The sequence below is a fragment of the Xiphophorus hellerii genome, chromosome 10 (genome assembly GCF_003331165.1).
Source record: "Xiphophorus hellerii strain 12219 chromosome 10, Xiphophorus_hellerii-4.1, whole genome shotgun sequence".
NCBI lineage: Eukaryota > Metazoa > Chordata > Actinopteri > Cyprinodontiformes > Poeciliidae > Xiphophorus > Xiphophorus hellerii.
This window is the reverse complement of record NC_045681.1, coordinates 4,541,201-4,684,874: the sequence shown is the minus strand read 5'-3', so window position 1 is coordinate 4,684,874 and position 143,674 is coordinate 4,541,201. Positions and strand designations below refer to the sequence as shown.

The window sequence follows — 143,674 nt, the reverse complement described above, 5'->3', positions numbered from 1 at the left end:
ATATCTATTATATTATATATCTAATATTAATTTCCTTTTTTAAATCTTGTAACTGAAATTAGCCCTGATAACATCAAGGAGAAAACCATAAAACATCAGTTTACTTTGACATAAAAAATTAAAATTGGATAATTTTAATTTTTTACAAAAAGTATTCACACTTCACTCTATCCACATTTTTCTGTTACAGTCTTGTGTTCAATCAATCATAGCTTTATTAAAGACACAACTAGGTACACATGAGAAAAAAAAGAGTAATAGTAATAATAATTCAAAAAATAAAATCACATAAAATATAGTAGTCACAAATACAGTTACTGACTGACAGAAAAGCTGAATGGCCAGTGAGTTAAATTTATTTCCTCAAAATTTTAAACACCTTCATCCAATTGCTGTAACATATGAGATGAATATACATGGATATATATCAAAATATTTTTGATCCCAAATCAATGTGCAAATTATTTGTAATAAGACTGTGTGACAAAAATGTAAACTGGAATTGATAAGTTAAAATGTCTGCAACCAATATGCTGTATCTCTAGAGATAGAAAATTAAAATCACTGCATCACACACAATAGAATTTTTTATTTGTTTATTCGACAATAATGCAGAATTGGTGGATGAAATCTTAACGAAATGAAAAATCATTTCTAACTCAACTTCTTTCAATGAATATTGTCTTTCTGAAGCTGAAACAACAACTACTACAGGAGCTCCAACCTCAACCAAAGCTTCTCCAACCACAACAACTGAAGCACCAACAAAAACCACAGAAGCTCAAACTACAACAACAGACCCAACAACGACAGCAGCTCTAACAACAACATCATCAGCCCCAACCACAAAGACAGCAGCACCAACAACCACAACAGCAGCACCAACCACGACAGCAGCTCCAACCACAACAACAGGAGCACCAACCACAACTACAGCAGCACCAACCACAACAACAGCAGCTGCAACCACAACAACAGCAGCACCAACCACAACGACAGCAGCACCAACAACCACCACAGCAGCTCCAACCACAACCACAGCAGCTCCAACCACAACCACAGCAGCCCCAACCACAACAACAGGAGCTCCAACCACAACCACAGCAGCACCAACCACAACCACAGCAGCACCAACAACCACCACAGCAGCTCCAACCACAACCACAGCAGCTCCAACCACAACAACAGGAGCACCAACCACAACAACAGGAGCACCAACCACAACTACAGCAGCCCCAACCACAACAACAGGAGCACCGACCACAACGACAGCAGCCACAACCACGACGACAGCAGCACCAACCACAACTACAGCAGCACCAACAACCACCACAGCAGCTCCAACCACAGCAACAGTAGCTCCGACGACAACTACAGCTGCACCAACAACCACCACAGCAGCTCCAACCACAACTACAGCAGCTCCAACCACAACCACATCAGCCCCAACCACAACAACAGGAGCACCAACCACAACTACAGCAGCACCAACCACAACAACAGCAGCTGCAACCACAACAACAGCAGCTGCAACCACAACAACAGCAGCTGCAACCACAACAACAGCAGCACCAACCACAACGACAGCAGCTCCAACCACAACAACAGGAGCACCAACCACAACGACAGCAGCTCCAACCACAACCACAGCAGCTCCAACCACAACCACAGCAGCCCCAACCACAACGACAGCAGCTCCAACCACAACCACAGCAGCACCAACAACCACCACAGCAGCTCCAACCACAACAGTAGCTCCAACGACAACTACAGCTGCACCAACAACCACCACAGCAGCTCCAACCACAACCACAGCAGCCCCAACCACAACCACAGCAGCCCCAACCACAACAACAGGAGCACCAACCACAACGACTGCAGCTCCAACAACCACCACAGCAGCACCAACCACAACTACAGCAGCTCCAACCACAACCACAGGAGCACCAACCACAACGACTGCAGCTCCAACCACCACCACAGCAGCCCCAACCACAACAACAGCAGCACCAACCACAACTACAGCAGCACCAACCACAACAACAGCAGCTGCAACCACAACAACAGCAGCACAAACCACAACGACAGCAGCTCCAACCACAACAACAGGAGCACCAACCACAACCACAGCAGCCCCAACCACAACAACAGGAGCTCCAACCACAACCACAGCAGCACCAACCACAACCACAGCAGTACCAACAACCACCACAGCAGCTCCAACCACAACAGTAGCTCCAACGACAACTACAGCTGCACCAACAACCACCACAGCAGCTCCAACCACAACCACAGCAGCCCCAACCACAACAACAGGAGCACCAACCACAACGACTGCAGCTCCAACAACCACCACAGCAGCACCAACCACAACTACAGCAGCTCCAACCACAACAACAGCAGAACCAACCACAACTACAGCAGCTCCAACCACAACAACAGGAGCACCAACCACAACTACAGCAGCCACAACCACGACGACAGCAGCCCCAACCACAACGACAGCAGCACCAACCACAACTACAGCAGCACCAACAACCACCACAGCAGCTCCAACCACAGCAACAGTAGCTCCAACCACAACCACAGCAGCCCCAACCACAACAACAAGAGCACCAACCACAACGACAGCAGCTCCAACCACAACCACAGCAGCACCAACCACAACAACAGGAGCACCCACCACAACTACAGCAGCCCCAACCACAACAACAGGAGCACCAACCACAACCACAGCAGCTCCAACCACAACCACAGCAGCCCCAACCACAACGACAGCAGCTCCAACCACAACCACAGCAGCACCAACAACCACCACAGCAGCTCCAACCACAACAGTAGCTCCAACGACAACTACAGCTGCACCAACAACCACCACAGCAGCTCCAACCACAACCACAGCAGCCCCAACCACAACAACAGGAGCACCAACCACAACAACTGCAGCTCCAACAACCACCACAGCAGCACCAACCACAACTACAGCAGCTCCAACCACAACAACAGGAGCACCAACCACAACTACAGCAGCCCCAACCACAACAACAGGAGCACCAACCACAACTACAGCAGCCCCAACCACAACAACAGGAGCACCAACCACAACGACAGCAGCCACAACCACGACGACAGTAGCCCCAACAACCACCACAGCAGCACCAACCACAACAACAGGAGCACCAACCACAACTACAGCAGCCCCAACCACAACCACAGCAGCCCCAACCACAACGACAGCAGCTCCAACCACAACCACAGCAGCACCAACAACCACCACAGCAGCTCCAACCACAACAGTAGTTCCAACGACAACTACAGGAGCACCAACCACAACTACAGCAGCCCCAACCACAACAACAGGAGCACCAACCACAACGACAGCAGCCACAACCACAACGACAGCAGCCCCAACCACAACGACAGCAGCACCAACCACAACTACAGCAGCACCAACAACCACCACAGCAGCTCCAACCACAGCAACAGTAGCTCCGACGACAACTACAGCTGCACCAACAACCACCACAGCAGCTCCAACCACAACTACAGCAGCTCCAACCACAACCACAGCAGCACCAACAACCACCACAGCAGCTCCAACCACAGCAACAGTAGCTCCGACGACAACTACAGCTGCACCAACAACCACCACAGCAGCTCCAACCACAACCACAGCAGCCCCAACCACAACAACAGGAGCACCAACCACAACAACTGCAGCTCCAACAACCACCACAGCAGCACCAACCACAACTACAGCAGCTCCAACCACAACAACAGGAGCACCAACCACAACTACAGCAGCCCCAACCACAACAGGAGCACCAACCACAACTACAGCAGCCCCAACCACAACAACAGGAGCACCAACCACAACGACTGCAGCTCCAACCACCACCACAGCAGCCCCAACCACAACAACAGCAGCACCAACCACAACTACAGCAGCACCAACCACAACAACAGCAGCTGCAACCACAACAACAGCAGATGCAACCACAACAACTGTAGCTCCGACGACAACTACAGCAGCACCGACAACCACCACAGCAGCTCCAACCACAACAGTAGCTCCAACGACAACTACAGCAGCACCAACAACCACCACAGCAGCTCCAACCACAACAGTAGCTCCAACGACAACTACAGCTGCACCAACAACCAACACAGCAGCTCCAACCACAACAACAGCAGCAGAAAGCACGACTACAGCAGCTCCAACCACAACAACAGGAGCACCAACCACAACTAAAGCAGCACCAACCACAACAACAGCAGCTGCAACCACAACAACAGCAGCACCAACCACAACGACAGCAGCACCAACAACCACCACAGCAGCTCCAACCACAACCACAGGAGCACCAACCACAACGACAGCAGCCACAACCACGACGACAGCAGCTCCAACCACAACAGCAGCTCCAAAGACAACTACAGCAGCACCAACAACCACCACAGCAGCTCCAACCACAACAGTAGCTCCAACGACAACAACAGCTGCACCAACAACCACCACAGCAGCTCCAACCACAAAAACAGCAGCAGAAAGCACGACTACAGCAGCTCCAACCACAACAATAGGAGCACCAACCACAACTACAGCAGCACCAACCACAACAACAGCAGCTGCAACCACAACAACAGCAGCTCCAACCACAACCACAGCAGCCCCAACCACAACAACAGGAGCACCAACCACAACTACAGCAGCCCCAACCACAACAACAGGAGCACCAACCACAACGACAGCAGCCACAACCACGACGACAGCAGCCCCAACAACCACCACAGCAGCACCAACCACAACAACAGGAGCACCAACCACAACTACAGCAGCCCCAACCACAACCACAGCAGCCCCAACCACAACGACAGCAGCTCCAACCACAACCACAGCAGCACCAACAACCACCACAGCAGCTCCAACCACAACAGTAGTTCCAACGACAACTACATCTGCACCAACAACCACCACAGCAGCTCCAACCACAACTACAGCAGCCCCAACCACAACAACAGGAGCACCAACCACAACGACAGCAGCCACAACCACAACGACAGCAGCCCCAACCACAACAACAGGAGCACCAACCACAACTACAGCAGCCCCAACCACAACAACAGGAGCACCAACCACAACCACAGCAGCCCCAACCACAACGACAGCAGCTCCAACCACAACCACAGCAGCACCAACAACCACCACAGCAGCCCCAACCACAACAACAAGAGCACCAACCACAACGACAGCAGCTCCAACCACAACCACAGCAGCACCAACCACAACAACAGGAGCACCAACCACAACTACAGCAGCCCCAACCACAACAACAGGAGCACCAACCACAACGACTGCAGCTCCAACAACCACCACAGCAGCACCAACCACAACTACAGCAGCTCCAACCACAACCACAGCAGCCCCAACCACAACAACAGGAGCACCAACCACAACGACTGCAGCTCCAACCACCACCACAGCAGCCCCAACCACAACAACAGCAGCACCAACCACAACTACAGCAGCTCCAACCACAACCACAGCAGCCCCAACCACAACAACAAGAGCACCAACCACAACGACAGCAGCTCCAACCACAACCACAGCAGCACCAACCACAACAACAGGAGCACCAACCACAACTACAGCAGCCCCAACCACAACAACAAGAGCACCAACCACAACGACTGCAGCTCCAACAACCACCACAGCAGCACCAACCACAACTACAGCAGCTCCAACCACAACAACAGCAGCTCCAACCACAACCACAGCAGCACCAACCACAACAACAGGAGCACCAACCACAACTACAGCAGCCCCAACCACAACAACAGGAGCACCAACCACAACCACAGCAGCCCCAACCACAACGACAGCAGCTCCAACCACAACCACAGCAGCACCAACAACCACCACAGCAGCTCCAACCACAACAGTAGCTCCAACGACAACTACAGCTGCACCAACAACCACCACAGCAGCTCCAACCACAACCACAGCAGCCCCAACCACAACAACAGGAGCACCAACCACAACGACTGCAGCTCCAACAACCACCACAGCAGCACCAACCACAACTACAGCAGCTCCAACCACAACAACAGCAGCACCAACCACAACTACAGCAGCTCCAACCACAACAACAGGAGCACCAACCACAACGACAGCAGCCACAACCACGACGACAGCAGCACCAACCACAACTACAGCAGCACCAACAACCACCACAGCAGCCCCAACCACAACAACAGGAGCACCAACCACAACGACTGCAGCTCCAACCACCACCACAGCAGCCCCAACCACAACAACAGGAGCACCAACCACAACTACAGCAGCCCCAACCACAACAACAGGAGCACCAACCACAACGACAGCAGCACCAACCACAACTACAGCAGCACCAACAACCACCACAGCAGCTCCAACCACAGCAACAGTAGCTCCGACGACAACTACAGCTGCACCAACAACCACCACAGCAGCTCCAACCACAACTACAGCAGCTCCAACCACAGCAGCCCCAACCACAACAACAAGAGCACCAACCACAACGACTGCAGCTCCAACAACCACCACAGCAGCACCAACCACAACTACAGCAGCTCCAACCACAACCACAGCAGCCCCAACCACAACAACAGGAGCACCAACCACAACGACTGCAGCTCCAACAACCACCACAGCAGCACCAACCACAACTACAGCAGCTCCAACCACAACAACAGCAGCACCAACCACAACTACAGCAGCTCCAACCACAACAACAGGAGCACCAACCACAACGACAGGAGCACCAACCACAACTACAGCAGCACCAACAACCACCACAGCAGCCCCAACCACAACAACAGGAGCACCAACCACAACGACTGCAGCTCCAACCACAACTACAGCAGCCCCAACCACAACGACAGCAGCTCCAACCACAACCACAGCAGCACCAACAACCACCACAGCAGCTCCAACCACAACAGTAGCTCCAACGACAACTACAGCTGCACCAACAACCACCACAGCAGCTCCAACCACAACCACAGCAGCCCCAACCACAACAACAGGAGCACCAACCACAACGACTGCAGCTCCAACAACCACCACAGCAGCACCAACCACAACTACAGCAGCTCCAACCACAACAACAGCAGCACCAACCACAACTACAGCAGCTCCAACCACAACAACAGGAGAACCAACCACAACGACAGCAGCCACAACCACGACGACAGCAGCACCAACCACAACTACAGCAGCACCAACAACCACCACAGCAGCCCCAACCACAACAACAGGAGCACCAACCACAACGACTGCAGCTCCAACCACCACCACAGCAGCCCCAACCACAACGACAGCAGCACCAACCACAACTACAGCAGCACCAACAACCACCACAGCAGCTCCAACCACAGCAACAGTAGCTCCGACGACAACTACAGCTGCACCAACAACCACCACAGCAGCTCCAACCACAACTACAGCAGCTCCAACCACAACCACAGCAGCCCCAACCACAACAACAAGAGCACCAACCACAACTACAGCAGCCCCAACCACAACAACAGGAGCACCAACCACAACCACAGCAGCCCCAACCACAACGACAGCAGCTCCAACCACAACCACAGCAGCACCAACAACCACCACAGCAGCTCCAACCACAACAGTAGCTCCAACGACAACTACAGCTGCACCAACAACCACCACAGCAGCTCCAACCACAACCACAGCAGCCCCAACCACAACAACAGGAGCACCAACCACAACGACTGCAGCTCCAACAACCACCACAGCAGCACCAACCACAACTACAGCAGCTCCAACCACAACAACAGCAGCACCAACCACAACTACAGCAGCTCCAACCACAACAACAGGAGCACCAACCACAACGACAGCAGCCACAACCACGACGACAGCAGCACCAACCACAACTACAGCAGCACCAACAACCACCACAGCAGCCCCAACCACAACAACAGGAGCACCAACCACAACGACTGCAGCTCCAACCACCACCACAGCAGCCCCAACCACAACAACAGCAGCACCAACCACAACTACAGCAGCTCCAACCACAACAACAGGAGCACCAACCACAACAACAGGAGCACCAACCACAACTACAGCAGCCCCAACCACAACAACAGGAGCACCAACCACAACAACAGGAGCACCAACCACAACTACAGCAGCTCCAACCACAACAACAGCAGCACCAACCACAACTACAGCAGCTCCAACCACAACAACAGGAGAACCAACCACAACGATAGCAGCCACAACCAGGACGACAGCAGCACCAACCACAACTACAGCAGCACCAACAACCACCACAGCAGCCCCAACCACAACAACAGGAGCACCAACCACAACGACTGCAGCCCCAACCACAACGACAGCAGCACCAACCACAACTACAGCAGCACCAACAACCACCACAGCAGCTCCAACCACAGCAACAGTAGCTCCGACGACAACTACAGCTGCACCAACAACCACCACAGCAGCTCCAACCACAACTACAGCAGCTCCAACCACAACCACAGCAGCCCCAACCACAACAACAAGAGCACCAACCACAACGACAGCAGCTCCAACCACAACCACAGCAGCACCAACCACAACAACAGGAGCACCAACCACAACTACAGCAGCCCCAACCACAACAACAGGAGCACCAACCACAACCACAGCAGCCCCAACCACAACGACAGCAGCTCCAACCACAACCACAGCAGCACCAACAACCACCACAGCAGCTCCAACCACAACAGTAGCTCCAACGACAACTACAGCTGCACCAACAACCACCACAGCAGCTCCAACCACAACCACAGCAGCCCCAACCACAACAACAGGAGCACCAACCACAACGACTGCAGCTCCAACAACCACCACAGCAGCACCAACCACAACTACAGCAGCTCCAACCACAACAACAGCAGCACCAACCACAACTACAGCAGCTCCAACCACAACAACAGGAGCACCAACCACAACGACTGCAGCTCCAACAACCACCACAGCAGCACCAACCACAACTACAGCAGCTCCAACCACAACAACAGCAGCACCAACCACAACTACAGCAACTCCAACCACAACAACAGGAGCACCAACCACAACGACAGCAGCCACAACCACGACGACAGCAGCACCAACCACAACTACAGCAGCACCAACAACCACCACAGCAGCCCCAACCACAACAACAGGAGCACCAACCACAACGACTGCAGCTCCAACCACCACCACAGCAGCCCCAACCACAACAACAGCAGCACCAACCACAACTACAGCAGCACCAACAACCACCACAGCAGCTCCAACCACAGCAACAGTAGCTCCGACGACAACTACAGCTGCACCAACAACCACCACAGCAGCTCCAACCACAACTACAGCTGCTCCAACCACAGCAGCCCCAACCACAACAACAAGACCACCAACCACAACGACTCCAGCTCCAACAACCACCACAGCAGCACCAACCACAACTACAGCAGCTCCAACCACAACCACAGCAGCCCCAACTACAACAACAGGAGCACCAACCACAACGACTGCAGCTCCAACAACCACCACAGCAGCACCAACCACAACTACAGCAGCTCCAACCACAACAACAGCAGCACCAACCACAACTACAGCAGCTCCAACCACAACAACAGGAGCACCAACCACAACGACAGGAGCACCAACCACAACTACAGCAGCTCCAACCACAACAACAGCAGCACCAACCACAACTACAGCAGCTCCAACCACAACAACAGGAGAACCAACCACAACGACAGCAGCCACAACCACGACGACAGCAGCACCAACCACAACTACAGCAGCACCAACAACCACCACAGCAGCCCCAACCACAACAACAGGAGCACCAACCACAACGACTGCAGCTCCAACCACCACCACAGCAGCCCCAACCACAACGACAGCAGCACCAACCACAACTACAGCAGCACCAACAACCACCACAGCAGCTCCAACCACAGCAACAGTAGCTCCGACGACAACTACAGCTGCACCAACAACCACCACAGCAGCTCCAACCACAACTACAGCAGCTCCAACCACAGCAGCCCCAACCACAACAACAAGAGCACCAACCACAACGACTGCAGCTCCAACAACCACCACAGCAGCACCAACCACAACTACAGCAGCTCCAACCACAACCACAGCAGCCCCAACCATAACAACAGGAGCACCAACCACAACGACTGCAGCTCCAACAACCACCACAGCAGCACCAACCACAACTACAGCAGCTCCAACCACAACAACAGCAGCACCAACCACAACAACAGCAGCACCAACCACAACTACAGCAGCTCCAACCACAACAACAGGAGAACCAACCACAACGACAGCAGCCACAACCACGACGACAGCAGCACCAACCACAACTACAGCAGCACCAACAACCACCACAGCAGCCCCAACCACAACAACAGGAGCACCAACCACAACGACTGCAGCTCCAACCACCACCACAGCAGCCCCAACCACAACGACAGCAGCACCAACCACAACTACAGCAGCACCAACAACCACCACAGCAGCTCCAACCACAGCAACAGTAGCTCCGACGACAACTACAGCTGCACCAACAACCACCACAGCAGCTCCAACCACAACTACAGCAGCTCCAACCACAACCACAGCAGCCCCAACCACAACAACAAGAGCACCAACCACAACGACACCAGCTCCAACCACAACCACAGCAGCACCAACCACAACAACAGGAGCACCAACCACAACTACAGCAGCCCCAACCACAACAACAGGAGCACCAACCACAACGACAGCAGCTCCAACCACAACCACAGCAGCACCAACAACCACCACAGCAGCTCCAACCACAACAGTAGCTCCAACGACAACTACAGCTGCACCAACAACCACCACAGCAGCTCCAACCACAACCACAGCAGCCCCAACCACAACAACAGGAGCACCAACCACAACGACTGCAGCTCCAACAACCACCACAGCAGCACCAACCACAACTACAGCAGCTCCAACCACAACAACAGCAGCACCAACCACAACTACAGCAGCTCCAACCACAACAACAGGAGCACCAACCACAACGACAGCAGCCACAACCACGACGACAGCAGCACCAACCACAACTACAGCAGCACCAACAACCACCACAGCAGCCCCAACCACAACAACAGGAGCACCAACCACAACGACTGCAGCTCCAACCACCACCACAGCAGCCCCAACCACAACAACAGCAGCACCAACCACAACTACAGCAGCTCCAACCACAACAACAGGAGCACCAACTACAACAACAGGAGCACCAACCACAACTACAGCAGCCCCAACCACAACAACAGGAGCACCAACCACAACAACAGGAGCACCAACCACAACTACAGCAGCTCCAACCACAACAACAGCAGCACCAACCACAACTACAGCAGCTCCAACCACAACAACAGGAGAACCAACCACAACGACAGCAGCCACAACCACGACGACAGCAGCACCAACCACAACTACAGCAGCACCAACAACCACCACAGCAGCCCCAACCACAACAACAGGAGCACCAACCACAACGACTGCAGCTCCAACCACCACCACAGCAGCCCCAACCACAACGACAGCATCACCAACCACAACTACAGCAGCACCAACAACCACCACAGCAGCTCCAACCACAGCAACAGTAGCTCCGACGACAACTACAGCTGCACCAACAACCACCACAGCAGCTCCAACCACAACTACAGCAGCTCCAACCACAACCACAGCAGCCCCAACCACAACAACAAGAGCACCAACCACAACGACAGCAGCTCCAACCACAACCACAGCAGCACCAACCACAACAACAGGAGCACCAACCACAACTACAGCAGCCCCAACCACAACAACAGGAGCACCAACCACAACCACAGCAGCCCCAACCACAACGACAGCAGCTCCAACCACAACCACAGCAGCACCAACAACCACCACAGCAGCTCCAACCACAACAGTAGCTCCAACGACAACTACAGCTGCACCAACAACCACCACAGCAGCTCCAACCACAACCACAGCAGCCCCAACCACAACAACAGGAGCACCAACCACAACGACTGCAGCTCCAACAACCACCACAGCAGCACCAACCACAACTACAGCAGCTCCAACCACAACAACAGCAGCACCAACCACAACTACAGCAGCTCCAACCACAACAACAGGAGCACCAACCACAACCACAACAGCCCCAACCACAACGACAGCAGCTCCAACCACAACCACAGCAGCACCAACAACCACCACAGCAGCTCCAACCACAACAGTAGCTCCAACGACAACTACAGCTGCACCAACAACCACCACAGCAGCTCCAACCACAACCACAGCAGCCCCAACCACAACAACAGGAGCACCAACCACAACAACTGCAGCTCCAACAACCACCACAGCAGCACCAACCACAACTACAGCAGCCCCAACCACAACAACAGGAGCACCAACCACAACGACAGCAGCCCCAACCACAACGACAGCAGCACCAACCACAACTACAGCAGCACCAACAACCACCACAGCAGCTCCAACCACAGCAACAGTAGCTCCGACGACAACTACAGCTGCACCAACCACAACCACAGCAGCCCCAACCACAACAACAAGAGCACCAACCACAACGACAGCAGCTCCAACCACAACCACAGCAGCACCAACCACAACAACAGGAGCACCAACCACAACTACAGCAGCCCCAACCACAACAACAGGAGCACCAACCACAACGACTGCAGCTCCAACAACCACCACAGCAGCACCAACCACAACTACAGCAGCTCCAACCACAACCACAGCAGCCCCAACCACAACAACAGGAGCACCAACCACAACGACTGCAGCTCCAACCACCACCACAGCAGCCCCAACCACAACAACAGCAGCACCAACCACAACAACAGCAGCACCAACCACAACTACAGCAGCTCCAACCACAACAACAGGAGCACCAACCACAACAACAGGAGCACCAACCACAACTACAGCAGCCCCAACCACAACAACAGGAGCACCAACCACAACGACAGCAGCACCAACCACAACTACAGCAGCACCAACCACAACGACAGCAGCACCAACCACAACTACAGCAGCACCAACAACCACCACAGCAGCTCCAACCACAGCAACAGTAGCTCCGACGACAACTACAGCTGCACCAACAACCACCACAGCAGCTCCAACCACAACTACAGCAGCTCCAACCACAGCAGCCCCAACCACAACAACAAGAGCACCAACCACAACGACAGCAGCTCCAACCACAACCACAGCAGCACCAACCACAACAACAGGAGCACCAACCACAACTACAGCAGCCCCAACCACAACAACAGGAGCACCAACCACAACCACAGCAGCTCCAACCACAACCACAGCAGCCCCAACCACAACGACAGCAGCTCCAACCACAACCACAGCAGCACCAACAACCACCACAGCAGCTCCAACCACAACAGTAGCTCCAACGACAACTACAGCTGCACCAACAACCACCACAGCAGCTCCAACCACAACCACAGCAGCCCCAACCACAACAACAGGAGCACCAACCACAACGACTGCAGCTCCAACAACCACCACAGCAGCACCAACCACAACTACAGCAGCTCCAACCACAACAACAGCAGCACCAACCACAACTACAGCAGCTCCAACCACAACAACAGGAGCACCAACCACAACGACAGCAGCCACAACCACGACGACAGCAGCCCCAACCACAACAACAGCAGCACCAACCACAACCACAGCAGCACCAACCACAACAACAGGAGCACCAACCACAACTACAGCAGCCCCAACCACAACAACAGGAGCACCAACCACAACCACAGCAGCTCCAACCACAACCACAGCAGCCCCAACCACAACGACAGCAGCTCCAACCACAACCACAGCAGCACCAACAACCACCACAGCAGCTCCAACCACAACAGTAGCTCCAACGACAACTACAGCTGCACCAACAACCACCACAGCAGCTCCAACCACAACCACAGCAGCCCCAACCACAACAACAGGAGCACCAACCACAACGACTGCAGCTCCAACAACCACCACAGCAGCACCAACCACAACTACAGCAGCTCCAACCACAACAACAGCAGCACCAACCACAACTACAGCAGCTCCAACCACAACAACAGGAGCACCAACCACAACGACAGCAGCCACAACCACGACGACAGCAGCCCCAACCACAACAACAGCAGCACCAACCACAACTACAGCAGCACCAACAACCACCACAGCAGCCCCAACCACAACAACAGGAGCACCAACCACAACGACTGCAGCTCCAACCACCACCACAGCAGCCCCAACCACAACAACAGCAGCACCAACCACAACTACAGCAGCTCCAACCACAACAACAGGAGCACCAACCACAACAACAGGAGCACCAACCACAACTACAGCAGCCCCAACCACAACAACAGGAGCACCAACCACAACAGTAGCTCCAACGACAACTACAGCTGCACCAACAACCACCACAGCAGCTCCAACCACAACCACAGCAGCCCCAACCACAACAACAGGAGCACCAACCACAACAACTGCAGCTCCAACAACCACCACAGCAGCCCCAACCACAACTACAGCAGCTCCAACCACAACAACAGGAGCACCAACCACAACTACAGCAGCCCCAACCACAACAACAGGAGCACCAACCACAACTACAGCAGCCCCAACCACAACAACAGGAGCACCAACCACAACGACAGCAGCCCCAACCACAACCACAGCAGCCCCAACCACAACGACAGCAGCTCCAACCACAACCACAGCAGCACCAACAACCACCACAGCAGCTCCAACCACAACAGTAGTTGCAACGACAACTACAGCTGCACCAACAACCACCACAGCAGCTCCAACCACAACCACAGCAGCCCCAACCACAACAACAGGAGCACCAACCACAACTACAGCAGCCCCAACCACAACAACAGGAGCACCAACCACAACGACAGCAGCCACAACCACAATGACAGCAGCCCCAACCACAACGACAGCAGCACCAACCACAACTACAGCAGCACCAACAACCACCACAGCAGCTCCAACCACAGCAACAGTAGCTCCGACGACAACTACAGCTGCACCAACAACCACCACAGCAGCTCCAACCACAACTACAGCAGCTCCAACCACAACCACAGCAGCCCCAACCACAACAACAAGAGCACCAACCACAACGACAGCAGCTCCAACCACAACCACAGCAGCACCAACCACAACAACAGGAGCACCAACCACAACTACAGCAGCCCCAACCACAACAACAGGAGCACCAACCACAACGACTGCAGCTCCAACAACCACCACAGCAGCACCAACCACAACTACAGCAGCTCCAACCACAACCACAGCAGCCCCAACCACAACAACAGGAGCACCAACCACAACGACTGCAGCTCCAACAACCACCACAGCAGCACCAACCACAACTACAGCAGCTCCAACCACAACAACAGCAGCACCAACCACAACTACAGCAGCTCCAACCACAACAACAGGAGCACCAACCACAACGACAGGAGCACCAACCACAACTACAGCAGCTCCAACCACAACAACAGCAGCACCAACCACAACTACAGCAGCTCCAACCACAACAACAGGAGAACCAACCACAACGACAGCAGCCACAACCACGACGACAGCAGCACCAACCACAACTACAGCAGCACCAACAACCACCACAGCAGCCCCAACCACAACAACAGGAGCACCAACCACAACGACTGCAGCTCCAACCACCACCACAGCAGCCCCAACCACAACGACAGCAGCACCAACCACAACTACAGCAGCACCAACAACCACCACAGCAGCTCCAACCACAGCAACAGTAGCTCCGACGACAACTACAGCTGCACCAACAACCACCACAGCAGCTCCAACCACAACTACAGCAGCTCCAACCACAACCACAGCAGCCCCAACCACAACAACAAGAGCACCAACCACAACGACAGCAGCTCCAACCACAACCACAGCAGCACCAACCACAACAACAGGAGCACCAACCACAACTACAGCAGCCCCAACCACAACAACAGGAGCACCAACCACAACGACAGCAGCTCCAACCACAACCACAGCAGCACCAACAACCACCACAGCAGCTCCAACCACAACAGTAGCTCCAACGACAACTACAGCTGCACCAACAACCACCACAGCAGCTCCAACCACAACCACAGCAGCCCCAACCACAACAACAGGAGCACCAACCACAACGACTGCAGCTCCAACAACCACCACAGCAGCACCAACCACAACTACAGCAGCTCCAACCACAACAACAGCAGCACCAACCACAACTACAGCAGCTCCAACCACAACAACAGGAGCACCAACCACAACGACAGCAGCCACAACCACGACGACAGCAGCACCAACCACAACTACAGCAGCACCAACAACCACCACAGCAGCCCCAACCACAACAACAGGAGCACCAACCACAACGACTGCAGCTCCAACCACCACCACAGCAGCCCCAACCACAACAACAGCAGCACCAACCACAACTACAGCAGCTCCAACCACAACAACAGGAGCACCAACTACAACAACAGGAGCACCAACCACAACTACAGCAGCCCCAACCACAACAACAGGAGCACCAACCACAACAACAGGAGCACCAACCACAACTACAGCAGCTCCAACCACAACAACAGCAGCACCAACCACAACTACAGCAGCTCCAACCACAACAACAGGAGAACCAACCACAACGACAGCAGCCACAACCACGACGACAGCAGCACCAACCACAACTACAGCAGCACCAACAACCACCACAGCAGCCCCAACCACAACAACAGGAGCACCAACCACAACGACTGCAGCTCCAACCACCACCACAGCAGCCCCAACCACAACGACAGCATCACCAACCACAACTACAGCAGCACCAACAACCACCACAGCAGCTCCAACCACAGCAACAGTAGCTCCGACGACAACTACAGCTGCACCAACAACCACCACAGCAGCTCCAACCACAACTACAGCAGCTCCAACCACAACCACAGCAGCCCCAACCACAACAACAAGAGCACCAACCACAACGACAGCAGCTCCAACCACAACCACAGCAGCACCAACCACAACAACAGGAGCACCAACCACAACTACAGCAGCCCCAACCACAACAACAGGAGCACAAACCACAACCACAGCAGCCCCAACCACAACGACAGCAGCTCCAACCACAACCACAGCAGCACCAACAACCACCACAGCAGCTCCAACCACAACAGTAGCTCCAACGACAACTACAGCTGCACCAACAACCACCACAGCAGCTCCAACCACAACCACAGCAGCCCCAACCACAACAACAGGAGCACCAACCACAACTACAGCAGCTCCAACCACAACAACAGGAGCACCAACCACAACGACAGCAGCCACAACCACGACGACAGCAGCACCAACCACAACTACAGCAGCACCAACAACCACCACAGCAGCCCCAACCACAACAACAGGAGCACCAACCACAACGACTGCAGCTCCAACCACCACCACAGCAGCCCCAACCACAACAACAGCAGCACCAACCACAACTACAGCAGCACCAACAACCACCACAGCAGCTCCAACCACAGCAACAGTAGCTCCGACGACAACTACAGCAGCACCAACAACCACCACAGCAGCTCCAACCACAACTACAGCAGCTCCAACCACAGCAGCCCCAACCACAACAACAAGAGCACCAACCACAACGACAGCAGCTCCAACCACAACCACAGCAGCACCAACCACAACAACAGGAGCACCAACCACAACTACAGCAGCCCCAACCACAACAACAGGAGCACCAACCACAACCACAGCAGCCCCAACCACAACGACAGCAGCTCCAACCACAACCACAGCAGCACCAACAACCACCACAGCAGCTCCAACCACAACAGTAGCTCCAACGACAACTACAGCTGCACCAACAACCACCACAGCAGCTCCAACCACAACCACAGCAGCCCCAACCACAACAACAGGAGCACCAACCACAACTACAGCAGCTCCAACCACAACAACAGGAGCACCAACCACAACGACAGCAGCCACAACCACGACGACAGCAGCACCAACCACAACTACAGCAGCACCAACAACCACCACAGCAGCCCCAACCACAACAACAGGAGCACCAACCACAACGACTGCAGCTCCAACCACCACCACAGCAGCCCCAACCACAACGACAGCATCACCAACCACAACTACAGCAGCACCAACAACCACCACAGCAGCTCCAACCACAGCAACAGTAGCTCCGACGACAACTACAGCTGCACCAACAACCACCACAGCAGCTCCAACCACAACTACAGCAGCTCCAACCACAACCACAGCAGCCCCAACCACAACAACAAGAGCACCAACCACAACGACAGCAGCTCCAACCACAACCACAGCAGCACCAACCACAACAACAGGAGCACCAACCACAACTACAGCAGCCCCAACCACAACAACAGGAGCACAAACCACAACCACAGCAGCCCCAACCACAACGACAGCAGCTCCAACCACAACCACAGCAGCACCAACAACCACCACAGCAGCTCCAACCACAACAGTAGCTCCAACGACAACTACAGCTGCACCAACAACCACCACAGCAGCTCCAACCACAACCACAGCAGCCCCAACCACAACAACAGGAGCACCAACCACAACGACTGCAGCTCCAACAACCACCACAGCAGCACCAACCACAACTACAGCAGCTCCAACCACAACAACAGCAGCACCAACCACAACTACAGCAGCTCCAACCACAACAACAGGAGCACCAACCACAACGACAGCAGCCACAACCACGACGACAGCAGCACCAACCACAACTACAGCAGCACCAACAACCACCACAGCAGCCCCAACCACAACAACAGGAGCACCAACCACAACGACTGCAGCTCCAACCACCACCACAGCAGCCCCAACCACAACAACAGCAGCACCAACCACAACTACAGCAGCACCAACAACCACCACAGCAGCTCCAACCACAGCAACAGTAGCTCCGACGACAACTACAGCAGCACCAACAACCACCACAGCAGCTCCAACCACAACTACAGCAGCTCCAACCACAGCAGCCCCAACCACAACAACAAGAGCACCAACCACAACGACAGCAGCTCCAACCACAACCACAGCAGCACCAACCACAACAACAGGAGCACCAACCACAACTACAGCAGCCCCAACCACAACAACAGGAGCACCAACCACAACCACAGCAGCCCCAACCACAACGACAGCAGCTCCAACCACAACCACAGCAGCACCAACAACCACCACAGCAGCTCCAACCACAACAGTAGCTCCAACGACAACTACAGCTGCACCAACAACCACCACAGCAGCTCCAACCACAACCACAGCAGCCCCGACCACAACAACAGGAGCACCAACCACAACAACTGCAGCTCCAACAACCACCACAGCAGCACCAACCACAACTACAGCAGCCCCAACCACAACAACAGGAGCACCAACCACAACGACAGCAGCCCCAACCACAACTACAGCAGCACCAACAACCACCACAGCAGCTCCAACCACAGCAACAGTAGCTCCGACGACAACTACAGCTGCACCAACAACCACCACAGCAGCTCCAACCACAACTACAGCAGCTCCAACCACAACCACAGCAGCCCCAACCACAACAACAAGAGCACCAACCACAACGACAGCAGCTCCAACCACAACCACAGCAGCACCAACCACAACAACAGGAGCACCAACCACAACTACAGCAGCCCCAACCACAACAACAGGAGCACCAACCACAACGACTGCAGCTCCAACAACCACCACAGCAGCACCAACCACAACTACAGCAGCTCCAACCACAACCACAGCAGCCCCAACCACAACAACAGGAGCACCAACCACAACGACTGCAGCTCCAACCACCACCACAGCAGCCCCAACCACAACAACAGCAGCACCAACCACAACTACAGCAGCTCCAACCACAACAACAGGAGCACCAACCACAACAACAGGAGCACCAACCACAACTACAGCAGCCCCAACCACAACAACAGGAGCACCAACCACAACGACAGCAGCACCAACCACAACTACAGCAGCAACAACCACAACGACAGCAGCACCAACCACAACTACAGCAGCACCAACAACCACCACAGCAGCTCCAACCACAGCAACAGTAGCTCCGACGACAACTACAGCTGCACCAACAACCACCACAGCAGCTCCAACCACAACTACAGCAGCTCCAACCACAGCAGCCCCAACCACAACAACAAGAGCACCAACCACAACGACAGCAGCTCCAACCACAACCACAGCAGCACCAACCACAACAACAGGAGCACCAACCACAACTACAGCAGCCCCAACCACAACAACAGGAGCACCAACCACAACCACAGCAGCTCCAACCACAACCACAGCAGCCCCAACCACAACGACAGCAGCTCCAACCACAACCACAGCAGCACCAACAACCACCACAGCAGCTCCAACCACAACAGTAGCTCCAACGACAACTACAGCTGCACCAACAACCACCACAGCAGCTCCAACCACAACCACAGCAGCCCCAACCACAACAACAGGAGCACCAACCACAACGACTGCAGCTCCAACAACCACCACAGCAGCACCAACCACAACTACAGCAGCTCCAACCACAACAACAGCAGCACCAACCACAACTACAGCAGCTCCAACCACAACAACAGGAGCACCAACCACAACGACAGCAGCCACAACCACGACGACAGCAGCCCCAACCACAACAACAGCAGCACCAACCACAACTACAGCAGCACCAACAACCACCACAGCAGCCCCAACCACAACAACAGGAGCACCAACCACAACGACTGCAGCTCCAACCACCACCACAGCAGCCCCAACCACAACAACAGCAGCACCAACCACAACTACAGCAGCTCCAACCACAACAACAGGAGCACCAACCACAACAACAGGAGCACCAACCACAACTACAGCAGCCCCAACCACAACAACAGGAGCACCAACCACAACAGTAGCTCCAACGACAACTACAGCTGCACCAACAACCACCACAGCAGCTCCAACCACAACCACAGCAGCCCCAACCACAACAACAGGAGCACCAACCACAACAACTGCAGCTCCAACAACCACCACAGCAGCACCAACCACAACTACAGCAGCTCCAACCACAACAACAGGAGCACCAACCACAACTACAGCAGCCCCAACCACAACAACAGGAGCACCAACCACAACTACAGCAGCCCCAACCACAACAACAGGAGCACCAACCACAACGACAGCAGCCCCAACCACAACCACAGCAGCCCCAACCACAACGACAGCAGCTCCAACCACAACCACAGCAGCACCAACAACCACCACAGCAGCTCCAACCACAACAGTAGTTCCAACGACAACTACAGCTGCACCAACAACCACCACAGCAGCTCCAACCACAACCACAGCAGCCCCAACCACAACAACAGGAGCACCAACCACAACTACAGCAGCCCCAACCACAACAACAGGAGCACCAACCACAACGACAGCAGCCACAACCACAACGACAGCAGCCCCAACCACAACGACAGCAGCACCAACCACAACTACAGCAGCACCAACAACCACCACAGCAGCTCCAACCACAGCAACAGTAGCTCCGACGACAACTACAGCTGCACCAACAACCACCACAGCAGCTCCAACCACAACTACAGCAGCTCCAACCACAACCACAGCAGCCCCAACCACAACAACAAGAGCACCAACCACAACGACAGCAGCTCCAACCACAACCACAGCAGCACCAACCACAACAACAGGAGCACCAACCACAACCACAGCAGCCCCAACCACAACAACAGGAGCACCAACCACAACGACTGCAGCTCCAACAACCACCACAGCAGCACCAACCACAACTACAGCAGCTCCAACCACAACCACAGCAGCCCCAACCACAACAACAGGAGCACCAACCACAACGACTGCAGCTCCAACCACCACCACAGCAGCCCCAACCACAACAACAGCAGCACCAACCGCAACTACAGCAGCTCCAACCACAACAACAGGAGCACCAACCACAACCACAGCAGCCCCAACCACAACAACAAGAGCACCAACCACAACGACAGCAGCTCCAACCACAACCACAGCAGCACCAACCACAACAACAGGAGCACCAACCACAACTACAGCAGCCCCAACCACAACAACAGGAGCACCAACCACAACCACAGCAGCCCCAACCACAACGACAGCAGCTCCAACCACAACCACAGCAGCACCAACAACCACCACAGCAGCTCCAACCACAAAAGTAGCTCCAACGACAACTACAGCTGCACCAACAACCACCACAGCAGCACCAACCACAACGACTGCAGCTCCAACAACCACCACAGCAGCACCAACCACAACTACAGCAGCTCCAACCACAACAACAGCAGCACCAACCACAACTACAGCAGCTCCAACCACAACAACAGGAGCACCAACCACAACGACAGCAGCCACAACCACGACGACAGCAGCCCCAACCACAACGACAGCAGCACCAACCACAACTACAGCAGCACCAACAACCACCACAGCAGCCCCAACCACAACAACAGGAGCACCAACCACAACGACTGCAGCTCCAACCACCACCACAGCAGCCCCAACCACAACAACAGCAGCACCAACCACAACTACAGCAGCTCCAACCACAACAACAGGAGCACCAACCACAACTACAGCAGCCCCAACCACAACAACAGGAGCACCAACCACAACGACAGCAGCACCAACCACAACTACAGCAGCACCAACAACCACCACAGCAGCTCCAACCACAGCAACAGTAGCTCCGACGACAACTACAGCTGCACCAACAACCACCACAGCAGCTCCAACCACAACTACAGCAGCTCCAACCACAACCACAGCAGCCCCAACCACAACAACAAGAGCACCAACCACAACGACAGCAGCTCCAACCACAACCACAGCAGCACCAACCACAACAACAGGAGCACCAACAACCACCACAGCAGCTCCAACCACAACAGTAGCTCCAACGACAACTACAGCTGCACCAACAACCACCACAGCAGCTCCAACCACAACCACAGCAGCCCCAACCATAACAACAGGAGCACCAACCACAACGACTGCAGCTCCAACAACAACCACAGCAGCACCAACCACAACTACAGCAGCTCCAACCACAACAACAGGAGCACCAACCACAACAACAAGAGCACCAACCACAACGACAGCAGCTCCAACCACAACCACAGCAGCACCAACCACAATTACAGCAGCATCAACAACAACTACTGCAGATGCAACCACAACAACTGTAGCTCCAACCACAACTACAGCAGCTCCAACCACAACCACAACAACAGGAGCACCAACAACAACCACGACAGTTCCAACCACAACGACAGCAGCACCAACCACAACTACAGCAGCTCCAACCACAACAGCCCCAACCACAACTACAGCAGCACCAACAACCACCACAGCAGCTCCAACCACAACAGGAGCACCAACCACAACAACAGCAGCTCCAACCACAACCACAGCAGCCCCAACCACAACAACAGCAGCACCAACCACAACAACAGCAGCTGCAACCACAACAACAGCAGTTGCAACCACAACGACAGCAGCACCAACCACAACGACAGCAGCACCAACCACAACCACAGCAGCACCAACAACCACCACAGCAGCTCCAACCACAACCACAGCAGCCCCAACCACAACCACAGCAGCACCAACAACCACCACAGCAGCTCCAACCACAACAGCTCCATCCACAACTACAGCAGCTTCAACAACCACAGCAGCTACAACCACAACAACTAGAGCACCAACTACAACAACTGATGCACCAACAACAACCACAGAAGCTCCGAAAACAACCACAGCAGCCCCAACCACAACCACAGCAGCTACAACCACAACTACAGCAGCTCCAACAACCACCACAGCACCTCCAACCACAATGACAGCAGCTCCTACCACAACTCTGACTACAATCACAGGATTGCCAATTAAAACCACAGCTACTCTATCTACAACCACAGCAGCAGCAACCACAACCACAGAAGTTGAAACTACTACCACAGCAGCTCCAACCACTCCAGGTCCCACCACAACATCTGCAGCTCCAACAACCACCATAGCAGCCCCAACCACAACAACTGGAGCACCAACTACAACAACTGAAGCACCAACAACAACCACAGAAGCTCCGAAAACAACCACAGCAGCTCCAACCACAACCACAGCAGCTACAACCACAACTACAGCAGTACCGACCACAACCACAGCAGCTCCAACCACAACTGTAGCACCATCAACTACCCCAACAGCTCCAACCACAACCACAGTTGCTTCAACAACAAAGACAGCAGCTCCAACCACAACCACAGCAGAGCCAACTACAACAATTGAAGCACCAACAACAACCACAGCAGCTCCAACCACAACCACAGCAGCTCCATCCACAACTACAGCAGCTTCAACAACCACAGCAGCTACAACCACAACAACTGGAGCATCAACTACAACAACTGAAGCACCAACAACAACCACAGAAGCTCCGAAAACAACCACAGCAGCTCCAACCACAACCACAGCAGCTACAACCACAACTGTAGCACCATCAACTACCCCAACAGCTCCAACCACAACCACAGTTGCTTCAACAACAAAGACAGCAGCTCCAACCACAACCACAGCAGAGCCAACTACAACAATTGAAGCACCAACAACAACCACAGCAGCTCCAACCACAACCACAGCAGCTCCATCCACAACTACAGCAGCTTCAACAACCACACCAGCTACAACCACAACAACTGGAGCATCAACTACAACAACTGAAGCACCAACAACAACCACAGAAGCTCCGAAAACAACCACAGCAGCTCCAACCACAACCACAGCAGCTACAACCACGACTACAGCAGTACCGACCACAACCACAGCAGCTCCAACCACAACTGTAGCACCATCAACTACCCCAACAGCTCCAACCACAACCACAGTTGCTTCAACAACAAAGACAGCAGCTCCAACCACAACCACAGCAGAGCCAACTACAACAATTGAAGCACCAACAACAACCACAGCAGCTCCAACCACAACCACAGCAGCTCCATCCACAACTACAGCAGCTCCAACAACCACAACAGCTACAACCACAACCACAGCAGCTCCAACCACAGCAGCTCTGACCAAAACCACAGAAGGTCAGACACTCTCTACCACAGCACTTCCCACGGGCGCACCTGTCACAAGCACAATGTCTACCACATCAATGGCCACAGGCATACTCTCTACCACAACGCCTGTCACAGGGACACTGTCTACCACAGTTACTCCATCAATAACCACAGAAGTAGGCCAAACGACAACTACAGTTCCTCCCGGTATGTTACCTAATTTATAAATGTATTAATAAAATTTATAATTATAAATTATGTAAATTATTAAGGTCTTACTTAATAGCTGAAATTCTTACATGGTGTTCTTTTGGTTCTTGTCTTAATTTAGGTGTGTGTGCTTCAAACCCATGTCTTTTTGGAAGCACTTGTGAAGAACGTGATAACCAGACTTACATGTGCTTGTGTATGGCTGGTGAAGTTTATGGTCCTCAAGGTTGTCAAAATGGTAAGTATCTTAATGTAATGCAACAAGGAAATATTGTGCTTCTCATAACTAAGTGCAGAGAATTGTTCATCTAGACAATATGATAAATTATTTCAGTGTTTGCTACAGGTCTTATAGTATTCATAAACTGTTCATAAAACAGACTTATCTATTCACAAATCAATAACCTCAGTGTTTTTGGTGTCTCTTTTCAATTTTAATATATGAAAGCAGTTCCAGCCCTCCACAAATATGGTTTATACACCAATGTGGGCAGAGCATTTGGGCACAAAGTATTCAGTGGGCACTAAAAAAGTATGCTTGTAAAAAGTCATGATCACTATGTTGACGATGACATGTTTAAAATAAATTCTGTAGAGAATATTTATACAGTATAAACAAAACAAAAGGAACACATTTTTGAATAAATAGATATAAAGAGTCAGGGATGTAAAAGAGAAAAGAGAAATAGCCAAATAATGGTTTTCCTCTCATTATGCTCAGAGCAACTCTGAGCACCACTTGGGTGCTCAAAGATTAACAGAGGCAAGATTTTTTACTTTTTTAGGGTTTGTCACAATGACAAGCACAAACTGCATTTTAAAGTACAAAACAGTTGTAGTGGTCAAAAAATATCAGACATTTATCTGTACAATTTAACAATACTTAAAGAGAAATGAGAAGACAGTTTGTAATTGTTTTACTGCTTGGCAAAAAACATGGAAAGGTATCATTTTACGCAGTTATTTAAGACTGGAGCAACACTAATCTTTGCTTTGAACAAATGAAACTGTGAGAAATGATAAATACAAAAGATACAAATGAACCCTTTGTCATCTGTGTTTTTTCCCCCTAAATTATCTTCTGGCAAAAAAGAGTAGGCGATGTTTTTCTTTTTTGTCTTTTCTTTTGCCAAAATCACTTATGGCAAAATAAATAAATAACTTAAGGCATTATGGCATTATTTTGGAAATGTGACAATTTGCATATCCTCCTCCCAATATTTTACACTTTCCAATGTTCAGCATTTGTTCTCCATATTCATGAAGGCACAAATGTAAAATGGATTGCGCCTGCTATGATGCTCATTTTGCAAACAATATTCTTTGAGCCTTGTTGGTATGAGGTTTTTATACATGCAAACCTTTTAAAGATTCAGCCCTCTTTCTATTTTTCTGAATATTATTTCAAAAACTATTATACAATCTTTTAAATAATTCTTCAAAATACTGAGGCGAAATGCTTGCTAACATTTTGCGTGATCCTGTTGTAGCAAGACCATGCAGAGCCTGAGACTCATTATTGCCTTCTTCTCTGTTGTTAGACTGGTGGTTGATCCTTGTGATCGTTTCCTCTATACTCGGATGTCTGCTGTTCGCCTTGGCGATCAGTCTGCTCGTGGTAGTAAAAAAGTAAGTATGAACGCTATCCATTTATCACCTTGGTTATTTTTTTATTCACCTTTGTCTTGTTAGTTTCGAACCTTTGTATTAGACTATAAGCTATGTTAAGTGTGCTAAGTCTTTTCAAAATTGGGTGATTTTGAAAATGAATTAGTACTGGCTGTACAAAATCTAACTATAAACACAACACAGTAGAACAGATGAATTTGCAATTACTGTCTTTTTTACAGATTCAGGAAGAAAATCTTCAAGCGTGAAGAGGAAGATATTTGGAGACCCTACCAAAACCCTGCTTTTGACAAGGGTCCACCATCCTACAGCAGCATCAATGGCTTTTCTGGCTGGGTCAAAGAACCAGCGAACAGCCTGGTAAATTCTGCGGCCCCAAGAATCCCACGGGCCAAACTCAGCAACAACTGGGTCAGCAGGCCCAGCTCTCAGCTGACTCCGAGCAACAGCCGACAAAACTTGATTCCTTCAGGAATGCACTCGGTGAGTACACCTCTGCACGAGACCCCGTGAAGACAAACATCTGTTCTGTTCACTCACAAATTATAATCTCTCTTCTTTTCTACTGCAGAAATTCAGCAACATCCAAGATGACATGTTTCCATTCTCCCAGAGTCCACCCAGGAACATCCCCTACGAGGAGGTCCAAGCCAGAAGCAGCCCTTATCACCAACTCCGAGCCAAAAACCCTTACGACAAGGCCCAAGGCCAGACCAGCCCTTATTTAGTAATAACCTAAAAAAGCAAAAAGAACTGGAATCATTTCAGGGGATCCTTCAGTGATAGTATAATATGTTATATATATGAAGTATGTAATTACTAAGTCCAGAGTCACCCAACCTCTCATTTCCGTATGTTATCTAAACATAAACACATCATTTTTATGTTTATCCTCACTGAGTTTACAGATGAGGAGTTCTTACAGAGTTTTGTTTTTTTTTTGTTCATGTATGATTTTACTGAAGTATCTTTAACCATAATCTGAGTCTCACTTTATGTTTAAGCATTGGTAAATGACATGAGCTGAAAATTTCTCCAAATGTATTTATTTATTTATTTTTGGTCAATTTTAACCTTTATGTGCAAAAGTAAGAAAAAAAGAAGAAAAAAACTGCTGAAAAAATAAAACAAAACTAGAACAGAGATAGATAAATATTTAAATTCTTGTCAATGGCAAGAACACAAGGGATCCAAAGTGTGCACTGAATAAAAGTGTAGAAGCTTATTCAACTTCACTTTTTTTAAATACTTACAGCATCATCAAAATCAAAACAGCAAAATCTTTCCTGTATACAAACATATCTCCAAGGTATTCCAGCTAAGTCTGTAGAAAACCTGTAAAACATAATCATAAACATAATCATAAACATAATAATTTGCTTAGCAAATGAGTTGTATATATATTATTTAATGAATGAAAAACAGTTGTAACTCCACACAACACACTAACTAAAGTTAGTGGGATGTACAGTTGCTTTTAATATTTGCCTTACCTTTAGTTTTTTAGACAAAACATTCTCTCTTAATTCAGTTTGTTTTTTTAATTTTGAACCACTTCTGTATACTCCTTGGAAGAAGTTTATTATACGCTTTGTACTGAGAAATGCAATTCAGAGAACGAAGATGTTCAGCACTTTAAAGTGTATTTTGAAAAGTGATAAACACTTTATATTGGACACTTTATATTTATTTTATAATTAATTGTTTGAGCAATGTTTGTATATTTATTCTTTTTTATTGCCTCATGTGATATTTAAAGTATTTTTCTTATGTAATAAGGTATTTAACTGAAAAACTGTAAGTCAGAGAGAATACATCTCTGATAGAATTTTATATGGGAACAATAAAGGTCGTATTGTTGGTTTATGAGTTTCAAATGTTTAATAAGGGTGATTTCCTATGATGGACAATTTTATTTTTAATATTTATGGCTCTAATTCAGACAGATTAGATCGAAATGTTTGCTCATCAATGTATGTTTGAAAAATGTGTTTATTGCAATAACTCAATTCACCAAAACACGTTTAGATTCAGTTGACATACTAACGTTTTCCATTTTTAACTATGAGAATTTTTTTGTTTAGTTACAGAAAATGAAAAAAATGACATTAAGACACACCTTTAAAAAGTTAATAACTACTTTACTTATCTTGTCATGTTGAACTAATATGTTTTTCACTATTAATGTCTCCACATCATATTTCCTAATGTCTTGTTTCAAATTTTCTCAACTTAAATATCTACAAAAGTTTGACATCATGGCGAGATCCAAATAAATTTCCGAACAAGTGAGGAAGAAAGTAACTGAGATCTCTCAGTCTGGAAAGGGTTGCAAAGTCATTTTTGAAGCTTTGGGACTCCAGCAAACCACAACGAGAGCCACTAAACGCCAAACGGTGAAAACAGGGGAACAGCAGTGAACCTTCCCAGGAGTGGCTGGCTGTTCAAAATTAAAGGCATTTTGTAATAGTTTCTGGTGCATTATGAAATAATATTGTTACATTTTGTGTCAATTTAGGACACTCAGAAAGGTAGAGCTGTGTGACATCAGCTTAGGTGTGATAATGAATACTGTCACCTAATGATTCCACCCTATCGATCCACGGGTCGGTTCAGTGTGTTGGACCTAAATTAGAGTTTCTTGAGAACACCTACGTTAATTATTAATTATTGTTTTTAACATTTGGACACTGTACTACTTAGATTTACAAACATATATTTATTTAATCTTAACAAAACCTATGGTATGTACTAACAATATGATTTACAAAAACAGGAAAAAAAATGTTTTTGACAATTTAGCATGATACGTGGACGACCTTCAGGTCATTGTGTGATGATGTTGTAACATCCTTTTTCCATCCGCACCCAAGATGGCATTGAAATGGAACAAGCAATGAAAAGTGCAAAGAGAATACAAGTTTTTTTATAAAGGTTATTTTGTTTAACGAGTGGCTGACATAGCTAAACTTAAGGTACCATAAAAACCTTCACTTCCCACTTAGCGTGCATCCCCAATCTCAGCAGTCAGTAATTTAGCTGAGTTGATGCTAACTTCATTCAGATTTTATTTGAGTATATTTTTTACAGTGATTTGATAAGAAAGGATATCTTTATATCAAAGGTCAGATTGTACATCTGTAATCTGTTTTACCAAAATGTTTGTGATGATAAATGATGTAAAAAAAAAAAAAAACCTTCAGAGACTGAGAATTATTACAAATAAATTATGATAAAGTGTTCAGTGATTTGGGAAGGTATTTATATTTATGCTAGTGAATACATTAAGCTTAAATGTCTGTGATAATTGAGGACAGGTGGGGCACTTTTTTGAGCTTTACATCAAGTTGTAATGTTATTCCCTCGTCAAAAACTTACATGGAGTATTGATTTGATTTTTTCATGCATATTTGAGAAATCCTTTAATGTCCCATTGCAACCATTCGGCAATACCAATATTGAGCTGCGAAGTTACTGGATAACTCCATCCCATCACACTGCTCAGTTATGTGTGATTAAATTAGTTAAATTAGTCTGTCTAGAGATTTTTTGGCTTTAAATATTTACTGCTATTTTGCAACACTTTGACATACTTTTTAAAAAAAAATTGCAGTAACATTATTATTTTTACTCCACAGTTTTCAACTTCATCTTTCTTGTGGCCGCTCTCCTCACCAACTCCCTCCATGATGACAGCCTCGTAGCACAGGTAAAATCCATGCATGTGCAACTTTGGTTTCTTTATAAGAAATTTACCACTACATAATGGGAATCTTTTAAGATTTGCAACTTGTTGCCCAGAAACACCCTATGAAGAGTGGTTACTGATTAAAATTACCACAACAGGGATGATTTCACACCCATCCTATGATTTCAGGCTCTCAGGTGTCATCCACACAGTTCGTACAGTTTTGTCCTTCAGGTTTCTTTCTACAATGGCTAAAACATTGATTGTGATTTTCATCCTTTGGATTGCCGTTGGCACTGTTGGTATGCTGTTGTTTTTTTTTATATACCATCATAAGATTACTGCATTTAAAAGTTATTGTGAAGGAACACATTTATGTACCAATTTATTTATACATATGAGGTTGAAAATGTTTGCTTTTCCATTAAAGCAGAAACAGCTGCAGTCTATACCTTTAGGACGACAACAACCACAGAAACTCCAACCACAACCAGAAACCAGAGCACCTTTAACAGCAACCACTACAGCTGCTATAACAACTAAAGCAGCTCCAACCAGACTTATGTGTGTTTGTGTCTGGCTGATGAAGTTTATGGTCCTCAAGGCTGTCAAAAGGGTAAGTGTCTGAATGTGAACTAACAAGGAAATATGTTGTTTCTCATGAATAAGTGCTGAGAAATATTAAGCTTATGAGAAATCACTATCATTATAGTGATCACAACGATGTGTTTAAAATAAAATGTTGTGCATGTTGATAGATGTTTTGCATCAAGAGAAAAGAAAGAGCCAGATGATGGGTGGACGTAGTTCACACTGTGTCTCTGCGGTCCTCTTCTTACCCTTGGCACTCTTTGGCTCACAATGATTTGCATTGAACCACAGCAGCCTTGACCACCACTTGGTAGCTCAAAGCTGACAACAATAATTTTACTGTTGTAGACAAAAAAAAAAAAAATCTCCATTAGTTATTCACACTAAACTGCTTTGAACACATGAAAGCTATAAAAACAAATGCAACAAAAACATGAGAAATGATCCCATGTTCAGTTCAATGATTTACATTGAACCACAGTTTTAGGGTCTGGTACTATAAAATAATATGCATCTTAATGCTCTGCAGGTTTTGCAAATATTTGGTTTTACAGTTCTTCTCAGTTGCTATGGTGCATTTCTAAAATTACCATAAACATCTGCAAAACAGCCGGTGCCTTTCTCATCAGAAACTCATTAGAAACTGCAAAACCTAGTTGATAACCTGCGAAAATAAGTCACTTGATCAAAATGGATTGTTTATTCCTCAAAAGTCAGTAGTGCTTTGCAAAATGTTATGTATAACTGTTGAAGCAATCTCCTAAAAAGGTTGAGACTCACTGACAACTTCTCGTGTCTTTTTACAGCCTGGTTGTTTTTCAGTCTTATCATTTCATCTATTCTTGGATGCCTGCTTGTCGCAGTATTGATCACGTTGCTAGTGATAGTGAAAAGGGTTGTTTCAATCCTGTTCATTTATTACCTTAGTGACTTTAAACAATCACCTTTGTCTTGTTTGTTGGAAGCTGCATTCCAACCTTTGTATTAAACTATAAGCTGTGTTACTTGTAAGTGGTCATTTTAAAGTTTTTCGGTTTTTTAAAGACACTAGAGCAAGACAGACACTGTTGCACTACTCTTTGTTATTCTTTTTTCAGATTCAAGTTGAAAAACTTCGAAACCACAGAAAAAGGCATTGGGAAACCATACAAAATCCCTCCGACTGTCAGGTCTCCACCATCCTATTGCAGCAACAGCTTTTCCACCTGGATCATAGACCCAACAAACAACCTGGCAAATTCTGGGATCCCACGAATCCCACGGGCAAACTCAGCAGCAGGACTAACCTGGAGATGACTCCAAGCAACAGCAGACAAAGCTTGATTCCATCCGGGAGGAACTCAGTGGGTACACATCTACAGTACATATCACACTGTGAAGAAAAAAGATTTGCTTTATTTGCTCACAAATTATTTCTCTTTCTTTGCTGCAGCGATTCAGTGACGCGTTTTCTTCCAAGAATCGACCCAGGAACAACACCTACAAGCAGGTATAATCCAACAGAAACCTTTATGCCCAGAACCATTACGCTCAGCTGAGAAGCGAGACCAACTCGGAACCAAACAGGAACATATCATCTGGGATGTGCAATGTAATATAGAAGATATTGTTGTATTGTGTTCCTTTACTGCTTTTGCTTCTATTGTTTAACTTCTATTCTCGCCTGTTATGTACAGTCATAAACCAGTGTGGCTTTCATTGTCAAAAATCAGGAATGTTGTTTTATACTTCCTAGATTATATGTCACCAAGCCTCTCAGTTCTGTATGCTAACTGAACAAAGATACTTAATTTAATTGATGTTTATTCCCACTGAGCAAAATCTCAGATGAGGAAATCTTGTCCAATATTTTTTTTCATTTCTTCATTTATGGATTCACTAAAGTTGTTCATAATGTGTTGCACAACAAGAATCAAGCCATTCTGCATTCAGTACTCTGTTTGCTTTAACCAAAAATAAACCCAGGTATCACTGGCATTTCACTAAAAATGCTTTGAGCATAGTAGCATACAGATGCAATGAGAAGCAAAGACATTAAGTCAGGGGTCTCAAACTCCAGTCTTTGAGGGCTGCAGTCCTGCAACTTTTAGTTGTGCTTCTGCTGCACCACACCTGAATAGAGTAATTAGGTCATTAAGGTTCTGGAGAACTTATCTACACAAGAAGGAGGTAATTAAGCCATTTCATTCCAGTGTTTTGTATCTGTGGCATATCTAAAAACTGTAGGACAGCGGCCCTCGAGGACTGGAGTTTGAGACCCCTGCTCTAAGTGCTGCAGAATATATTAAATTCCCCCCCATCCCCCCAAAAAACCCCAAACAAATCTCTTTTTTTAATAATAAAAAAAGATAAATTAATAGATGGTGTTTATCAGTTTCTATTTCCTCTTAAATGATAGCAGATGTTAGTAAAATGTTGAAATCCTACAATTAATAATAAGAATTTTTAAAGAATTTTTTCTCTTAAATGGACAGGCACATGAAAATTACATACCATATTCTAGGTGAAAATGACGATTATATAATTATTTTTTCCCAAATAGGGCCTTTGTTTTTGTATTTAATGTTTGTATCCCAGTTGCCTTTTTGGGGTTAAAAAAAAAAGTTAGTATATGTGTAATTAGTCATGTAAGTTTTTTTTTTAAACATTCTAAATAATGGAGTAGTTATGTGATTTTCTGCATTGCAAAATAAAAAAAATGCCACAAAGTAAATGAATTCGAGTAAAGAATCAATTGTAGATCAGTTGAGTTCACATTTTTATAAAACATTTACAATAGAATTGGTAAAACGTTTCTTATTAAAGCAAACCTATGTGATCAAGTCAAGTAATTGTCAGTAGATATTTACTCGTTGCGTCATTGACTTTATACCGATGTAGTGACATCGAAGAGGAACAAACTCCAGTTTAACAGAAGAAAAACTCTTGCAAAACCTGAACCTAGCTCAATGTTAGCGTCAATCTGCAGTGACTGACTGGGGGTTTGAGAAAACAGAACATGCACATGTGTAAAAATTGAAAACACAGCCACACAGGCACTGATCCGGGAATACTTTCTATATTGATGCAATGTAAAGAGTTTATGACAGTAGAAACTGTTTTAGTAGCTTCATTCAGCAGATAAAGACAGCCAAGCAGATAAGCTCTTATCCAGTTCTCAACTCCACAGGATGAAAGAGAGTAGAAAAGAAATCTCCATGGAGAAATACACAAACAGTTAGATCTGCAAGACAACTCTGCCGTAGGGCAGAACGAAAATGGCGTAAAACTCAACTCCACGTTCATTGTGACATCTACAAGGAAAGACTACGTAACTATCATTTAACACTAAAACATGCAAGAGAGGCTTTCTTTGCAGATGTCATAAACAAAAACATTAACAATGCTCGAGCTTTATTTGCAACAGTTGACAGAATCACAAACCCTCCTGTGACGTTACCGCCTGAATTCCAATGTATTGCCGCCTGCAACCAGTTCTCCAGCTTCTTTTCAGAGAAAAGTCAAAAAATCAGAGGATTAATCTGCACATCCACTATAAAGTCAGTACCAATGCTGTGCCCAAACAAAACAAATACAGGAAAAATGACCCAATTCCAACTACTTAATTATACAACCCTACAGGAAATTATAAGTCAACTACGCAGCTTTCAGCATCTATGCACCACAAATTTGGAACAAACTTCCAGAAAACTGTAAAACAGCTGAAACACTGAGTTCCTTTACATCTAGACTTAAAAACCCACCTGTTTTGATTTGTATTTGAAACGTAATCAATTACAAATTTATTGAGGAACTTGACTTAATGTCGTGTTTTGATTGTTGATTCTATGTTGCTTTGTGTTTCTGTGTTTGTAATGATGTAAAGCACTTTGAAATGCCTTGCTGCTGAAATGTGCTATACAAATAAAATTTGATTGATTGATTGAATTTGATAGACAGTTAGTCACAGGAAAAGCTCAGTCGAGAGAGCCCGGGTTAAACACAGAGCAGGGAAGGTTTTGAGTGGAGTGGAGAACTCATTAGGTGTGCAGTAAATCGTCTTGTTGTAGTAATAAACTGGTGCTCAAATGCTAGTTTCCTCCTACTGTTGAGAAGAAGCATAATATAAAAGCGTATGTCCTCTCTATTTTTATCCTTTAACCTAACAATTTGCAATCCTCTTTCCGTGCCAGAGCTGCCAGTAAAACATTAATTCCTGCTGCCATCATACTCTGACTGGCCCGCTACATTCTGTTTGTCTTCTTTATCTTTATCACAGCTTCCCACTGAATCTGAGCCATCACACTCCCTTTTCTTTTTCTTGGACCATAGGAAATACTCAGTGACATTGTCTGAATATCTATAGTTACAGCATAAAGTTAAATAATCCATATTTGAGGGTAAAATAAAGTTTAAATACTATTTTAGTATTGAACTTCTGTAAAGACTCAAAATAAAAGAAATTCTGTTATTTTCTTGTACCATTTGCAGTCACCAAACTGTCACTGAAAGTGCATTACTCTGTTGTAACATATACACATTATTTCATGTAAGAATTCATTTTACATTGAAAAAACTTAATTGAAAATGTTTCTTCTGCCTGAATGTGTTATTTTGTATATTTATTTCTGCTATTTTTTAAGTTTTATTCATTAAAATACCGGAACTTGCACAACTTTATATTTGGTCTAAATTTAGTTGGAATTTTTAATCATTTACTCAGTAGACTTTGATCACTGCAAAGTTTTGTTTCATGTGAAGCAAAACTGGTTTTCTCGGGTAACTGTTCTATCATAAGTATCATACTGAATGTTATCACGCTATCTTTCAAACGACAATAAAACATGGCAGCTAATGAGCAATGCAGTTCCTGAACAGCTTTGTTAAACATTACTCAGGAAGTAAAACATTACAATACAAACCCTTATATAGTCCAATAATAAGAAAATTACAATGAATTGAATAAAATGGGTGCATTTGAGAATAAATGATATGTACATTTACGGTACATATCATTAGCATTAAATGTTGTAGGGCCACAACATTTAATGCTAACATTCCAATCTGCTTTCATTTCTGTGTAGAAGCTGTGCTCACTATTGCTTTCTGTTTATTGTCACAATAGACCAAATAGAGCAAAGTCAGGGAGGAGACATTGGACAAGAGCCAGGGGTGATTTTGGGTTGGGTTGAGGGTGGGCTTCTGGTGAATGCCCTATTGCTCTCCAACCAGGGGAAACTCTGTTGTGAATGGGAAACATTTATTTGACTTCTAAAACATGTTCTTCATTTGTGAAGGTTGAATAAAGAACTCTGAGACGCTGGAACTGCTCCGACTCAGAAACTACAATACTTCGACTCTTCAAACCTGGACTAGATTATGCTGCACTAATAATAGAAAATGTAAAGCCCCGTTGTTGACTCATGAAACTTTTATTTGACTTTACTTTTATTTCCCAGAAAGGGCTTCCTCGGAAAATGACAAAATATGTTGGCTCCTTGGATGCTGTTCACAGCATTTTATGTTTGGAAAAAGTACAATTCAATACATAAGACTATTTGATCTTGCTAAGTGAATTAAAAATATTTATTTTTATGGATCCTGTCTACATTGCCTTCTTTCTAAATTTTTAGTGGATCTATAAAATACAAAAAAAATGATCTTACTTTTATTTTTGCAAAATGATTTTTCCTGTAGAGTGAAAGCTGTGTCGGATGGATTTTACATGTACAAAAACTGGAGAGTAATGGCTCAAGTAATATTGGCTTGTGAAAATTTGCCTTCAGGAAAATTCTTAAAAATAAACAGTAGCATTAATATAATACCGCAGTTACTGCAGCACCTTTGAATGCTGCTATAGAGCTACCATTGGAATTTACACACATAAACTCAAGCATAACTATCTTCACTTATTGATCTTTCACAGCCAGAGGAGACACTTATTGAGTTGCCTATCAATAAGTGTTGCTATGACAAAAAAATTGACATTTACAATCAGTTACCTTTGTAAATGCAAACTACAAGGTAAATAGCAACACATGAAACATGAAAAACAAGGATTCATGTTTTTGTGCATCACGAGAACTGAGAAGTAAGAATTTAAGAGTCTTTGCAGCTTAATAAAAATCACTGACTCATTGCATGAAGTTAAACCGATACATTGTGACTTGTTTATGATTTTTCTTCAGAACTGTTTAGTTTTATTGGTAAAGTAAATTTGTTTAACTATTGCATAAAAAAGGGGTTATATTGCATATTGCTGTAACTAAGAACGTTGCTGTATTATGTTTTACTATACTTTAAAGGGACAACTCACAACATAGGCCTCTGAAATGAGAGGTTTTCTTGGATAAATAAGAAATTTTTTAGGTACACTGCTCTTTGAGAAAAGTTGTGTGAAGACAAACAAAGACACAATGTGTGGTTGCTGATACGGTTGCTGATCTCTGCAAGTTGCAGAGATAAGACAGGATATTCGATCTAGAGATTCACAGCAAACGGTGAATTTGCTGCCTTTGAGATGCAAAAGAGTTCACAATCTAAAAGAAGAGGAAAAATAATATAACAAGGAAAAATGGATGAATTAGTGTTTTGCCTCAATAGTTGTTATGAGCACCGAGTCTAAAAAAGTCAACAGTAAGACAGGATCTAGATGACATCCTCAAAGAATAAATTAGCATTATTCAGATTCAGAGTGAAGTTTCTGGAATAAATATTGTATATGATAAATACAGTAGAATTGATAGTCTGCCTCCCTGAATGTTCATTCAAGGAACAAAAGAGGGGTTGATTTGGCCTCACTGACTCTGTATTTGTATACTTGGTTTCCAGTGTTTCAGTCTCATGTTGCTCAAAAGCTAATTCCATTCACTCCAAAACATCCTCAGTCAAAAGACAAGAATCAGCTGAATGTGCAGCCACACAAGCTGTAGTAAAGGTCACGGCAGAGCAAGAATATTATCCAGGAACTAAATACTAAGACTTGAAGCTGAAGATAAACTGATAGCTGCAGAAGAAGAAACTGCTGTGATAATGCGGTACCTTCAAAGAGAAAAAGATGAGATTGTGAATGTCAAGAGGCAGCTCTTCTAAGGGAACAACGAGAACTGGATGGAAAAAGAATTTGAAATTTCAAAAAGGTTTGAAATGAGAGATCCTGCGTTTGGAGGAGTTAAAAAGGCTAAATGCAGCCGAGATTCATCCAATCCAAGAGTCTAAATCACACAAATCCAAAGTCGCCTTGATGTTACTTTACAATTTCTGGTTTGCATAACAAGATCCATTGTGTGTGTCATAAAAGGAAACGACTTAGCCTGCGCAAATTTCTTAAAAGCCTTTTTATGACAGAGTCAAATTTGTTGTGAAAAATAGGACCTGTTGGGGACACCTGCTCAAAGCATCATCCCATCGGCTTACATGAAAATTGCTCAAGACACGAACAAGAAGTCCTTGTCCTTTTGTTAACTAAAGTAGTTGTAGTTTTATTTCTCTGACAGAGTTAGATCTAAATTAGAAACGAGTGCTATCCTTGAAATCGTTCTAATGTTTCCAAATCTCGTTTTAATCATATCAGTTTGTGAAGGCTTTGAAACCTGTTTGTAATGGACATGCAGCATTGTTCAGGGTGTAGCTTTTCCTATGGTACGTATGATGCGTGGTATACCGTCAAGGCATTTTGTGATGATGACGTAACATCACATGGGTATTTTAACTGTCTGCTGTCAGGCTCAGTGTCTGCTGCTGACACTCAGGATGACTTTGAAATTGATAGTGTCAGCGCAAAGAGGAAGAAAGACAAGATAAAAGTGATCTCTGTTAATCAGTAGCAGTGCGACTACAGTTCAGGTCCCATAAAACAATACGTTTCTCACTTCGTATACAACCTTTTCTTAGTAGATAGTAATTTAGCTGATCTCCTGCCAATTCCATACTCATTTTACTTTAGTATACTGATTGACTTCATAAGACATCTTAAAATCAAAGGTCAGATTGTTCATTGTCCCACCTTGTTTTACTGGAAACAGAATGTGATGTGTATTATAGGTGGGTCAGAAAATGCTATTGAGACTTATTACAAATAAATCATAAACTATTTGGTGATGATTTTTCAGTCTAAAGTGGATATAAAATGTCTACACACCCCTGTTATCAGGTTTTCATGATGCAAAGTGACAGCAAGACAAATAATTTCACAACTTTTTCCTCCTTCAGTGTGACCTATACCCTGTACAACGCATCTGATTAAAAAAAACAAACACTGAATCATTTAAAGGGGGAAAATATAAAATAAAAAACATGGTTGGATAAATATGCACACCCTTAAGCTAATACTTTGTGGCACCATCTTTGGCTTTTATTATGGCACTCGGTCTTTTTAGGTAGCATGACACATTTTGGTGTGGCAGAATTTGCCCACTCTTCTTTGTAAAACCACTCCAAATCTGACAGATTATGAGGACACCGCCTGTACACAGCCCTCTTCAGATCACCCCACAAATGTTCAATGGGATTTAGGTCTGGACTTTGACTGGGCCATTCCAAAGTTTAAGCGTTTTCCGGTAAAGCCATTCTTTTGTTGATTTAGGTGTGTGCTTTGAGTCATCTCCTCTTGATGATGACAGTCTCCACTGTGTTCCACAGTATATTTAATTCCTTGGAAATGCTTTTCACAGAGCCGTGCAGAGACCTTTGGAGGAGCAGGGGCTCAAAGTTAAAAAAGGGCACATTGAACAAGATCTTAAAACATCGTACAACAACATAGCAACAACTCACATTAATCAAGAATTTAATTGTATCCTGCTTTATCATTGCCATCATGCAAAACAAATGTAGTCTATATTTTCCCCCAACAGGTGTAAAGTTTCTGTTTCTGCTGCTGACAGTCCTGGAGGGCTGAGTTGATCTGAGGCTGTTGCTGTTAAACAGACCAGAGGAGAGAAGGTCACTGGTTATGAAGTTATGAAATAAGCAGTGACAGTCACAGTACCGTATCAGGATATCTGATATATAGACAGATATTCTTTATATCTGTCAGTGGGACCGACTCAAGCTGCCTGTAGCGAACCGGGCATTTAGCAGCCTGATTAAGTTAAAGTCAGAAGTTTCTCTGCAGCCGAAGCATTTCTGTGTTATATATATATATATATATATATATATATATATATATATATATATATATATATACATATATTTCTTCTTGCCCATAATTTGATAGTTAGAGGGCACAGTTCGGCCCCCCTCCTCCTCACCTGAGAAACTGAGAGTCATTATTAGACTGAGTTCAGCCAGACTAGTATGTTTTGCTAAATTATTATATTTAGCTAAATATTATTGCAGAGGGGCACAACCAGGCCTTCTGACAGACAGATTAAAAAAATTGAAAATTTGAAAAACCTTTTTCAAAAAGGGCACTAGGGGCCTCAAGGATAAAAGGGGCGGGGGCTCAAGCCGCCTTCACATAAGTGTGTGCACACTTATGTGTACAAAAGACTGTTAATTATTTGTTTTCAGCCCTCTAGTTTAGGTTTTCTTCTTCAAAGTATTTTAGGTGCAGTAATTTATTTCAGCCACTGGGTGGCTTCATGTTCAATTTTGTTACAGCTTGTTTATGGATCTGAGTAGAGTGTTACGGTTCTCAAGGCTGACTCCGTTCATAACCTCTTTCTATTGTGTGCGTCCATTGAATGAAGCCACACACACACCTGTGCCCTTATATGTATAGCTGAACCTCCAGAGCTAATTAAAACCAAGTAAAGCTCAATTCTGGACTTGGACATTCTCTTCTTTCACTAACTCACCTGAACATATATATCAGCTGTTCTAACCCGACACCCTGGAGTGATTGTTCATCCACAACTGAACCAGCTACAGTCTTCATTACACTTATGTGAACGAATTATCTCAGTTTATTTTTAGTTCACCTCCCTGAATGATTTCTTCTTGTTTTTCAATTGTGTTATTCGGGTTAAAGGTCACACTAAAGGCGGAAAGAGTCTTATTTGTCTTGCGGTTTTGTTTTTTTTTTCACGTCATAAAAACCTGGTATTTGAACAGGTGTGTGCAGACTTTTTTATATTCTGTGTATTCATACTTGAGTAAATAAATCAAGCTTAAGAAAGGGAGAGCTACAAAAGCATTAAAGAACTGGCAAACAATGTAATCTTTGTTCCTCTGGGTTATTATTAACATCTTTCTGCAATCTTTGAAGTCACAGGCCGAGATATGCATGAGAAATCAAAGCAGACCTATGCTTAAATATCTGTTTTGAAATACTGTCACTTTCGATTTGATTGTGTAACATTCTCCAAACTCTTTGCAACTTGTAAGAAAATTAATAAAAAAATAAATATTTCATTGGCAAGCTTTAGTCATTCTATAAAGTTACCTATTCTACACAAGCATATTTGACACATTTATTTAGTACATTGCTGGGTTTAAGAAATACTTACTTCATTTCAGTTTTTAAAAAATACATTAGAGAAATTTACTGTTTAGTAAAGGGCAAAACTAACCAAATGGAAAATAAGTGAGAAACCTAACACCACAAAAAATGGGCAAGAATAAATAAACAAACAAACAAATAGATTTATAACTTATAAATTAAGTGTTATTAAAACCAAAACCATCTTATATTGTTTGTGGCGTAGATTCACTAAGCTGTAAGGAAACATCCTTAGAGATTTCTTTCCACACTGACATGATAGCATCGCATGTTTTTTTGACTGCACTTCCATGTTGCAATTCCCCAGATTTCACAATATCCCAAACGTGTTCTGCTGGATGAGTCTGGAGGTTATCACTTATCACTTGCAGTGTAATCATTCTCACGTTGAGAGGATATGGGCTTTGTGACATGAAGGGATTAATGTGGTCAGCAACAAGCCATGCGGTGGATCTGTTGGTAGCACTGTTGTCTTTCAGCAAGAAGGTCCCGGGTTTGAATCCCAACCTTTCTGCATGGAGTTTGCATATTCCTTACCTGTATGCTTCCTGACATAGTCCAATAACGTAACTGTTAAGTTGAATAGTCTCAGTCGCCCTTTGGAGTGAATTTGTGTGTGCGTGGTTGTTTGTCCTTTTTGTCACTGTTTTGCCCTGCGAGTGACCGGTGACCTGTCTATAGTATACCTCACCCAATGACCGCTTGAAATAGGCCCCAACTCTCTCACAAGCCTTAGAGGAGCAACACTCAGGAAGGCCGTGGCATTAAAATGATCCTCAGATTGTACAAACAAACCTAAAGTGTTGAGTGAACCCGAGTTTACAATACAATAAACCAGATTTGCGTTTTCAAAAGAATGAGTGAAGATCCCAGTTGATCTTCAGTTTCAAAAATACCCAGACCAGTTTGTCTGGCACCAAGCCACATTCAAAGTTACTTCAATCTGATTTCTTCCTCCTGTTGATGCTCACTTTAACACTCGCCAAGTCATCCTCAGCATTCATGTTATGTTGGTGTTAACAAATAACAGATCAGGTTTATGTTGTCAGGTGGCTGGAGGTCTAATAAAACTACACATACAATAAACTAGAAATCATTTTACATTTTTGAAAGAATGAGTGAAGATCCCAGTTGATCTTCAGTTTCAAGAATGATCTTCAGTCAATAAATGTTAAGTGTAAATGTTGCTTGAAGTCTGACCCAAAAGATTCATATGTTGTTTTTTTTTAAATTTATTTATGTTTTTACTGTTAATTGTGATTTTGGAAATGTAATTGTTAAATGCCACATTTTTAAAACTTTAGATAAGTTATAAGTTAGAGAGCCTTGGATTCTGTTATCATCACTGCTCCCAGAAAAGTCAAAAATACCCTGCTGGTCTTTGCACTCGTTTGCACAGCTCTGGTCCTTTCAAATAATGTTTCTGCTGTTATTTGCATATCTCTATTGTTTTATTGTCACTTATTGTAAAATGTCTTTTAATGGTCCACGTGAACATCTTGTAGATTTTTTTATTATGCTATTCAGTTTCACATTCCTTTGAACCAGAGTATACTATGGTTTTGATTGAACTTCAGTGAATTATGTTGAAATTTTGCCTTTACAGTACTGTATGTTATTACTGTATGTTATTTTTAATTCTGTTTTTTAAATTCAGTTCAGTTCAATTCAAATTCAAAAATATTTTGTTGATTGGAAATTAAATGTAGTAACACATATTAATTAAACTTTAAAAGAGTTGTTGTAGATAGTGATGACTGTGGGCAGGAAGGATTTCTTGTAGCAGTCAGTACTACAGTCAATTTCAAAAAGCCTCCGACTGAAGACAATGTTTATTTATGACAGTCTCACTAAGGGAATGCTCTGCATTGTCCATAATCTTCTTGACTTTATATAAAATTGTTCTTCGTACCAACATCTCTAGATTTAATAGATGTTTTTATTGCTTTATTTTGTGTGCCTGGATCGCCTGTCCCTTTGCTGCTGCACCTGTATTTTCCCACTGTGGGACCATGAAGAATATTTCTATTTTATCCTACCCTTACTGGTTCCTAAAATTATATTACCTATAAGGAAAGGTTAATTTCTAGATACATTTGACTTTCTAGAGCTTTATTTATGTAGATTTTTAAATGTTTTTATTCTTCTGTTGCAACACTGAGATACTTATTTAAATGAAATTGTTTTTGTTAACTTCATGATTTTCAACTTCAAATTATTTTCATGGCCACTTTGCTCTCTGACACTCGTCATGTTGACAGCCAATAGCACAGACACAATCTTAATTTAAATAGGGCAGTCTGTGCCACTTTTGCAGCAGTAATCAATTATACATGCAGTCTTTGTAGACTGCCTTCAAAACGGCCAATAATTGCACGTACAATGCTTCATTTGTTAATGTTTTTTCCATTAGAAATATTGCACTCTTTACTAAGTCTTTTAAGGTCAAGCCTCTAGACTAGAGCTAAACAACGCCCCCTGTGGAGTGGGGAGTGGTTACTAATTCAAATTTCCTCATGAGGATAGCAAAACAGTTCACTTCATTTCTCATGTTACGCTTTGAGGCTCTCAGGTGTCATTCACACATGATTTGTATTGTTTTTTGTCTATTTATGGGATTTTTTCCTTCATGTTTTTGTTTACAATGACTAAGACATTGATTTTGATATTTATCTTTTGGATTTCTGGAATCAGTGTTGGTAAGCTTGAATGTTTTTATGCATTATCTGTGAATTACCCTGTTTAGAACATGTTGTGAAGGAACATATTATATCTGTACAAATTAGATTTTGCTTGATCTAAGTCAAGTTACAATAACGAATGTTTTTATTAAAGCAGAAACAGCTGCACCCTATAAAGATGTAAGGTAGGAAGATGAAAGGATAGTTTAACAGGTGGATTATATCTATTGTAAAATATTTATTTACTTTCTTGGATTTCATAACTCATTAAAAAGACAACCATGAAAAAAATGAGTGCCTCAGGCTGCAAGAAGTTAAAAATCAATACGTCTATTCACACAATGAATAGCACAATGCAAAAAATATTCACAGCTTGTCACTTTTCTTTATTCCAGATTTATTTAAATTAATTGATTTCCTTAAAATTCTAGACATCAATATCCTATTATGACAACTTGGAAAAATGTTTCTGACTGTTTTTGCAAATTTATTAAAAATAGAAAACCAAGAAATCACATTTACATAGGAATAAAAGAATTCACAACCTTTGGTTGTCAATCAATCAAATCAATCAATCAAATTTTATTTGTATAGAACATTTCAACAGCAAGGCATTTCAAAGTGCATTACATCATATCAAACACAGAAACACAATGCAACATAGAATCAACAATCAAAACACGACATTAAGTCAAGTTCCATTTCAAATACAATTCTAAACAGGTGGGTTTTAAGTCGAGTTTGCATCCATAGAAGGTTTACCTGTTACACTCCTACTGTGTTATATGGAACAAAATACCTGTTGCTATTTTTATTCCCACTCACGCTCACAATCACACAGTTTAAAACGATGTAAACAACCTTTCAACAGGCTTCCGGCACAAGGCTCCGTACGCCTCTTTCACGGAATTTCGAGCAGGGACTCCATCGTCCCTCACGGATTTTTGTGCAATTCTATGGTACCTGTTAGTGTCTAGAATTTACAGGGTTTCCGTTACGTGCAATGACCCTCAGTCACTCGCAGTTTTTCTTCTGACAAGAGGCTCCGTACACCTCTTTCACTGAATTTTGTGAAATCAGCTGGACTAATTGTCCAGCTGATTTCCTTAATTTTGGGAGATCAGTGATTGGCCGATGCTTATATGTGAAGCTGATACTATCCACCGATCGTATTTACCTCAACGAAGGTCTAAAAATCAACCACTGTCCTCTTCCAGCCCACCAGGTCATGTCCTCACATTTGCGGTTAACAACAGTCGCCCCACTGTTGCCAAGTCATTGACTTTCTTGTTATATTTAGCAACAACAGAGGAAACAAAATTAGTATTGGTCAAAAACTGAATCGACTGGCCAAGCTTTTTAAAGATTGGTAATCGGAGATCTGCTAAAAAACTGTAATTTATGCACCCCTCGTTAATACTTTGTGGATCCACCTATGACAGAAATTCCAGCCTCAATTCTTTTTTATTTTAATGCCTCAAGCTTAGCACACCTGTCTTTAGGCAGTGCTCATTCGGACCTTAGTGGCAAATTACATTTTCGGCATCCTTCCCCAAATTTGTACCTCTAGAAAGGCACACACAAATCAAGCCATTTGCACTGTAGAAACCACAAAAGGTGGAAACAAATCAATTCTAAGCTTTATCAACAAAGTGTTAAGCAAATGCTCTGAACACTGATGTAAACGTTATTTTTGTGGTTTTCTAATTTTAATAGATTTGCAAAACACACACACAAAAAAAATCCATCCATCCATTTTCTAACACCCTTATCCCTAGTGGATTTGGGAGGGATGGTGGTATTTGTTGAATACAACACAAGCAAACACAAAATGTAGTTTCTAAATGAAGGTATTTCTTATTAAGAGAAACAAAAAATCCAAACCTATATGGCCTTTTGTATAAAGTGATTAGTACCTCGGATAAAAAATAAAAAAAAAACTTAACTGTGGATTTATCACAGCCTAGTTCACTTTCTCTTTATCACTTTCCAGTTCTCCCTGGTTCTGCCTCTTTCATGTCTCATTCTAAGGGCGTAGTCTACCCTGAGTTATTTCTCTAGATTATTTACCATAGGTTACTGGAGGACAAACTGATCACTTTTCTTAACTTTCCTCTTTCACTACTCTACGATTTGTATTATTTGATGTTATTTAAACTGTCAAGTTTACAGTTTGTCAGTTTCTTTTTCTTTCCTGAGAAGCTACATCTGGTTTGGTATTCTGCTTGGCTGTGATGCCTTCCTGCAGGGGAGCATCGACTGAAATAATTGTGTCAACAGTTAACAGCCATGACAGCATTAGTAATATTGGCTAATATTGTTAATGTCAACACTCCCAGGCCAGGCCAAAAAGAAAAACATAGTTGAACTGAACACTCCCCTCTTGTGTCTTCTTGAAATGGTTTGTACATATGGTGTTTTTAGCAGCAGTCAGTAGCTACAAGACAATGACAACTGTGATCATCACTATGCAGCCAAGAAAAATATTGACATTAGGTTTTCAAAAAAGAGGGAGAGAGGGAGAAAGAGAGAAAAGAAGGCATACAAAAGAATTGTGTCAATTGGTAATCCAGTTTTTCTCTCAAGAGAGGTGGGTAGACTATGAGAATATCAACTATTTACCATAATTAGCTTAGCTACACACTACTATCTGCCTCCATTTCACCAGCATTTAATCAATGGAGGAACATATTCACCAAACTATTCATATATTTAACTTGTTCCTGTACCTCTTACAACACTTAGCAACAGATGAATTGATCAACAACAGCTTTAACCCCCCACACCAGCCTAAACTCCTACCTATTCCAGTGAAAAAGGTGAGCAACATTAACAAGCTAGTTAGTATCATTCCAGGGAACGTATGTGGATTTAACCCGTCTTTTCGCTCTTATTAAAACTACCCAACAAAAACAATGTATTTATTACTGACAAAAAAAAAAATCAAACAATCTTTATAAAATGATCATAGAAACCGTCTGGACTGGAGGCTGCACAGTTTGAACAGTGAGTATCTTACCTTAACTTGCATTTAAGTTACAGATATTAGCTGCCACTTTCCCTCATGACCTGCCCCTTTTCTACTCCTAAGTGAAATTAACAAAATGATACTACATAGCATATTATAGACTGTTATTTGTGGGGAGATACCTTACAGTAAGGTAAAACTAAAATAATAAACTTATTTGCATGCACAGATATTGTGCTACTTTCAATATTGGAACAAAGAAAGTAAGGGAATTGCAAGCCTTTAACTTTAAGTAACGCTCTTGATGAGTAATATTGACTCAAGAAATACTTAGCAAACTGTACAGAGGTGGCCCAATTAAATTTTTGTTCATTGGGCCCAACATTCCAGGCGGTAGGTACCCTTGGCACAACACATATTTCCTCTTCGTGAAATAGTAAGAATATAAGACTAAGGAGAACCTCTTGCATTTAATGGAAGAGGTTAATAAATATAATAAATAATAAAAATAATATATAGCCATCAATATAAATGTTAAATTTTAACATGGTTCACAATACAGTATGAGTTCACTGCCATTACTAATTATAGATTAACTTTCAAAAAATTCCTACTTGAACTAAAATATGTGATTGTAAGCAACTGAAGGCAAAACAGAGTTAGTATCTTGAATTAATAACTAATAGATAGCTTATAATTCAGCAGGCATGTTGTGGTAAATAGAGCTGCCAGCTCCCTTTAATAGTTTGAAATTTGTTAGAGGCAATGCTTGAATATACAGTATAAATACCAATTTTTTAAAAAAGGGCTTTATATGATGCAACGGTTAAATTATGTTCGACACTCTGCTACAGCTGAAACCAGTACAACTGGCGTCACAGCAACACCAACAGGAACTACAACAACAACCACAGGAGTTCCAACCACAACCAAAGCAGCTCCAAACTCCACCACTCCAGCTCCAACCACAACCACAGCAGCTCATACAACAACCACAGCAGCTCCCACTACAACCACAGCGGCACCAACTACAACCACAAAAGCTCCTACCACAACCACTGCAGATCCAACTACAACCACAGCGGCTCCTACCACAACAACTGCAGCTCCAACGACAACCACTGCAGCTCCAACCACAACTACAGCGGCTCCAACTACAACCACTGCAGCTCCAACTACAACCACTGAATCTCCAACCACAACCACAGCACCTCCAACCACAACCACTGCAAATCCAACCACAACCACAGCGGCTCCAACAACCACAGCAGCTCCAACTACAACCACAGCAGCTCCAACCACAACCACAGGAGTTCCAACCACAACCACAGAAGCTCCAACTACAACCACAGCTGCACCAACCACAACCACTGCAGCTCCAACTACAACCACAGCAGCTCCAACAACAACCACAGCAGCTCCAACTACAACCACCGCGGCACCAACTACAACCACAGAAGCTCCTACCACAACCACTGCAGCTCCAACTACAACCACAGCTGCTCCTACCACAACAACTGCAGCTCCAACGACAACCACTGCAGCTCCAACTTCAACCACTGCCTTTCCAACAACAACCACTGAATCTCCAACTACAACCACGGCAGCTCCAACCACAACCACAGGAGTTCCAACCACAACCACAGAAGCTCCAACTACAACAACAGCAGCTCCAACTACAACCACTGAAACTCCAACCACAACGACTGCAACTCCAACCACAACCACTACAGCTCCAACAACGACCATTGCAGCTCCAACTACAACCACTGCCTTTCCAACAACAACCACTGAATCTCCAACTACAACCACGGCAGCTCCAACCACAACCACAGGAGTTCCAACCACAACCACAGAAGCTCCAACTACAACAACAGCAGCTCCAACTACAACCACTGAAGCTCCAACCACAACGACTGCAACTCCAACCACAACCACAGCAGCTCCAACAACCACGGCAGCTCCTACCACAACCACTGCAGCTCCAACCACAACTACAGCGGCTCCAACTACAACCACTGCAGCTCCAACTACAACCACTGAATCTCCAACCACAACCACAGCACCTCCAACCACAACCACTGCAAATCCAACCACAACCACAGCGGCTCCAACAACCACAGCAGCTCCAACCACAACCACAGGAGTTCCAACCACAACCACCGAAGCTCCAACTACAACCACAGCTGCACCAACTACAACCACAGCAGCTCCAACTACAACCACAGCGGCACCAACTACAACCACAGAAGCTCCTACCACAACCACTGCAGCTCCAACTACAACCACAGCGGCTCCTACCACAACCACTGCAGCTTCAACGACAACCACTGGAGCTCCAACTTCAACCACTGCCTTTCCAACAACAACCACTGAATCTCCAACTACAACCACGGCAGCTCCAACCACAACCACAGGAGTTCCAACCACAACCACAGAAGCTCCAACTACAACAACAGCAGCTCCAACTACAACCACTGAAGCTCCAACCACAACGACTGCAACTCCAACCACAACCACAGCAGCTCCAACAACCACAGCAGCTCCTACCACAACCACTGCAGCTCCAACCACAACTACAGCGGCTCCAACTACAACCACTGCAGCTCCAACTACAACCACTGAATCTCCAACCACAACCACAGCACCTCCAACCACAACCACAGCAGCTCCAACTACAACCACAGCAGCTTCAACCACAACCACAGGAGTTCCAACCACAACCACAGAAGCTCCAACTAAAACCACAGCTGCACCAACCACAACCACTGCAGCTCCAACTACAACCACAGCAGCTCCAACAACAACCACAGCAGCTCCCACTACTTCCACAGCAGTTCCAACAACCACAGCAGCTCCAACTACAACCACCGCGGCACCAACTACAACCACAGAAGCTCCTACCACAACCACTGCAGCTCCAATTACAACCACAGCGGCTCCTACCACAACAACTGCAGCTCCAACGACAACCACTGCAGCTCCAACTTCAACCACTGCCTTTCCAACAACAACCACTGAATCTCCAACTACAACCACGGCAGCTCCAACCACAACCACAGGAGTTCCAACCACAACCACAGAAGCTCCAACTACAACAACAGCAGCTCCAACTACAACCACTGAAGCTCCAACCACAACCACTGCAGCTCCAACGACGACCACTGCAGCTCCAACAACAACCACTGAATCTCCAACTACAACCACGGCAGCTCCAACCACAACCACAGGAGTTCCAACCACAACCACAGAAGCTCCAACTACAACAACAGCAGCTCCAACTACATCCACTGAAGCTCCAACCACAACGACTGCAACTCCAACCACAACCACAGCAGCTCCAACAACCACGGCAGCTCCTACCACAACCACTGCAGCTCCGACTACAACCACTGAATCTCCAACCACAACCACAGCACCTCCAACCACAACCACTGCAAATCCAACCACAACCACAGCGGCTCCAACAACCACAGCAGCTCCAACCACAACCACAGGAGTTCCAACCACAACCACCGAAGCTCCAACTACAACCACAGCTGCACCAACCACAACCACTGCAGCTCCAACTACAACCACAGCAGCTCCAACAACAACCACAACAGCTCTCACTACTTCCACAGCAGTTCCAACAACCACAGCAGCTCCAACTACAACCACAGCGGCACCAACTACAACCACAGAAGCTCCTACCACAACCACTGCAGCTCCAACTACAACCACAGCGGCTCCTACCACAACCACTGCAGCTCCAACGACAACCACTGCAGCTCCAACTTCAACCACTGCCTTTCCAACAACAACCACTGAATCTCCAACTACAACCACGGCAGCTCCAACCACAACCACAGGAGTTCCAACCACAACCACAGAAGCTCCAACTACAACAACAGCAGCTCCAACTACAACCACTGAAGCTCCAACAACAACGACTGCAACTCCAACCACAAACACTGCAGCTCCAACGACAACCACTGCAGCTCCAACTACAACGACTGCCTTTCCAACAACAACCACTGAATCTCCAACTACAACAACGGCAGCTCCAACCACAACCACTGCAGCTCCAACCACAACCACAGAAGCTCCAACTACAACAACAGCAGCTCCAACTGCAACCACTGAAGCTCCAACCACAACGACTGCAACTCCAACCACAACCACTGCAGCTCCAACCACAACTACAGCGGCTCCAACTACAACCATTGCAGCTCCAACTACAACCACTGCCTTTCCAACAACAACCACTGAATCTCCAACTACAACCACTGAAGCTCCAACCACAACGACTGCAACTCCAACCACAACTACAGCGGCTCCAACTACAACCACTGCAGCTCCAACTACAACCACTGCCTTTCCAACAACAACCACTGAATCTCCAACTACAACCACGGCAGCTCAAACCACAACCACTGCAGCTCCAACCACAACCACAGAAGCTCCAACTACAACAACAGCAGCTCCAACTACAACCACTGAAGCTCCAACCACAACGACTGCAACTCCAACCACAACCACTGCAGCTCCAACAACCACGGCAGCTCCTACCACAACCACTGCAGCTCCGACTACAACCACTGAATCTCCAACCACAACCACAGCACCTCCAACCACAACCACTGCAAATCCAACCACAACCACAGCGGCTCCAACAACCACAGCAGCTCCAACCACAACCACAGGAGTTCCAACCACAACCACCGAAGCTCCAACTACAACCACAGCTGCACCAACCACAACCACTGCAGCTCCAACTACAACCACAGCAGCTCCAACAACAACCACAACAGCTCTCACTACTTCCACAGCAGTTCCAACAACCACAGCAGCTCCAACTACAACCACAGCGGCACCAACTACAACCACAGAAGCTCCTACCACAACCACTGCAGCTCCAACTACAACCACAGCGGCTCCTACCACAACCACTGCAGCTCCAACGACAACCACTGCAGCTCCAACTTCAACCACTGCCTTTCCAACAACAACCACTGAATCTCCAACTACAACCACGGCAGCTCCAACCACAACCACAGGAGTTCCAACCACAACCACAGAAGCTCCAACTACAACAACAGCAGCTCCAACTACAACCACTGAAGCTCCAACAACAACGACTGCAACTCCAACCACAAACACTGCAGCTCCAACGACAACCACTGCAGCTCCAACTACAACGACTGCCTTTCCAACAACAACCACTGAATCTCCAACTACAACAACGGCAGCTCCAACCACAACCACTGCAGCTCCAACCACAACCACAGAAGCTCCAACTACAACAACAGCAGCTCCAACTACAACCACTGAAGCTCCAACCACAACGACTGCAACTCCAACCACAACCACTGCAGCTCCAACCACAACTACAGCGGCTCCAACTACAACCATTGCAGCTCCAACTACAACCACTGCCTTTCCAACAACAACCACTGAATCTCCAACTACAACCACTGAAGCTCCAACCACAACGACTGCAACTCCAACCACAACTACAGCGGCTCCAACTACAACCACTGCAGCTCCAACTACAACCACTGCCTTTCCAACAACAACCACTGAATCTCCAACTACAACCACGGCAGCTCAAACCACAACCACTGCAGCTCCAACCACAACCACAGAAGCTCCAACTACAACAACAGCAGCTCCAACTACAACCACTGAAGCTCCAACCACAACGACTGCAACTCCAACCACAACCACTGCAGCTCCAACCACAACTACAGCGGCTCCAACTACAACCACTGCAGCTCCAACTACAACCACTGCCTTTCCAACAACAACCACTGAATCTCCAACTACAACCACTGAAGCTCCAACCACAACGACTGCAACTCCAACCACAACTACAGCGGCTCCAACTACAACCACTGCAGCTCCAACTACAACCACTGCCTTTCCAACAACAACCACTGAATCTCCAACTACAACCACGGCAGCTCCAACCACAACCACAGGAGTTCCAACCACAACCACAGAAGCTCCAACTACAACCACTGAATCTCCAACCACAACCACAGGAGTTCCAACCACAACCACCGAAGCTCCAACTACAACCACAGCTGCACCAACTACAACCACAGCAGCTCCAACAACAACCACAGCAGCTCCCACTACTTCCACAGCAGTTCCAACAACCACAGCAGCTCCAGCTACAACCACAGCGGCACCAACTACAACCACAGAAGCTCCTACCACAACCACTGCAGCTCCAACTACAACCACAGCGGCTCCAACTACAACCACTGCCTTTCCAACAACAACCACTGAATCTCCAACTACAACCACGGCAGCTCCAACCACAACCACAGGAGTTCCAACCACAACCACAGAAGCTCCAACTACAACCACTGAATCTGCAACCACAACCACAGGAGTTCCAACCACAACCACCGAAGCTCCAACTACAACCACAGCTGCACCAACTACAACCACAGCAGCTCCAACAACAACCACAGCAGCTCCCACTACTTCCACAGCAGTTCCAACAACCACTGCAGCTCCAACTACAACCACTGCCTTTCCAACAACAACCACTGAATCTCCAACTACAACCACTGCAGCTCCAACTACAACCACAGCGGCTCCTACCACAACCACTGCAGCTCCAACGACAACCACTGCAGCTCCAACTTCAACCACTGCTTTTCCAACAACAACCACTGAATCTCCAACTACAACCACGGCAGCTCCAACCACAACCACAGGAGTTCCAACCACAACCACAGAAGCTCCAACTACAACAACAGCAGCTCCAACTACAACCACTGAAGCTCCAACCACAACGACTGCAACTCCAACCACAACCACTGCAGCTCCAACGACGACCACTGCAGCTCAAACTACAACCACTGAATCTCCAACTACAACCACGGCAGCTCCAACCACAACCACAGGAGTTCCAACCACAACCACAGAAGCTCCAACTACAACAACAGCAGCTCCAACTACATCCACTGAAGCTCCAACCACAACGACTGCAACTCCAACCACAACCACAGCAGCTCCAACAACCACGGCAGCTCCTACCACAACCACTGCAGCTCCAACTACAACCACTGAATCTCCAACCACAACCACAGCACCTCCAACCACAACCACTGCAAATCCAACCACAACCACAGCGGCTCCAACAACCACAGCAGCTCCAACCACAACCACAGGAGTTCCAACCACAACCACCGAAGCTCCAACTACAACCACAGCTGCACCAACCACAACCACTGCAGCTCCAACTACAACCACAGCAGCTCCAACAACAACCACAACAGCTCTCACTACTTCCACAGCAGTTCCAACAACCACAGCAGCTCCAACTACAACCACAGCGGCACCAACTACAACCACAGAAGCTCCTACCACAACCACTGCAGCTCCAACTACAACCACAGCGGCTCCTTCCACAACCACGGCAGCTCCAACGACAACCACTGCAGCTCCAACTTCAACCACTGCCTTTCCAACAACAACCACTGAATCTCCAACTACAACAACGGCAGCTCCAACCACAACCACTGCAGCTCCAACCACAACTACAGCGGCTCCAACTACAACCACTGCAGCTCCAACTACAACCACTGCCTTTCCAACAACAACCACTGAATCTCCAACCACAACCACAGGAGTTCCAACCACAACCACAGAAGCTCCAACTACAACAACAGCAGCTCCAACTACAACCACTGAAGCTCCAACAACAACGACTGCAACTCCAACCACAACCACTGCAGCTCCAACGACAACCACTGCAGCTCCAACTACAACCACTGCCTTTCCAACAACAACCACTGAATCTCCAACTACAACAACGGCAGCTCCAACCACAACCACTGCAGCTCCAACCACAACTACAGCGGCTCCAACTACAACCACTGCAGCTCCAACTACAACCACTGCCTTTCCAACAACAACCACTGAATCTCCAACTACAACCACTGAAGCTCCAACCACAACGACTGCAACTCCAACCACAACCACTGCAGCTCCAACCACAACTACAGCGGCTCCAACTACAACCACTGCAGCTCCAACTACAACCACTGCCTTTCCAACAACAACCACTGAATCTCCAACTACAACCACGGCAGCTCCAACCACAACCACAGGAGTTCCAACCACAACCACAGAAGCTCCAACTACAACCACTGAATCTCCAACCACAACCACAGGAGTTCCAACCACAACCACCGAAGCTCCAACTACAACCACAGCTGCACCAACTACAACCAAAGCAGCTCCAACAACAACCACAGCAGCTCCCACTACTTCCACAGCAGTTCCAACAACCACAGCAGCTCCAACTACAACCACAGCGGCACCAACTACAACCACAGAAGCTCCTACCACAACCACTGCAGCTCCAACTACAACCACAGCGGCTCCTACCACAACCACTGCAGCTCCAACGATAACCACTGCAGCTCCAACTTCAATCACTGCCTTTCCAACAACAACCACTGAATCTCCAACTACAACCACGGCAGCTCCAACCACAACCACAGGAGTTCCAACCACAACCACAGAAGCTCCAACCACAACCACTGCAGCTCCAACGACGACCACTGCAGCTCCAACTACAACCACTGCCTTTCCAACAACAACCACTGAATCTCCAACTACAACCACGGCAGCTCCAACCACAACCACAGAAGCTCCAACTACAACAACAGCGACTCCAACTACAACCAGCGAAGCTCCAACCACAACGACTGCAACTCCAACCACAACAACTGCAGCTCCAACAACCACGGCAGCTCCTACCACAACCACTGCAAATCCAACCACAACCACAGCGGCTCCAACAACCACAGCAGCTCCAACCACAACCACAGGAGTTCCAACCACAACCACCGAAGCTCCAACTACAACCACAGCTGCACCAACCACAACCACTGCAGCTCCAACTACAACCACAGCAGCTCCAACAACAACCACAACAGCTCTCACTACTTCCACAGCAGTTCCAACAACCACAGCAGCTCCAACTACAACCACAGCGGCACCAACTACAACCACAGAAGCTCCTACCACAACCACTGCAGCTCCAACTACAACCACAGCGGCTCCTACCACAACCACGGCAGCTCCAACGACAACCACTGCAGCTCCAACTTCAACCACTGCCTTTCCAACAACAACCACTGAATCTCCAACTACAACCACGGCAGCTCCAACCATAACCACAGGAGTTCCAACCACAACCACAGAAGCTCCAACTACAACAACAGCAGCTCCAACTACAACCACTGAAGCTCCAACAACAACGACTGCAACTCCAACCACAACCACTGCAGCTCCAACGACAACCACTGCAGCTCCAACTACAACCACTGCCTTTCCAACAACAACCACTGAATCTCCAACTACAACAACGGCAGCTCCAACCACAACCACAGGAGTTCCAACCACAACCACAGAAGCTCCAACTACAACAACAGCAGCTCCAACTACAACCACTGAAGCTCCAACCACAACGACTGTAACTCCAACCACAACCACTGCAGCTCCAACCACAACTACAGCGGCTCCAACTACAACCACTGCAGCTCCAACTACAACCACTGCCTTTCCAACAACAACCACTGAATCTCCAACTACAACCACTGAAGCTCCAACCACAACGACTGCAACTCCAACCACAACCACTGCAGCTCCAACCACAACTACAGCGGCTCCAACTACAACCACTGCAGCTCCAACTACAACCACTGCCTTTCCAACAACAACCACTGAATCTCCAACTACAACCACGGCAGCTCCAACCACAACCACAGCAGTTCCAACCACAACCACAGAAGCTCCAACTACAACCACTGAATCTCCAACCACAACCACAGGAGTTCCAACCACAACCACCGAAGCTCCAACTACAAACACAGCGGCTCCAACAACCACAGCAGCTCCAACTACAACGACTGCAACTCCAACCACAACCACAGGAGTTCCAACCACAACCACAGAAGCTCCAACCACAACCACAGCTGCACCAACCACAACCACTGCAGCTCCAACTACAACCACTGAATCTCCAACCACAACCACAGCACCTCCAACCACAACCACTGCAAATCCAACCACAACCACAGCGGCTCCAACAACCACTGCAGCTCCAACCACAACTACAGCGGCTCCAACTACAACCACTGCAGCTCCAACTACAACCACTGCCTTTCCAACAACAACCACTGAATCTCCAACTACAACCACTGAAGCTCCAACCACAACGACTGCAACTCCAACCACAACCACTGCAGCTCCAACCACAACTACAGCGGCTCCAACTACAACCACTGCAGCTCCAACTACAACCACTGCCTTTCCAACAACAACCACTGAATCTCCAACTACAACCACGGCAGCTCCAACCACAACCACTGCCTTTCCAACAACAACCACTGAATCTCCAACTACAACCACGGCAGCTCCAACCACAACCACAGAAGCTCCAACTACAACCACTGACTCTAGAACCACAACCACAGGAGTTCCAACCACAACCACCGAAGCTCCAACTACAACCACAGCTGCACCAACTACAACCACTGCAGCTCCAACTACAACCACTGCCTTTCCAACAACAACCACTGAATCTCCAACTACAACCACGGCAGCTCCAACCACAACCACAGGAGTTCCAACCACAACCACCGAAGCTCCAACTACAACCACAGCTGCACCAACTACAACCACAGCAGCTCCAACAACAACCACAGCAGCTCCCACTACTTCCACAGCAGTTCCAACAACCACAGCAGCTCCAACTACAACCACAGCGGCACCAACTACAACCACAGAAGCTCCTACCACAACCACTGCAGCTCCAACTACAACCACAGCGGCTCCTACCACAACCACTGCAGCTCCAACGACAACCACTGCAGCTCCAACTTCAACCACTGCCTTTCCAACAACAACCACTGAATCTCCAACTACAACCACGGCAGCTCCAACCACAACCACAGGAGTTCCAACCACAACCACAGAAGCTCCAACCACAACCACTGCAGCTCCAACGACGACCACTGCAGCTCCAACTACAACCACTGCCTTTCCAACAACAACCACTGAATCTCCAACTACAACCACGGCAGCTCCAACCACAACCACAGGAGTTCCAACCACAACCACAGAAGCTCCAACTACAAGAACAGCAGCTCCAACTACAACCACTGAAGCTCCAACCACAACGACTGCAACTCCAACCACAACAACTGCAGCTCCAACAACCACGGCAGCTCCTACCACAACCACTGCAGCTCCAACCACAACTACAGCGGCTCCAACTACAACCACTGCAGCTCCAACTACAACCACTGAATCTCCAACCACAACCACAGCACCTCCAACCACAACCACTGCAAATCCAACCACAACCACAGCGGCTCCAACAACCACAGCAGCTCCAACCTCAACCACAGGAGTTCCAACCACAACCACCGAAGCTCCAACTACAACCACAGCTGCACCAACTACAACTACAGCAGCTCCAACCAGAACCACTGCAGCTCCAACTTCAACCACTGCCTTTCCAACAACAACCACTGAATCTCCAACTACAACCACGGCAGCTCCAACCACAACCACAGGAGTTCCAACCACAACCACAGAAGCTCCAACTACAACAACAGCAGCTCCAACTACAACCACTGAAGCTCCAACCACAATGACTGCAACTCCAATCACAACCACTGCAGCTCCAACCACAACTACAGCGGCTCCAACTACAACCACTGCAGCTCCAACTACAACCACTGCCTTTCCAACAACAACCACTGAATCTCCAACTACAACCACGGCAGCTCCAACCACAACCACAGGAGTTCCAACCACAACCACAGAAGCTCCAACTACAACCACTGAATCTCCAACCACAACCACAGCACCTCCAACCACAACCACTGCAAATCCAACCACAACCACAGCGGCTCCAACAACCACAGCAGCTCCAACTACAACGACTGCAACTCCAACCACAACCACAGGAGTTCCAACCACAACCACAGAAGCTCCAACCACAACCACAGCTGCACCAACTACAACCACAGCAGCTCCAACTACAACGACTGCAACTCCAACCACAACCACAGGAGTTCCAACCACAACCACCGAAGCTCCAACTACAACCACAGCTGCACCAACTACAACCACAGCAGCTCCAACAACAACCACAGCAGCTCCCACTACTTCCACAGCAGTTCCAACAACCACAGCAGCTCCAACTACAACCACAGCGGCACCAACTACAACCACAGAAGCTCCTACCACAACCACTGCAGCTCCAACCACAACCACAGCGGCTCCTACCACAACCACTGCAGCTCCAACGACAACCACTGCAGCTCCAACTTCAACCACTGCTTTTCCAACAACAACCACTGAATCTCCAACTACAACCACGGCAGCTCCAACCACAACCACAGGAGTTCCAACCACAACCACAGAAGCTCCAACTACAACAACAGCAGCTCCAACTACAACCACTGAAGCTCCAACCACAACGACTGCAACTCCAACCAAAACCACTGCAGCTCCAACCACAACCACTGCAGCTCCAACTACAACCACTGCCTTTCCAACAACAACCACTGAATCTCCAACTACAACCACGGCAGCTCCAACCACAACCACAGGAGTTCCAACCACAACCACAGAAGCTCCAACTACAACAACAGCAGCTCCAACTACAACCACTGAAGCTCCAACCACAACGACTGCAACTCCAACCACAACCACAGCAGCTCCAACAACCACGGCAGCTCCTACCACAACCACTGCAGCTCCAACCACAACTACAGCGGCTCCAACTACAACCACTGCAGATCCAACTACAACCACTGAATCTCCAACCACAACCACAGAAGCTCCAATTACAACCACAGCGGCTCCTACCACAACCACTGCAGCTGCAACGACAACTACAGTGGCTCCAACTACAACCACTGCAGCTCCAACTACAACCACTGAATCTCGAACCACAACCACAGCACCTCCAACCACAACGACTGCAACTCCAACCACAACCACACCAGCTCCAACAACCACGGCAGCTCCTACCACCACCACAACAGCTCCAACCACAACAACAGCAGCTCCCACTACTACCACAGCAGCTCCAACCACTACCACAGGAGTTACAACCACAACCACAGCAGCTCCAACTACAACCACACCGGCACCAACTACAACCACAGAAGCACCAACCACAACCACAGCAGCTCCAACAACCACGGCAGCTCCTACCACAACCACTGCAAATCCAACCACAAACACAGCGGCTCCAACAACCACAGCAGCTCCAACTACAACCACAGCAGCTCCAACCACAACCACAGGAGTTCCAACCACAACCACAGAAGCTCCAACTACAACCACAGCTGCACCAACCACAACCACTGCAGCTCCAACTACAACCACAGCAGCTCCAACAACAACCACAGCAGCTCCCACTACTTCCACAGCAGTTCCAACAACCACAGCAGCTCCAACTACAACTACAGCGGCACCAACTACAACCACAGAAGCTCCTACCACAACCACTGCAGCTCCAACTACAACCACAGCGGCTCCTACCACAACCACTTCAGCTCCAACGACAACCACTGCAGCTCCAACTTCAACCACTGCCTTTCCAACAGCAACCACTGAATCTCCAACTACAACCACGGCAGCACCAACCACAACCACAGGAATTCCAACCACAACCACAGAAGCTCCAACTACAACCACAGCAGCTCCAACTACAACCACTGAAGCTCCAACCACAACGACTGCAACTCCAACCACAACCACTGCAGCTCCAACGACAACCACTGCAGCTCCAACTACAACCACTGCCTTTCCAACAACAACCACTGAATCTCCAACTACAACCACGGCAGCTCCAACCACAACCACTGCAACTCCAACCACAACCACAGCAGCTCCAACAACCACGGCAGCTCCTACCACAACCACTGCAGCTCCAACCACAACTACAGCGGCTCCAACTACAACCACTGCAGATCCAACTACAACCACTGAATCTCCAACCACAACCACAGAAGCTCCAATTACAACCACAGCGGCTCCTACCACAACCACTGCAGCTCCAACGACAACTACAGTGGCTCCAACTACAACCACTGCAGCTCCAACTACAACCACTGAATCTCGAACCACAACCACAGCACCTCCAACCACAACGACTGCAACTCCAACCACAACCACAGCAGCTCCAACAACCACGGCAGCTCCTACCACAACCACTGCAGCTCCAACCACAACCACAGGTTCTCCAACTACTACCACAGCAGGTCCAACCACTACCACCGGAGTTACAACCACAACCACAGCAGCTCCCACCACAACCACTGCAGATCCAATCACAATGGCTCCAACCACAACCACAGTATCTCCAACTACAACCACAGTAGCTCCAACTACAACAACGGAATCTCCAACGACAACCACGGCAGCTCCAACCACAACCACTGCAACTCCAACCACAACCACAGCAGCTCCAACAACCACGGCAGCTCCTACCACAACCACTGCAGCTCCAACCACAACTACAGCGGCTCCAACTACAACCACTGCAGCTCCAACTACAACCACTGAATCTCCAACCACAACAACAGCACCTCCAACCACAACCACTGCAAATCCAACCACATCCACAGCAGCTCCAACCACAACCACAACACCTCCAACCACAACCACAGAAGCTTCCACTACTTCCACAGCGGCTCCCACTACTACCACAGCGGCTCCAACTACAACCACAGCAGCTCCAACTACAACCACAGCAGCTCCAACCACAACCACAGGAGTTGTAACCACAACCACAGCAGCTCCAACTACAACCACAGCAGCTCCAACCACTACCACAGGAGTTCCAACCACAACAACAGCAGCTCCAACAACCACATCAGCTCCATCTACAACCACAGCAGCTCCCACTACTACCACAGCAGCTGCAACTACAACCACAACAGCTCCAACTACAACCACTGAAGCTCCAACCACAACCACTGCAACTCCAACTACAACCACAGAAGCTCCAACTAAAACCACTGCCTTTCCATCAACAACCACTGCCTCTCCAACTACAACCACTGAATCTCCAACCACAACCACAGCAGCTCCAACAACAACCACAGCAGCTCCAACCACAACCACAGGAGTTCCATCCACAACCACAGCAGCTCCCACTACAACCACAACAGCTCCAACAACAACCACAGCAGATCCCACAACTACCACAGCAGCTCCAACTACAACCACAGATGCTCCAACCTCAACCACAGCAGCTTCAACAACAACAGCAGTTCCAACCACAACAACAGCAGCTCCAACAACCACAGCAGCTCCATCTACAACCACAGCAGCTCCCACTACTACCACAGCAGCTGCAACTACAACCGCAACATCTCCAACCACAACCACAGCAGCTCCCACTGCTACCACAGCAGCTCCATCTACAACCACAGGAGTTCCAACCAAAACCACAGCAGCTCCAACCACAACCACAGCTGCTCCAACCACAACCACTGCGTCTCCAACCACAAACACAGCACCTCCAACCACAACCAAGGCAGCTCCAACCACAACCACAGGATTTCCAACCACAACCACAGAAGCTCCTACTACAACCACAGCTGCACCAACCACAACCACAGGAGTTCCAACAACAACCACAGAAGTTCCAACTACAACCACAGCAGCTCCAACCACAACCACTGCAATGCCAACCACAACCACAGAAGCTCCAACCACTCCCACAGCATCTCCAACAACTACAGCAGCCCCAACCACTACCACAGTAGTTCCAACCACAACCACAGAAACTCCAACAACAACCACTGTAACGCCAACCACAACCACAGGAGTTCCAACCACAACCACAGAAGCTCCAACCACAACCACAGCAGCTCCAACAACAACCACTGCAACGCCAACAACAACCACAGCAGTTACTACTACTATCACTGCAGCTCCAACCACAACCACAGCGGCACCAACTACAACCACAGAAGCTCCAACCACTACCACAGGAGTTCCAACCACAACCACAGAAGCTCCAACTACAACCACAGGAGTTCCAACCACAACCACAGGAGCTCCAAACACAACCACTGGAAATCCAACCACATCCACAGCATCTCCAACAACTACGGCACCTCCAACCACAACCACGGGAGTTCCAACCACAGCCACAGAAGCTCCAACTACAACCACAGCAACTCCAACAACAACCACTGCAACGCCAGCCACAACCACAGCAGCTCCAACAACAACCACAGTAGCTCCTACTACTACCACATCAGCTCCAACCACAACCAGAGGAGTTCCAACCACAACCAAAGAAGCTCCATCTACAACCACAGCTGCTCCAACCTCAACCACTGCAATGCCAACCACAACCACAGAAGCTCCATCAACAACCACAGCAGCTCTAACAACCACTGCAACGCCAACCATAACCACAGCAGCTCCAACAACAACCACAGCAGCTCCTACTACTACCACAGCAGCTCCAATCACCAGCACAGGAGTTCCAACCACAACCACAGGAGTTCCAACCACAACCACAGGAGCTCCAACCACAACCACTGGAAATCCAACCACATCCACAGCAGCTCCAACCACATCCACAGCAGCTCCAACAACAACCACAGCAGCTCCTACTACTACCACAGCAGCTCCTATTACTACCACATCAGCTCCAACCACAACCAGAGGAGTTCCAACCACAACCAAAGAAGCTCCATCTACAACCACAGCTGCTCCAACCTCAACCACTGCAATGCCAACCACAACCACAGAAGCACCATCAACAACCACAGCAGCTCTAACAACCACTGCAACGCCAACCACAACCACAGCAGCTCCAACTACAACCACTGCATCTCCAACCACAACCACAGGAGTTCCATCCACAGCCACAGAAGCTCCAACTACAACCACAGCAACTCCAACAACAACCACTGCAACGCCAGCCACAACCACAGCAGCTCAGACAACAACCACAGCATCTCCTACTACTACCACAGCAGCTCCAACCACAACCACAGGAGTTCCAACCACAACCAAAGAAGCTCCATCTACAACCACAGCAGCTCCAACCACTAGCACAGTGGCTCCAACAACTAGCACAGGAGTTCCAACCACATCCACAGCAGCTCCAACAACAACCACAGCAGCTCCTACTACTACCACAGCAGCTCCAATCACCAGCACAGGAGTTCCAACCACAACCACAGGAGTTCCAACCACAACCACAGAAGCTCCAACCACAACCACTGCAACTCCAACCACTACCACAGTGGCCCCAACAACCACAACAGCTCCAACAACAACCACAGCAGATCAAACAACTACCAAAGCAGCTCCAACTACAACCACAGGAGTTCCAACCACAACCACAGAAGCTCCAACTAAAACCACAGCAGCTCCAACAACAACCACTGTAACGCCAACCACAACCACAGCTGCACCATCCTCAACCACTGCAACACCAACCACAACCACAGCAGCTCCAACTACAACCACTGCAGCTCCAACCACAAGCACAGCAGCTCCAACAACAACCACAGCAGCTCCAACCACAACCACAGCTGCTCCAACCACTACCACTGCATCTCCAACCACAACCACAGCACCTCCAACCACAACCACTGCATCTCCAACCACAACCACAGCACCTCCAACCACAACCAAGGCAGCTCCAACCACAACCACAGGAGTTCCAACCACAGCCACAGAAGCTCCAACTACAACCACAGCAACTCCAACAACAACCACTGCAACGCCAGCCACAACCACAGCAGCTCAGACAACAACCATAGCATCTCCTACTACTACCACCGCAGCTCCAATCACCAGCACAGGAGTTCCAACCACAACCACAGGAGTTCCAACCACAACCACAGGAGCTCCAACCACAACCACTGGAAATCCAACCACATCCACAGCAGCTCCAACAACAACCACAGCAGCTCCTACTACTACCACAGCAGCTCCAACCACTAGCACAGTGGCTCCAACTACTACCACAGCAGCTCCAACCACTAGCACAGGAGTTCCAACCACATCCACAGCAGCTCCAACAACAACCACAGCAGCTCCTACTACTACCACAGCAGCTCCAACCACTAGCACAGGAGTTCCAACCACAACCACAGGAGTTCCAACTACAACCGCAGCAGCTCAAACCACAACCACAGCGGCACCAACTACAACCACAGAAGCATGGATCACAACCACAGCAGCTCCAACAACCACGGCAGCTCCAACCACAACCACAGGAGTTCCAACAACAACCACAGAAGTTCCAACTACAACCACAGCAGCTCCAATCACAACCACTGCAATGCCAACCAGAACCACAGAAGCTCCAACCACTACCACAGCATCTCCAGCAACTACAGCTGCCCCAACCACTACCACAGGAGTTCCAACCACAACCACAGAAGCTCCAACTAAAACCACAGCAGCTCCAACAACAACCACTGTAACGCCAACCACAACCACAGCTGCACCATCCTCAACCACTGCAACGACAACCACAACCACAGCAGCTCCAACTACAACCACTGCAGCTCCAACCACAAGCACAGCAGCTCCAACCACAACCACAGCAACGACAACCACAACCACATCAGCTCCAACAACAACCACAGCAGCTCCATCTACAACCACAGGAGTTCCAACCACAACCACAGCAGCTCCAACCACAACCACAGCTGCTCCAACCACAACCACTGCGTCTCCAACCACAAACACAGCACCTCCAACCACAACCAAGGCAGCTCCAACCACAACCACAGGATTTCCAACCACAACCACAGAAGCTCCTACTACAACCACAGCTGCACCAACCACAACCACTGCAATGCCAACCACAACCACAGCAGCTCCAACTACAACCACTGCAGCTCCAACCACAAGCACAGCAGCTCCAACAACAACCACAGCAACGACAACCACAACCACAGCAGCTCCTACTACTACCACAGCAGCTCCAATCACCAGCACAGGAGTTCCAACCACAACCACAGGAGTTCCAACCACAACCACAGAAGCTCCAACCACAACCACTGCAACTCCAACCACTACCACAGTGGCCCCAACAACCACAACAGCTCCAACCACAACCACAGCAGATCCCACAACTACCAAAGCAGCTCCAACTACAACCACAGGAGTTCCAACCACAACCACAGAAGCTCCAACTAAAACCACAGCAGCTCCAACAACAACCACTGTAACGCCAACCACAACCACAGCTGCACCATCCTCAACCACTGCAACACCAACCACAACCACAGCAGCTCCAACTACAACCACTGCAGCTCCAACCACAGGCACAGCAGCTCCAACAACAACCACAGCAGCTCCAACCACAACCACAGCTGCTCCAACCACAACCACTGCATCTCCAACAACAACCACAGCACCTCCAACCACAACCACTGCATCTCCAACCACAACCACAGCACCTCCAACCACAACCAAGGCAGCTCCAACCACAACCACAGGAGTTCCAACCACAGCCACAGAAGCTCCAACTACAACCACAGCAACTCCAACAACAACCACTGCAACGCCAGCCACAACCACAGCAGCTCAGACAACAACCACAGCATCTCCTACTACTACCACAGCAGCTCCAACCACAACCACAGGAGTTCCAACCACAACCAAAGAAGCTCCATCTACAACCACAGCTGCTCCAACCACTACCACAGCAGCTCCAACAATTACGGCAGCTCCGACAACAACCACTGCAACGCCAACCACAACCACAGCAGGTCCAACAACAACCACAGCAGCTCCTACTACTACCACAGCAGCTCCAACCACAACCACAGAAGCTCCAACTACAACCACAGCTGCTCCAACCACAACCACTGCAACGCCAACCACAACCACAGCAGCTCCAACTACAACCACAGAAGCATTGATCACAACCACTGCAGCTCCAACCACAAGCACAGCAGCTCCAACAACCACAGCATCTCCAACTACAACGACTGCAACGCCAACCACAACCACAGCAGCTCCAACCACAACCACATCCTCTCCAACAACAACCACATCCTCTGCAACTACAACCACAGCAGCTCCAACCACGACCACAGAAGCTCCAACTACAACCACAGCTACTCCAACCACAACCACAGCAGCTCCAACCACAACCACAGGAGTTCCAGCCACAACCACTGCCTCCCCAACTACAACCACTGCATCTCCAACAACAACCACTGCCTCTCCATCTACAACCACAGCACCTCCAACAACAACAGCAGTTACATCAACAACCACAGCGGCTCCAACTACAACCACAGCAGCTCCAACTACTACCACAGATGCTTCATCAACAACCACAGAGTCTCCTACCACAACTACTGCAACTCCCACTACTACCACAGCAGCTCCAACCACTACGACAGAAGCTCAAACTAAAACCACAATAGCTCCATCAACAACCACAGCAGCTCCAACTACAACAGCACCTCGATCAACAACCGCAGCGACTCCACCTACAACCACAGCAGCTCCAACAACAATGACTGCAACGCCAACCACAACCACAGCAGCTCCAACCACAACTACATCCTCTCCAACAACAAGCACTGCCTCTCCAACTCCAACCACTGAAGATCTAACCAGAACCACAGCAGCTCCAACCACTACCACAGGAGTTTCAGCCACAACCACTGCCTCCACAGCTACAACCACTGCCTCTCCAACAACAACCACTGCCTCTCCATCTACAACCACAGCACCTCCAACAACAACAGCAGTTACATCAACAACCACAGCGGCTCCAACTACAACCACAGCAGCTCCAACCACAACCACTGCAGCTCCAACTACTACCACAGAAGCTTCATCAACAACCACAGCGTCTCCTACCACAACCACTGCAGCTCCCACTACTACCACAGCAGCTCCAACCACTACAACAGAAGCTCAAACTACAACCACAATAGCTCCATCAACTACCACGGCAGCTCCGACTACAACGACAGCAGCTCCAACAACAACTATTGCCTCTGCATCAACAACCACATCAGCTCCAACTACAACAGCAGCTCCATCAACAACCACAGCAGCTCCAACTACAACAGCACCTCCATCAACAACCGCAGCGACTCCACCTACAACCACAGCAGCTCCAACAACAACGACAGCAATGCCAACCACAACCACAGCAGCTCCAACCACAACCACATCCTCTGCAACTACCACCACAGCAGCTCCAACCACATCCTCTCCAACAACAACCACGTCCTCTGCATCTACAACCACAGCAGCTCTAACCACAACCACAGAAGCTCCAACTACAACCACAGCTACTCCAACCACAACCACAGCAGCTCCAACCACAAGCACTGCCTCTCCAACTCCAACCACTGAAGATCTAACCAGAACCACAGCAGCTCCAACCACTACCACAGGAGTTCCAGCCACAACCACTGCCTCCCCAACTACAACCACTTCCTCTCCAAGAACAACCACTGCCTCTCCATCTACAACCACAGCATCTCCAACTACAACCACAGAAGCTTCATCAACAACCACAGTGTCTCCTACCACAACCACTGCAGCTCCAACCACTACCACAGAAGCTCAAACTACAACCACAATAGCTCCATCAACAACCACAGCAGCTCCAACTGTAACAGCACCTCCATCAACAACCGCAGCGACTCCACCTACAACCACAGCAGCACCAACAACAACGACTGCAACGCCAACCACAACCACAGCAGCTCCAACCACAACCACATCCTCTGCAACTACCACCACAGCAGCTCCAACCACAACCACATCCTCTCCAACAACAACCACATCCTCTGCAACTACAACCACAGCAGCTCCAACCACAACCACAGAAGCTCCAACTACAACCACAGCTACTCCAACCACAACCACAGCAGCTCCAACCACAAGCACTGCCTCTCCAACTCCAACCACTGAAGATCTAACCAGAACCACAGCAGCTCCAACCACTACCACAGGAGTTCCAGCCACAACCACTGCCTCCCCAACTACAACCACTGCCTCTCCATCTACAACCACAGCACCTCCAACAACAACAGCAGTTACATCAACAACCACAGCGGCTCCAACTACAACCACAGCAGCTCCAACCACAACCACTGCAGCTCCAACTACTACCACAGAAGCTTCATCAACAACCACAGCGTCTCCTACCACAACCACTGCAGCTCCCACTACTACCACAGCAGCTCCAACCACTACAACAGAAGCTCAAACTACAACCACAATAGCTCCATCAACTACCACGGCAGCTCCGACTACAACGACAGCAGCTCCAACAACAACTATTGCCTCTGCATCAACAACCACATCAGCTCCAACTACAACAGCAGCTCCATCAACAACCACAGCAGCTCCAACTACAACAGCACCTCCATCAACAACCGCAGCGACTCCACCTACAACCACAGCAGCTCCAACAACAACGACAGCAATGCCAACCACAACCACAGCAGCTCCAACCACAACCACATCCTCTGCAACTACCACCACAGCAGCTCCAACCACATCCTCTCCAACAACAACCACGTCCTCTGCATCTACAACCACAGCAGCTCTAACCACAACCACAGAAGCTCCAACTACAACCACAGCTACTCCAACCACAACCACAGCAGGTCCAACCACAAGCACTGCCTCTCCAACTCCAACCACTGAAGATCTAACCAGAACCACAGCAGCTCCAACCACTACCACAGGAGTTCCAGCCACAACCACTGCCTCCCCAACTACAACCACTTCCTCTCCAAGAACAACCACTGCCTCTCCATCTACAACCACAGCATCTCCAACTACAACCACAGAAGCTTCATCAACAACCACAGTGTCTCCTACCACAACCACTGCAGCTCCAACCACTACCACAGAAGCTCAAACTACAACCACAATAGCTCCATCAACAACCACAGCAGCTCCAACTGTAACAGCACCTCCATCAACAACCGCAGCGACTCCACCTACAACCACAGCAGCACCAACAACAACGACTGCAACGCCAACCACAACCACAGCAGCTCCAACCACAACCACATCCTCTGCAACTACCACCACAGCAGCTCCAACCACAACCACATCCTCTCCAACAACAACCACATCCTCTGCAACTACAACCACAGCAGCTCCAACCACAACCACAGAAGCTCCAACTACAACCACAGCTACTCCAACCACAACCACAGCAGCTCCAACCACAAGCACTGCCTCTCCAACTCCAACCACTGAAGATCTAACCAGAACCACAGCAGCTCCAACCACTACCACAGGAGTTCCAGCCACAACCACTGCCTCCCCAACTACAACCACTGCCTCTCCATCTACAACCACAGCACCTCCAACAACAACAGCAGTTACATCAACAACCACAGCGGCTCCAACTACAACCACAGCAGCTCCAACCACAACCACTGCAGCTCCAACTACTACCACAGAAGCTTCATCAACAACCACAGCGTCTCCTACCACAACCACTGCAGCTCCCACTACTACCACAGCAGCTCCAACAACAACTATTGCCTCTGCATCAACAACCACATCAGCTCCAACTACAACAGCAGCTCCATCAATAACCACAGCAGCTCCAACTACAACAGCACCTCCATCAACAACCACAGAAGCTCCAACTACAACCACAGCTGCTCCAACCACAACCACTGCAACGCCAACCACAACCACAGCAGCTCCAACTACAACCACAGAAGCATTGATCACAACCACTGCAGCTCCAACCACAAGCACAGCAGCTCCAACAACCACAGCATCTCCAACTACAACGACTGCAACGCCAACCACAACCACAGCAGCTCCAACCACAACCACATCCTCTCCAACAACAACCACATCCTCTGCAACTACAACCACAGCAGCTCCAACCACGACCACAGAAGCTCCAACTACAACCACAGCTACTCCAACCACAACCACAGCAGCTCCAACCACAACCACAGGAGTTCCAGCCACAACCACTGCCTCCCCAACTACAACCACTGCATCTCCAACAACAACCACTGCCTCTCCATCTACAACCACAGCACCTCCAACAACAACAGCAGTTACATCAACAACCACAGCGGCTCCAACTACAACCACAGCAGCTCCAACTACTACCACAGATGCTTCATCAACAACCACAGAGTCTCCTACCACAACTACTGCAACTCCCACTACTACCACAGCAGCTCCAACCACTACGACAGAAGCTCAAACTAAAACCACAATAGCTCCATCAACAACCACAGCAGCTCCAACTACAACAGCACCTCGATCAACAACCGCAGCGACTCCACCTACAACCACAGCAGCTCCAACAACAATGACTGCAACGCCAACCACAACCACAGCAGCTCCAACCACAACTACATCCTCTCCAACAACAAGCACTGCCTCTCCAACTCCAACCACTGAAGATCTAACCAGAACCACAGCAGCTCCAACCACTACCACAGGAGTTTCAGCCACAACCACTGCCTCCACAGCTACAACCACTGCCTCTCCAACAACAACCACTGCCTCTCCATCTACAACCACAGCACCTCCAACAACAACAGCAGTTACATCAACAACCACAGCGGCTCCAACTACAACCACAGCAGCTCCAACCACAACCACTGCAGCTCCAACTACTACCACAGAAGCTTCATCAACAACCACAGCGTCTCCTACCACAACCACTGCAGCTCCCACTACTACCACAGCAGCTCCAACCACTACAACAGAAGCTCAAACTACAACCACAATAGCTCCATCAACTACCACGGCAGCTCCGACTACAACGACAGCAGCTCCAACAACAACTATTGCCTCTGCATCAACAACCACATCAGCTCCAACTACAACAGCAGCTCCATCAACAACCACAGCAGCTCCAACTACATCAGCACCTCCATCAACAACCGCAGCGACTCCACCTACAACCACAGCAGCTCCAACAACAACGACAGCAATGCCAACCACAACCACAGCAGCTCCAACCACAACCACATCCTCTGCAACTACCACCACAGCAGCTCCAACCACATCCTCTCCAACAACAACCACGTCCTCTGCATCTACAACCACAGCAGCTCTAACCACAACCACAGAAGCTCCAACTACAACCACAGCTACTCCAACCACAACCACAGCAGCTCCAACCACAAGCACTGCCTCTCCAACTCCAACCACTGAAGATCTAACCAGAACCACAGCAGCTCCAACCACTACCACAGGAGTTCCAGCCACAACCACTGCCTCCCCAACTACAACCACTTCCTCTCCAAGAACAACCACTGCCTCTCCATCTACAACCACAGCATCTCCAACTACAACCACAGAAGCTTCATCAACAACCACAGTGTCTCCTACCACAACCACTGCAGCTCCAACCACTACCACAGAAGCTCAAACTACAACCACAATAGCTCCATCAACAACCACAGCAGCTCCAACTGTAACAGCACCTCCATCAACAACCGCAGCGACTCCACCTACAACCACAGCAGCACCAACAACAACGACTGCAACGCCAACCACAACCACAGCAGCTCCAACCACAACCACATCCTCTGCAACTACCACCACAGCAGTTCCAACCACAACCACATCCTCTCCAACAACAACCACATCCTCTGCAACTACAACCACAGCAGCTCCAACCACAACCACAGAAGCTCCAACTACAACCACAGCTACTCCAACCACAACCACAGCAGCTCCAACCACAAGCACTGCCTCTCCAACTCCAACCACTGAAGATCTAACCAGAACCACAGCAGCTCCAACCACTACCACAGGAGTTCCAGCCACAACCACTGCCTCCCCAACTACAACCACTGCCTCTCCATCTACAACCACAGCACCTCCAACAACAACAGCAGTTACATCAACAACCACAGCGGCTCCAACTACAACCACAGCAGCTCCAACCACAACCACTGCAGCTCCAACTACTACCACAGAAGCTTCATCAACAACCACAGCGTCTCCTACCACAACCACTGCAGCTCCAACCACTACAACAGAAGCTCAAACTACAACCACAATAGCTCCATCAACTACCACGGCAGCTCCGACTACAACGACAGCAGCTCCAACAACAACTATTGCCTCTGCATCAACAACCACATCAGCTCCAACTACAACAGCAGCTCCATCAACAACCACAGCAGCTCCAACTACAACAGCACCTCCATCAACAACCGCAGCGACTCCACCTACAACCACAGCAGCTCCAACAACAACGACAGCAATGCCAACCACAACCACAGCAGCTCCAACCACAACCACATCCTCTGCAACTACCACCACAGCAGCTCCAACCACATCCTCTCCAACAACAACCACGTCCTCTGCATCTACAACCACAGCAGCTCTAACCACAACCACAGAAGCTCCAACTACAACCACAGCTACTCCAACCACAACCACAGCAGCTCCAACCACAAGCACTGCCTCTCCAACTCCAACCACTGAAGATCTAACCAGAACCACAGCAGCTCCAACCACTACCACAGGAGTTCCAGCCACAACCACTGCCTCCCCAACTACAACCACTTCCTCTCCAAGAACAACCACTGCCTCTCCATCTACAACCACAGCATCTCCAACTACAACCACAGAAGCTTCATCAACAACCACAGTGTCTCCTACCACAACCACTGCAGCTCCAACCACTACCACAGAAGCTCAAACTACAACCACAATAGCTCCATCAACAACCACAGCAGCTCCAACTGTAACAGCACCTCCATCAACAACCGCAGCGACTCCACCTACAACCACAGCAGCACCAACAACAACGACTGCAACGCCAACCACAACCACAGCAGCTCCAACCACAACCACATCCTCTGCAACTACCACCACAGCAGCTCCAACCACAACCACATCCTCTGCAACTACAACCACAGCAGCTCCAACCACAACCACAGAAGCTCCAACTACAACCACAGCTACTCCAACCACAACCACAGCAGCTCCAACCACAAGCACTGCCTCTCCAACTCCAACCACTGAAGATCTAACCAGAACCACAGCAGCTCCAACCACTACCACAGGAGTTCCAGCCACAACCACTGCCTCCCCAACTACAACCACTGCCTCTCCATCTACAACCACAGCACCTCCAACAACAACAGCAGTTACATCAACAACCACAGCGGCTCCAACTACAACCACAGCAGCTCCAACCACAACCACTGCAGCTCCAACTACTACCACAGAAGCTTCATCAACAACCACAGCGTCTCCTACCACAACCACTGCAGCTCCCACTACTACCACAGCAGCTCCAACAACAACTATTGCCTCTGCATCAACAACCACATCAGCTCCAACTACAACAGCAGCTCCATCAATAACCACAGCAGCTCCAACTACAACAGCACCTCCATCAACAACCGCAGCGACTCCACCTACAACCACAGCAGCTCCAACAACAACGACAGCAATGCCAACCACAACCACAGCAGCTCCAACCACAACCACATCCTCTGCAACTACCACCACAGCAGCTCCAACCACATCCTCTCCAACAACAACCACGTCCTCTGCATCTACAACCACAGCAGCTCTAACCACAACCACAGAAGCTCCAACTACAACCACAGCTACTCCAACCACAACCACAGCAGCTCCAACCACAAGCACTGCCTCTCCAACTCCAACCACTGAAGATCTAACCAGAACCACAGCAGCTCCAACCACTACCACAGGAGTTCCAGCCACAACCACTGCCTCCCCAACTACAACCACTTCCTCTCCAAGAACAACCACTGCCTCTCCATCTACAACCACAGCATCTCCAACTACAACCACAGAAGCTTCATCAACAACCACAGTGTCTCCTACCACAACCACTGCAGCTCCAACCACTACCACAGAAGCTCAAACTACAACCACAATAGCTCCATCAACAACCACAGCAGCTCCAACTGTAACAGCACCTCCATCAACAACCGCAGCGACTCCACCTACAACCACAGCAGCACCAACAACAACGACTGCAACGCCAACCACAACCACAGCAGCTCCAACCACAACCACATCCTCTGCAACTACCACCACAGCAGCTCCAACCACAACCACATCCTCTCCAACAACAACCACATCCTCTGCAACTACAACCACAGCAGCTCCAACCACAACCACAGAAGCTCCAACTACAACCACAGCTACTCCAACCACAACCACAGCAGCTCCAACCACAAGCACTGCCTCTCCAACTCCAACCACTGAAGATCTAACCAGAACCACAGCAGCTCCAACCACTACCACAGGAGTTCCAGCCACAACCACTGCCTCCCCAACTACAACCACTGCCTCTCCAACAACAACCACTGCCTCTCCATCTACAACCACAGCACCTCCAACAACCACAGCGGCTCCAACTACAACCACAGCTACTCCAACCACTACCACAGGAGTTCCAGCCACAACCACTGCCTCCCCAACTACAACCACTGCCTCTCCAACAACAACCACTGCCTCTCCATCTACAACCACAGCACCTCCAACAACCACAGCGGCTCCAACTACAACCACAGCAGCTCCAACCACAACCACTGCAACTCCAACTACTACCACAGAAGCTTCTTCAACAACCACAGCGTCTCCTACCACAACCACTGCAGCTCCAACCACAACCACATCCTCTGCAACTACCACCACAGCAGCTACAACCACAACCACATCCTCTCCAACAACAACCACATCCTCTGCAACTACAACCACAGCAGCTCCAACCACAACCACAGAAGCTCCAACTACAACCACAGCTACTCCAACCACAACCACAGCAGCTCCAACCACAAGCACTGCCTCTCCAACTCCAACCACTGAAGATCTAACCAGAACCACAGCAGCTCCAACCACTACCACAGGAGTTCCAGCCACAACCACTGCCTCCCCAACTACAACCACTGCCTCTCCAACAACAACCACTGCCTCTCCATCTACAACCACAGCACCTCCAACAACCACAGCGGCTCCAACTACAACCACAGCTACTCCAACCACTACCACAGGAGTTCCAGCCACAACCACTGCCTCCCCAACTACAACCACTGCCTCTCCAACAACAACCACTGCCTCTCCATCTACAACCACAGCACCTCCAACAACCACAGCGGCTCCAACTACTACCACAGCAGCTCCAACCACAACCACATCCTCTGCAACTACCACCACAGCAGCTCCAACCACGACCACATCCTCTCCAACAACAACCACATCCTCTGCAACTACAACCACAGCAGCTCCAACCACTACGACAGAAGCTCAAACTACAACCACAATAGCTCCATCAACAACCACAGCAGCTCCAACTACAACAGCACCTCCATCAACAACCGCAGCGACTCCACCTACATCCACAGCAGCTCCAACAACGACTGCAACGCCAACCACAACCACAGCAGCTCCAACCACAGCCACATCCTCTGCAACGCCAACCACAGCAGCTCCAACCACAACCACATCCTCTCCAACAACAACCACATCCTCTGCAACTACAACCACAGCAGCTCCAACCACAACCACAAAAGCTCCAACTACAACCACAGCTACTCCAACCACAACCACAGCAGCTCCAACCACAACTACATCCTCTCCAACAACAAGCACTGCCTCTCCAACTCCAACCACTGAAGATCTGACCAGAACCACAGCAGCTCCACCCACTACCACAGGAGTTCCAGCCACAACCACTGCCTCCCCAACTACAACCACTTCCTCTCCAAGAACAACCACTGCCTCTCCATCTACAACCACAGTATCTCCAACTACAACCACAGCAGCTCCATCAACAACCACAGTGTCTCCTACCACAACCACAGCAGCAACAAAAACCACAGCAGCTCCAACTACAACCACAGTGTCTCCTTCCACAACCACTGCAGCTCCATCCACAGCCACAGCGGCTCCAACCACAATAGCTCCAACAACAACCAAAGCAGCTCCAACTACAACCACAGCAGCTCCAACCTCTAACACTCCAGTTCCAACCACAACCACAGCAGCTCGAACTACAACCACAGCAGCTCCAACCACAAACACTGGAGCTCCAACCACAATCACAGCATTACCAATTAAAACCACAGCCTCTCCAACCACAACCACAGAAGATCTGACCACTACTTCTAGAGGAGCTCCAACCCCATCCACCACTGGAGCTCCAACTACAACCACAGTGTCTCCTACCACAACCACTGCAGCTCCAACCACTACCACAGAAGCTCAAACTACAACCACAATAGCTCCATCAACTACCACGGCAGCTCCGACTACAACGACAGCAGCTCCAACCACAACCACTGCCCCCTCAACTAAAACCACTGCCTCTCCAACAACAACTACTGCCTCTCCATCAACAACCACAGCAGCTCCAACTACAACAGCAGCTCCATCAACAACCACAGCGGCTCCAACTACAACCACAGCAGCTCCATCAACAACCACAGTGTCTCCTACCACAACCACAGCAGCAACAAAAACCACAGCAGCTCCAACTACAACCACAGTGTCTCCTACCACAACCACTGCAGCTCCAACCACAGCCACAGCGGCTCCAACCACAACAACAGAAGCTCACACTACAACCACAATAGCTCCAACAACAACCAAAGCAGCTCCAACTACAACCACAGCAGCTCCAACCTCTAACACTCCAGTTCCAACCACAACCACAGCAGCTCGAACTACAACCACAGCAGCTCCAACCACAAACACTGGAGCTCCAACCACAATCACAGCATTACCAATTAAAACCACAGCCTCTCCAACCACAACCACAGAAGATCTGATCACTACTTCTAGAGGAGCTCCAACCACATCCACCACTGGAGCTCCAACTACAACCACAGTGTCTCCTACCACAACCACTACCACAGAAGCTCCATCAATAACCGCAGTGTCTCCTACCACAACCACTGCAGCTCCAACCACTACCACAGAAGCTCAAACTACAACCACAATAGGTCCATCAACAACCACAGCAGTTCCAACTACAACAGCACCTCCATCAACAAGCACAGCGACTCCACCTACAACCACAGCAGCTCCAACAACAACGACTGCAACGCCAACCACAACCACAGCAGCTCCAACCACATCCACAGAAGTTCCAACCACAACCACTGCCTCTCCAACTACAACCACAGCAGCTCCCACTACTACCACAGCAGCTCCAACCACTACCACAGGAGTTACAACCACAACCACAGCAGCTCCAACCACAACCACATCCTCTCCAACAACAACCACATCCTTTGCAACTACAACCACAGCAGCTCCAACCACAACCACAGAAGCTCCAACTACAACCACAGCAGCTATAACCACTACCTCAGGAGTTCCAACTACAACCACAGAATCTCCAACCACAACCACAGCAGCTCCAACTACCATCACAGCAACTCCATCAACAACAACAGCAGCTCCTACCACAACCACTGCAGCTCCAACCACAGCCACAGCAGCTCCAACCACAACAACAGAAGCTCAAACTACATCCACAATAGCTCCAACAACAACCACAGAAGCTCCATCAACAACCACAGCAGCTCTAACAACCACAGCAGCTCCAACCACTACCACAGGAGTTCCAACCACAACCAAAGCAGCTCCAACTACAACCACAGCAGCTCCAACAACAACCACAGCACCTCCAACCACTCTAACCACTATCATATCATCTTCAACAACATCTACTACAGCAGTTCCAACCACAACCGCCACTGGATCTCCAACTATAACCACAGCAGCTCCAACTACAACAACTGAAGGTCCAACAACAACCACAAAGGCTCCTACCACAACCACTGGAGCTACAACCACAACCACAGCATCTACAACCACAATCACAGCAGCTCCAACCGCATCCACTACAGGAGCTCCAACCACAATCACCACAAAAGCTCCAACCACATCCACCACAGGAGCTTTAATCACAACTACTACTACTTCTACTACTACTACTACTACTACTACAGGATCACAAACCACAACCACATCAGAAGCTACAACTGCAACCACCACACCTCCTACAACAACCACAGCAGGTCCATCAAAAACTACTGCTGTTCCAATATCAACCACAGCAGTTGGCCAAGTGACAACTACACGACCTACAAGTACGTTACAAATAGATACAATTTAATAATACATGCACTCTCATTAGAATAACTGTGCAATAATTTGCCAAATTGTGCATTTGTTCTTGTCTTAATTATCAAGGTGCGTGTGCTTCAAGCCCATGTCTCAGTGGAAGCATCTGTGAAGACCGTGCTGACCAGACTCACGTGTGCTTGTGTCTTCCGGGAGAAGTTTATCGAGAAGGCTGTCAAAAGGGTAAGTATCTGAATGTAAAATATATTGCTTTTCATAATGTATTCAGTAGAGGCAATGTGTTGCTTCTCATAAAGCAATAAATCTTTTCACAGTGTCACAACCTGAATCCAGTTTGGTGCTTCCAAACTGGATCCAGTAAAGAGACTAAACTAAAAACAGACTAGATAGTCTTGATGTAATTTACTTGATGGGGGCTCTATTCATGAAACTAGTATAGTTTTTTGTGCATCTTCAGTTTCAGTTTCTTCACTCACAAAATGTAATAAATTCCACAATGAACTTACAACATACTGTTTTACCAGATAATACAGATCAGAGATCGACACAGATCATAACTACAAGATTATTGTGAGTGAATCAGGTCTCCAAAGAAGCTATTTAAAGCTTATAGAGGGAGCTTATTAGCATAAAGTTTAATGCAGAGTTAAACTTTAGAAGAGTGAAACCTGCACTTGCGGTTCACTTACAGTGTATAGGACACCAAGTGATCAAGAGGACACGAAAAATTTTGACTTTTGAAAAATCATGATCATTACAGTTGTCATAATAATGACATATTTAAAATAAAATTGTGTAGAATGTATCAATATACACAAGCAATAAAAAAGTAATATTTGAAATGAAAAAGCCATAGTAGGAGAAGCCAAACAGAAATAACAGGAAGAGGGATGATCATTGCACATGGCTCGCACTCTGCGCCTCTCCTTTCCTCACACTTGCCCTGTTTGACAGGGATCAGAGAAGCTGTGAACTGCGCTTGGTAATGCCTGAAAGTAAAGTAATGAGATGACATTTTTAAATTATTTTCCTCTCGTAGACAAAAAAAAAATAGCAAAGCATTGTTTTACCTGTATTGTTTCTGCATTGAACAAATGAAAACATGAAAATAATAAATACAAAAGCAGCAAAGACATGGGATATGATCCCATGTTCAACCTGTTACATGTGTCCTGCTTAAGAAAATACTTACTTTGAACTGCAGTATTAAAGTGCGGGTAATCAATTCAACGAAAGATGAACGCATCTTAAGGAGAGTTTCTTAAGATCTTGTTTGAACATAAGTTCTTTAACTCTAGAAATGCTTTTCACGTGACAGAAGGCCACCTTTGCAAATGTCATCATGTATCTCTCAAGTATTCGGTCTGAATCCATCACTACACTCAGATTTTGGGACTGATCCATAGCTTCTATCTGTAATTGCTGAAGCTGTGTTCTAACTCTTGTTCCTTCCTTTTTATTTGTATTTATTTGATAATTGATGCTGCAGTAAACTCCCATTTGAAAACTCTAATTGCTTGAACATTTTTATTTGTGTTTGTGAAATTTTTTGGGAACTTTCTAACAATAATTTTGTTTTTCCAAATAGTCAAGGTTTTCCCTGCTCGGGTGGACTTAGAAGACAGATATCTTCCTGACATGGCCAACAAAAAATCAAAAATATTTAAAGAGACTTCAGATAAAATTACTAATGCGGTAAGCTTTCATTTTTCTTTTTCTATATTTTATTTTGTTCCAAGTGCCAGAATAATATCCTACTGGTCTCACCTGTGCTTTATTTATCAAAAGGCATTTTGTTCTATGTGCCCAAATACTGACTAAACAGAACACTAAAATACTATTTTTAATACACAGATTTACAAAGAGTTCAACAAAACACCTGGATTCATTTCATCAATAGTCCTGGAGCTCCGGTAAGTTTCAGTGTTAAATCTGTGTTTTTTAGACAGTAGTGAATGCCTACAGTATGACAAAGACTTACCAGTATTCTCTTCCATATTTTCATTTCAGGGAAATACAATCAGTACTAAGGTCAAACACAGGCAACGTTGAAGCTTCAGTCCAAATCAACTATGAAGCAAAGTCTAACGTCACAGAAGAAATTGTAATAGAAGCAATGAAAAATCTCACCTGCGAAAGCTGTCCACTGCCAGGAAGCTTTACATGTGGGTTTAATATAAATATGTAATTCTGAATATTCTTACTTTCAATCAATCAATCAATCAAATTTTATTTGTATAGCACATTTCAGCAGCAAGACATTTCAAAGTGCTTTACATCATTACAAACACAGAAACACAATGCAATATAGAATCAATCATTAAGTCAAGTTACATCAGTAAATTTGTAATTGATTACATTTCAAAAACAATTCTAAACAGGTGGGTTTTCAGTTGAGATTTAAAAGAAGTCAGTGTTTCAGCTGTTTTACAGTTTTCTGGAAGTTTGTTCCAAATTTGTGGTGCATAGATGCTGAAAGCTGCTTCTCCTCGTTTGGTTCTGGTTCTGGGGATGCAGAGCAGACCAGAACCGGAAGACCTGAGAGGTCTGGGAGGTTGATACAATAAAAGCAGATCTTTAATGTATTGTGGTGCTAAGCCGTTCAGTGATTTATAAACTAACAACAGTATTTTAAAGTCTATTCTTTGAGCTACAGGGAGCCAGTGGAGGGACTTTAAAACTGGTGTTATGTGCTCTATCTTCCTGGTTTTATTGAGAACGCGAGCAGCAGCATTCTTTACCTTTCCCTTATACAGTACATTCATTACACTTATCTTTCATAATATAGGTTGTATTAATCAGAAAGCTGTGGTGTTAAGACTGGTTCCCGTTTGTGTTTGGCAGCTTGAATTCTTCTTATTCTTCTATTACCATAATTTCCAGACTATAGAGCGCACCTGATTATAAGCCGCACCCAGTACATTTTTAAAGGAAAAACCATTTTGCACATACATAAGCCGCACCTGTCTATAAGCCGCATGTGCCTACATTGAACATTTACAGTACAAAGAAAGACGGTACACAGAAAGAGTTTTCAAAGTTTTAATAATATACCTTAGCTTTTCTTTCCAAACAGTGCCTGTGACGCGGCAGTAACACAGCAGCAACTCGGTAGCACAGCAGTAACAGTGCTGCTTAAAAAAAAAACATACCGGTAAAAGCCACTGAGAGCCGTCTTCATCTTCCTCCTGAGCACTGAAACCATGGAAGTCTTCCTCCTCAGTGTCTGATTGAAATACCTGCTTTTCTTACCTCTGAAAGCTTTTTTGGTCTTTTTACATTGCTCCAGTTCTTCCCGCTGCCGTTTCCAGCGTCTCACCATCGATTCATTCATGAATCGTAAACTTCATGCCAAGTTTACGGGCAGCAGCTCCGTTTTCCTTCTTTATCGGCCAGCTCGATTGCTTTTAACTTGAAAGCTGCATCATATGCATTTCGTCTTGCGTTTTCCATGATGAGGGTCTGTTCATGCTAATTTTATTCATGCACAAAGCGCGAAGTTACATTAAACTTGCGTCTTCCTCGACACATATATTCCGCCTGTCTCACTCTTACCTTTTCTGCTCGAGCGCCCTTGGCGGCCGTTAGAAAAAATGCATAAATTAGCCGCATCATTGTATAAGCCGCAGGGTTGAAAGCGTGAGTCTGGAAATTACGGTATTTCTCTTATTCCACTTTGGATAAGTTTTGTGTTTGGATTTTATTTTTTTTATTTTATTAAGACACACTTTTCAAAAACTTTTAACAGGCATGGCACCTTTTCACACACAAAACATACACATAATGTTGGTCACGATTTCTGTCAAGACTTTAAGTCTGAAAGAATCTCTGAGGAATTTAGATATCAGTGATGTTCTTGATTTTATGTGCTTGTTATGTCATGAAATTTGCTGATCCCATCAAACTTCTTTTCTGTTCCATTTAAAGTGAAACAGCTTTGTGGTTTGGATCCATGTGACGAAACAACAACAAAGTGCAATTCTACAGTGGGCAGTTTCGTGTGCACATGTTTAGATGGTTATATTACATCAAACTACAGTGAAAGATTATGCATGGGTAAGGATATTTAACAATCAAGAGAGTTTAAATATTTCATTGTGCACTGATTATAGTGTAACTTTCTGTACTTTAGCATGTCCCCCTGGTCAGAAAGCTGTGAACAATACATGTAAACCGTAAGTGCATCGATCTGACTGTACGACTTTATGGTTTTCTGCAAGTACAACAGTTTCAAGTTAAACAATTTATTTTTAATATTTTTTTCAGATGTAGCTTTGGTCGTTCTGGAATGAACTGCGAGGATGGTAAGTATACTGTAGTGAAAATCAAAGAATGTTCATCAAGACATTTATTGTTATGTTTGTAAGAGGTTTTTTGGGGGGGGCTTGTATTTAGTATATTATGTTATATTGCAAAATATTATATTAACTTTGTCCCTGGAAGCCAAGGACAAAGTTTCATACATTGATTATTCTATTACAGCAGCAAATGGCCCAAGGCCAAGCTGCAAAGGGATTATAAAGTCCAATAGCGCTACTAAAGCCTTTGCATAGAAAATTATCAAAGTAATGTTAACACAAAACAACATCGACAATTTTTTTTTTAATTAAAATTTTTAATTTACTTTTTTTTTTACCAAAGTAGAAGTTTTTGTTGTAAAGGCGATGGCAAAAACTTTTAAATCCACTTTTTCAAAGTTTTGATGCAAAATGTTCTCTAAAATGTTATATGACCTTGTTGTTTCAAGATCATAGAAAGGCTGAGACTAATTAGTGACTCTGTTGTTTGGTAGAGTCACTGTTGATCCTTGTGATCGTTTCACCTATTCTCGGATGCCTGCTTGTCGTCTCGTTGATCGCTCTGCCACTGATAGCAAGAAAGTAAGTTAGAACCTTTTTCATTTATCACCTTGGTGACTTTTTATAATTACACTTGTCTTATTTGTTAGATTTTTTCTAAAACTGTATTCTAGGTGTGCAAAGTGCTTTTACAAATTAATTACTGCTGCCCGTAGAAATCTAGCTATAAACACTACACAGTAGGACAGACACAGTTTCAGTACTCTTCTATTTTTCAGATTCAAAGGAAAAATGTCCAAGAGGAAAGAAAAAGTCACTTGGAAACCATACATTATCCCGTCCTTTGGCAATGGTCCACCATCCTGCAGTAGCAGCGGTAGCTTTTTCACCTATATCAAAGAACCAGACAACATCCTGGTAAATTCTGCTGTCCCACGAATTCCACGCGCCAAACTCAGCAGCAGCTGGTCTGGCAAGATCGACACGGAGATTTCTCCAAGCAACAGCCGACAAAGCTCGACTCCTTCAAGGAGAAACTCTGTGAGTACACCTCCACACAAGATATCGCAAAGACAAACATCTGTGTTTTATTAATTCACAAATTCTCATGTCTTCTTATGACCTGAAAGCAATTCAGCAAAAACCAAAATGACATGTTTTTATTCTTCCCAGATTGGACGGCACAACAACCCCTACAAGAACGTAATATCTATAAGAAACCCTTATGCCCAGAATCAAACCACAGACCAGACCAGACTCTAATGGAGGAGAAGGAAGTTGGATCTCTGTAGGAGTTCCTATAGTGGTATTTATCCCAAGATACTGCATTACATTGGAACTTCCTCAATGTAAAAGATGTAAACAGGAGCGTATCAACAGAGACGTGCAATTAATGTGATAGATATTGTATCCTGTGTTCCTTTACTACTTTTGGTTTGTATTGTGTGACTTCTAGTCAGGCCTGTTAAAAACTGCCATAAACCAGACTGGCTTTCATCATCAAAATCAAAAAGTTTGGTTTATAATTCCTGCATTTGTGTTAAATGCACTATTTATTCTCTATGAATTTTCTAGAGTTGTTTTCTGTAAGCATTACAGGTTTAATTTGTGCCTCAGTTTTATATTTATCAAAGTTTTTGTAAATAAGATCAACTGGAAATTTCTTTAAATCTGTTCATATGTTTCATGTAAAAGTAAAACCATCACAACTTTGGGATATTTATCAATGTTTGCATAACTTTTTTTTATTTTTCTTGGTCTAGTTACAAACCAGTTATGCATAACATTTGAACGCTATGACTTTGGTGGATTATAGCTAACTGCTAACAAAAAACACTCACTGAAAATGCTGAATGTATGTATAGATAAATGAGATGAGAACAAAGATTCTGTTGTAAAGCACTTTAAGTAGTGTAGTTGGCTAAAAAGGTGCAATATAAGTACAATATGTTTAACTCTTTTTTTTTGTCTAAATGTGTTCAAACTTGTTATATTGTAATAACTTAATATGACCACTAAAGGGCTCCAAACATGAAGTTTTACATGAATTATATATTTGTTATCTCACAGAATAAAACCAATGCAATTAAAAATTGTGGTAATGTGATATTTATTCTCTTACTATTAAAAGAATAACCATATTTCAGAGCATATTAGTTGGTTTAAGGATCATCAATAAAATCCAGTCAGTCAAAATATAAAGACCACCACAAATCAATACCTTCCTGAGATTTTCATTGATCCCTTCTTTCATATTAATATGTGTATGTTTAAATATGTATTATTTTTTAATGTCTTCCAGGTTACGAGACCAAAAGACTTCAAATCAATTTTGAATTGTGTTGCTATCCTGGATTATTGAGATCAGCTAATTTCTATTCATTTTAGTTCAGTTCCTTTGTTATGCTATGTTTTTATGGATACATAATTGATCATATTTTCCAGTAACTTTTAATGTGGCTAAAGTTCCAGGCTTGACTAATGAAAGCCTTTATTTCTATGACATCAGGTTGTGTGCCCGGTTCAGCCTCTTTGAGTATTATTTCATTTTATTATGTCATTACCTCTTAAACATACCTGGGGTGTTGCTTTTATTCTTTCTTGGATGTTTGAGGAATCCTTGAATCTCCCATGACAACCATCCAGGGGCGTAAACTAAAGCAACCCTAAACGCTTGTTTCATGGAAGCAGGGAGGAGCTTGCAAGTCCAAGCTCCTACTTGGACATGCAGTCTCCAGCAGAGCAACTGCCTGACAGAGGCGTTTCCACTCAGCTCCAGCAGAGTACCACCTGCAGCAATTAACAGACAAAAGAAAAAGCAGGAGCTTCTTAATTTCAAGGCATCAAATTGCAAAGTCAATTTTCTTTTAAGTTTTTTTATATGTAGCATTTTTACAACAACTGACGCTAACATGGTTGGTTATTGCCACAAAATGACACTATGTGCCTAGAAAATACATAATAATACTCTGTACTTTACCCCAGCAATCACATGAAGCATGCCTGTCCCGCCTCCAAAATAGACACAGCAGCTGATCAAAACAAATTACTTATGATTAACAAACAGAAAATCAACGTCATCTTTCACACCTTCTTCTTTTCGCTGATTAACCCGGTAGAAATTGTAGCTGTAAATCTGTAAACCAGATTTGAAGGGAGTGGGATGAATAGCACAGGAAGGCAGGCTTAGACAACGGCAGACTTGGGAACAATAAGTACGCTGCACAGGGTCAATATGAATACTGAACACCAGGTGGCGTTTCTTCAATGAAGACTGGAATTAGACCGCAGGTACAGTATGCCTTTATTTCACCCCAAACTGTTCATTACAATAGTTATATATCAGAGGCATGAGCCCCGCCTCACCTGTAGCAATTTATGGACTTTGAGATATCTGATCTTTATTTACATCAATTAAAACTGTTTTTACAAATAAAAAAAACCCAACTCAACAGATATGCAAGACAACATGACAGAATACATGTAAATTGCAGTTATATGCTTAACTGCTTATAACTGTCATATTCAGTTCACAGCCTGACAACTGCTTAAACGTTGTAAAAATTTAATTAGTTTTTTTTTATCAGATATTTGACCCAGAAACAATTATTTTAGTTTTCTTTTAGTCCTTGCATCATTATGCACAGAAGGTAAATCATTAGTATAAATAGTGTACAGTTACTATCCAAGAGCACTTCCCTGTGGTACTCCAGAGCTCACGGTTCTTTCACCAGAATAACAACTGTTGGAAAAAAAACAACTATTGTATGCTATTTGTCAAGTGGCTTATTAACCAAACCTTGATTTATAGCTGCTGGAGCAATATAATTTGCACTCAACTGAACAATTCTACACCCGGAGGATTATCTGTACAAGAAAGACCAAATGTAATAAGACATACAGTCTTAATCAACAATGAGATTAAAATTTCCTTTTGAAAATACCAGTCTTAAAGTAACAGAAATACTGTCTGAACCGTCTCAATCAAAGGTAACATTAAATGTGCTCATCACAGCAAGAACCCCTTATAAAACATTTGAAACTCAAAAGCCAGCAATCCAACCTTTATTGTTAATGAATTAAAAATGCTATCAGAAATTCCAAAAAGAAGATTAACAGTTAATGTCTGATTTCTGGCTTTTCGGTTAAATATTAGATGACACAAGGCAACACAAATAGAAAAATTCTTTTCCAAACTGCTGCAATTATATTATAAATCATTTTATTTTTATACAACACATTTTTATATATTGAAAGAAACTGAATATCTTCATATTTTGTGATTTGGATCAAATTTCGGCTCGTCTCATTCACCAAAACTTAGTTAAACCTAAAACTGAGACTCAAATTAAACCTGAAAAGCAACTCTAGTAAATTCAAAAATGAACAAAACAAATATTTGACCAAGAGCTCTTCTCTTAGCTTTTGTTCAGTGAAAATAAAAAGGATTATATATTTAAGTTCAATTAACATACAGAACTGAGAGATTGGGTGACTGAGATTGTAATTATAAATCAAACTTCATGAAAGGCAAACTGGTTTAAGACAACTTACAGCAGAGCGGAGTATAAGTCACACAGTTGCAGCTAAAAGTATTAAGGAACACATGATACAACAATATCTGCTACATTACATTGCACATCTTAGCTGAAATGCTTCTGTTTACATGTTTTACATCAAAAGGGTTCTAATAAATTACAGTGTTTTGGGAAAAACACCACTATAGGAACCCCTGAAGTGATTCAGCTTCCCTCTGATCTTGGATCTGAGCATAAGGTTTTGCGTCTCAGTTCTGGACATTGCGGTTCTTCTTGAGTTAACTCTGGGAGAATGAGACCATGTCAACCTGGTTGTCATCAAATGGCTGCAGCAGAGAAGAAAAGACATCCGAATTTGTGAGTAAATAAAACACAAATGTTTATCTTCACGGGCGTCTTGTTCAGAGGTATACCCACTGAGTTTTGCTCGTTGTTCTGCTGAGTCATCTCCAGGTTGTCCCAGTTGTTGATGGTGTTGGCCCGCAGGATTCGTGGGATCCCAGAATTTGCCAGGCTGCCTTCTGGCTCTTTGAGCCAGGTGTAAAAGCCATTGCTGTTGCTGGACAGCGGGCCTTTGGCAAGAGATGGGATTTGGAACGGCTTCCTAATGTCTTCCTGTTTGGTCCTGAAGAATTTGGTCCTCTTGAATCTTGAGAAAAAGAATAAGAAGGTTATGCAACAGTGTCTCTCCTACTTTATTTTGCTTTAGGTTAGATTTCTATAACTCTCTGTAACTGATTTATAAAACCGCCCAACTTTAAAATGGCCTTGCACATATTATATAGTTTGCAGTCTAATACAAAAGTATGAATGCAGTTTTATAAAAAGGACAAAGGTGATTATAAAAGTCACTAAGGTGATAAATGAACAGGATTCAAACTTACTTTTTTACTACCACTAGCAGAGCGATCAACGTGACGACCAGCAGGAATCCGAGGACAGAGGAAATGATCACGAAGATCAACAACCATTCTAACAGAGAAGCGGTCAGTAAAAAAAGCTGTGACTCAGCCTTTTAATGAACTTGGTACAACAGCATCACATAGCATTTTGCAAAATTTAACATTTTGATTTAAAAGATTTTATCATTACCTTAAAAACTCAATGGAAAAGGAAAAAATATATTTCTTTTTCAGTGGATGTTTTATGTGTTAATATTGATTTGATAACTTTTTTAAATAAGACTTTTATAGTATTAGTGGCCTTTGTTTGTCAAACTAACAGGAATAATTTCATTTGCATGTGGCTGGTTGTATCTTACACATTTTGGGAAATATTTTTAAACAATTTCACAAAGAAACACGCTGAAGTTATCGGAAAATTCCTCACAGTGGTAATGTTTTGTGTGGAAAATGCGACACACCAGCCAGGGCAGCTTCGCAAAAGTCAGTTGAATTAGAAAAATTGTCTGATGCTGTCAGTTTAATAGTGAACGCCATAAAATTTGAAATTATGTTGCACACTATAGCTGGTTAGTGAGGACAAAAAGCTCCAGGTTGAACCTAAATTACAGCACTACCTCATAATTTTTTTAAATTGAACTTTAGAAAGCAATTGCCTCAAAATTGCTTTTCTGTTCCATTCAATGGAGTGCATATGAAGCATGAATTTGGTGTTTTGAGTGAGTTACAACTTCTTTGCAAACAATTCAATAATTTAACTGTCCATGTCAAAATTTTGATGATATACTAAGTCCAAGCTCTTGTCTGGTGTCTGCTGTATACTCACCATCCTCGCAGTTCAAGCCAGTACGACCAAAGTCACATCTGAAAAGAAGAAATTGTTTTACTTGAAACTGTTGTACTTGCAGAAAACCATAAAGTCGTACAGTCAGACCGATGCACTTACGGTTTACATTTATTGTTCACAGCTTTCTGACCAGGGGGACATGCTAAAGTACAGAAAGTTACACTACAATCAGTGGCAGTAAAATATTTCAACTCTGTGGATTGTTAAATATCCTTACCCATGCATAATCTGTCACTGTAATCTGTGTTAATGTAGCCATCTACACAGCTGCATGTGAAACTGCCGGCTGTAGGTTTACATGTTGTAGATGAATTGTCACATGGTTTGGAATCACAAAGGTTTTTGGCTTTTGAAAGGAACAGAAAAGAAGATATCAGAAAACTTTATAACATAACATGCACATACAATCCAGAACTTCTTCAGACTTAAAGTCTTGACAAAAATCATGACATTTTACACCAACACCATTTTTTGTTCAAGCAGAGGTGCCAATTTTCTTAAAAATGTTAAAAATAAGTGTGTAGTAAAGGAAAACTAAGACAACACTAAACAATAGAAGAAGAGAAAGAAATCAAGCTCACACAAAAATGAAAACCATTTCTGATTAATTTAGCTAATGCTTAATGCTTAATAGCTTAATGTAGCTATTCTGGGTAAGTGTAATGAATGTGCTATTTATAGAATAAGAGAAAGGTGAACTAGACTAGAATCCTTAGAATAGGAAGATATTTGTTTAAAACCCACATGCAAAGTTTCCTTGCAATGGACAGTTTTCGCAGGTTAGATTCATCATTGTTTCTGTTACAGTGTCTTCTTTGATGTCAGACGTTGTTTCAAAAATGATTTGTAGTGATGCTTCAACGTTGCCTGTCTCCCATCCATCTGTCTCGCTTTGTTTTGAATCCATATGTGAAAAAATTTAACAATTAAGGAAGACTGCACCAAGCAGTGGATTAGTCTACATCACACTGTAAATATTCACTAGTGGATAAAAAACACAGTTTTGATTCTGAAACTTACCAGAGCTCCAGCACTAAAGATGAAATGTGTCCAGTTTTATTTTCAAACTCTTTGTCAACCTGTGTATTAAAAATAGCGTTTTAGTGAACAATGTTCTGTTTAGGCAATATTTGGGGGCAAAGAACAAAATGCCTTTTGACAGGTGCAAAGATAGGGAAAAATAAATGACTGCTTACCAAATCAATAATTTTATCTGAAGTCTCTTTAAATATTTGTGATGTTTTGTCACACATTTCAGGATCATATTTTATCTTCCAGACTAGCAGTCCAGGGAAGACTTTGGCTGTTTGGAAAAATGTAATTATTTTGAGAAATTAAATATTTACAAAAAAAAATCTCAGTTAGGTTAGTATTAATGTGGTAGATCACAACAAAATTGCTTTAAGATTGGATAGATAGATGCACTGGGTGCTCTACACACTACGCATGATCCACATGTGCAGAGTTGGCGCTGCATTTTAAAAATTTAATCTTAAAAAAGTACTCAAACAAGAAAGACTGAACATATTTTTAGATCAGTCTGTTTACTGAGATCAGTTTATAGTCTCTGCATCACATTCAGACACTTACCCTTTTGACAGCCTCGAGGACCATAAGCTTCACCAGCCAGACACAAGCACACATAAGTCGGGTTAGCACGTTCTTCACAGGTGCTTCCACAGAGACATGGGCTTGAAGCACACGCACCTTGATAATTAAGACAAAAGCAACAAACACGCAATGTAAGAATTTAACACTTTAAGTGAATTATATACACAGTTATTTTAATGGAGATAGGCGTATTAAATTATTGTGTTTGTGAAGTTCCTGAATTACCTCCTGCTACTGTAGTTGTCATTGGAGCTGCTAGAGTTGTTGAAGCTGCTGTAGTTGTCGTAGTTGGAGCTGTTCTAGTTGTCATTGGAGATGCTGTAGTTATTGGAGTTGGTGGATTTGTCGTTGGTGGATCAGTTGAACTTGTTGTTGGATCAGTTGAACTTGTTGTTGGAGCTGCTGAACTTGTTGTTGGATCAGTTGAACTTGTTGTTGGATCAGTTGAACTTGTTGTTGGAGCTGCTGAACTTGTTGTCATTGGAGCTTCTGTAGTTGTTGGAGCTGCTGCTGTAGTTGTTGTTGGAGCTGCTGTAGTTGTGGTTGGAGCTGCTGAACTTGTTGTCATTGGAGCTTCTGTAGTTGTTGGAGCTGCTGCTGTAGTTGTTGTTGGAGCTGCTGTAGTTGTGGTTGGAGCTGCTGTGTTTGTGGTAGGAGCTGCTGTAGTTGTGGTTGGAGCTGCTGTAGTTGTGGTTGGAGCTGCTGTCATTGTGGTTGGAACTGTCGTGGTTGTGGTTGGTGCTCCTGTTGTTGTGGTTGGAGCTGCTGAACTTGTTGTCATTGGAGCTGCTGTAGTTGTTGTCGGAGCTGCTGTAGTTGTTGTTGGAGCTGCTGTAGTTTCTGTAGCTGCCAATTCACTTGTTGCTATAATTGTCGGTGCAATCGATGTTGACAGAGTTACTCCAATGATAACAATAACAGCACCAGTAAATGCATGTCATCTTTAAACAGTAAACCTTTTTGGATTTTTTTTAGATAAATGGTATAATGTATTTCTTTTAATTGGGGTTTCTGCATTTCAGTCTGTAGACATTATCTGTGTTTGAAAACAAATGTACATTTTTTGCAGCTTGAGGCGCTCATTTAAAAATAATATATCATGGTTGCTTCTTTTATATTCTAAGGGCTAATTTCTGTTACAAGATCTATAAAAGGAAATAAATATTTTCTAATAGTTATAATCTGTTAAAATATTCACCTGTCTTACTTGTAATTCTTTGCAGACTGCATCTAACTAGTACACAAATAATCTGTTCCTACTCAACAACTTTTAAACAAGTTAAAGATAATAACTGAAAATGTAGCCACTTACCAACAGAGTCAACAGAAATCAAAAGGATGACAGTCAGGATCAATGTTTTAGCCATTGCAAAAACAAAAAATTAATAAATGGAAGGACAAAATCTCACAAAAAGACTGAAAGCAGTGTGAACTGTGTGTATGACACCTGAGATCTGAAAATGTACGATGAGTGTGAAATTAATCCTAAAGGGGAACTCATAAACAGTAACGTCTCTTCTCAGGGCGTTGCTAAGCACTAAATGGGTTACCAAAAAAAGAGACCGTGGTTTGTTTGTTTTTTGGGGGGATGGTTTGATATAGCCATCTGAAATCATAAACTGTATCTGCCATATATTTCAGGAAGTGTCACAGATTAAGGATATGGGTCAAAATACTATCAATAAAATGAAATATGTAAAAAGGAAGTTCTTTGTTATGAGTGAAAAAAAATCTTAAATCAATCCAAAGTTTTTCATTTGGGTCAGACAACACGCTAAGTGCTTTATATTCATATCAAAGTGTGTGGAAATAAATTTTAAAAAAGGCATAAAAGAGGGTGAACATTTTTATCCCTGTTTTGGTACATTTTCTAATGATGAATACAGTTTTATTATTTGTAAATTTGACCTCGTGAGCTTTAAAAAATGTTACATTAAATCAGAAACAGTTGTGTTTTCTAAAGACTTATAACTGAGGCAGGTGAAGGAGAAAATAAGGTAGGATTTTATTTCCAGACCCAGATATAACTGGGACCAGTTGGTGTAAAATAGAATAGAAATATTCACAGGAGGTTAATTCTGGTGTAACATCAGCAAAGTGGCAGGCAATGGAGGCCTGTAGATTCACAGAAAGATAAAAAAATAATAATAACTTATGTTAAAAAATTTATTTAAATTGTTTTGACATGCTTTTATGCCCAGTAGCTCTTTACTAAATGGTAAATTTCTCTATATTTTTGAAAATTGAAATTAAGTGCTTGTTAAACACACCAAAGCAGTGCACAAATGTTCTTGAACAGAATATCTTTATACTGAAGCTTGTCGTGAAATATTTATCCCTCATTGACTTCCCTTGAAGTTGCAAATAGTTTTGAGGATGGTGTGCAGCCAAATCCAAAAAGACAATATAATTATTAAAAATAGGCCATCTTTGACTTTAGAATACAGATTTGTTTTTCATGCTGTTTCACTTCTTTTCTCACGAATATCTCTGCCTTTGACTTTATAGGTCACAGAAACATGTTAATAATAAACAAGAGGAAGAAAGGTAGTATTCCTTGTCTCTTGTTTATTGTTTTTACAACTTCCCCACCTGTAATCTGTTAACATGGAAATAATTTTTAAGCTTGATTTATTCGCTAACCTACATAGGAATTATTGAAGTTGACTTTTGATTGTTGTCTGACTCAGGAAATGGCTAAAGGGAAATTCCGCCAAATTTTTTGCTACTTTGAACATCCTTAATTTGTTCTAGTTTAAAAAAGCCAGACTCAGACTCTTCACAATCGAACTAGATTATTCTATACAGATAACACCACCTTTCAAACTCAGTTTGTTATTTGAGAAACCTTGGTTTTATTTGTGAAATCTTCATTACAAGGCCAAGAAAATTCCACTTTGGTTTTGTCACCTTTTTTATGAGTTGGACATGTAATCCTTGCAGCACGTCTCTCTCAATAACTGAAACAGACTCACACATATTAACATTTTTGTCTATATAAATAGCCTTAAATTAATAATGCCACATGGTGTTAACATTGAATTTAGTTATACCCCTGGCCATTTCCATGTTTTTTCTTCAGCATTGTGTCCTTTGATATATATGAATCACCCAGCTCTCAACACAGAAGCAATTTAAAAATCTAGAACTATAAATATCATTTATTAAGCTGATGTTTTGAAAATCAATTTTTGGCGTGCATAGATTTGAATTGCTAATGAAATGCTAAACCCAGGATTCCAACATTTTGCTGACACCTACCGTTATTTAAGAGGAACTACAAGCTTACAATCACTACCTCTTTTATGTATATTTAGTCTTTAAAAATAAACTTATAAGGCATAATCTAAAGCATGGCAAAATTCAAGAATAAACAAAGAAAGAAAATGAATCATTGGACAAAATAGTGTCTTTCTGTAGATTGTGTATGTGTAATAAAAAGCTAGTATCTTTTTATATTGATAATTAATTGCCTGTTAAAGATCACTAATATAATATTGTCCAAAAATAACAATTTCATATCAACCTTTATTGTTAGACTGGGGGTAAGTCTGAGTGATTAAGACCGGATCAGAATATGAGATGCAGACTCGCCACTAGAGAGCACCTCTAGTGGCGAGGAAACGTATTGCAGACACTACTGGATTTCAAGAAGGAATATTATGGTCTTTACTTATCCCCCTGTTTTTTTTTTTTATTAACGTGTCTTTTCTGGCAGTGTATCACTCTTTCCTGTCTGAAGATTTCAACACTCTTCATGGCTTAATTGCTAAAGATAATTTTAAATTAGTTGCTTTCCTGGCAACTAATTAACATTTAAATATAATCCATAGATTTTCAGTTTGGTTTGGTTTGTTCTGCTCCAAGTGTGTTTGTTTGATCCGATCTGTTAGTTAATTTAGGTCAGAAGGTTGAAAGTTGGATGTTTCATAAGAAAATAAAACTCAAAACACATCAAATGTTTGGGAAATGAGAGATCCTGAAAATAAGCGTTTAGATTGACGTTTTAAACGGTCTGAACTCAACATATTTGAAACTCTTTATTAAGTGTGCCCAAAAGCTGTTATGTACTGTAGAAAATAATTAATTCAAATTAACATTATCATTTCAGTCAAGAAGAATTGCCAGAATTATTTTTGGAAACGTGTTGAAGTTGGTACAAAATATGTGGCTGAGTGGAAATTTGATGAGAGAGACTTATATTATCATAATGAATTTATAATTTTCAACCTGTGCATCAAATGATTCATTTTTAAGAATAATTTCAGTTTGTTTGAACCACAATCATTCCAACCTGAATTTAGAACATTTCAAATAATTTCTATAAAGCTTAAAATTAAAATGTTATTTTGGGAAACTGTTTGTCAATCCAATTTCAGGATAAACTGATGTCATTTTCAAACCCTTTATGTCTGAAAGTGCTTGCACTTTGCATTCCTTTTTTAAAAAACTGCCACCGGAGGGCAATAACGTCTTACTTCATTCTTAAGCAAGTATTAACAAGTTTATTGTCCGGGGGCACAGCCTTTGGATAAACACCACCTCTCTCCCAGCATATCGTTTAGCACAAAAGAAAAGACTTTAATAATAAATGATTAAAGAACAAATTAATTTATTTAATGTGTTTTAGAGTTTTAAATTTTGGCGAGTTGAATTTCTAATTTACCGGTCTCAGAAGCTGCATGCTGTTGAGTCTCTAGTTTTTTCCCTGAGTCATTTAGACACTGAAATAATTGTGCTTCTTGTTCCTACTGAAAAGCCATAAACCAGTTGATAAGAACTTTAGTGACAAGGTAACCCACCATAAAAGTCCAATAAAGGAGCTCAGCAAAAGCTGCTTAGTCAGTTTTTTCTGAGTGTAAGGATGATAATTTTCCAATAATGTGGGATTAACATAACATAAAACTGCTGCACATTGCATCTTGGTGAAACTTCCTGGTCCTTACCTGGAAAAGAATAAAAATATGCATGAACGATGCGGAAATATAATTGTACATGCATGTGTGGAACATCAGCTGCAATTGGCTCCTGACTCGCAGGAGGGATCTGACAGTGTTTCCAAACAGATGCTGCTCAAGGGACATTTCTGCTGATCTCCGAAAACAAAGACAGCAAACTCATCACGCCAAAATCAAGTGTTATCTTCCAAAGAAACGTGGATAAGCAAATTTAGAAAACAGTTAACAGTTTCTTCAGTTTAAGTCATTATTCACAATTCTGCGTTTAGAAAGACACCGGACAAAAATGGCTTTTGTGAGAAAGTTCCACAGTGAAAACACCACTTATCAAAAAAACCGAAGGTGTCACATTTGCAGGAAAACATCTTGATGATCTCCTAATCTTTGGCATAAAATTAACAAAGCATTTGAGAATTAGAACAACATGCACCTGATGGTACCATGGACTCTGCTGCAAAAGAGAAAATAATGCAGAAAAGTCCACCAATGTGGCTGAATTAAAACAATTCTGCCAAGAAGAGTAGGTCAATGTTGTTCTGCAATGACGTTAGAAAAATATTTCAAAATACTTTTCACATCATTGAATAGCCTTTGTTTAGATACTTTTGCATTTTTTGGTGCATCATGACTTTTTCACATGACATTTGTGTTCTGAAAACATTTTAAATACAGAAATTACGGGAAAACCTACAGTACAGTACCAAACTTTGGCGTTCAAAATAGAACAGACAAGAACCAGGCTCATGGTAAGCAGTTTGCCACATGGAGTTGTTTTACATTTCTCACTTTTGCAGTTTGACCGTTTATCTTAGGTAATGATTTATATTTTAGGCACTGTTATATCAAAAGTCATGTGTTGAGATGGTTTAGGTTTATAAAACATTTCCATGACGCTACAATGTTGTGCAATATAACAATCAATTCACAATTGGGAGGCGTTTTGTAATTCATCCATTACATATTAAGCTTAATAAATCCTTGTTTTCATTTTCACTCAGTTTGAAAGTGTTTCTTTAAATCTTTGGAGGCAAATAATAAACATTTCTGCATTTTGTGATAATTTAATAGCTTAACTATTTTTAACATACTTTTAGGATTTATTTAGGGTTGTTTTAAATAATAATCGCGAAAAATGATAAAACTCTCATAAGCATTGAACCATCACTGCATAATGCACAAATGGACCCATTAATCTCTACATGAAGCTAAACTGATGAGAAAACATTTAATTTGATCAAATATTTAAACAGCTTCAATAACATAAATGTTTTGAAATGTGACTGGTTCAATCAGAAAACGTTTAAAATCTGTTTGAAATCCTCCCTTCCTTTAGCTGTTCGCTGTGAACTTCCTGTCACAAAGTTACTAAAAAATGAGTGCTTACACTTTTTTGCTGGCGTAGACAACATATTGACAGGTAAAAGTTAATCTTAGATGAAGTTTATGCAAAGTAACGAGCCATAAAAACCAGTTTTACTCCATTGTCACATTACTGATCTGCTGCCTGCTCAGGGTTTTACATCTCAATCTCAGAGTCATTACCACACTTCGAATCATTTGGCTTCAGAGAGTCATGATTGCAGACTGAGCATGAGTTCACACACCGGACCGAAATAACACCTTAGCAGTGAAACACAGAAGGAAAACTGAACCTTTCACAATGGCCCTACTGGGTCTTCATCTTCTGTCTCTGTTACTGATGTCCCAAGAAATTCACCTCGTTCAAGGTAAGTACATTTTTCACTTAAAATTCAAGTTATAGTTTAAACTTCAATTTTTGGTCATTTTCAATAAAAAAAAATCAATTTATGAGAATATTTACCATACAAATATGTCTAAAATCTTTTTGAAGTAGCTTAATAACTAAACTATAAACTTAGGAACTGTGTCTTATTTATAGTATTCAATTTCTTAAACCTCAACAGAATATATATACATATTTTATTCAAAAGAATTATTTATTTATGAAGAAGTGATTTTCAAAGGATCCAATCAGTGCAATAAATTTCTAATAATACAATTCTGTCCAGTCCAACTCTAAATTATGTTAATTTATGCTATGTTTCATTAAAAAATAAAAAGTAAAAAAGTTCCAACATTTTATATTTGAAGCCCTCTCTTTGATTCAGGGTTATATAAAGCTGTTTAAATTCTCTCTTTGTCCGTGTTGATCTTCTCCCTGCCAACTTTTATCCACAGAATATTCACGTAATCTTAGAAATATGAATGTGGGCATAAATCCTGACGTGGTACAAAAACCACTAACACAAGATAAAATATCATTCTGCAAATGTCACACTAATAACAGATTTTAAATTGACAGCAAAGCGTAAAAAAGATCACGAGCTGGACTTGTCTTTTGTGGTGAAGAATTAACTTTTCTTTAAAGGCCAAATCACATGCTATCAGGTTCAGATGCTGCACACGGAGTAAATATAAAAGCCATAAACATGGTAATTCATTTGTAAAAGAAACAATAAAATAAATTTTTATTCGAACTAAACTGACACTGACTTAAAGAATTTTAATAAAATGTCATAAAAAATAATAATAAAACAAGACTTTTGGCTGTGTCAGTGTAAAGTCAACCAACGTCAGAGTTCAACTAAACAGATGAGCAAAGGAACTTGTTACTTTTTTTTAAGGTGGTATTTTTGTGAGTCATTTTCTACTAATTTAAAACTCTTGAAGCCTTTCAACTTCTCATATACATTTTTTGCAAGTAGTTTTATCTGATTTATGAAGATGCATCTGCCTGACTTCAAATTTTCTTGTCTTTCCCCTTTTGAAGAGAGGCTAAGTGGAAATATTCCTTTTTTCACTTCCTATTTAAGCCTCACGGACTCAGTCGGCTACATTTTGCTAATTAAATGTTTCCAGATACTCCAATCAGTTGAAAACAGTAAAGTTTGTGATAAATCCTGATATTGAACAGTGCCAGTTTGTACCTTTTTTGTTCACTGAAGCATTGCTAATTTACAGTATGTTGTACTTTATGTGATGTGTTTTTGTGTCTTCTGCAGGAAGTTGTGCCAGTGATGAGTTTCAATGCAGAAATGGACAATGCATCAACAAAGCTTGGAGGTGTGATGGAACTAAGGACTGCACAGATGACTCTGATGAGCTGAACTGCCGTAAGTGCAGCTTTTGATTTCAAATTTATCACAAACTGTGAATGGATGGTGGTTATTTCTTAACACAACACAAGAGCGTTCCGAGTGTGTAAATAGAAGGTACATGGACTTCTTTTCTTGGCCTTAATTTTCTATGAAAGAAGTTCAGTTACCTTCCATTTAAGCATTTGGGATTCCCAAAAGCTGGATGACTGACAATCTACAAGGACAGAGAAGACAAGCACAAAAACAGACAAGCAGCAAAATAAGTCAGCGAGGGAAGTCCAAAAACCATTTCACCTGTTTTGTTTCTCTGCTGCAGCACCTCCGTCATGCAGCTCGCAGGAATTTAAGTGTGTGACAAGTGGTGAATGCATCTCACTGGGATTTGTCTGTGATGGGGAGGAGGACTGCGTTGACGGATCCGATGAACAAAGAACCTGTGGTACAGACTACAAGTTTAATCTTTAATTTCAAAAAGAAAGATTCAAGGTTGTGTTCCTGTTTCTTAAGATGAAGACAGGTGCTAAAACTGCCTGGAATTACATGTAATATCATGTCAAACTGCTAAATTACACAAAAACAATTTGCAGTGATGCAAACCAAAACCACTAGATGGCCCCGTTATCTCACTGTACACTTTTCTCAAACAGGAAGTTATAATAACTGAACTCAAAGCAACAACTTACTGTATATCTATGTCCACAACGAACATAGACAAATAAGTAAATTGTATTTATCATAAGTCTTAGGAGACACTATTTGCGTGTGTTTATTTCTATATATCGTTGTGTTAAATAACACTGGAGTTATTGCAAATAACTCCAATAACTTTTAATTGAGCTGAGGAATGACCTCTAAATTATCCAATTTTTTTATGAAAACTTGTTTTTGAAGTATGTGTCTAGTTGTAATAACACAAATGCAAAGAAAGCTCCTGACCCAGTTCTGTTTCAGATGGACGCACCTGCAGGCCAGACCAGTTCACCTGCCAGGAGGGCCAGTGCATCCCCAGCAAATACAGATGTGACCGAGTGACGGACTGTGTGGACAACACTGATGAGAAAAACTGCAGTAAGACTTTTGTTTTTAAAGTCTGCTGAGCCTGTCGTGCTTGTAGTTGCATTTTTCTGCTGTCATATGGTCTCCAGTGTTGTCTCAAACTTAATTTAGAATATTTCCATAGACTTAAGCACTTTACCTTTTCTTTACAGATTATCCTCAATGCACCCAGAAGACATGTGCAAACGGAGCCTGTTACAATAACTCTCAGCACTGTAATGGGCTACAGGACTGCAGAGACGGATCTGATGAGACCAACTGCAGTGAGTAGACAGCAATCAGCATCATTTTCTGTTTGATCAAAGATGTATCCAACACATTTTATGGAATTGAAATTAGACTTGCAACAACGTGGATGTGGTTTGTACCTCAGGGCTACCGTACCTGTACCCTATCCTAGCTCTGAGAATAAAAACAAGTGTCTGGAATACTTAATATTTTGTATTCCAGACACAATACAACTTGCAGTATTTAGACAGAAAATGGGCAAAGAGAAAATGGGGTGGGGGATGTTTGGGGGAAATTAAGACAACAATACGTCATTTGGTCCTGTCTGTGTGAATTTGGCTTGGTTCATACTGCTGGAGGATGGATTATGGGGCCGGATGACCATGGGCCTTACCAGAGGGGCCGCTTTTCATTGGCTGATGCCCATTCTACGTGGTCACGTGCGTGGCCGTCTCACAAACACACTTAGCTTCCCGTTAGCTAAGTACAGCATAATGGCAGAACTGATACAATTTCTACACCTTGAAGCCTGTCTGCTACACAGTCTTACGTTAGCTAAACAGATCAATATGCAATGTGTCTGTATCTGACATACACTAAAGATTTTATTTTAGCAGAAAAGGCTTTGGACTAAACTGTTACCCGTGTTAGCCACCTTAGCACCAAGTACAGCTAGTCAATCAACCATCGCTGTGTTCAGGGAAGCGCTGATTAATAATCGAGAAATAAATATCAAGTCTGGAAACTTGATACCGTAACGGACTGAATGTTATGTTTTTAACGTAATCTTTGCTCGTCTTGCGGGGCGCAGGCGGTTGCCACGGTAACGGGTGTGCTTAAGCTACAAAGAGAGAGAGAGTAAAAAGGTAGAAGTGGTTTTGACTTGATCACCTGTTCGGGTTATTTTACCTTTGTTTACCTTTGCTGTGGCGCATTACAGCCGCTGTAGTTTCTAAACGTTGGACTAATTACCTCGTTCGTTTGTGAGTTTACGTCATTCACAACAAACATCAAATAGAACAAATATATTTCATAAAATTTTAACAAACAAATGGCTTCTACCGCGATAATTATGTGAAATTAATTATATCCCAACTTCAGAAGATTTGCCTTTACCTTTACAGAGCTCTTTGGTTCCTCCTATCAGTCTGTAGCTTCTCATATTGACGTCATCAAACCAAATTTCAGATCTACCATAACTGACTGACACCTGCTGGCCTCAGGTTTGCAACCAGCTTGTGACTGAGAAACCAGTAACCTCCTCCCAGATGATGACATGAACTTGTTAGATTCTCTGTCCATTGTAGTAGCTGATATATTGTGAAAATCCGGTAGAAATGATGCACTAATGGAGTCATGTTTACATAGAAACAACGCGCCGCGAGGCTTTGCTTGTGAGACTTGCGGTCACGTGGGTCGGTTGTGGGCGGAGCTTGGTAAGGTCCATTTTAGGAAGCCGGTTGTCTCGCCTGAATTTTGCATTTTAAAAGTCCCTGAGTCAATATTTCCTCTTCAAAAGTCTAATATTGAAAAAAACAAACTTTTTTTCACAAATAACTGCGCATTTAAACCAAAGAAATGTTAAGTACGCTTGCGTTTATAAACAATAAATGCGTAGCTGTTAAATTTTAGGCATACTTCACATTTCTGTTTTTAAATGCATCAGTGTCTTGACGAACAAACTACGGGCGCCATATTGGTTTACCTTCGGTTGATGACGACTCAGAATTTTATTTTATTTTATTTTCTTGTAAAAGTAAGGTAATCAGCTCCTTCTGTCTGCTATTTATTTTTGCGGACATACATTTCAAAATATAGATATACAAGAACACGACGTAATAACAGTTAAACAGTTTAAGGGTTTCTTTAGCTTTGAGATTATTTATGATCATTGAGACCAATTGTACATCTGTACATTAAAATAATGTAACTAAATCAACAGAAAACCTATCGTGCTTAAAATATATTTAAACTTAGTCAAATTTATTTCATGAACTGTTCAATTTAATTCAGTTCTAGTTATAGTAAGCATATCTGAAAATTAGCCTGTATCGATACAGTGCTAGTTGTTTGGTCAAAAATGATTATCTAAAGTGGATGTAAGACCAATAAATCTTGTTTTTCAGATGTTTATTATTGTTTAAATACTAAAGTAAAAATAAGTGGTGACGAGGAATATTGAAAATGTCATCTAATCAACTACTATTTAAGCTATTAATGATGTGATATTGTAAATAACAACATGCAGTCAGATGAAGCTCTGATTGCCAGACTGAAAGTACCTTTAGAAAATTATAACCTTTAAGCATGTATTAAACATATTTTAAGCTCACATTTCCAATAAAATGTGATTTTATTGGTCTGATGTATAAAATTTAAATTTTTTCTTGAATTTCTTCAAATTTGTCCCTTGCAATATGTAACAAACACTGACATCCATTCTGGATACCCAGGCAGGATTTATTCTTTGTTTATGAAGTGGCATTCTGGTTTAATATCTTACTACAATACCGTTTTTGTTTTATTTTCCAGCCACTCACCACTGTCCCATCCACCAGTTCGAGTGTGCGAATGGCTTCTGTGTGCCACTTGCGTTTGTGTGCGACCACTGGGACGACTGTGGGGATAACAGTGATGAGCAAGACTGTGGTAACTTACATTTCTAAAGAAGTGGCAACAAATGTGCAATCTGCCTCCTGACTCCCATTAAACATCTTTGCCTTGCAGAATATCCAACCTGCAGGGGCAACGAGTTCACTTGTTCCAGTGGCCGCTGCATTCCTCAGAACTGGGTGTGTGACAAGTCCAACGACTGTGGAGACTTCAGTGACGAAAGTGGATGTGGTGAGATTCATGTGGACTTCCATTTTGCCTTTCTATCATCCTACTTAAAGCTTTGTGAAGGGAGCATTATTTCACTAAATTTAACAATTCTGAAATAAATTTGATCTACTCTAGTTTGAAATCTAAGAATAGTTTTGGTTCAATTGGTAATTTTGCTTACGATATATTCGATAAAACAGTTTGTGATTTGTGAAGCATTTATTGACTTAATGTCAATCTCTTTTTTTGCTTTAAAATCAATTTACATTTGAACTTAGTAAAATCACCCTATTTTTAGTTTTTATAATTTAAAAAAGGTTTCACAAGTCCCAAACAGTGTTTTATGTGTCATTAGCTTAAAGTTATGCTGTGCATGTACAGTAGAGTAGGTGATGCAGTTTTTAAGATGCAAAAACCTTAATATCCCTCTCTTTTGAGCTATTTTTTTTACAAAACAAACAGTTTTATATGTAGTTATTAAGTATCACAGTTCAAATTTGACCATATTTAGTATTGCTAGAATTTGACCTTTTAATTTGACTGTTATAGTTCTCCATTTAATGTAAAATTTCTCATTTAGACATTTTGAAATATAACAATTGATTTTACTATAAGACGGTGTGACATTGAGAGTGTTAGTAATTGTTATCACATTTTAAGGCATGGTATCAATGTGAAAACTTCCTTAATAAGATTTGGTTTGTTGAAATATTTGCTAAAATTAACACTTTTTAAATATTAGTTTTTTTCTGTGACTTTCAGATAGTGACTCTCGGGACTGTTACCCTGGTGAGTGGGGTTGCCCAGGCTCAACTGCATGCATCCCAGTGGATAAAGTGTGTGACGGCAAACCTGATTGTCCTGGAGCAACAGATGAGACCAACACCACGGCACATCAAACATGTGGTAAGTTTTTGGATGGAGATTTTTAAAAAAGGAAAAAAATCAGCACTGATAAAGTTTGGAGGATAATTCAACATGATTTAAGAAAGTATTAAGTATATTTCAGATGTTGATTAGTATGGGGAAACCTAAATAATTTTACCAAAAGCAGTATATCCAGACTTCATTCCCAAAACTATTCTCTAAAGGTTATCCATTCATACACATGATTGGATAATCTAAATGATTTTACCAAAAGCAGTATACCCAGACTTCATTCCCAAAACTATTCTCTAAAGGTTATCCATTCATCCATAACCAGAAGGGATCCAGGTGTAAATGAGAATGTTGTACAGTTTCAGCACATGCTTTTTACTGTAAATCAAGGTGCTACGGTCTTAAACGTGGTGTATTGAACTCCCAGCTTATCATTTTGTAAGATTATATTGTCATCATAACTACTATCTGCTTTCACACACTCCCGGTTTAAGATTAATCGTTTTTGGTTTGTCATTCTCAGTAAATCATAGCAATGATTCTGGTCACGTTGATGCTCTTGTGATAATGTTTTTTATTATCTTCTTCCTTGATAATAACAAGCTTGTAAAAAGACCCAATAAACATGATTTGGATTTTATTCACAGGTCTGGACCGGTGCTCTGCCTTGAGTTGCGAGTATCTCTGCCACCCTTCTCCCCAGGGTGGCACATGTTACTGCCCTGATGGATATATAGTAGCTAACGACAGCCGCTCCTGTGTAGGTGAGTCACATGTTGTTATTTTTATACACGTGAGGATTCCTCACTACTGTGTAAAACGTCCTGGAAGTCTGCAACAAAATGCTTTCAGTGTGTTTTTTTTTTATTCTTGATTATGAGACAGAATGGAAGAGCTAAATTTACAGCCTTAATTTCACAGCTGTCTGGTTATAGATCCTTGCTGTTCGCCCTTTACGCATAAAACGTGACTGTTTGCTTTGCTGCACAGACTATGATGACTGTAACATCTGGGGGATCTGTGATCAACTCTGTGAGGATCGACCTGGGACTCACCACTGTAGCTGCGCAGATGGATTCTTCTTGGAGCAGGGACACGTCTGCAAAGCCAATGTGTCAGGTACACAAACATCAGATTTAGATCTCACTCTACACACTGTAAAACTTTTGTAGGTCGTTTAACTTGAAAACGAAAATCCACCAGCTGCCGTGAAAAAACAATTTAAGTCAAGAAGAAAACTGTTTTGGCTTTAACTCAATTTAAAGTTTATGAAGTTGATTTAACAAGAGACAAGTTGTCTAAACATTGTTTTTTAAGTTCATTAATCTTGAATTGTGAGTTTTACCTTAATGTTGCAATTCAAACATTCCAGGTATGCTTTTGATGAGGGGATAACATTGTAACATGATGTAAAGCTAAAAAAAAAAGATTTTACGTAATACTGTCACTTTAAAAATGAGCATGAGGTAATTTTTACAGTTTTTCATCTTTAGTTTCATGCAAGATGTTTGTGTCAAAAAGATATTTCTCCCCAATTTGACCCAAGCAAATATTACAAGTCAATGTCCCAGTAGAGTTTCTACTCTTAGAACTGTTGAGTTTGGATAGAAAATGTGTTTTTCTGGCATACCTTTGAAATAAAATGTCTTTTACATGTCATAAAAAGTGTGGCAAAGATTATTTTTAAAAGATAAATTTAATACAGTTGAATGTTCCATATCTCACAATTTCTTCAACTTGATCGTTATCTTTTTTACTTTTAGGAGGGCTGCCACAGCTCATTTTTACAAATGGGGGTGATGTGTTGATGGCTGATATTCACGGGCGCTTTGTCAGAACTCTGGTGCCGGCCCAGGGCAAAGGTTACGCCGTTGGGGTGGCCTACAACATTCGGAGCAATGTAGTCTTCTGGAGTGATACAAATACAAAAAAGGTCTGTCTGGTTCAGTGTCTGCTTGTTTTTCCTCCAAACATTCAGCAGCTCCTTTTTTAATGATTGCAAAACCAACTCCTTAAATCTCTTTTCTAGGTTTATTCTGCCAGCTACAACGGGGAAAACATCAAGGAAATTCTGACCACTGCAGTCCCAAATGTCCAAAATCTTGCAGTGGATTGGATCAACTTTAAACTTTATGTTTTGGATGCAACTCTGGACCGAATTGATATGTGCGACTATGATGGAGGGAATCGAGTCACGCTGGTGGCTGAAAACTTAGAAACTCCTCATGGCCTTGCCCTGGATCCTACAGTGGGGTGAGTCAAATCGAACCACATCCTTTCAATCAAATCACATATTTTCTTGACATCTTGGAGCCCTGTGAGATACCTGGATGTGTTTGTTGTTGCACAACATCTCCCTTCAATGTTTGCTTCCTGTTTGCAGCTACATGTTTTTCTCAGACATGGGTGTGAGCCAGGAGAAGACAAAGCTGGAACGGGCCTTCATGGACGGCAGTAACCGCGTGGAGATCATCAAAAGCAGACTCGGCACACCCACTGCGATCACCCTGGACATCATAACAAAGAGGGTCTACTGGTCCGACAGCCACTTTGACACGGTGGAGACGGTCACATACAGCGGTTTGGACAGGTTTGTGATTTTTCTGCTTTTGTTGGAATGTGTTGCGTTTCTCTCAAAGTGACATCTGAAGTGTGGCTGTTTTTCTTTTGTTTTTGTTTTTCAGGAAAATAGTCCTCAACGGTGCAACGCAGTCGCCACATCCTTTTGGGATGGCTGTTTTTGAAAACCATGTCTTCTTCACTGACTGGACCAAGATGGGGGTGATCAGAACCAATCGCTTCAACGGCAGCAATCCCACTCTCCTGTATCGTACGGCCAATCGACCAGGACACGTTGTCGTCTCTCACTCTGCCGTTCAGCCTTTTGGTAGGAATACACACGTTCATCTTGAGACAACAGATCAGTCTGATCATGAGAGGTAATCCCACCTGTTTCTTGTTGCAGTGATGAACCCATGTGGCAGACACAATGGCGGCTGTCAGCATATTTGTGTTTTAAGCCACCGCTCAGATAACGGTGGTTTGGGCTTCCGCTGTAAATGTCGCTACGGTTACGATCTGGGATCCGACCGTCATAGCTGCTTTAGTGAGTTTCCCTTTTCTTTCTGGTTGTGTTCCAGGTTCTGCTTATTTAATGACGAAACTGTTGGATACATTGTAATTACTTTAAACATTGAATTGAATTTGTGACCGCAGTCTTTCTCTTTCAACAGAGATTAAGGACTACTTGTTGGTAGCTTCCTCTCTGGCCATCCGGGGAATCCCTCTGAACTTATCTCTCCAGGAGGACGTCACTCTTCCTCTGACTGGACTCGGATCCTCTTTTTCTGGCTCCGCTGTAGAATTTGATGGGAACGAAGAGGCTGTGTTTTACAACGACAGGTCCAAAGGACTCATTTACAAATCCAACCTCAATGGGACCGGTTAGTGTACGAGTCACATTTTGTGGATATTGCTAGTAATTTTGGGTCACTTCTTACTCTGTTGTTGTTTGAACCCCATCAGCTCAGCAGATTTTGACTGGGAAGACAGTGGGAATTGTTGATGCGATGGCTTACGACTGGACTTCCAAAGTTTTGTTCTGGACCACATCAACGTACAGGGCAGTGGTGGCCTTCAGAGTCACAGACAAGTCCAAAAAAGACATTGTTACTGGACTCAGATACCCAAAGGGTATTGCGATTCATCCAAGTGCAGGGTGAGTGCTTCAAATAATGAAGAATATGTGTAATTTATTGGGATTTTATGTGATTGACCAGCAGAAAAGGGTACATAATGACAATTCTGTTTTCTTGTTTTTCTTAGATAAATTTGTAAGTTCAGCTGTGTATCTTTATTCAGTTTTTTGCCCACATGCCCCTAAACTAAATTCAGTATAAATTCACCTAACTCATAAGCATGGTCTAGTCAAAGTCCAGACTGTAAATCTATTTTAGAATTTAGAATCTGCGGCAAAACTTGAAAATTGATGTTCACGGATGATTTATATCCATCCTGAACGAGCTTGAGCTACTTTACAATGTATTGGTGAAAATGCTGGATGCTGCTGTTGACATAAACTTAAAGAATTACAGTTGTAATTGCTGCAAAAGCTTTTTCTACTAAATATGGAATCAGCATGGCTGTATAAAGATGTGAGGCCCACTTTATAATTATTTATTTATTTTTTTAAAATCCACTCTTTATTTCTTCTTCACAATTATGACACAAATAATCTATTATACAAAATTCCATTTGTGCTTCTATAATGTGAAGAAATGCTAAAGAGTTTGTAGCGTATGATTTACTCTGGATGACGCTGTTTGGACAGTATGCAGTTTATTGCATATTAAAGTCAGTAATGTTTTTATTTTTTATAATTTTCATTCTTTCATTGTTTCACAGATACTTGTTCTGGTCTGACTGGTACCGTCCAGCCGTCATAATGAAAGCATTCCCTGACGGCAGCAACGCTGTTCCTCTGGTCAACACAACGCTGGGATGGCCGTATGGACTCGCTCTGGATTATGTGTAAGGATGACGATGATATCTGCTGTTTTCTGTGCACTCCCCAACCTTTTTCTTTTAAAATGAAAAGAAAACACAATGTGTTTTCCTTGTTCATTGGATGTGATTTCTGTGTTTGCAGAATGGACAGGTTGTACTGGGTGGATTCCCTTCTCGATCAGGTTGGCCACATTAGCATCGAAGGAACTGACAGAAAGACATTCACCAGCATCGGCCAGATCACTCAGCCATACTCGTTGACAGTTTATTCAGGTGATCTTGTTAATTGCAGCATCATGATTTGAAATTTTGGTTTAGATTTTTCTCCATCACAACTCTATACTATTAACTACTTTCTTCATGTATAAGAATGACTTAATAGTAGATAACCACAGATATAATTGTAAGGTGAGATTATGAAAGAAACATAATAGAAAGTTACATGCATCTTCTGGTATTTTTAAGAATAAAATAAAAAACTGTGTTAAAATAAATTACAAAATAGCAAATTCAAGAAAAAACAAACACTTCCAAATCAAATTTTTCATACCATAAAGCTTCTAAGTTTATCTATCATACGGTGAAATCTGAAGCTGATACTTTCCGTAGATAAAATATATGACCAGGTTCATGCTTCAGGATGGTCAGTTTGGATTTGTTTTCTGAATTTTCTTTTTAAATAATAATTTTATTTTGGAAGTAAAATGCTTATTTAGAAAATAAAATCCTTATATATTTTCTGTCCTGTAGACTTCCTCTACATATCTGACACAAGGACTAGAGCAATATTTGAGATGAGGAAGAGGGATGCAGGAGGAAGCATAATGATCAGACAAGGAGTCACCGGCATTTTGAACATCAAGGCCTATTCAGCTGACCTCCACGGCAGTAAGTTCACATAAAACAAGACACCAATATCTTGTTGAGACACTTAGACATGATTTATGATTTGAAACTTGAATCTATTTACTGGTTCGAGAGTCAAGAACCCATTAACTCCCTATTTGTCCTCGTTCCTACAGCCTTCAACAGCCGCTGTAATTCGGTGCCCAATGGACTCTGCAGCCACTTCTGTTTCCCAACTCCCTCCTTGAGCCGGGTGTGTGGCTGTCCGTACGGCATGAAGCTTCAGGCCAATCAGAGGGACTGCATCAAGGACGATTCCGTCCCTCCGCCTGACGACTGCGGCGACTACGCCTTTGAATGCGATGAAGGACGCTGCAGGCCTAACTCTTTCCGCTGTGATGGCATTTTTGATTGTGTTGACAAGACCGATGAGGCCAACTGCACTGATACTGGTAAATGTGTTTGTGGAGTAGCTGTGCGCAATATTTAATCACAATGATTTTAATAAATGAGCTGAAAGACTCATGCATCCCCACCAGGATCAACCTGCTCTCCGTACGCCTTCACCTGCAACAACAAGCACTGCATTTACTCCAGCTGGCGCTGTGACGGCCACGACGACTGTGGAGATGGTTCAGATGAGGTCAACTGTCCCACTCGTGTTCCAACCACCTGTGGGTCTTCCTACTTCACCTGTAATAACAACAAGTGCATCTCCAAGAATTGGGTGTGTGACGGTGAGAATGACTGCGGTGATGGCTCTGACGAACAGAACTGCGGTAAGTTTATTTTTGTCTCTTTAGTCTACACACACGTATGTGATTATTTAAGTATGTTAAAGGAAAAGTATAATTCCCAGATTCATCCATCACCACATGCCCCCCTGGCTACTTCCTGTGCCCGGACCACCGCTGTATCAGCGACTTCTATGTGTGTGATGGAGACCAGGACTGTTTGGATGGATCAGATGAGAAAAACTGTGGTACGCACCTGTATTTTATTTTATTTTATTTTAGATTTTCAGTTTTATTGACTAACATAGAAAGATTCTGGTGTTGTTATTCTATATGTTCCATGTTTTCTCTCCTTTCCAACTCCTTCCAGAGTTCTCCTGTCAGTCCTATGAGTTTGCCTGTGCCAGCGGAGACCAGTGCATCAGCTCCTATTATCGCTGCGATGGCGTGTTCGACTGCAGGGACCATTCAGATGAACAAAACTGCCGTATGTTAACCATAATGAATTGATATGTATGATTATAATCATCCCAATTTATGATGTTCATCAATACATTTGATATGTTATCCATAGAGGAATTAGGAGTGGGCATTTATCATGATAAATTTGTCTCATGATAACAAATTAAATTTATTGTTGTTACGATAAATTACAAATGTTTAAGCTTCCAAAACTGCCCTTATTGTTTGGATTGTTAATTTCACTATTTTCTGCACTTCTAAGAATGCGTTTTTCATTATTTCATTTCATTATTTGTGTTTGTCGGAACATTAATGGTCACAGTCATACAGTTACCTGAAAAAAGAAGTAATAAATAGTTCTTTTTGTCACTTTTATCGTTTTCACAATACTACCACAAAATGTTGTGATAAAAGTCTCAGGCTGTATCGCTAACCCCTGCTTCTGACTGACACTGTACATTAACTGGGTCAGCTATATTTTTTCAGTGATGCTCAGAGTTTAACGTTCTGCTTCGGGACCTGCAGCCACTCGGGGTCCGGGCCTTTGCCACAACGACGAGTTCCAGTGCCAAACTGACGGTTTCTGCATACCAGACGAGTGGGAGTGTGACGGCCATCCGGACTGCGAGGACGGTTCCGATGAGCACAACACATGCCCGGCCGTCACCTGCAGCTCCAGCTATTTCCAGTGCACCAACAAAATGTGCATCCCGATGAGCTGGTTGTGCGACGGCGAAAACGACTGTCGGGACATGAGCGATGAACAGAACTGTCCCACCCCTCCTTTCAGCTGTCCCTCTGGACAGTGGCTGTGCCCCACCGACCAAGTGTGCATTGACCTGGACAAGGTGTGCGACGGGCAAAGAGACTGTCCCAACGGAGCAGACGAATCACCAATCTGCAGTGAGTTTCTTCCCGTTTATGCCCCACTAAAGAGAAGAACAGTGAAACTGATCGATTCTGATGCACTTCTTTAAAGACCAAGACGACTGCGCTCTGAACAACGGAGGCTGCACTGACGGTTGCATTCAGGGACCGTTCGGGGCTCAGTGTACCTGCTCACCTGGGTTTCAGCTCCTCAACGACTCCAAGACGTGTGATGATATCGACGAGTGTCTGATCCCTGGTTTCTGCAGCCAGCAGTGCTACAACGAGAGAGGAAGCTTCAGGTGCCACTGCTCTCACGGTTACCTCTTAGAGCCTGACGGACGCACATGCAAAGTTACAGGTAAAAACTAAGCGGAGCAACAATAAACCTGAAAAAGGCTAAAATGATGTAGTGACAAAGAAATGTAAGGATATATATACTACATACTGTATCTGTAAATACAGACATGCACAATTTGGCATTTTTATCTGAAACACAGTTAGCTAATTCATTGCTTAACTATAAACGAAGCATTTTCTTAAAATCACTTCAAAAGTTATTTGGACTTTAATTGTGAATTATTTATTTTTTTAGTTTATTTTCATTATATATTATTCTTATATGCTAATTTATTTATATTTACTTAACTTTAAGAAGCTTTATTTGAGTTGATTTTACATAAAATTATTTTAAATTAAATCCAAATGCATCTATCTTTTACAATTACAGTTATTGCAAATGATTTAAAAATGTGTTACCAAATTTTTAAATAATTTTTATTTGGTGAATGATATGTTTCTGTAGCTTAAGTTAGATTTTTCATGACTTCAATTGGTTTTCACAATTCCTCATCTATAATATCTAATTTATTAATCAATCAAATAATTTAGGGTTTTGACCTTTTTATTATTTACTAAGTGAGAAAATGTCATATTTTTGTTTTTATATTTTATTTTAATCTATTTTGTAACCTCTGTGAAGCTTTCTGTTACCCTTGTTTTTTTTTTTTTAAAGTGTCCGATAATCAAAGTTTGATTAATTGAACAGAACAAAAACAAAACAACAAATATCTAAGTGTTTTAGTACCAATAAATATAAATTCTCTTTAGATGGAGCTTTGGATTTTGTACACAGAACATTGACACATTTTATTTCCTTGCCTTCAGACCCACATGCTGCTGTACTTTTGGTTGCACAGCGTAGCCAAATCCTGGCCAACAGACTCATCATGAGGCCACCACTGATCCGTCCAGTGGCCACCGGGTCAAACATCGTGACTGTGGACTTTGACCGTGAGACTTCCAGGATCTACTGGGCTGATGCCATACAGAAAAAGATATGGAGTGCCTTTCAGAACGGTACAGAAAAGCGAGAGGTAAGTGAAACAGAAAAAATTAGCTACATATGCACTGAATGCATGGGTAGGCTGTTAATGTCTCTCTGGTTTAGGTGTTTTCCACTGGTTTGATGGTGCCAGAAAGCATTGCTGTAGACTGGGTGGGTCGAAATCTTTACTGGACTGACTCTGATCTGGAAAACATTGAGGTTTCAACTCTGGACGGTCATTATCGGAAGGTCCTCTTAAACAAAAATGTAACCAGCCCTCGTGGGCTTGCTTTAGATCCACGCAACCAGTAAGCTCATATTCAAACATGTTCTTAAATATTTGGAATGACCACTTCATTTTTGGAAACTGTCAACACCAGCTAAATAAGTCGATGTTTCTTGCAGCACCTACTTGATGTTCTGGTCCGACTGGGGTCAGAACCCCAGGATTGAGCGAGCCAGCATGGATGGAGCCATGAGACAAGTGATTGTCAGCACTAAGGTCTATTGGCCCAACGGTCTAGCTCTGGACTACACCACACACAGAGTCTACTTTGCAGACGCTTACCTAAAATATATTGACTACTGTGATTATGATGGCAGAAACCGCCATCAGGTCATGGCAAGTGACTTGGTATGTTAAATCTATTGTTAGAAAAGAGCAAAGTGCTTGCTTGCTTTGTAAAGTTTCTAAACTCCAGGTAAATGTGTGCCTGCTCGCATCAGAATCTCCAACACCCACACGGTATGACTATATTTGAGGACAGCGTCTACTGGTCGGAGCGCTACACCAGCAAGGTGATGAGTACGAACAAGTTCCATGGTGGAAACATCACGATTCTTTTCAACAATATCTACCAGCCAATGGGTATCGTAATGGACCATCCAGTCAAACAGCCAGCAGGTCTGTGCTTTACATACAGTACGTACTCATAAAGTCATAAGTTTGATCAAATTAATGGTTTCTAACTGACTTTTGTGTTTAGCCATCAACCCTTGCAGAGAGCACCTTTGCACACAGCTGTGCCTGCTGTCTACTATGAGGCCGAGGTATTACACCTGCCACTGTCAGTCTGGCTGGAAGCTGGATTCAGACCAGCGCACCTGTATCAAAGGCAGGTTTCCAGCTAGTTGTAATAATATAAGATAAATATCATATATTCAGCACATTTTTCTCAACAACTTAAAAATATCTTATATTTTCTCATGTTTTCTCCTGTTTTGCTGTAGATGACTCTCCCTTCTTGATGGTGGTGAGGGACACTGTGATCTTTGGCATCCCTCTGGACCCCACTGACCCTTCCAACAACGCCATGGCCCCCATATCTGGCATCACCGAGGGACAAGACATTGACTTTGATGACAAGGAGCAATATGTGTACTGGGTGCAAGGCACTGTGAGTAGACAAACTAGACAAAGATTTTAAGACACCGGGGGAACAAATGGTATCTTTAGTAGCAATAAATGTCATTGGTAATTTTTTGTCTAAACTTATCACTGTCTCACATCATTGGGAAGGGATTTTGAGCCATTCTTAATAAAAGTATTGCTTCAGTTAAATGCACAACCCTTGAAAAGTCCCAGGGTAGGATTAACTGAGTCACTGCAACACTCTGATTCTTTTCTACTTCTGCCACTCTGTTGTAGATTTGCTGCTTTGTTTTGTTTCCCCAAACTTCCCAATTTGGGGAAAGTTTTAGCTATTGCACACAGAACCTCATGTTTAGTTCAGGTTTCTAGTGGAAATATATTTAAAAAGTCAATTTTGTTTGTCTTTTCCAACTATTTATCTTCCAACTGAGACCTTTAGAGCTTAACTTGTTTCTCTAAACATTGTTAAGTGTAATACTGGGGTAAATATTTTGGGATATTCACTCCTGGGATGATTTCCAACAATCTTACAGGTTTACCACTTGTGAATCAAATTTCTCTCTTTAGAGAGACTCTTCTTAGACTGACTGACATCAACAATTGCATCTTTAAGCTATTGCTAATATTTGTCTGCATACTCCAGAAGATACTGGAGGATGCAGCTTGATAACAAGCTCCTGTTTGCTGCATTCCCATCTAAATCCTATGGAATCAACGGAGATAAACTTACATTTTCCAGTATAATGAGTCATTTAAACTCTCCTTTTCTTCTGACTGTAAATGCCTGTGTTTAGTTATTTACAATTTAATTGAATGCATAATTTAAACCAGTGTATTTCTAACATATTTTTGCTGATCTCTTATTTTGTTCTGTTTTTTAGAGTTCAATTTGGCGAATCAAAACCAACGGCAGCGACAGAGCTCAGTTTGCTCCGGCTGCTTACATGGGCTCGCCATCTGGTCTGGCCTTTGATTGGATAAGCCGAATAATGTATTATACTAATCCCACCAGCCAGACCATTGAAGTGAGGACTTTCTGTTTTTGTGTTCTTAAATACTCTACTGCACATTGCCAGAACTTATCTTGGTTAACGTAGATAATGAAATTAAAACTCTAAATAAAACTGAAATAGACTTTTTGTTCTGATTTTCAGTTGTACAAAAAAGTAATAAATGTTGTTTTTTTTTTTTAGGTTATTCGTGTAGATGGAAACGAGAAATACAGGAAAACCCTCATCGCCTCAACTGGAAAACCAGAGGGAGCAGGAAAGCCTTTTGGGATTGCACTAGATCCTGTCCGAGGGTAATCCATCTGTCCACTAAAGAGGGGGAAAAATCAACCTAAGGAAGCTAGATGTTTTACTGTGCTTCTTATACAGGCAGACTTGACCTCATGTAAAATGTTACAGGGCAGTGTATGGCGAGATTCATTTGTTTCTCACGTCTGTTTCCCTCTCAAGGAAGCTGTTTTGGACAGACAAAGGGTCAGATAAGGGTGTTCCTCCAAAGGTTGGCAGCGCTGATATGGATGGAAGCAACCTGAAGAACCTTTACACCACGAACCTGGCGAACATTGGGTTTATCACTGCCGACATCTCCACCACGAAACTGTACTGGGGGGTGTCAGGGTCAGGGGTGGTACGTAAAAAAAAATACCAGCACAACACATTGAGTATTACCAATTATTTCGTTTTTTAACACGACTTGTACCAATAAATCTATATTTTTTTTTGTCTAAAAATCAACTAACAGCCAACAAACAGGTTCTTCTTCGATGCATTTTTTTGAATTTGTAAAAATCAGATAGAGCATAGGCTTAATAGCTTTCATGCATGAATTGGGACAGTCTTGCAATTTCTTCATATTTGATTAGATTCAGACATTTTACTTTTATGTTACAGTTGGAAGACAGGCAGAAAGGGAGGAAAGAAAGGATTAGGCCAGGGGTCTACAACCTGCAGCTCAGGAGACACAAGTGGCTTTTTGGACCTTCTTAATAACTTTGCTAAATATTTAAAGGAACCAGTTAACGTTTTGAAATACAAATACAATAACAAATGCAGGTTCTTAAATGTTTTTATGTTTTTTTCCTGAATGATTTTCACTGAATTTTTAGTGAATGACACTAAAAGCACCTTTGTTTTTTTAAATAAAATATCCATCCTCTTTTATGTTTATCTTTATTGCAAATCCTAAAAATAGAAACAAAATGCTGGTCCTTGACAAGAAAATTCCTAAAGTGGATATTTTTCTGAAAAGATGTAATTTTTCAAAAAGTCATGTGACATTTGCAACTCTAAGCGAATTTTATTTGGCTGTCCTAAGAGCGAAGTGGTTCTTACTTTAGGTTGTAAAGGTTGCAGACCTTTGGGTTAGGAGGTGTAGGCATTTTTTTGTTCTTTTCCTTGCTTTTTTTTGTGACTCCTGTTTTGTTTGCTCAGATCGAATGCGGCACCATGGATGGAGTGACCCGTGTTACAGTGGTCAGCGGCCTGTCTCACCCTGGGGGCCTTACAGTCTACCAGAACCACCTGTACTACACCGACCTGGACTATGAGGTCCTTGAGAGGGTGGACAAGGACACTGGAGCCAACATGGTGGTGATGCGGAGCGGCCTGTCTGGCCTGCATGCCCTAAAAGTCCACGCCAGAGACAGTATGTGAATATTTATATAGACTTTTGTTGATAAAGACTCATAATTCATTAATTTCTTTCACAAATGAAAAGATCTAAATTTTGTAAAATTTACATCCAGAGATTGATTTTCATCTATGTTTATTTTAGTCAAAGTATTAACAATTTTCCTTCCTTTTCCTCAGACTCAGCAGGAACTACAAATGGCTGTAGCACCAACAATGGAGGCTGTCCACACCTCTGTCTCCCCAAACCTGAGAATCAGAAGACATGCGCCTGCACTACCGGATTTTACCCATCTCATGACGGCTCCCGCTGTGAAGAGTATGAATCGTTCGCCGTCGTCTCCACATCTGAGTACATCCGCGGCTTCCACATCAACAGCTCGGACCACTCTGAGGCGATGGTGCCCGTTGGTCGATGTATGTCGATGATATGTTGCTTTGCATGTTGGTTTTCGGGTGTGTTTTGAAAACTTCCACTAATGGCAGGTGGGATCTGATGGTTTCTTTACAGCATATTATTCTACTAAAAACAAGGTGGACCTCCATATTGAGTCAGGCTTTGTTTATTGGAGTGAAGACAGCAGCTACTCGTCATACAGAGGCATCTTCAGGGCCAAAACAGATGGAGGAAGTTTCAGCCGTATCATCAATTCAGGTGTTGGAGTAGGAGGCATTCAGGGTTTGGCTGTGGACTGGATTGCGGGTATGACTCATCCTAAAAAAGGTTTTGCTTTGCTCATTTGTGAGGAAGATCACAGTTATTGAATTATATTTCATGTTCAAATTTCAGGCAATCTGTACTTCACCAACGCCTTTGAAAAAGAAACTTTTCTGGAGATTCAGTCCATCAACTCCTCCTACAGAATGATACTAGTGAGGAGTTTTGAGGACCAGCCCAGAGACCTGGCGGTCAGCCCCAAACTCCGCTACCTGTTCTGGACGGATGGTGGCCAGTCACCCAAGATTGAGCGCGCCCTGCTGGACGGGACAAATCGCACAGTTTTGGCCTCGGAGAGCCTGGCGTCACCTCGGGGTCTGACTGTCGATTACACCAACAACTTCCTGTACTGGACCGACGATGTTCTTGACATGATCTCCCGCATGGCCGTGGACGGGACGGAGCGGGAGATCATCCGCTACGGGAGCCGCTATCCGTCTCCAACGGGATTGGCTATTTTTGGAAACTACATGCTGTGGGTGGATAAGAAGCTTGACAAGCTTTTCCAGGCCAGTAAAGACCCGGCCAATACGAACCAGACAGAAGTGAGTCATGAGTTTCGTTTAACATCTGCTGTTTGATTCTCAAAGTAATTTTGTTGCAAAACAAGAAATATGTGCACAAATCTTAAAGTAATTTCATAAACCATATGTAGAATTTAGTGTTTCTGAATTTCATTTACATAAATATTTATTTCATTAATAGCAATAGTATAAAAAACTGTGATAAATAGAAATAATAAACCTTTATACTGTCCAAATTTTAGAAGTATGTATCAGAAAACAAAACTTATGGGTGAATTTTTTTCCAATAATTTTTAATAACTTTTTTATGCTCTCTTCCTGTCCAATAAATTTTAATCTTTATGTCTTCAAGCATATTTTATTTGTTAAATTACAGAAAAATGTAAGTTTGGAGTAACGTAAACACTGTCAATATCAAGCAGTAAAATAGTTTGGGTTTCGAAAGTCTGGCAAAGCATTTAATTTAAGATTTTTTAGCTCTGAATATTCATGCTAACAGGAAGTTGGTGAAAAAATAATTTGAGCTTTATTCTTTATATTCATCCATCTTATCGGTCCATTGTTCGATTTGTCAGTTAATACATAAGTTTGTAGATTGTTTTTACATCGACAAACTCAAACTGGGCCTTTTGCAGGTCAGCAACCTTTTCCACTCAAAGGAAAAGAGACACTTTTTCCCCCACTGTAACAAAATAAAACTCGATTAAAGTCACAAAAAACAATTTTCTAAATATAGATGAAATATTTTACTATGAAAGCTAACAAAATTAAAATATATTTCTATTTTTAAATTTCAGAACAAAATGATTCTTCTATTACAAAAGAAAAAAAAGCAATTTTGTAGAAAGAGAAGAGCCTTTTCTATATATATGGAAAATGAATAAAGATATATTTCATAATTTGAAGCTATTTTCAAAAGGCTGTACACAGGCCTAAACAACATCAACAACATAAGTAGCCTTCTTTTCTGCCTCATGATTTTTGCAGGCTTTGTGTTTGCAGCTTGACCTCTGCAGGAATATCCAACCATAATCTCCACCTGTTGGTTTTGAAAGCACTGTTGAAATTAATAGTGATTTCAAGGTTTCCTGTTCTTCTTTTTAAGCAGAAAATATGTTTTAAACGTTGCCAGGTGATCCGAGACAGCCTTAACGGGGTGATGGATGTCGCCGTCTTCGACTCTCACGTTCAGCCCACCTCTGCCAACCTGGTGGGCTTCAACCCCTGCCATGAAGACAACGGACGCTGCCAGCAGCTCTGCTTCGCCATTCCCGAGCAGCAGAAACCCAAATGCGCCTGCGCTCACGGCTCGCTCCTTAGTAACGGTGTCACATGCGGTTACGGGCAGGACGAGTTTTTAGTTTTCACCACCGACTACACGTTGAATAGCCTAAGGTTGGACTCAACGGATCACAGCCTTCCCTTTCCCACGGTGAATTTGGACTACAATGTTATGGCGTTGGATTTCGACTACAAAGAGAGGCGAATTTTCTACACCCAGTCGAAGGGGTTAGGTCGGAGCGTCATCGGCTACATCACAACAACATCAATCACCAGTCCGCCTGTAATCCTGGCCTCAAGTGAGTTTACTGCAAAGCATCACCTCAATTCACTTCGTCATTCTTCATTAGAATCACAATAATACATTTTCCAGGACGACAAATTGAATAAATTGAACAACAATAACGTTGTTGTTTTAAGACCATTCTCAATCAATATAATGTAAGGACGAAATAATGCAAGTACACAGAGATCAATAAACTTTGATTTCCCTTGAACAGTTAACACCAGAAGTGGAAAACATTTTAAATATCCCAAATAAATAAACAAAACAACAAATAAAATGGATGCTGAAGTCTCAAAACAAAGTTGTCCTTTTAAAAAGGGGGCTAGTTGAGGTCAGTACACCAGAATGAAGCCTTTTGTGTCATTTAGTCATTTTAGAAAAACAATGCAAATGGAAATTATCGAGCTTGATTTAATTCATTTTGTAATTATTTGATTTATTGCGACGGGCTTATTTTTGATCTCTCTGTTTTTTAACATCTCACATTCACTTATTCCCCAGACTTGGATGATCCAGACGGGCTGGCGTATGATTGGATCCACAAGCGTCTCTACTTCACCGACTACGCTGAGCGTAACGTGCAGTCGATTGGCCTGGATGGGCAGAACCGCTCAGTCATTGCTCACGCAAACCGTCCCAGAGGCATCATCGTTGACCCGTGCTATGGGTAAAAAAAACACTAAATGTTTCAATTTAAGTTGATTTAACTGTATTTTTACACATCATATTTAATGTCTCCTTTAATTTTGTTGCATTGTCTATTCCAGTTACTTGTACTGGACTGATTGGGGAACTCCAGCTAAGATTGAGAGGGCGACGCTAGGTGGGAACTTCCGGACCGCCATCGTCAACGACAGTCTGATAACACCAAATGGCCTGTCTATAGACTACGAGGAGAGGATGCTCTACTGGGCTGACGCCTCGCTGTAAGTCTAAAACATCCCTCTTCCCTAAAGAAAGTAAACTTTCCCCATTTATTTATTCGTGTTTTTCAACAGTTACAAAATCGAGCGGGCCACCCTGAACGGCGAGAACCGAGAGGTGATTCTTCAGGGAGTCCAGTACCCGTTTTCCATGACCGTGTTTCAGCAGGACATCTTCTGGACGGACTGGACGGAGCGGGGTGTGTTCAGGGCCGGAAAGGACGACGGCTCGGGTTACACAGTGCTAGCCCAGGACTTGCAGTACCGACCCAATGACATCCACATCTATGCGAGCTCCAAGCAGGAGGCGTGTGTCAGCTTCTGTCAGCAGTTCAACGGAGGCTGCAGTGACATCTGCGTTTCCGGTGAGAACCCAGTCATCGTTTCATTACTGAAAACAGGTGCAACAGTATGGCCGGGCAAAATTACATATTAGGGTCACAGTAGATAGAAGAGAAGAGGAACTCCAAGGAGTGCATTGGTGAAAAAAGTCTGATTTTCCAAAAATTAACTCGTCAAAACCCAAAAATGTGATTAATCAATAAATTGATTTGTCAGCCAGACCTATACGACAGCTTAAAATTACTTCTTTTTACTTTTCTGTACATGAATTAGACTGTGTGTTTCTCTACATGTAACATTGTAATAAGAATTTTTCTCAGATAAATCAGATGCAAATGAAAACATTATTATTTTGGTATATAATTGATTTAAATTGTAAGGCGTCTTTAGTTTAGAGCCTCTGCAACAAAAGGAGACATTAATTAGCTCTGGTTCTGTTACTATCTCTTACTTTCTCTCTCATCGTTCCTGCAGGTCCAGTGGGCCCGGAATGCCAGTGTCCTCACGAGGGGAATTGGTACCTTGCAAATAATGGCAAAGATTGCATCAAAGACACAGGGAAGCGCTGTCAGCCTGAACAGTTCACCTGTCTCAACGGCAACTGCATTTCAGCTCGCTGGAAATGCGACGGCTTCAACGACTGCAATGATCGCTCCGATGAGCTGGAGAGAGTGTGCGGTGAGACAGAAAAGGAGTTTTTATGCCTCTATTGTATAAAATAATGTTTTGTTTTACGTAAGAAGCTATAATCTCTTATTTTGCTTCCTAGCTTTCCACACTTGCTCACCGTTGGACTTCACCTGCGACAACGGTCGCTGCGTCCCGATGAGCTACGTCTGTGACTACACCGACGACTGCGGTGACAACAGCGACGAGCGGGGCTGCGCCTTCCCCACCTGCAACCCGACAGTAGACTTCACCTGCGCCAACGGACGCTGCATCAACTCGGCCTACGTCTGCGACGGACGCAACGACTGTCGAGACAACGTTACATCTGATGAAATCAACTGCCGTGAGTAATGACAGGGCGGTTGATTCATGGAGAAATGAGTTTAGATCTACATGGAGGGGCAACACAGTTTTAAAGTCAGGGAGAGTAGTGAATTCAATGTAAATAATTTTTCATCCATTTATTTATCAGTTAGTCCAACTATTTCTACTTTTATGCACCAGTCTTTCCGTCTCTCTATCTTCCATTGTCATTTCTGCGAATTTTATTATTGAATTTTTATTGGGAAACTGTGTAGAAACTCTGGATATAGAAAACTGTACAGAAAACTTACTACTTACAGAAAGAGCTCCAGATTATCTGGCGTTTCTCAGTAACTACGCTAAAGTATTAATAGTCAGGATAGAATATGAATAGAATCCATGTCTCTGTTTCTTTTGTTCTCTAACCAAAATATTAAATCTCCTCCTAGTTTCAAATCACAATTCAAAATGCACCTGTTCAAGTTGACCTATTCTTTATAATTTGTCTTATTTCATTTCTATTGAAATGAAATATAAAGGTGCTAACAAATAAAAAATGCATTATTAGTCAGATTAATACATTCTGCATTACAGTATAAGTCATATCTATGTGGCACTGAAGCTCTGATCTTCCTCCTTTTCCAGCTGACCGTGTGTGTCCAGGTGGCCAGATCAAGTGTGAACACAACAATATCTGCATCTTCCCTGAAAACCTGTGTGACGGCTACAACAACTGTGGTGACAACAGCGACGAGAACCCTCTATTCTGCGGTAAAACACCACAAGAAACTTTCTTTAAAGAGACTTGATCATTAAAAGCTTTTTCCATTCTGAATTTGTTTTTTATGTATCACACCTGCAGCCGGCCGTACATGCGCTGCCAATCAGTTCAGTTGTGATGAAGGAAAGTGTATTCCTCAGTCATGGGTCTGTGACTCCATCACTGACTGCACTGATAAGACGGATGAGCCTCCTTCTTGTGGTAAACCTTCTCTATTTAGGCTTAAAATATCAGTTCTGTTCTTTTAAGAATCGTTTTCTTGCATAAATAAAAATGTACTGTTTTAATTTGATGTTTTGAGTCACATTGAAATGTAATTTAAAGGTATTTCTCTGTTTTGTGCAGAGGACATAGTCAGAACATGTGCTGCTGGCGAGTTCACATGCACCAACGGGAACTGTATCCCTCAGTCCGTGGTTTGTGACGGCAACAATGACTGCTGGGACAACAGTGATGAGGCTCCAGAACTGCAGTGTGGTGAGACAGCGGTTTTACTTAAAAAATATTTATAACACTTTTGATTCTTAAAGTTCTGTTATGTTACAATCACAGATTTTGAAGTATTTCATTGGAACTTGATGTGACAAACCGACCAAAAAGTTATTCATAAACATGAGCAGGAAAGAAAGGAATCCATGGTTTTCAGAAATGTTCAACAAATAAAGATCTAAAATTGAAGTATACTCGTTACTTATCAGGTGACTTCTAAAAATGTTTTCATTTTGGGTTTGCAAAACGCGACTTCATACTCAAGATCCCTTTTCAGTTTTAATAGTTTTAACACTAAATACACTTTAATATGTTTTAATATGCTCAGTGGAAACTGTTTTAGTTCTAAGACAGGAATTAACGTCTACAGTCTTCCTTGTTTCTACTCTTAGTCGTTCCCGCAATCAGCATAAAGGAAAATGAATGCCGCTCCTTGATTGGCTGCTTTGCAAATGCCAGCCAATAGTCAAGAAGCTGCAATTTCACATATTTTTGATATGGTCTACGAACACAAATTTGCAAATAGATGAATTTTTGCAAATAAAATTCCGCGAATACTTAACCAAGAGAGAATAATTTTAGTTTGCACTAATTTTGCTACTTTGTATTAATCTATTGCACTTAATGGAGTGAGTGACTCCATTCCTAAGGACCCAATGTCTTATTCGAAGATGTGTTCCTGCTCCATCTCAGCTGAATTACATTCTTAATATGTAAAAATGTTTTGTATTGGCCTCATACTGAACCACTTATTTGATTCAGTAGTTGATCCTGAAACACACATTTTACCGTATTACCTTTCTCTTTGTCCTGTAGGTGAGCGTACCTGCAGTTCCAACCAGTTCACCTGTCCAACCTGGTACCCGGGTCACCCTCGCTGCGTGCCGCTGAACGCCGTGTGCGACGGGGAGAAAGACTGCGCTAACGCAGCCGACGAGCTGCAGAACTGTCCCATCCGGAACTGCCACATGAACGAGTTTGCCTGTGCCAACGGACTCTGCATCCTCATCCCATACCAGTGCGTGTGAAACATTTGCAAAAGCGTAACAGCAGACGTTATTTAGCTCAACCTAAACCTAACTCTCTACCTCTCCCAGCTGTGACCGCGTGAACGACTGCGGAGACGGCAGCGACGAGTTGAACTGTAAGTACGACACCTGCAGCAGCAGCCAGTTCACCTGCGGGAACGGAGCCTGCATCCCCGCCTCCTACACCTGCGACGGGAGTAACGACTGCCTGGACGGTTCAGATGAGGCCGACAGCTTGTGCGTCACGCTGCAGCCGACCTGCTCGCCCCAGCAGTACATGTGCAGCTCAGGAGAGTGTATTGACCTCCACAAGGTGTGCAACGGGCAGAAGGACTGCCAGGACAACAGCGATGAAAAAGGCTGCGGTGAGAGAAATGAGCTCATGTACATTACTGTGTTTGATTCGTTACAGTGAAGACAGATTAAAGGTGTCACCTAAACAGGATATGTTTTAAGACAAATTAACCCGGATGAGGTCCTTAGAGCATGATGGGCCGTTCCTTTGTTTTTATTCTAAGCCGTTTTTACTGGAGTGATTGACTTTGTAGCTCAAATATTTTATTTGCAGAATAGTTGTCTCAGTTCAATTCAATTCAATTAAATTTTACCCTGCAAAAACACAAAATCTTACCAAGTATTTTTGGTCCAGTTTCTTAGTACACTTGAAATAAGAGAAAACTAACTTAAAATTACTTTTCAGCAAGATGTAGGAGCTTGTTTTAGGTCAATAATTTCTTAACATTGATGGAAAAGTTACACTGGAAGATCATTTCATTAAAAACACGAAGAAACTGTCTTGTTATAAGTGAAACAATTGACTTAAAACAAGCTCCTATATCTTACTGAAAAGTCATTTTAAGTTGGTTTTGTCTTATTTCAAGTGTACTGAGATATTTGCACTAAAAACTTGACAAAACTACTTGTTTTTGCAGTGTTTTTATATAGAGACAATCCAAAACAAATCTCATCTTGAGCCACATCATTTTAATTCAATCCCACGTACCAATAATCCTAGTTGTTAAACAGTGCATTAAGCTCAAACTATCATTCTAAGGAAATCCAGCAGATTGGATGCAGAATTCACTCCTCTTATGCAAGACAGTGGACGATCGCTTGCTTTGTGTCATTGACATTACAACAATTCCCTTTACTCTTGTTGTCTAGGGGGAAAAAGTTCCCAATGGAAATCATTAAAGGGAACATTTTTTTTGTCACACTTTCATCTCAGCATAATCTACAAGATTCTTCTGTTACGCTTCTATTTTGTTCTGTTTGTCCACCAGGTGGCGCATCTTTTTCTTATTCAAAGCATGCATCAAAACTTCAAACTTTGTTCTAACTTTTAGCAAGTGTGCTTTGCCACAGTAATGCTAATTATGGATCACTGTTCATTTTAGATCATGGCGTGTGTGTTTTAGAAATCTACATATGTATAATGTATTTTATGGAGATTTATTTATTTATTTGTCAACAAAAACATAAAGAAGTATGGAAGAGGATTAGGGCAACAGAACAAAATGACTCTTTTCTTACAATTCTGACCGTTTTCTCAGAATTTTATTTTTGTCAGAAGTCTGAGAAAAAAGTCAGAAGCTCTTCTGTAGAAAACATACCAAAATCTGCTACAAAGTTTTAAAACACTGGCCTGTTTAAACAAAAAAATGTAAATACATTATATTTTTTCCCAACTCTAATTAGAGTAATTAGAGTTTTTCGGCTATTTTTGCTTTTTTAAATATTCTCAGTGCAAAACTAATCTTTATTTTTTATTTTTTTATTTTTATTTTTGCTTAGGAGTCAATGAGTGTCTGAACACACAGGTCCATCAGTGCGCTCAGCTCTGCACAGACACCCTCACCGGCTATTACTGCTCCTGTAACCCAGGCTATCGCCTCATGCCCGATGGAAAAGCCTGCGAGGACATCAACGAGTGCACCACCACGCCGGCTGTGTGCAGTCAGATCTGCGAGAACAGCGTCGGCTCTTTCCACTGTAAATGCGCTCCTGGGTACATCCGCGAACCGGACGGACGCACCTGTCGTCAGAACAGCGGCGTCCCCTCTTACCTGTTGTACAGCAATCGCTACTACATCCGTTATTTATACGTAGATGGGACGAAGTCTGGCATAGCGCAGCAGGGCTTGTCAAATGTGGTCGCTGTAGATTATGATGACTATGAGAAATGGCTGTATTGGCTGGATGTGGGTGCTGGAAAGATTGAGAGGATGCGTTTTGACGGCACTGGCAGAGAGACACTAGTGGCTCATAACATCGGAGGAGCTGAAGGCCTGGTAGTAGACTGGGTGGGAAGGTGAGTAAAAAGAGAGCAACGTATAGGTTTACGCTTATATATTATAGTCAAATGTTTGCAATTAAAGTACGTCAGTAAGAATGTTTTGCATCTTGCAGGAAGCTGTACTGGGTGGATAGTTATTATAGCTCGGTTCATGTGATGGAGTTGGACGGGCGCTACCAGAAGAAGCTGGTGACCGGAGAGTTTAAAAACGGAAATTACACGTATTTCATCAGCCGACCGCGCGCCGTGGCCATCAACCCCAAATATGGGTACACGCACACAATAAAGCACAAGCTTTAAAGTTGTTGAATAACTCAAAAAAAATCCTTTTAAGTCTTTGTGTGAGACATTTTTGTAACTTTAAGATCTAATCGTATGTATAAATGATATATTTGAATAAGAATTCCTCCTAATCTCATTATTTGACTTTTTCTCGCCCTCCTTCTTCTTCCCTGAATGTCTCTTTTTCTCAGATGGCTGTACTGGACAGACTGGGGCGACAAAGCGTATATCGGCAGAGTTGGCATGGATGGCAGGAACATCAGCGCCATCATCACGACCAAACTGGAGTGGCCCAACGCTCTGACCATCGACTACACCACCAACAAAATCTTCTTTGCTGATTCACATCTTAACTTTTTGGAGTGAGTCACTAAAAAATTACAGTGCATTCACAAACTGTGAAAAGTGTTTTCCTTTTGGGATCTCAAATACAAATTTCCTCTCATTTTTGTTTAAATATTTTAGCTATGCAGACATGGACGGCCAGAACCGACACCGGGCCATTGGTGGGACTCTTCCTCACGTCTTTGCTGCTTCCCTGTTTGAAGACTGGATCTACTGGACGGACTGGAACACTCACACCTTAGAGAGAGCGCATAAATATACCGGCGAGCAGCGCATCATCATGGGGAACAACACCCATCGGCCCTATGACATACGAGTCCACCACCCTTACAGGCAGCCTAGAAGTAAATCAATATATACTATTTAAATTGAGTGTATGAGAAGACTACAACAACAATTTTATTATTTTTTGGGATAATTTTATTCACCAGGTGAGAACCCTTGCTCCTCACATCACCTGACCTGCAGCCATCTGTGCCTGATCGCTCCTGGAGGTCAGCAAGCTTCCTGCGAGTGTCCGGATCACTTCATTGGCATAGCGTTGGGATTTCAGATCCAGTGTGTGGCAGACTGCTCCAGCACCCAGTTCCGCTGTGGAGACAACGAGAAGTTAGTCTGACGGAAAATGCTGCTTCGTATCTGTTTCATTTCATAATCAACTGTTATACTTATTCATCAAATCACTCCTAATTTGTCAACTACCATCACAAAGATGTTTTACTAAACGTTAGAAATGAAATCTAATAAAATTATAATAATGAGCATATTTTGAGAGAGGCACAAGTGTCACAATTTGAATGTTAATTTATTTAATAAGTGACAGTGCAAATTAATCAATAAACAGATTTAGCAATGAGGGCTAATTTTCATCTGATTTAATACAAAGATAGGTTTGGGAAAAAAATTGAAAATTAAAAGAAAATGTAAATAACTGCGTAAATTAATTAGATATGGCTTCACAATTTATAAAATGCTAAATAAAATATTTACATTTTAAAATTATTTTCATTTCTTAAATATTCATAGCACACACATTTATCTGTTGATGGTATATAGTTTACTGATTTTAAACATTTTTATGTTGCAACAGATTCATTTATTTTATCTCCCAAATTTTTACAATTTTTTTTACAAAAATCAGTGGTAAAATTGGAAATTGGAAATTTTACCACTGATTAGTTTGTGATTAGTAATTAGTTTGTTGTTGTGTGGCTGTATGACTCAAGCAATCCAATGTCAGTTTAGATCATTTCATTTGAGAAAAGAAATATGAAATAAATAAACATTAGAGAATTTAATATGTAATGAATTAAGTTTTTGGTTAATTTTTAACAACTGATTATTTTTTTATTTGATAAATTAATAAATTATTTACAGTACTTATAAAGGTCTTTAAATTTGACTTGGATTTCTGACATATTCCAATATTTGCTCACAACTCATGATCAAATAAAAATGGAAAATTAAAAACATCTCTATTAATTCATATAAATTCAAAACAGGAAATTTGAAGGGAAAATTAATTATAAAGGTTTATCTATCTATCTTAATTTGCCACCGTTTTTGTGTGTTTTTCTAGATGTGTGCCTATATGGTGGAAGTGCGATGGCCAATCAGATTGCGGCGATGGTTCAGACGAACCTCAGACCTGTCCACCTCGGTACTGCCGCATCGGCCAGTTCCAGTGTCGGGACGGGAACTGTACCTTCCCCGGTTTCCTCTGCGACGGACACCCAGACTGTCCTGACAGCTCAGATGAGGACGCTGCCCTCTGCAGTATGGGAGTTTCATAAACCTGAAAATATTAAATATATCATTCAATCAAATCTGATCAGATTCTTAGTGGAAGTCGGTTCATGTTGTGTTTCGTGTTCTTGTAGGCGATCATCGATGCGAGGTGAACCAGTTCCAGTGTAAAAACAAGAAGTGCATCCCTGTGTCCTGGCACTGCGATGGATTCACCGACTGCTCTGACGGCAGCGATGAGGACGCAGAGACTTGTTCTCAGAAGACCTGCCGACCTGGAGAGTTCAAGTGCGCCAATGGCCGCTGCCTACCTTCTAGCTACGTGTGTGACGCCCAGGACGACTGCGGAGACGGATCAGATGAGCCGTTTGAAACCTGCAGTAAGTATCAGAAGGTCTGGTGTTACTGGAACGTCTTGCATGTTCCTGCACATTCAGATCTCACCTCTCGTTTATCTTTCTGTCTCTTCTCAGTGGGTCCAGAATACAAGTGTGATGAAGACACAGAGTTTTCCTGCAAGACAAACTACCGCTGTGTTCCTCAGTGGGCCCGCTGCGACGGCACAAACGACTGCTTGGACAACAGCGACGAGGAAGGCTGCGGTCAGTTCTTACCTGTTACATCCACGTTTGATCTTCTTGTCCTTCAATATTCTTTTACTTTTGAGGAGTTTTCTACCTGACTGCAAACAATAAACCAAGAGCTTATTAACTTTGATACCAAACTGCAGTCATTATTCACTGACCATGTGTTCAATCGCCCAAACAGAGGAGCTGACCTGTGACCCTCTGGGAGATTTCCGCTGTGACAACCACCGTTGTGTTCCCATACGATGGAAGTGTGACGGCGCTGACGACTGCGGCGATGGATCGGATGAGAGAAACTGCGGTAAGTCTTTGATTCTTTATGTTTGAACTCAGTCGTTGTTGAAGCTTCTTAAAAAGTATTACATCCATGTTTCTCTTGCTTTATAGATTTTGCTATTTTTTAATCTAATTTGTACTTTGTTAATTTATTCTCCTTTCCTTTTAAGCTTTATATCAGATGAATCAGCTGCTTTCAGGCTGTAGATAAATGTTTCTTTGTGACTGATTTTTTTTTTCCAGAGCCAAGGTCTTGCACTGAAAGCGAGTTTCGTTGCGACAACGCTCAATGCATCCCTGGAAACTGGCGGTGCGACCATGACAACGACTGCGGAGACAACTCGGATGAACGAGACTGCGGTGAGCATGCAGTGCATTTAAAACCCACTTCGTTTTTGGTTTGCAGGTCTACCTTTATCAGCGAAAAGTGTTAAGTTTGCTTTTGATACTTTCTAGGTCTGGAATCACTGAGCACTGAAAATGCTTCTTTCCAGACTTTATTCTTTATTCTAAAAGTTAAAAAATTACATTTTTATTTATATTTATATAACCTGCATTGTTTATATATGTGTCTTGGATTTTCAATTTTCCATTTTTTGGGTTTCTGACTTATATTTTACTGTTCTGGGGCTTTAGACAACTTTTAGTCTGAGAACAAGACCTGTTTGTCTTAAATTTCTTCCACATCAGTCACCTGCTACTTTTAAAAATTTGTACAAAGAAAAAACTTATCAGTTGAAAAACTCTGTTTTACACAATTAGTTTTTAGTTTTGGATAATCCAGTCCAGATTTGGCAAATCTAAAAATAATAATCCTTTTTTTAATTTCAAGGACAGTTTCAGTCTGATCCCATGATTTGTAGAACAGATGAAGCATTTTCAGGGTGTACTCAGATCTCCCTAAAGTAATAACAATAATAAGAAAAAAATAAATATGACTCTGGAAAATAATTCAGGAATTTTTAAACGAAAGATGCTTAGAGACCCTAATTTGTGCTTCTCTCTCCTTCAGAGCTGCTGACATGTCGCCCGGGTTTCTTCCAGTGCGACTCGGGTCACTGCATCCCCACTGCGCTGCAGTGTGATGGCCAGGCCGACTGTCTGGATTTATCTGATGAGACAAGCTGTCGTAAGTAAACACGAAAACTAACAAAACCCTGCCAGGTATCCAAGCATTTTAGTTCACTTTCTTTTACAAATATAGAAACATTATTCCAGATTACTGGCTTCCAAAATGATCAAACGGTTGTGTAACACAATGGTTTACATCTTTATGATTAAAGTTAACATGAATCGTTCCCAGAATACTTCCTTAAATGACTGAAAACGTAATTTTCTTGCAACAGCAGTAATTAATATCACAGAAATGTAAAATTAAACTTTTTTTTTATTCAAAATTGAAACTTGCAAACTGGAAAATATGTAAAAGCCATAAATGTTTGAAAGCTTAACAGCAGATTAGTTCATTTCTTTTCATGTTTTACTTCAGTTTTGTGCGTAATACTTAAACACAAGTTCTACAAAGTGTTTCTTCATTGACATGCAACAAAAATGTATTTAAGTGATGCACTGGAGTTTATTCTTTAGTTTCAATTTGAATATCTTCTTGTTCAACTTAATTTTGAGAAATGTTTTTGTGTCGTCACAAATAATTTGGTTTATACATTTTTTTTTTTTGCAGCAATGTGATTCTCTGATTCTTCCGACTTTTCCAGCAACTCGCTACCCAGGAGGCCGTTGGTGTCGTCCCAATCAGTTCCAGTGCGCGAACCGGCTGTGTGTGAGTCCAAGCTGGGTGTGTGACGGCGTCGACGACTGTGGAGATCGCTCCGACGAAGTGCTCAGTCTTTGCTGTGAGAAAAATTACCATTTTTATCCTTATAATATTCTGTTAAAGGTTTTATTTAAACACAAACGTTTCTGATGAGAATATCTTGATGTACATATGTAGGTTCTTATGATCAACACAAAGAAGCTCAAAATAATAAGCTGTTTTTGAGTTAAGCTAAATTAACAATAAATATAAAAATCAATAGTATGTGACATGTAAGAAAACTAACTATAGACTTATTGTTATGAAACTTTTGTAGTGTTACAGTTTGAGTTTTGACTTTAAAACAACGTTTTTTAACACACGTTTGAACTTCAGACATGGAAATTAATATATTTACTATGAGCTACAAACCTTGACCCACCTACAGAAAATTCAGATGTAAAATTGGAAAAATGTTGGTTTAAACTGTTCGTCATTTGATAAAAACAGAAGTAAAATGATGTTTGTTTTTAATCAGTGAACGTCACCTGTAAGATGCCGTCCAGGTTCCGCTGTGCCAACGGCTACTGCATCTACTCAGGCCTGCTGTGCAACATGAAGGATGACTGCGGAGATGGCAGCGATGAAGACGAAGTCCTCTGTATGATTTACACACACACAAACAACATTTTATCTGCATCTATAAACCACAACACCACATCCAAAGCAAGCTCGGAAACATGTGGAAAAATCCACATTTGCAAGCTCCAAATCAGGATAAGTGCAGAACTGTTGTCCATTTGTTTTGTCTTTTAAATGTAGCCATAACCAGATTTGTGTTAAGTTTCTGAGATTGCCAAGCATTAGTCTAAACCCCTCTAATGCGCTGACCTTTGCTGAACCGAGGTCAGTGAAACGGGAAATCCCGATGTAAAACCAGTGACCCCAAAGGTCACAACGCCTCCAGCTTCCAGATGATAAGAAAGTAGTTCACTTCATGAAAATGTTGTACAATCGGCTTAAACATCCATCAAATTATTCTTAGAGAAGATTATATTGTTAGAGGCAGGGTAGTCATTCCCACTGGCTTGTTCATGGAAAATAAATTGTTTGTTGGTCATATCATGTTACAACATGCAACCATTGTTTCTGTGTGGCCTCTTAGTGTTTGATATCAAAGTGTGGTGGAAAATGTTTTTATCTTTAGGTCTCTTTAAAGAATAATTGTGCGTCTTTGACAGGCCGTGAGCCCACCCTGGCCCCCTGCACCCTAGAAGAGTTTAAATGTACCAACGGACACTGTGTGGCCCTGGCTTACGTCTGTGACCACAACGACAACTGTGGGGACCGTACAGATGAAATGGGCTGCAGTGAGTAACACAAACACTTATTAACCTTATCGAAAACATATTTGAGTTATTCTATGTCTATTTGTAAGAAAAATTAGACAAAAGTTGGACATTTATTCACCAAAAAATTTCAGATTAAACATATTTGGGGTTTAATTCCAACTAAAGAGGTATATCAGACTTACCTGCTGCCATTTTTTGCTTTAATTGCTTAATTGGTTGTTAAGTTACTCTACTGACAGGGCTGCTTTATTAAAAACGGCTTCATATCTTCTACTGGGTGTTACGGTTATAACATATAAAAGGTAACAAAATTGAACTTGTTGCCTTTTTAAAGCTAGAACTTTCTGGCGATACAAAACCATGTTTGACTTATAAGAAGACAAGTTTTTAAAAACATAAACACCTCAAAAGCACAAAATCTTACCAGGTATTTTTGGTTTAGTTTCTAATGAAAATGTCTTAGTAAAGCTGAGAGAAAACAAAGTTGAATCACAAGTAACTTTTCACCATAATATAGGAACTTGTTTTAAATGAATTCCTTAATGTTGCTGAAAATTTCTAGTTATAAGTGAAATAATTTGGCAGTGGAATAAGACATTTTTCTCATATTATAATTTGAAAAAGTCTTGTTCCACTGGCAGATTATTTCACTTACAGCTAGCACTTTTTCATCAGTATTAAGGAATTATTGACTTAAAATAAGCTCATATATCTTTCTGAGAAGTTACTTGTATGTTAGTTTTGTCATATTTCAAGTGTACACAGATATTTGCACATAAAACTAGACAAAAATGTTTGATAATATTCTATGTTTTTGCAATAAAGGTATTTGATCTATGCAAAAAATAACATTAAAACGTTGCAGTTTTGAACTACAACGTTCTGTTTAACTCACTTTAGTTGTTAGCTTTGCTAATCTTGAGTTAAGTAAGATGTTAAAGTAAGTTAGGTTATTTTCCTAACTGATGTATCAATCTTAAAAAGGGCCTCGAAATGTTTTGAAGTGTTTTTATAAAATAGCTGCAAACCCTAGAAGCTAGGTAGTAGGTAATAAAAAGATCTGATGTGAACATTTTCTGTTTTGATATTTACATAAAGATCAAAATTCCTCTTGTTCTTTTCCCATTTTCTTCTTGAGTTTTTTAACAATGTTTTGTTTGTTTGTTTGTTTTTTTCTACAAACTCTGAATCCAGATTTCGGCCAAGATCGGAACTGCGATGAGAAGCTCTGCCAACACGTTTGCACCAACCTGGACGGTACCGGCTTTATCTGCTCCTGCAGGACTGGATATAAGGTGGACCCCGACAGCACCTACAACTGCCTCGGTACACGCATTCCCAACCCAAAGAGGTCCAAACCCACTTGTTCTCCCTTTCAGAACCTGACAATTTTCTCTGTCTTGCAGACATCGATGAGTGTAAAGAGTACGGCACCTGTCCTCAGGTGTGTAAGAACACCAAAGGAAGCTACGACTGCGAGTGTTCATCTGGCTACAGGAAAGTGGGTGAAGGAAAGATGTGTGAGGCTGAAGGTGAGAGCAATCTTTTATGGGCCTGAAGCAACTTACGGGGTGAGAAAAATCGAGGGACATTTCCACCGTGGTAAATATGTGCTAAAATATGTAGCGTGTGCTTCTCCTTCAGGAGCCGCTCCTCTGCTGCTGCTACCGGAGAGCGTTCGGATCCGGAGGTTCAACCTGCAGGCGGAAACTTACCACGACTTCCTCCAGGAGGAGGAGCGCATCATGGCTCTGGACTACGACTGGGACCACAACAACACTGGATTCAGTAAGACGCTTTTACCAGTCGTCGCTTTAACAGGAACATTTTGTGCAAAATTCACATCTTTTACGTTATTATACTTCCATTTAAGTCTCAAATGGTTCTCAGACACTCAGCACGTCAAAAAACTACCCAGACTTTTTTTTGGCAATATGTTAGTGTTTTTTTGTTTCTGGAAAATGAGCCGTATCAAAAACCTCCCGATTGTTGAGCCACAATTAACAGACACTGCGCTGTTACCTAGCAACCCCAGACAACCCTTGCCCCTCTAGAAATCCAAGCAGAGCTCCAGCACATTTGATCAGCTTGTTTTACTGCTGTATGTACAATGGCTGTTGGAAAAAACAAGTGTGTTATTGTTGACTTACCGCTCAAAAGCCACTTGATGCATTCTTGTTGGTTGTGCAGGAGGCTCCACTTCTGCTTTTCAAAGATGCACAGTTGTATAATTTTGCATCTGTTTGCAGCCATTTTCAGGTGCAAGTGTAAACTTTGATTTGTGGGGGCATGGCCAGGTGCATCTTATATAGATTAGGATGTAAAGTGACAAGACGCCCTAAAACAACTCATTCTGAAAGAAGTTGAAAATAAAAATGAAAATCTCATCTTTATCTCACTATCTAAGAATGATTTTGTGCAAAAAATGTAATGAACATGTTTTATATACACCGTAGGCGAATCCTAACTTGTTAAAGGAAGCATAGTAGGTCACATTTATGCAGTAAGTTTTGCATTTTGTTTATTAACCTTTTAGGTATGGTATACTTCACTGTTGCTGGTAAGGATGCTGAGCCTGGTGCCATTAAGAGAGCTTACATACCTTCAGTGGACGATGGCAGTAATAACATCGCTGCTGCTGTTGACCTGGGTATCAAATACATCACAACACCAGATGGCATCGCTGTGGACTGGGTGGGCAGGTGAGGTACTTGATTTCTGTATAAGCTTGTTATTAGAATGTCCACTAATGAGAAGTTTGTATTTTCTCTTCCTAGAAACCTTTACTGGGCAGATTCCAGGCTGAAAAGATTAGAAGTGGCCATGTTGGATGGACGCTACAGGAAGCATCTTGTGAAGACTGATTTGGGGTATCCATCTGCTGTGGCGGTCAACCCTCGGCTCGGGTAAGGCAGAAAAAGATTGCGTTGCTGTTGACAGAAATAAAACAAACCTGTAAAAATTACTTGTCTAATTCCTGCTGCAGAATGCTGTACTGGGCAGACCGAGGAGACGTAGCTAAGATCGAGTGTTCGTGGTTGGACGGGCAGGAGAGAAAAGTTCTAGTAGCCGACGGCCTGGGTTGGCCCACCGGCCTGTCCATCGACTTCGCCAACGGCGACAGAATTTATTGGTCGGACTCCAAGGAAAGCCGTATTGAGTCTGTTCTGCCTTCAGGAGAGCAACGCAGAACAGCAGTTTTTATAGGTGAGAAACAGGAAGTGGGTCTTAAAAGGCTCACATTGTACAATAAATATGACCCAGTAATTAAAGGTAATAAATAATGGCTGTCTTCTTGCTGCTTCTCCTTGAAAGTCGCCTTTGTTTAGTGTTGGACTAATAGACTAGACTCTCCCACCTGATCTATACATGACACTAAACACTAAATCTTACCAAGTATTTTTGATGTAGTTTCTAGCGCAAATATCTTGAAATAAGACCAAACCAGTTTTAAGTCAGTGTTTCCTTAATATTGATTAAAGAGTATTAGTCCCACTGACACATTATTTGAATAATCTGCCAGTAGGACTAGCATTTAGCAATTATTGACATAAAACAAGCTCCTTGTTCAAAAGTTACTGATAAGTTAGTTTTGTCTTATTAATACTGTACTAAGATATTTGCACTATAGAAACAGACAAAAAAATACTGGTTTCGTATTTTTGCAGCCCTTCTATACTTATAAAAGGCCATGTGGCTGTTTGATTCTCTCTTTTCCCTGAAATCTACCGTCACATGTTGGACTCTAGTAGGTAATTAGCCGACATTTTATGACAATTAGGTTTATTTTATTTAGAGATTAACCAGGGTAAACACCAATTCGTGCCACACCTTTTAGACTGGTACTTGTAGAAAAGATTGACAACCAAAAAGATAGTTCTTTTTATTCTCCCAGCATAACTGTGCACTATTTCATGTTGGTTTATCAAATAAAGAGATTAAAGTTTGATTGTCCAAGTGGTTTGATTATGTGGAAAATTTCAGGGTCTGCTGCATTTACATGCCTGAAGCTTATAAAATATCAAACTTTCTGTCTTTTTTTTTTTTTTAATGCGTAGATGTGAGAAACCCCTTCAGCGTGTGCGTGTTTGAGGACCACGTTTACTGGAGCACTCAGGAGAAAGGCGAGATTTTCCGGCAGGACAAGTTTGGCCAAGGAGACAAAGTGAAACTGTTGACTGCTGGACCTTGGCTGACTCAGATCTCTGTGTACCAGCAGCAGAGATACAACTCCATGGCCAGTAAGACCAACACTCACATCACATGTTCAACAACTCTATGAAGAGAATGTCGTAGTATGTCCTTTATTCTCCACTCTTTTCATTCCACCTTTTTTTTTTTTTTTTTTTTTACTCATGCAGTAAAGAATCCATGCAAAGGAACCTGCAGCCACCTGTGCTTGATCCGGCCAGGAGGCTACACCTGCGCCTGTCCTGAGGGCACCAACTTCATCACCGGCAGCAACACAGAATGCGACGCCGGTAAGAAACAAAACCTTTTAGCTTCACTTGTGTTAAGAGAGCAGAAGGAGATGAATTTGTGCAGATACAAGAACAGAGAAAACTCACTCAGTACTTCTATGATTGCTCAGGTTTTGATCCACCGCCCACCATGCCTCCACCATGCCAGTGTCAAAATGGAGGCACGTGCTACTTTGACGACAACAAGGCTCTTTGCATGTAAGAGTTTGGGTTCTGTTTCACTGCATTAAACTGTCTTAAAAATGAAAAAACACAAGTTCATCTTTTATTGCAATGCCATGATCACACACAGTAAAAAAGATGAAAAATCCAACCTTCACTGGGGAAATTCTTAATTTAATTCATTATGAAACATGGTTCAGACTGTTTAAAAACTTTTTATTTCTAACAAATGACTTGTTTAATGGGGTCTTTGTATGAGATACACACTTTATTTTGCCCCTCCTTTAAAAATAGGAAAGACAAGAAAACACTTTAAAAGTCAGGCAGAGGCTGCAGGGAAATGGCTACTTTCTTAAATGAAGTCAGTTAGATGATTGAAATTTTTTTAAAAACTGAAACTGTGACAAAAAAAACTGGAAAGCATCTATGTTTAATCTGTGGGGGATATCGTAAAAATCTCCAAAGCTAAGTGTTGAAATTATGAATGCCAATAAGTTGAATATTTATTCAGAATATAAACAATGTGGGGTTTTTTATGTATGTTTTTACTCCACAGATGTCCTTCTGCATGGAAGGGTGACTACTGCCAGACCAGTGTGCACAACGTGGTTGCATCTTCAGGTATGTTTTTATTTCCATAGATATAACAGAGGAAAATAAAAATAACATTAATATTATTATCAAAAAGTCTCATCCTGTGTCTCTTCCTTTTGTGTTTCCCTGACAGTTGGAATAGCCATTGGGGTGACGGTGCTGGTTGTGGCCCTGCTGGTGGCTCTGGTTTACTTCTGCAGGAAGAAGTCCAACATCATGGAGAGGCTGCAGGGCAGCTTGCCCAGCATGCCCAGTATGCCCAGTATGCCATCCATGCCCACTTTCTCAGGTTTAAGGTAAGCTGTTGAGGTCAAATATTCAATCCTAGCAGAAAGATGCACATGGGACAAATATTACAACATATTTTGGATGCTAAAACTGGTTTATATTCTACTTTTTTAAAGGCAGTTTCTATATTTTTAATGCATTTGACTGTGTCAGCGTTTTGACACGTTGAGTTTTGTTGTTAACTTTTAGGAACGGATTCACCCAAAATGGACCAAATACAGCAGAGAATGAATCGAGGCCGAACGGAGATACAGTCAGTAATAATTATCTTTATTACCTTCTTTTTGTCTTATTATGATTTTTCAGCACCGTTTTAAACGTCTAACCCGGCTGGTAAACAGTGTAAATAAACGGCTGTATTTTCCGCCCGGGGTCAGGTTCCCTCCATCTCCGTGTCGATCTTTGACACGGAGGGGAAGAGCTTCGAGAATCCAGCGTATGAAGCTGAAGGGCAGCCTGGCTCTACCAGCAGGGTGACGCCCACTTCCACTCCTGCTCAAACACACAAGGTCATTAAACACACACACACAATTGTTCGCCTCCACTTTGGAGTTATTCCACTCACACCTCAACCTGTTCATAGCTGGAAAACTTCTTATCCTTCTAGATATGTTGTTAAATGTATTCTGTCTGATGCCATTTTCTCATGTTTTTTGATGGAAATATGTTTAAACGACATTTATAATTTATGCTCATGACATTGTAAACAAATGCAGCATAAATGTTGATGAGCTTAATTTATTCTTCCTCAGGAGAACATTATTAACCCCCTGTATGTGGAGGAAGGTCAAGCTATGGGTGACCTCACAACAAGTTCAGCTAAATCTGCCATTTCTAAGGTCAGTTTATTAACCAATTGAAACAATAAATTCTTTTTATTGTGATAGATATTGTGATCTGTCTGTTTATACCTATCAGCATCTATGTATATATCTACATTTACATCTATCTAAATATCTACATCTAGCTATATATCTCTATCTGTCTCTATTTATTCTGTAAGTCTGTGTTTCCGGACCTCATGTTTCTGAGCTCAGCATCAAGGATTTAATCTTCCTGCCTGTCTTCTTTCTCAGGAGGCTGTCGGTGCATTTGAAGAGGATGTTGATGTTGCATCAAGTTCCCGGGTAGCCATGGAGGTATGCATCAAAGTTTAGGACAAAAGGTTTGCAATCCGATGACGGCCTCTGTAAAACCTTTGTCTAATCGAAACTTCATTTCTGTTTTCAACAGCAAATCAAACCCACTCCTGATGAAGGTTCAGACTCCGTCGTGAATCCCATCTACATGGTGAGCGAAAACTCACCATGCAGAAATCTCTCTATCATGTAGCCAATGAAGTCTCATGTTTTATTTGAAGTAAATATTTACCTAATAAAGCAATGCCATGTGGTAGAAAGCCTTAAGAACATTTATTCTTCCTGTGTTCTCAAACTGTTTTTGTAAAATTAGGATTCCAAAACTACAATAGCACCAGAAAAAGTCTCTTTTTTGTCCTACTATCACAAATGTAAACAAAAATGTATTACTCAAGACTAAGAGTTAACTTTCCCTACAACAAACACTCCAGGTGGGACTGACATCAAAATAAGAAATAAAAAATAAACTACCTCATTCCTACTGTTAAGTACAGTGAGCGATCTGTGATGCTGTGGGCCTGTTGCTCTTCTAAATGCCCTAATATTCTTGTTAGAATATATAGCATCAACAATTCAACTCAACTTTATTAACAGTTGACAGTTTCACAAATACTCACAGAAACATCCAAACAACAGGATCCTAAGATGAGAAAGAAAAACTTACAAAAAAAATAAAATAAAAACAATAAAAGCAAAAAAAGGCAAACAGCAGGGCAGATGTTCTTGGAAAAACTAGTTTAGTTGTGTTTGTTCTTTAATACTACAAATACTAATAAATACTACCAATACTACTACTTTTTAAATGAATGAAAATCCGAAAAGTGACAAAATCATTTCAGAAATGTTTTTTAGGTGCAAAATTTATCTCCCTAGAAAATCTTAGTTCCAGGATAAAAACCTGGAGACCCTTGTAGAGAGAAGAACTGTCATTATTTTATACAGTTTTAACAGCAGAAGGATAATCCTGTATGTACTCAAATTAAAGGCTTTATTTATTTTTATTTTTTCACACATCTTCACAGTGTTAGTGACTTTAACTTGGATGGAAACTAGTTCATTTTGCTGCATCTCTATACAACATTTTTGATGTTCTTGCAGGCATACGAACGAGAGTCTACTTCTGATTCCGACGTTTGAGACGACCTCTGCGCTCCTGGATGGGAGATAAACCCACCGGAAATAAAAACATGGACTCAACTAAATTTATCTAGAAACCTTGTGAAAGAGAAAGCACAGTATTCTGTGACACCTTTAGATGTAACTTAACTTCAGTGAAGGTATTTGTATGAATATAATCTGGAATATGTGATTTCTAATGAGTAGAATCTGGCTGGTTTAGTTCAGCGAATATTGTAAATCAAACCTTTGAAACATTCTTTATTAAGAGTTTGTCTCTTTTGTAAATTTTAATTCCATGAAGCATCTTTTATTAAACTTTTATCATTAAATTGTGTCTGTCGCTGGCATTATTCTTTGATCTTTCAGTCTAATCACAAGAAGAGGCTCCCCCCTGCGTTATCCCTTTTGATCACAGATAAAACTCTGATCTCCATCTTCTGCGTCTGACCCACTGAGCGACTGCGAAACGCTTTGTCATCCTCTATTTAATCCTGTGATCGCAGAGCAACCACAACACTTCTGTGTGCCTTTTCTCACACACTCCGGTGTGTCTGAACACATTAGGGCCGTGCCAGCCAAACGAGCGGAGGCACCACAGACAAGTGAACAAGGCAGATAAGAGAGAGGGGCTGGGAAGGGCGGTGGGAGCTGTGTTTTCGTGCCTCGTGATGATTCACAGTCCATGTTTCCAACCTGCTGGTTCCCCACGAGGCATCACCCAGAGAGCGAGCTGCACTCAGAGAGGTGGAGGGAGGGAGAGATGCACACCAAAGAGGCATGCAGCTCACAGCATGTGTGCACACAGTGCTGCCTTCGGGGACTGTGGGAACATTACCGCATGCATGAATTGTCCAGTTATACCAGAATGGGTTTTAGAAAGCCAAGGAATTCCCATATTTAAAAACTAGAGTTGGAACATGTCAGTTTTCTTCTGAGCGACAGAAAATCCTGTGTTTTTCCACATCCGACTGGATGTAACCGGATCCTTTCTGCGTTTGCTGGTTTTATGGAATGACACGGTTTGTCTTTGTCAATTTATCCTGACGAGAACAACAAACAGAAAAATGGGCCGCCCGCTCCAAGTCCTACACAAAACAGAAGTATGTAGCAAAACGGAAGTAAATTCCTGCTACTTTGCAATTGTATGTTCACTTAGTCATTCACATAAACAAATGTATTTATGTATTACAACACTGATTATGAAAATAATAAATAATAAACTGTATTTATTTGGATAAAAAAAAAACACCCACCTATGCCGCAGGACAACTTGACAAACGGGGTACACAACGGGTTCCCGATCTTAAAGTCAGACAGTTATAACAACGACGGAGTTTTCAAAGGTGTTACAGTCAGGTAAGGAACAATCTGAATAACAAAAAAAACTATATTTTGTGTAATTACAACATAAGAGAAGTACAACCCAGTTACAAGTGCATCAAAACTAAGAATTCTAACAAATTCTTAGTGCACTGATTGCAGTTTTCTGGCCGATCACTGATTACCGATCTTTAAAAAGCCTAACCTGCTGATTCCAATTCCTTTTGTCTGAAATGTTGCTAAATATAGTAAGAAAGTTGCTGAGTTGGCAACAGTGGGGCGACTGTTGTTAAATGCAAACATTCAGACATGATCTGGTGGGCCGGTCTGTCAGTCAAACCTCTCTAATTGCAAAGCAAAAGAGGACAGTGGCTGATTTTTAGACCTTTGCTGAGGTAGATAAGATTGGGGGATAAGATCGGCTTCACAGGTGAGTATCGGCTGATCACCGATCTCCTACAATTAAGAAAATCAGCGCGGATAAATCGTTGTACCCTGCTATGAACACATCCACTACTATGCATATACTTTAATGTATTTTTCTTTTAATTAATCTAAAATAATGCAAAGGTTTGGGACATATGTCTGGATACACAAATGCGGATAATCTCTTATTTTGTGCGCATGTTAAGTGGGTTTTTTTCTTTCTTTTTTGCCTCATAAAGTCCATGGAAAATTAATCCTAAGCGGTTGCTGAAATCTCAGATTGGATTGGAAATTATTAGCAGCCAGAACAATCCAGATTGGTGCATCCCAATAAAAATAGATAGCAATATTCACTTCGCCCTTTTTGAACATTCAAATGATGTTATACTTTAAACAGAGAGGAATATATTGTCCGCATTCACGATCCCATTAACACAAGATCTAAAACAAATAAAAACACATTTCTTCTGACT

General features: G+C 43.5%; 5 protein-coding genes and 5 pseudogenes across 5 annotated transcripts in view; 9 read left to right on the top strand and 1 right to left on the bottom strand.

Annotated features, from left to right (window-relative positions):
* The window catches only part of LOC116727246 (integumentary mucin C.1-like), a gene marked incomplete at both ends in the record, with an annotated part of 14,732 nt that extends 3,813 nt beyond the window's left edge, over positions 1-10,919 (top strand). Inside the window, one exon of the mRNA XM_032574555.1 lies at positions 10,863-10,919. Within this exon, the coding sequence (XP_032430446.1) occupies positions 10,863-10,919 (57 nt within the window). The remainder of the gene's footprint in view (positions 1-10,862) is intronic.
* Positions 10,920-23,338: 12,419 nt separating this feature from the next.
* Positions 23,339-24,805, top strand: LOC116727245 (GATA zinc finger domain-containing protein 14-like; annotated as a pseudogene).
* A 448-nt stretch (positions 24,806-25,253) lies between these two features.
* On the top strand, positions 25,254-29,041 carry LOC116727602 (uncharacterized). The gene is made up of 5 exons (XM_032575130.1): positions 25,254-25,545; positions 25,670-25,786; positions 27,090-27,177; positions 27,399-27,660; positions 27,749-29,041. Exons 1-5 carry the CDS (start codon positions 25,419-25,421, stop codon positions 27,914-27,916), a joined length of 762 nt encoding a protein of 253 aa, XP_032431021.1. The 5' UTR covers positions 25,254-25,418; the 3' UTR covers positions 27,917-29,041.
* Positions 29,042-49,358: 20,317 nt separating this feature from the next.
* Positions 49,359-50,429, top strand: LOC116727603 (probable serine/threonine-protein kinase clkA; annotated as a pseudogene).
* Positions 50,430-51,869: 1,440 nt separating this feature from the next.
* On the top strand, positions 51,870-54,113 carry LOC116727601 (probable serine/threonine-protein kinase clkA; annotated as a pseudogene).
* Positions 54,114-54,386: 273 nt separating this feature from the next.
* On the top strand, positions 54,387-56,675 carry LOC116727244 (probable serine/threonine-protein kinase clkA; annotated as a pseudogene).
* A 534-nt stretch (positions 56,676-57,209) lies between these two features.
* Positions 57,210-58,166, top strand: LOC116727604 (probable serine/threonine-protein kinase clkA; annotated as a pseudogene).
* A 9,713-nt stretch (positions 58,167-67,879) lies between these two features.
* On the top strand, positions 67,880-86,070 carry LOC116727243 (mucin-5AC-like). Its single transcript, XM_032574554.1, has 32 exons — positions 67,880-67,920; positions 68,006-68,143; positions 68,627-68,804; positions 68,946-69,312; positions 69,686-69,725; positions 69,932-70,109; positions 70,251-70,617; positions 71,669-71,711; positions 71,798-71,953; positions 72,437-72,614; positions 72,756-73,140; positions 73,496-73,535; positions 73,721-73,898; positions 74,040-74,406; positions 74,759-74,798; positions 74,921-75,098; positions 75,240-75,619; positions 75,663-76,643; positions 76,808-76,995; positions 77,528-78,029; positions 78,090-78,299; positions 78,771-79,684; positions 79,788-79,901; positions 81,268-81,374; positions 81,534-81,592; positions 81,690-81,844; positions 83,607-83,735; positions 83,812-83,854; positions 83,946-83,983; positions 84,472-84,559; positions 84,757-85,018; positions 85,151-86,070. Exons 1-32 carry the CDS (start codon positions 67,880-67,882, stop codon positions 85,238-85,240), a joined length of 7,134 nt encoding a protein of 2,377 aa, XP_032430445.1. The 3' UTR covers positions 85,241-86,070.
* A 1,363-nt stretch (positions 86,071-87,433) lies between these two features.
* On the bottom strand, positions 87,434-92,530 carry LOC116726832 (mucin-13-like). Its single transcript, XM_032573708.1, has 11 exons — positions 92,101-92,530; positions 91,855-91,971; positions 91,461-91,567; positions 91,285-91,343; positions 91,009-91,154; positions 90,482-90,610; positions 90,364-90,406; positions 90,244-90,281; positions 89,400-89,487; positions 88,933-89,164; positions 87,434-88,841 (listed from the first exon to the last, which is right to left on the bottom strand). Exons 1-11 carry the CDS (start codon positions 92,441-92,443, stop codon positions 88,794-88,796), a joined length of 1,350 nt encoding a protein of 449 aa, XP_032429599.1. The 5' UTR covers positions 92,444-92,530; the 3' UTR covers positions 87,434-88,793.
* A 5,830-nt stretch (positions 92,531-98,360) lies between these two features.
* Positions 98,361-141,784, top strand: lrp2b (low density lipoprotein receptor-related protein 2b). The gene is made up of 81 exons (XM_032573385.1): positions 98,361-98,560; positions 99,857-99,967; positions 100,269-100,391; positions 100,904-101,020; positions 101,161-101,271; positions 103,769-103,885; positions 103,964-104,080; positions 104,822-104,965; positions 105,586-105,702; positions 105,929-106,057; positions 106,702-106,871; positions 106,968-107,191; positions 107,322-107,528; positions 107,623-107,825; positions 107,904-108,044; positions 108,172-108,381; positions 108,464-108,656; positions 109,343-109,468; positions 109,587-109,717; positions 110,195-110,332; positions 110,467-110,742; positions 110,830-111,069; positions 111,150-111,272; positions 111,395-111,511; positions 112,012-112,389; positions 112,466-112,714; positions 113,521-113,729; positions 113,804-113,988; positions 114,086-114,314; positions 114,407-114,584; positions 114,667-114,795; positions 114,911-115,077; positions 115,934-116,077; positions 116,246-116,355; positions 116,513-116,690; positions 117,494-117,707; positions 117,872-118,108; positions 118,203-118,394; positions 118,482-118,954; positions 120,066-120,513; positions 121,002-121,167; positions 121,268-121,426; positions 121,499-121,788; positions 122,240-122,443; positions 122,535-122,777; positions 123,383-123,508; positions 123,600-123,719; positions 123,864-123,995; positions 124,824-125,025; positions 125,105-125,400; positions 126,830-127,346; positions 127,445-127,600; positions 127,805-127,975; positions 128,079-128,302; positions 128,390-128,567; positions 129,538-129,734; positions 129,839-130,084; positions 130,178-130,306; positions 130,473-130,592; positions 130,811-130,927; positions 131,580-131,696; positions 132,283-132,420; positions 132,859-132,981; positions 133,562-133,690; positions 134,867-134,998; positions 135,079-135,204; positions 135,317-135,460; positions 136,209-136,374; positions 136,450-136,578; positions 136,659-136,879; positions 137,731-137,913; positions 138,034-138,153; positions 138,264-138,351; positions 138,872-138,936; positions 139,043-139,205; positions 139,387-139,450; positions 139,575-139,706; positions 139,950-140,036; positions 140,274-140,336; positions 140,431-140,487; positions 141,435-141,784. The coding sequence occupies exons 1-81, from the start codon at positions 98,494-98,496 to the stop codon at positions 141,471-141,473; spliced, it is 13,851 nt and encodes a 4,616-aa protein (XP_032429276.1). The 5' UTR covers positions 98,361-98,493; the 3' UTR covers positions 141,474-141,784.
* The last annotated feature ends 1,890 nt before the right edge of the window (positions 141,785-143,674 follow it).

Excerpts from the sequence above, each read along its gene's own strand:
- LOC116726832 (XM_032573708.1), bottom strand. The coding sequence starts at position 92,443 with ATGACAACAAGTTCAGCAGCTCCAACCACAACTACAGCAGCTCCAACA. Across the intron at positions 91,972-92,100 it reads GACAACTACAGTAGCAGGAG|GTGCGTGTGCTTCAAGCCCA; the intron begins GTAATTCAGGAA and ends TTAATTATCAAG. Across the intron at positions 89,165-89,399 it reads CTGCTAGTGGTAGTAAAAAA|ATTCAAGAGGACCAAATTCT; the intron begins GTAAGTTTGAAT and ends CTTTTTCTCAAG.
- LOC116727602 (XM_032575130.1), top strand. The coding sequence starts at position 25,419 with ATGTCTACCACATCAATGGCCACAGGCATACTCTCTACCACAACGCCT. Across the intron at positions 27,178-27,398 it reads CTGCTCGTGGTAGTAAAAAA|ATTCAGGAAGAAAATCTTCA; the intron begins GTAAGTATGAAC and ends TCTTTTTTACAG. Across the intron at positions 27,661-27,748 it reads TTCCTTCAGGAATGCACTCG|AAATTCAGCAACATCCAAGA; the intron begins GTGAGTACACCT and ends TTTCTACTGCAG.
- LOC116727243 (XM_032574554.1), top strand. The coding sequence starts at position 67,880 with ATGCTTCATCAACAACCACAGAGTCTCCTACCACAACTACT. Across the intron at positions 69,726-69,931 it reads GCTTCATCAACAACCACAGC|CAGCTCCAACTACAACAGCA; the intron begins GTCTCCTACCAC and ends CAACAACCACAG. Across the intron at positions 83,855-83,945 it reads GTGAACAATACATGTAAACC|ATGTAGCTTTGGTCGTTCTG; the intron begins GTAAGTGCATCG and ends TATTTTTTTCAG.
- lrp2b (XM_032573385.1), top strand. The coding sequence starts at position 98,494 with ATGGCCCTACTGGGTCTTCATCTTCTGTCTCTGTTACTGATGTCCCAA. Across the intron at positions 100,392-100,903 it reads CGATGAACAAAGAACCTGTG|ATGGACGCACCTGCAGGCCA; the intron begins GTACAGACTACA and ends GTTCTGTTTCAG. Across the intron at positions 104,966-105,585 it reads CACGGCACATCAAACATGTG|GTCTGGACCGGTGCTCTGCC; the intron begins GTAAGTTTTTGG and ends TTTTATTCACAG.